This window comes from Daucus carota, chromosome 4, assembly GCF_001625215.2.
Source record: "Daucus carota subsp. sativus chromosome 4, DH1 v3.0, whole genome shotgun sequence".
NCBI classification, from domain to species: Eukaryota; Viridiplantae; Streptophyta; class Magnoliopsida; order Apiales; family Apiaceae; genus Daucus; species Daucus carota.
The window spans coordinates 20,883,535-21,027,713 of NC_030384.2; the positions used below are offsets into that span (position 1 = coordinate 20,883,535).

General features: G+C 38.6%; 9 protein-coding genes and 1 long non-coding RNA gene across 12 annotated transcripts; 4 read left to right on the top strand and 6 right to left on the bottom strand.

Moving 5' to 3' along the window:
• Positions 1–21,671: 21,671 nt before the first annotated feature.
• LOC108217003 (uncharacterized) lies at positions 21,672–22,328 on the bottom strand. The gene has a single exon (XM_017389854.1). The coding sequence runs from the start codon at positions 22,326–22,328 to the stop codon at positions 21,672–21,674; it is 657 nt and encodes a 218-aa protein (XP_017245343.1).
• A 12,607-nt stretch (positions 22,329–34,935) lies between these two features.
• Positions 34,936–39,588, top strand: LOC108217004 (uncharacterized). The gene is made up of 2 exons (XM_064092096.1): positions 34,936–36,777; positions 36,832–39,588. The coding sequence occupies exons 1-2, from the start codon at positions 34,936–34,938 to the stop codon at positions 39,586–39,588; spliced, it is 4,599 nt and encodes a 1,532-aa protein (XP_063948166.1).
• Positions 39,589–48,065: 8,477 nt separating this feature from the next.
• On the bottom strand, positions 48,066–51,319 carry LOC108217005 (uncharacterized). Its single transcript, XM_064092097.1, has 3 exons — positions 51,297–51,319; positions 49,253–51,074; positions 48,066–48,626 (listed from the first exon to the last, which is right to left on the bottom strand). The coding sequence occupies exons 1-3, from the start codon at positions 51,317–51,319 to the stop codon at positions 48,066–48,068; spliced, it is 2,406 nt and encodes an 801-aa protein (XP_063948167.1).
• Positions 51,320–59,368: 8,049 nt separating this feature from the next.
• On the top strand, positions 59,369–60,031 carry LOC135152093 (uncharacterized; the record flags this gene model as incomplete). The annotated part of the gene is made up of 1 exon (XM_064091807.1): positions 59,369–60,031. A coding segment is annotated over exon 1 (663 nt), but the record flags the coding sequence as incomplete, so codon positions are not given.
• A 4,744-nt stretch (positions 60,032–64,775) lies between these two features.
• On the bottom strand, positions 64,776–69,609 carry LOC135152079 (uncharacterized). The gene is made up of 7 exons (XR_010291248.1): positions 69,267–69,609; positions 67,931–69,119; positions 66,402–66,518; positions 65,911–66,012; positions 65,681–65,812; positions 65,511–65,558; positions 64,776–65,408 (listed from the first exon to the last, which is right to left on the bottom strand). It is a non-coding gene; the product is annotated as an uncharacterized LOC135152079 (long non-coding RNA).
• A 5-nt stretch (positions 69,610–69,614) lies between these two features.
• Positions 69,615–78,450, top strand: LOC108219243 (uncharacterized). 3 transcript variants are annotated; one of them, XM_064091726.1, is made up of 7 exons: positions 69,615–69,983; positions 71,205–71,716; positions 75,419–75,533; positions 76,016–76,693; positions 76,980–77,057; positions 77,544–77,654; positions 77,956–78,450. In XM_064091726.1, the coding sequence occupies exons 1-7, from the start codon at positions 69,690–69,692 to the stop codon at positions 78,220–78,222; spliced, it is 2,055 nt and encodes a 684-aa protein (XP_063947796.1). In that variant the 5' UTR covers positions 69,615–69,689; the 3' UTR covers positions 78,223–78,450. The 3 variants fall into 3 exon arrangements, with proteins under 3 accessions (XP_063947796.1, XP_017248062.1, XP_063947797.1); XM_017392573.2 differs by having other exon boundaries at positions 69,616–69,983; positions 71,253–71,716; XM_064091727.1 differs by having other exon boundaries at positions 69,734–69,983; positions 71,201–71,716.
• Positions 78,451–91,194: 12,744 nt separating this feature from the next.
• On the top strand, positions 91,195–105,166 carry LOC108217954 (peptidyl-prolyl cis-trans isomerase CYP18-1). The gene is made up of 5 exons (XM_017390867.2): positions 91,195–91,262; positions 91,357–91,431; positions 103,853–104,014; positions 104,482–104,640; positions 104,778–105,166. The coding sequence occupies exons 1-5, from the start codon at positions 91,260–91,262 to the stop codon at positions 104,859–104,861; spliced, it is 483 nt and encodes a 160-aa protein (XP_017246356.1). The 5' UTR covers positions 91,195–91,259; the 3' UTR covers positions 104,862–105,166.
• Positions 105,167–106,177: 1,011 nt separating this feature from the next.
• Positions 106,178–107,847, bottom strand: LOC108217006 (uncharacterized). Its single transcript, XM_064091022.1, has 2 exons — positions 107,423–107,847; positions 106,178–107,318 (listed from the first exon to the last, which is right to left on the bottom strand). Exons 1-2 carry the CDS (start codon positions 107,725–107,727, stop codon positions 106,571–106,573), a joined length of 1,053 nt encoding a protein of 350 aa, XP_063947092.1. The 5' UTR covers positions 107,728–107,847; the 3' UTR covers positions 106,178–106,570.
• A 23,003-nt stretch (positions 107,848–130,850) lies between these two features.
• Positions 130,851–134,529, bottom strand: LOC135152010 (probable nucleoredoxin 1-2). The gene is made up of 5 exons (XM_064091336.1): positions 134,324–134,529; positions 134,047–134,222; positions 132,759–133,319; positions 131,661–132,173; positions 130,851–131,483 (listed from the first exon to the last, which is right to left on the bottom strand). Exons 2-5 carry the CDS (start codon positions 134,191–134,193, stop codon positions 131,184–131,186), a joined length of 1,521 nt encoding a protein of 506 aa, XP_063947406.1. The 5' UTR covers positions 134,194–134,222; positions 134,324–134,529; the 3' UTR covers positions 130,851–131,183.
• Positions 134,530–135,953: 1,424 nt separating this feature from the next.
• LOC108217007 (uncharacterized) lies at positions 135,954–137,906 on the bottom strand. Its single transcript, XM_017389859.2, has 4 exons — positions 137,749–137,906; positions 137,437–137,662; positions 136,739–137,358; positions 135,954–136,664 (listed from the first exon to the last, which is right to left on the bottom strand). Exons 2-3 carry the CDS (start codon positions 137,567–137,569, stop codon positions 137,036–137,038), a joined length of 456 nt encoding a protein of 151 aa, XP_017245348.2. The 5' UTR covers positions 137,570–137,662; positions 137,749–137,906; the 3' UTR covers positions 135,954–136,664; positions 136,739–137,035.
• Positions 137,907–144,179: the final 6,273 nt, after the last annotated feature.

The following is a 144,179-nucleotide window of genomic DNA, read 5'->3' on the forward strand; positions in this document are numbered from 1 at the left end:
TACAATCACTCTATTACAAACTCTCGATAAATACGATCTTCTAATTTAACTCTCGAGAATGTGTATAGTGTGTGCACTTACAAAGTGTGTAGTTGTTTTCAAATGAAAACATCAACCTCTATTTATAGGCTTTCCAACAACTAACCATGGTTAACGAGTTCGTCCTGGACGACTTGAGTTCGTCCTGGACGGATTCGTTTTATAAAAATAAAACTAACTCCAAGTGCATACCAAAGTTGCGCCACTGACCAGTGGTAGTCAAACCTTGCGCTTTGACTTCATCACAGTATATGATTTGTAATACTTAGAATAAAATTCTAAGTTGTGCTAACTTGAGAGGTCAAACATGGCGCCTTACATAGTCAATGGTTGCGCCAGGAAGTAGTAGAGTGCAGGAGTCAAAGTTTGCGCCCTTCTTGGTCAAACATTGCGCCTTACCATTGTGAAATCAGTACATGTGACTTAGAAGAAATTCTAAGTGAATTTTCTGTGTCATTGTGACTTGGAGTCGCAAACTTTGACCAGTCAAAGTTTGCGCCCCAAGTTGCTCTTATACACAAGATGCAGTGTATGGTACTTAGAGTTAAAACCAAAGAGTTTTGCTGAGGTTGACCTGAGTCAAAGTTTGCGCTTTGACTCTTGGTCAAACCTTGCGCTGGGTGCTCCGGTGATATGCCTTGTGACTTAGACAGATTTTCAAGTCCTCCCATTTGTACCATTATATATATATATATATTTATATTATTAATTGTGTTTATTCAATTACTTGAATTATTTAAATCCATGTAATTCACAATTAATATATAGATATATGTATAATGAATTCTTTGGCAATATATCCTGGAGCAGCTCGATTGTCTTGATCAATTAATTCGTTGATCGAATCCACTGAATACTTTCGTATGTCCTGACGTCCTGTGCACTGGTCTGGTTCACGAACGACTCGAACTGAAATAATTCTTTGAATCCTTTGCTTGATAATAAACTTGATCAGTCATTCCGGGTTAGATGTTGCTTCGATAAATTTGATTATAAATAATCAAATTAAATATACTGGAATCTTCTGGTCTTTGATACTTGATCTTCAGGCAATCTTGATAGCAGAAACACATAGAACTTTGTTCTTCACTGAGGCTTGAACATATTAATGAACTTCTTTCAGTGGACTGATGCTCGTCTCAGATATCTTGATTGTCTTTGTCTGTTCGTATCGAATCTCCAACCTGTAGATTCCTGTATTATACTTATGTATTGTTTCCTGTCTTTTGATGTGTTGAGTTATCGTAATTACATTTATGTTACATTATGCTTTACAATCTCCCCCTATTTGATTGTTAGAGTTCGACAAGCAAATCCTTTAAGAGGATAACTCAACTGACACAATGAAAAAGCATACTAATTTAAACAGGAAATAATACTAAGTACAGTCTGTATTATATTTTACATTTTCCAGAATTCAAAAGTAAATACAAGCAGCCATTTGTTCCTGTAGCCTGAACTAATCTTTCCTTGGTTTCTTGGCTCTTGCATTAATCAGCTTCTGCTCTGCTTTTCTCTTTGCAGCTTCCTCCTCTTTCTTCTGAGTGAGCTTGCTCTCAATTTCTTCAATCCTAGCAGTGATGGTACTCAGTGCCACTTGCTCCAGTGTGTTCTCAGGTGGAGGTTGCTCTAGATTCTTCTTCATCTTCTCTAATGTCTGGACATGAACCATTTTCTTCAACTTCTTAAAGGTGACATTCATCTCCATTCCTTCAATTTTCATGATGATTCTTGATGGATGCGCACGAACCCTTGAAGTGTTATGGACAGTCTCTACAGCCTTTCTTATCTCCAGAAGATCAATTAAATCTTTGAGCACACTCTTATCTTCTTTCACAACTGATAACTTGACAGCAGCAACAGCACGAATGATTCTTTTGGAAGAGAACTTTCCAATTTCTGTCAGAGGTATAGCAGTGGCCTCAGAGTCTTTCTTCTTCTTGAATATTACTGAGGTAGGATTGCAGGTTACAACAGGTGCTTTTGGGGTTTCAGGAGTTTCAGGATTGAGTGGAGGCAGTGGATATGGTGGTTGACGATTGATGGCTGATAAGTCTAAGTCTCTCAGAGCAGCAAAGTTCAGACGATAGACATATAGCAGTTCAGCAGTTAGTCTTCCCTTGCTAGTCCTTGAGCACTTCTCCCTGACTTGAGCTTCTAGATATTTCAGTATACGAGGATTGTATGTTGATAGTGCTTCATCAGTGAGTCCAATACTCTGAATCATACCATCCTTGAAATACTTAATAACTGAGGGCTTGTCATGAATTTCAACTCCAATATCAGATATCCATTCTTCCACCATGTCTCGGAATACTTCATTATGCTTTCTGCCGGTTGAGATGATCTTGTTTCTTACCACAAACAGCTCAGTTAAAGATAGATCTCTGAGAAATTGACTTGATACATGTTTGAGTCCATGGCCTTCTCTTTGTAGCTCAAATGATATGTTAACCATCCATCCACTTCTGGAAAGAACAGCAATAGACACAGTGGAAATGATATCATTTAACACCTCGTGATAATCATGTAAGTCTTTGTAATTGTTCCTGAAGCTAGGAGTCAAAGATATCTTTCACTTCGTCATCATTGTTTTCCTGAATGACCTCTGGAAAGTCAAACACAGATCTAGCAACATCCCATTCAGCTCCATCCTTATGTAAGTTGGCAAGTCTCCTTTCCCTTCGAATCCGTCTCTGATTTTCTAACTTCTCCCTTACTCTCCTTTGCTCAGCATAATCCTTAGAAGCTTCAGCAATGTCCTGTGGATTAGCAATTTCAAATTCTTGAGGAGGGAAGATGTCATTATGATATGCAAGTTCATCAGCAAAGACTTCATTGTCTGGGATTTCTCCTTCCTCCAAATCATCATTCTCAGCACCAACCATCCTTATCACCCTGTCATCCACAAACTCAGGGATGTATTCATCATGATGACTGTAACTGAATTGATGCCTAAGAGCAGAATCAATCAGTTCTTCAGACACCCCTGTTATGACCCTCTTTCCTTTAGCTTTTTCTGCTGCTCTCTCCCCCTCAGTTGAGTAATCCTCTCTGGAAGGTTGAGATGCCAGCAACTTAGCCTCCAGGGCAGCCAACCTTTGCTCCATTGTTGATTTGATTTCGACCAACTCCTCCCGTAGAACAAGATTCTCAGCTTCTAAGTGTTGAACTTTAAATTTCAGAGCTTCAAATTCTGTCACAGATACAGTTGGAATGGCAGATTCAATTGTAGGTTGGTTTGTGGGGTTCTCACTAGCATGTTCTGTAGGTGTTTCTCTCATTTCACTCAAGACTAGAACACTCAGTGGGTCAGAGGGTTTCTGTTTAGTATGTTCTGTAAGTGTTTCCCTCTCACTCAGTGGATTTCCAGCCTCAGTGGATGTACCTGCAATAGAAATCTTCTTAGCCCCTTCTAGAGAGGTCACAGAAGGTGCAATGAAGGTTCGTAAGCCTTCGTCCTCGGTTTCCTCGTCAGATGAATCTGAGTCATAAGAAACAAGTTGCCGACCACTTGAAAGTGGTGAGTCCTTTGATGGATCCTGAGTTGGAATCTCAGGGTGGGTAGACACAGGGCTCGAAGGATGTGATCCTTGAATAGGCGAAGCACCCTGGTTTCCCACAACTGCCTTTGACGGCGAATGACTTTGTGACAAGTCCTCTACAACTGGCTCACTTCCTGATATGAAGGGCTCAGAAATAGATTGCCGTTCACCTTCGAGAGGTGAAGAGTCCCTTAAGGGATCTGGGAATGTTCCTCCCAGGGGGGTAGACAAGGATGTAGAATGTGGCATATCATCCAAGTTTCCCCCAGAAGCCTGTGAAGGCAGTTGACCCTGAATAGGATCAGTAACAACAGTGTCTATCCCTGACATGGACGACAAAGTGTTAGCAACCGTCAATTCTTCTATCGTGTGTGCAACCTCACTGTGCATTGGAGTAATGTTTGGCTGAGGTGGTGAAGAAAAAGACAGATTTGCAGTTGTCTCAGGTTCTAATCTCCTTTCCTGACTAGGAGACAGAGCTGCAGATTCAGAAACAAACTCCTTATGTGGTGCACTAAAGGCACTTTCTCCCTCTCTCTCAGAAATAGTAGATGGTTGGCTGAGGGGTAGAGTAGTTTCTGCTTCAGATGTTTGTTGTGTTTGTGAAGTGGTGCCTTGGTTATGAACTTGGGGGATTTCAAATTCATTGGCACTAGTGATAGGTGGTGAAAGCTGATTGGAATCCAAAAGATTCTGAACCCAATCAGGTGCACTAAAGGACAAGTTGTCAGAATCAGAAGGGATACCTGACTGCAGCAAAGGATTATAGGTGTTGGTGAAGAGTTCATCAATGTCCACCATCACATCATCTGAAGGTGCAGCTGCAGTGGTTGGAGCAGGACTAGCCACTTCATCTTCAGAATCAGTGGAGTTGTCTTGCAGTGAATCCTCTCCTTCAGATTGAGCATTGTCATCTGAGGATGTCTGTGCATCTTCCACTACCACTTCCTCTTCCATTTGAGAAGTTTGAGTCTCAGGGATATCAGCTTGATGAGATGACTCAGGGACTTCTGCACTTTGTGTTTCAGGGGCCTCCTCTTCCTGAACCACTGGATTAGCAACATGTTGAATGTGTGGTGGAGGCAAGTTTTGATTGTTCAGGAATTCTTGCATTGCCTCCGGAAGAACCACATCTTCATTGTTGGTGTAGTTCTGATGGTTTTCCAGCATAGAAATGACCCTGGTAGTCATGAAAGAGCATATGACATTGTCTATATTGGGATAGACAGCTCTTTCAGCAGGAGTCAGCAGCTGGTTTAGCACAATCTGGAAGAACCTAGGATAGAGGAGTATATATCTGTTTTTCCTTAGGGAGTCCTGAAAAGCTCCCATGATCAAGTGTCCCAGATTGATTCTTGTATTCTGAGCTATTGCAATTCCAATTTCTTGATTGAAGGTAGTGATCCCATGGAACCCTCCAGTCTTTGGTGCAAATACATGAGAAATGGAATTAAAGAAGAAATTCCATTCTCGAGGTAAATGCTTGACGTACATTTTGCTTGGAAGATCACCATTCTCCCTCTGGCAATGGATAGCAAAGAAGAAATTTGTTCGTTCAGCCTTGTCTGGAACAGCCTCAAAATTGTCAGTTGGCAAGTGGAGTGCAGTGTTCAGGGTTTGTTCAGTAATCATCAGTGTTCGTCCCTGAATGACGCACTTGAGTCCAAATACCTGTTCTTCATTTACCACAGAAATAGAGGACAGAAAATCTCGAAGTAGAGATTTGTTAAGGTACACAGACTCTGTCATAGCAAACCTAGCAAATGAGAATTCTGACATATATCGAACCCAGCGTCGATAATTCGCTTGCGTAATTAAATTATTATTTTCAACAATAGTGAAATTTGTTTTCGGAATCTCAAAATTTGCAGCCATTTTTAATTAGAATTAAAAATGATTATAAATTTCGTTTCACGAATAAACACGAACAAATATTCACTTTATGTCACGAAAATAATTAATTAATAACGCTCCGAAAAATCCTAAATCCAAGAATTTTAGATTTCGATGAAATTAACGTATGTTGTTCCTCTCGAAATTCTAAGATTAATGGGATCGGTTATGCAAATATTCGACACCCAAAATACCAACAAATCAGTCCAAGAAGTCCAAGAGTTCTTGAAAAAGCCCTAACGAAAAACAACGATGGATCGTGAAAAATGTTATATGTAGTGAAAGCTCTCGACTAGGGGATTTCAAAACAGGTCTCAGAAACAAAAATGGACAAGAAATCAGTGGTGATATGTGGATTTAAAAACCGATGAGTTCGAGTTTTGAAAATGGCAGGGGAGAGTTTCTCGTCGTGTATGTATATGTGTGTATTGACTGAAGATGAAAAAGAAAATCACTAAGTGTTCGTATATATGTATACAGAGGAAGGAGAGGCGCAACTTGGCTATTTACCAAGTTGCCCTCTATGCTGTCCACTGTAAACACATACGGCGCAGGTTTGGTATTGACAGAATTGCCCTCCATAGTGAGTACTGTGGAGGCGCAACTTTGTCAAGACTTAGAGAAAATCTAAGTCAAAAGCACAGACGCCTATACAACGAACAGGAGCGCAAACTTTGACTTTCAGTCAAACCTTGCGCTTCTGTTGATAACACAGCCAAGTGAGAACTTAGATAAAAAACAATCCAAGTCGAAAGAAGAAAAACATATATATGCACCTGTTATAACCTGGGCGCAACATTTGACTTTAGTCAAATGTTGCGCTTAGTTATAGGCGTATACATAGACTGTAACTTGTTAAAAAAAAATTTGATTTGAATCAAATTTTATTTGACAACAAGATATCATAATTAAATCAAATAAATTTAACTAAATTAGGATTTAGTCAACAAATATTTAATAAATTATGCTGCAGATATTTTAATTAAAATTTAATTAATGGAAAACTTAAAATAATTTGAATTGCTTCAAATCCATTAATCAAATATAATTAAAATATAAATTAAATAAACACTAATATTCATTAATTGAATATAAGCACTTAAATAATTCAAGAAAATTGATTCTAAATATCTACCACTTAGCAATTAATCACATAATCACATAAATCATGCAAATCATATAAATCATGGCAAATAATTAAAACTAATTATCAGATCAATATGTAAAATACTGGATGCACTTTGTAAATTCACAAGTCCTGAAAATATGGACATTTTAAAACTTGTGAACTTACGAACAAATTGCAGTTATTTCTTGTCTAATTAATTAGACAAATTTAACATCCCAAGTTCACCAACCAGTCTAGAGAAAGTGGATTCGTCTAGTGGTTTAGTGAAGATGTCTGCAATTTGTTGATCAGTAGGTACGAAGTGTAACTCTACTGTTCCATTCATGACATGCTCGCGAAGGAAATGATACCTGATATCAATATGCTTTGTCCTGGAGTGTTGAACAGGATTGTTGGCAATGGCAATGGCACTCGTGTTATCACACAGAATCGGAATTTTATTCAACATGAGTCCATAATCTTGTAGTTGATTCCTCATCCACAAGATTTGAGCACAGCAACTTCCAGCAGCTATGTATTCAGCTTCCGCTGTAGACGTAGACACGGAGTGTTGCTTCTTGCTATACCATGACACCAACCTTCGTCCAAGAAACTGACAGCTTCCGGAAGTACTTTTCCTATCAATCTTACATCCTGCAAAGTCAGAATCTGTATAGCCAATCAGATTAAAACCTGTATCTTTAGGGTACCAAATCCCTAGATTGGGGGTTCCCTTAAGATACCTAAAAATACGCTTAACAGCTATAAGATGTGACTCTTTAGGATCAGCCTGGAATCTAGCACATAAACAAGTTGCGAACATGATATCTGGTCTACTAGCAGTTAAGTATAAGAGAGAGCCAATCATACCTCGATACTTCGTGATGTCAACTGACTTACCAGATTTGTCCTGATCAAGTTTGACAGCAGTTGGCATAGGGGTTTTGGCAGGAGATGCTTCTTCCATTCCATATTTCTTCAGAAGATCCTTGATGTATTTAGATTGGCAGATAAAAATACCGTCAGGCTTCTGAATAACTTGAAGTCCTAGGAAGAAGGACAATTCTCCCATCATGCTCATCTCATACTTGCTCTGCATTAACTTAGCAAATCTCTCGCACAAAAGATCATTAGTAGAACCAAATATAATGTCATCGACATATACTTGTACAAGAATTATATCATCCTTATGCTTTTTATGGAAAAGAGTTTTATCGATGATACCTCTGGTGAAACCATTTTCAAGTAAGAACTTGGAAAGAGTGTCATACCAGGTTCGAGGGGCTTGCTTCAGGCCATAGAGTGCTTTGAAGAGAAAGTATACGAAGTCTTCAAATTCTTTGTCTTCAAACCCAGGGGGTTGTTCAACATAGACTTCCTCTTCCAGATCACCATTCAGGAATGCACTTTTCACATCCATCTGATATACTTTGAAGTTGGAGTGTGCAGCAAATGCTAAGAACATCCTGATTGCTTCAAGCCTAGCAACTGGAGCATAGGTTTCATCATAATCAATTCCTTCTTCTTGTGAATAACCCTTTGCAACCAGTCTTGCCTTATTCCTCGTAACAATACCATCTTCATCCAGTTTGTTTCTAAAAACCCATCTAGTGCCAACTATAGATTTTCCTTTAGGTCTTGGCACCAGCTTCCAAACTTTCTGCCTTTCGAATTGATTGAGTTCTTCCTGCATTGCAGATACCCAATCTGGATCACTTAGAGCCTCTTCAACTTTCTTTGGTTCTATCTGAGACAAGAATCCAGCAAAGTTGCATTCATTCTGAGTTGCTCTTCTAGTCTGCACTCCTGTGTCTGGATCACCAATGATTTGTTCAACAGGATGGTCTCTACTCCATACCCTTTGTCTTGGCAGATTCAATCTTGATGATTCACCAAAATCATAATTGTGTTGAGTGTGATGACTAGTGGATCCACTTTGACTTACTCCCCCTGAGCTGATGTAGATTCTATTTGATGATCCTCCACTTTGACCACTGTGACCATGATGATCATTTGTATTGTTACCAATACTTCCTCCAGATGGTTCAGGATTAGCATTTCCTTCATTTGTATTAGGTTCCCTTATATCAGCTTCAGGTTGATCTTCTCCTAAATAGATGTCTTCTAAATTCTCAAACTCCAGAGAATCAGATTCATTTTCTTTTTGGAGACTTGGGAGTTTGGTATCATCAAATCTTACATTGATGCTTTCAATCAGTTTGTCGTCATTGATCAGATAAACCCTGTAGGCCTTAGACTCCAAAGAATAACCCAGAAATATGCCTTCTTCAGCTTTGGCATCAAACTTTCCCAAATGCTCTTCTTTTAACACAAAGCATTTTGCACCAAACACATGAAAGTAACTCAGTGATGGTTTTCTGTTGGCCATTACTTCATAAGGAGTCTTATCCAAATCCTTGTTAATCAGGGTACGATTTTGAGTGTAGCAAGCAGTACTTACAGCTTCAGCCCAGAAATAGATTGGAAGTCTTGATTGACTAATCATTGTCCTTGCTGCTTCAATCAAGGTTCTGTTCTTCCTTTCTACGACACCATTTTGTTGTGGAGTCCTTGGAGCTGAATACTGACGAGAGATGCCCTTATCAGTACAGAAGTCATTAAGAACAGCATTACGAAATTCTGTTCCATTATCTGATCTGATTGCCCTTACTGGCAGATCTGCTTCCTTTTCAATCTTCTTGATATGATCAATGATGACGAGTGTTGCTTCATCCTTTGAATGTAAGAATAATACCCATGTGTATTTTGAGTAGTCATCGACGATCACAAGAGCATATCTTTTCCTTGATATAGAAAGAATGTTGACTGGTCCAAACAGATCCATATGAATCAGTTGAAGGGGTGAACCAATATCAGTCATGCCTTTGCTCCTGTGTGATGCTTTCTTTGACTTCCCTTTTTCACATGCATCACAGAGTCCTTCTTGACAGAATTCTTTCTGTGGCAATCCTCTCACAAGTTCCCTTTTGACTAAAGAGTTCATAGTCTTAAAGTTCAAGTGTGAGAGCTTCCGATGCCATAACCAACTATCATCAGCAGAGGCCTTGGTGTAGAAACACTTGACCTCCCCCTTACTTGCTGAGTCTATGTCGGCTATAAACAAACTTGATTTTCTTACACCACGAAGTGTAAGATCCTTGTTCTTCCGGTTCTGGATTAAGCAAACTTCCTTCTGAAAGATTACGTCGTATCCTTTGTCACAGAACTGACTGATACTCAGTAAGTTGTGCTTAAGTCCTTCCACCAGAGAGATATCTTCAATGATGACATTTCCAACTTTCAGCTTACCATATCCCGTTGTAAAACCTTTGCTGTCATCTCCAAAGATTACAATTGGGCCGGTTCTCATCACCACATCTGTGAGCAGGGACTTTTCTCCAGTCATGTGTCTTGAACAACCACTATCAAGAACCCACACAACTTTACTTTTCCTTCTTGTGCCCTGCATTCACAAATGGATTAAACTTTCTTTGGTACCCAGACGTTCTTGGGTCCAGGTGATTTAGTAGAAACAGGATTATCAACAGAAACTGGTTTAACATGTGCTTGTTCAGGGGTGACTGGACTCTTCTCCTTTTTAGTCTTAGCAGTAGTGCTTTTAAACTTGGAGTTGGGAGTTTCCTTCTTCTTAGAAGGACTAGCAGTCTTTGCCACAGGGGCAACAGAAGGTGCAGGCATATTCATATTCATGGTAGATGGTGCAGAAAAAGATGCATTCAACATGGTAAAGCATGCAGACATCATATTCATAGCACATAGCATGCAACCTACTCTACCACATGGCAAATGAACAGCATTCATGTTAACAGTATTAGGCATGCTAGAAACAGAATTATCTACTTTAATCACTTTACATGCATGAGTAAGATGATTAGTAGAGTTGCAATTATTACAAACCTTTCTAGCATTAGAATTCCTAGAATTGGTGTTCTTAGGATCTAACTTGCCATTCCTGTTGTTCTTCTTTTTGTTGGAACTAGTACTTCCTAATCCAGTTTTATCTGAGTCATCTCTGACTTGGGAATTAGAAGGTACATCTTGTGATTCCTGTTTTACTTGAGGCTTAACAACTTCCTCATTTTTCAACTCTTCCTTGATGACAAGGTCTTCTTCTATCAGAGGTTCTGTTTGTGCCATTCTAAAGATAGGGGTCTTGGTGTTCTTCAGAATTTTAGGTATATTTGTTCCTTCAGGAGCATTCTCAGTTCCTGCTGAAACAAATATGCCTTCATTCTCTTTTCTCTTCTTTCTTTTAGCACTTTCCAAAGAACTATAGTCAAGGCCAATAGCAACCTTCTTATCAACCCTTTGACTATCCAAGATTTCTTTCTGTAGAAAAGCAGAATTCTGATAGGCCCTAAGCTTAGTTTCTAGGTCAGCAATCTGAGACCTAAGGGACTCCTCAATTTCTGCACTACACTTCTCCTTATTCTCTAGATATTCAATTCTATCTTTAAGGTTAGTGTTCATGAGTTTCTCTAAAGCTAATTCATCTACTCTTTCTTCAAGTTTAGCTATCTTTAGAGAAAGACTACAGTTATCTGATTCTGAAGCTAATAAACTAGTGTGCAAGTTATACATCTCTTGACCTAGTTCATTTATAGTCTTTTTATAATCAGCAGTAGTCATGTCATCAACAGAAATTTCAGGAGATACCTGAGATGGAGATTCCTCGACAGTGTCAGCCATTAATGCAAATGCATAATTGCTCTGGACAGGTTCATCATCAGAATCTGTGTCATCCCAGCTTTTTCCCTCAGCAATGTAAGCCCTTCCTTTGTGCTTGGCCACCATTGCTTCCAACTTAGCTTTTAGCTTCTCATTCTCTTTCTTCAGATCCTCATAAGAATTTTTCTTATCATATGAGTTGCTTCTGACAGGAGCAGCTTTGGGTTTCCTGCACTCTGTTGCAAAGTGCCCTAAGTCATTGCAGTTGTAGCATTTGACCTTGCTCTTGTCATACATGTTTGGTTTGAAACTGCCAGTACTCTTTGACCCTGACCCTGAGTATCCTCCTTTACCCTGAAACTTGTTCCCTGAAGCTTTCTTGTACCGGGAGTTCTTTCTGAACTTGATATGCTTGAACCTTGCAGCCATATAAGCCATTGACTTATCTTCCAGCTGCTCCAGCTCTTCTTGAGTGTAGAACTCATCCTCCGGTTCATCAGAAACTTCATCAACTTCAGCTTCTACAATCTCAGTAATGGTAGAAGGATAGTCAGGTTTGATGGATGAACAATCACTCTGAGCAACAGTGTGATCATTGATACCATATTCAACTAATTGTTGATAACCAAAGTATGGTTGATCAGCAATAAGTGCAGTGGTCTTCTGTAAGGCCATACTCTTGGATTCTGTTGATCCACCACCATATATGATCTTTCTCTGTTCAAGTTCCATCTCAAACGTCTTCAGTTTTCCAAACAGCTTTTCCAAAGTCATAGTTCTGAAGTCGCTTCTTTCCCGGATGGTCTCTGTCTTTACAACTAGATGGGGTGGCATCACAAATGAGAACTTTCTGTTAATCTCTTTCTGTGGATAAGTCTTTCCATGCAGGGTGAGTTCATTCAACAACAGCATTAACCTCTCATAGATTTGAGAAATGTTCTCTCCAGGTATTGCCTGAAATGCTTCATATCTGGCAATTAGCATATCGTATCTGTTTTCCCTGACTTCTTCAGATCCCTCCATCAATGCCTCTATAGTGTCCCACATCTGCTTTGAAGTTTTCAAACTTAGTATCAGATGTGTCATAGTCTTGGTCATTGATTCAACAATTATAAGTTGCAGATTATGGTCATGTGCAATATACTCCTTATCAGTGTCAGTGTATTCACTTTTCTCTTTGGGAACAGACTTCTGTGGAATACGAACACCATTTTCAACAGATTCAGGAATAATCTTCATAGGCACAAACGGACCATTTTCCAGAATCCCAATAAACATGGGATTAGCAACTCTGATGTACAGCAACATCTTCATCTTCCAGTTGTTGTAGTCATCCTTGTCAAATGGAGGTACTTTGATTCCTAACTTGTGTGTCGACATTGTTATCAGATAAAATTACGATTGTACGGACAGCTAGCTTTTCAGATTGGTTACGGATCTCAGATCTGTATATCGATCAACCTCGCTCTGATACCAATTGTTAGGTCCAATCAGACGTAGAAGGGGGGGGGGTTGAATACGTCGTACCAATTTCTTCGATTTAATTTAATTGCGGATAATCTTGTTTCAGTCCATGTTAAATCAATCGTAAATAAATAACTCCAACAAGTCGGGGAATTTTATTTGTATTAGAAATAATCCTCGGGTGCTACAAATTCCAACACAAGTGTCGGCTGCAGAGACTACAATCACTCTATTACAAACTCTCGATAAATACGATCTTCTAATTTAACTCTCGAGAATGTGTATAGTGTGTGCACTTACAAAGTGTGTAGTTGTTTTCAAATGAAAACATCAACCTCTATTTATAGGCTTTCCAACAACTAACCATGGTTAACGAGTTCGTCCTGGACGACTTGAGTTCGTCCTGGACGGATTCGTTTTATAAAAATAAAACTAACTCCAAGTGCATACCAAAGTTGCGCCACTGACCAGTGGTAGTCAAACCTTGCGCTTTGACTTCATCACAGTATATGATTTGTAATACTTAGAATAAAATTCTAAGTTGTGCTAACTTGAGAGGTCAAACATGGCGCCTTACATAGTCAATGGTTGCGCCAGGAAGTAGTAGAGTGCAGGAGTCAAAGTTTGCGCCCTTCTTGGTCAAACATTGCGCCTTACCATTGTGAAATCAGTACATGTGACTTAGAAGAAATTCTAAGTGAATTTTCTGTGTCATTGTGACTTGGAGTCGCAAACTTTGACCAGTCAAAGTTTGCGCCCCAAGTTGCTCTTATACACAAGATACAGTGTATGGTACTTAGAGTTAAAACCAAAGAGTTTTGCTGAGGTTGACCTGAGTCAAAGTTTGCGCTTTGACTCTTGGTCAAACCTTGCGCTGGGTGCTCCGGTGATATGCCTTGTGACTTAGACAGATTTTCAAGTCCTCCCATTTGTACCATTATATATATATATATATTTATATTATTAATTGTGTTTATTCAATTACTTGAATTATTTAAATCCATGTAATTCACAATTAATATATAGATATATGTATAATGAATTCTTTGGCAATATATCCTGGAGCAGCTCGATTGTCTTGATCAATTAATTCGTTGATCGAATCCACTGAATACTTTCGTATGTCCTGACGTCCTGTGCACTGGTCTGGTTCACGAACGACTCGAACTGAAATAATTCTTTGAATCCTTTGCTTGATAATAAACTTGATCAGTCATTCCGGGTTAGATGTTGCTTCGATAAATTTGATTATAAATAATCAAATTAAATATACTGGAATCTTCTGGTCTTTGATACTTGATCTTCAGGCAATCTTGATAGCAGAAACACATAGAACTTTGTTCTTCACTGAGGCTTGAACATATTAATGAACTTCTTTCAGTGGACTGATGCTCGTCTCAGATATCTTGATTGTCTTTGTCTGTTCGTATCGAATCTCCAACCTGTAGATTCCTGTATTATACTTACGTATTGTTTCCTGTCTTTTGATGTGTTGAGTTATCGTAATTACATTTATGTTACATTATGCAGTTCTTGGCGGTTTAGAAAGCGTAGGTGACCCTTGGCGCCGAAATTTGGCCACGAGCGGGCAACGGCGTATGTTGGATTGCAGGAAGCCTTAGTAAATAATCAGTTGTAAGGCAGAGACGCGCGTGTATTCATGGGCTTTAAAAGATCTCAGATAAGTGTAATGGGGCTTGTTGTATCCTGAATCACATTCGTTTCATGTTGTCCGCACTGTTTACGCGTATGAAAGGGGCATTTTCTCCTGAGAAGGGAACATATATAATCAATCATTTTATTTACGTCTTATTAAATAATTTTAAAGGTCTGCATGAGTTGGAATCCTTGATGCCTATATAATCAATCATCTCATTTGCGTTAGTGTTTGAACTATAGCCTATTAAATATTGCCAAAGGTCCTCGTGATATAGAATCCCTGATGCCTGTTTCCTTTTTATGCAGGAGATGATGGAGACATTTCATGTAATCTTGGAAAGGAAACATGTACATCAGTAAAAGCCAGGATGTCCCACTAGTGAATTTTTTTTTTTGCGAATAAACTGCAGAAGAATGAAAGCAACAATATCTGAAATGTGGCTTAGTAGCAATAAAATACTGTCTTATTTGGCACATATATAAGATAATCCAAAAAGTTGTGAGGCATGCATAGAAGTAATTGAACAGAGAATTAGCTTGAGATTCGGCCCCGGGACTACCTTGAGATTGGAGATAGTGTAAACCATGTTCTCCTCGATCATTTGAAGGAATTGTGTTTTTTGGTTGTTTCGGATAATGGCCACAATGTTGTTGCCCTGAGAAAAATTTTGAATTGAAAGATGTGAATTAGTTTTGGTATTCCATTTTATTTTTTATCGAAGCGTGAAGTATTGTGTGAGCAGTTATTCTGATGAGGCGAGTAATATGTTTAAGCAATTTTTTTCTGCTTCTAGAAGACGATACCTGCTGATCCAGAAGAAGGACATTCGTGTGCATCGTTGCGCCGTTATGTTTGTTGATTGAGTCCCATATCCTTGCAACCCGGACCTGGATGGTGTTTCGATCTGATTGCGGAGACAATTCTGTAAGCATAGTAATGGAAGCGTCCATGGGTTTTTGGATATTCTTGGCTGTTTTGTAAGATGGAGTGTGAATGATAGTCCCTGAGTTGTTGTTCTGGGTATTATATAGTGTGTGAATATACGCTCTATGAGGGTAATGTGTTCAGTGGCTTAAGCCCTCTAGAGCCCTTTCATGTCCCCCATTCTTCTTCCCACAGCCTTGCTACTTTCACCGGAGTTCTTGAATCTTCCAAGAACGAAAGTCCCCCCAAAACCAGCACTCGCGTAACTCGTTCCCAGCAGAGGCCTTTGACCCTTCCTACTTGTCTTCCGAACGATTTGCAAAGGGTTTTCGGGTCTACGTCTTCATTTAATTACCGGAGCATCCTTACCCCGGAGTCCGCTGATTTGGCTGAGTTAGAAGACTATGGGCTTGTGGGTGAGGGTTACACTTTTCATATACCCGGCCCTACGGATCGTATGTGGCGCTCACCTCGGAGCGATTGGCAGTCAATCCCCTTGTTGTTTTTTAAGTATGGGTTGCGATTACCCATGCATCCCCTCTTTTCCGCCGTTCTTGAAGTTTTGGGTTGTGGTATTGGGCAGTTGTCACCGAATGCCCTCATCCAAATTGCAGGGGTGGCTGCTCGGAGTCATGAGCTTAAGGAAATACCCATTGTTGACTTGGTACTATCTATTTTCCAGGTAAAAATCACCGGAGGGCAGTTGTATCTCGATAAAAAGCCCCGGCGTACCCGCCTAGTTTTTGTGAGGCCCTCTAATTCTGGCTATCAAGTTAAATGGATGTATTTTGCGGGTCGTGAGTTAGGATCCGTGAGGCCTTGGGGCGATGTCTCTAAAGTTTGGTTACATGCTTTGAATTACTTGCCTTCCTTACCCGAAGCGGATCTAAAACGCTTTCACGGCACTAAAGAGAAATATGATTCTGAACTTTTTTCTAATGATGATTTTTTGATTAAACGATGTTGTAAGATATCTTGTCTGTATCTTGTGTTTTCTTCTGTTTTTAGCTTCTAATCCCGACCATTTGTCTTGTTATTCGCAGTGGCAGGGGCGCCCTTGCGCGCTTTGATTAAGAAGTCTCCCAAGATGATTAGCGAGTCCATCATGGCACTGTTGGCTCAAAGGGGCGCTACGTCCCTTGTGGCTCGAGCTCCGGAATCCGCCGGTGAAAAGGAGGACGAAGGAACCTCCCGGCCTACTGATATAACCCCGAAAACTTTGGATGTGGAGCCTGATTCTTCTGTTGACCCCCCCAAGAATGAGGTTGTTGCTCTTTCTACGAAGAAGGAGCGTAAGCGCCAATGCAAGAACACTGATGGCTCTTCCCACTCGCATCACAAAAAATCCAAGGGCCATTCCAGCTCTAAAGCTGTTGACACAACCCGGCCTCCTAAAGCTCCTGTGACCGGGTCTTTTCCCCAGGCTATGGCTACTGCTAAGGGTCATCTTGACCAAGTATGTAAAAAACGTTTGCTACTATGTTCGCTACCTTTCGTGTTTTAATATGCGCTTTATGTTTTATCCCTTGACCTTGTTTTGGTGTATTTCTCTTCAGCTTGTTGCTGACTTTGGAGTTCTGCTGTCTTTGACTCCTCCCTGTGCTGATGAGAGTGCGAAGGACCGTTTACAGAGCGAAATTGGTGTGCTTAAAGAACAAAAGTCTCTTGTTGATAATCAGGTTGTTGAAATGAAGCGTAGAGAGCGTGAGCTTCTGGATGAAGTTGAGGCTATTAAGAAGCAGGTGAAAGACTTGTCGACTGATAAAAAATCTTTGAATGCACTAATTGTTTCTTATCAATCCATAGAGTCTGGTTTGAATGCTACCATTGCTAAGATGAAGACCGATCATGCCACCGCCCTTGTGGATTTGTTGGAGGAAAAGAAGAACTTGGAGGGAGAGCTTTCGGATGCTCGTGAGGCGCTTGACAAGAGTAATTCTGAAGTCGTGAAGGCTCTAGAGGATGGATTTTCTCTTTGCCGCGATCGGGCTACCAAGGCCGGTTATGATATGACCGAACACACCTTCCAGAGGCACTGTGAAGATCTTGCCCGTCTTCGTGACAAAGCTGGTTCTTCGACTCGACCCCCTCCCTCCCGTGCTTGATTTCTTTACCTTGCTTATTTTACTGGGGAATGCCCCTTTTATAATGTATTAAGGATTTGAAGACTTTTTATTCTGCCTTTCTGTTTCGGACCTTGTGGGATGTTGTTGCTGCTTAACTCTTTTGGTGTTTGTTCTGGTCAGTCTTGTGGACCGAATTATGTGAATGTATTTTCTGAGTCTTTCACTTGTTTTTATTTTGTATGCCAGTATCTATGATCGTATCTTTTGTCTATAAATGAATCTGCTATATCGGAATAAGAGTATTTGAAAACTGTCAAACGTAATAACTTTTGTCGTAATTTGAAAGAACAGAAGTAGCTATCATAAAAGAATTTTGTGTCATGTAATAAATTTTGTGCGTAATTAAAAGACTGGTGTTGAACCAGTGAAGCGTGTCTCTGATTATCTCTGTTAATGAAATTGTTGCTATGCTCCCTTTTCTTTATAAATGAAATTGGCGGAATTTTTTTTTTTTTTTTAAAGATGTATTGACAGTGTAAACTTCTGTGAGATCTTCTTTGTTCCTTGATGGTAGAGAGTAATTAAACTAGATTCCTTAGCTCCCGCTTTCCATTTTCAGGTTTATAAATGGTTCATCTTGTAGCTTCCTTTTGATCGTCTTAACAAATTGCAATAGATAACAAAGATTTTAACGTATGTGTCGTAGTAGAGTAAATATGAAACGCTGGTAGATACTTAATAAGATGAGATTCGTTGTCCCAAACTCTTTTGGTAGTAAATTGGCTAAACCGCCATGGTTGAGTCAAAATATTTTAAGCTTGAATTACAATATATTCTGGATGAGTCAAAAGACTTGTAGGCTATTCTCCAACATAATATCTTACTGCTTTTCTTAAAAACTAATTTCTCACTTCTGCATTTTGGGCTTACTGAAAGTACTTCTTGAGGTGCACCGCGTTCCAAGTGTTGGGAACCGGTGACCCATTGAGGTTAGCTAGGTGATATGTACCCGGCCTTACAATTTGAACAACTTTGTAAGGCCCCTCCCAAGGGGCAGACATCTTGCTAGTATTGGCAGGCATTGAAGCGCTTGCTTCTCTCAGTACCAATTCATTCACCTGAAACTGCCTCATCTTCACTTTGGAATTGTAATAAGTAGCTACTTTTTGTTGATACTTATCCACCTTGTATCGCGTGGAATCCCTTAATTCTTCTACTAAATCTATGTTGAGGCGTAAGCCCTCTTCTGATGACTCGGGTGTAAACATCTCCACCCTTGGTGATCCCATACTTATCTCATCCGGCAATACCGCCTCTACGCCATCCTAAATGATGTTTCCCCCGTTGCTGTTTTTGGTGTAGTTCGATAACCCCAAAGAACATTGGGCAGCTCATCCACCCAATTGCTACCCATTCCAGGAACCTCTTCTTTAACCCTTGAAGGATTGTTTTGTTGGTTATTTCAACTTGCCCATTGGCGTGCGGATATGCTACCGAGGCTTTGAGGTGTTTGATCTTTAATTGGCTCAACGCGTCCTCAAACTCTTTACCTACGAACTGAGACCCATTATCTGTAACAACCACCCGAGGCACCCCAAACCTGAATACAACAAACTCCATAAAGAACTGAATGAACTCTTTCTCCCGGATCCTAGCTAAGGCTTTGGCTTCCGCCCATTTAGTATAATAATCGACTGCAACAATAATGAATGGCTTCTGGCCCGAACTTTTGGGTAATGGACCCACCAAGTCCATCCTCCACATATAGAATGGGCACGGGGTCAAAGATGGACTAAACGCCACCGAGGGTCGATGGTTCACTGCCCCAAACAGTTGACATGGTTCACACTTCTTAGCATATTCTTCACAATCCTTTCTCATGGTTGGCCAAAATATTCCATGTCGCATCATTTTTAAGGCCATGTTTTTTCCTGCCAGATGTTCTCCGCAAATCCCAGAATGAATTTCAGTCATTGCTATTTTTGCTTCCTCTTCACCAACACATTTTAGTAACGGCTCCAATAGACTCCTCCGATATAGTTGATCCCCGATGAGACAATAGTTGCTAGCTTTGAAAGCAATTTTTCGCGCCTTATTCTTGTCCGTTTCTTCTAGGGTGCCTTGTATGTACTGCTGTATCGGGGTTCTCCAGTCCTCAAATGCCTCTATAATGCATATTTTTTTCCTCCTTAATAGATGGCTGGTCTAGCTCCTTAATGTAAACTGGATCTGTGACCTTTGAGTAACTTGACGTGGCGAGCTTAGATAAAGCGTCAGCCCAATGGTTCACAGATCGACCTATATTGTCCAAAGTCCAAGAATCGAATGCTTCTAAAATTTTTAAAGCTGCATCCTTGTATGCCGACATTCTGTCATTTATTGTTTTGAACTCCCCCATAATTTGCTTTACCACTAGCTGAGAGTCACTAAATATGTTGATGTGGTGAACCTCTAGGTGTTGGGCTAAGTTGATGCCTTCCAACAAAGCCTCGTATTCTGCCTCATTATTGGTGGCGCAGAATTTGAACTTGATAGCTTGCTGGACCTTAAACCCCTCCGGGCTGGTCAGTATTATCCCTGCACCTCCTGATGTAACTGTTGAAGACCCGTCTGTAAACAAGGTCCACACATGCTTTTCCCCTGGTGAGGTTGTGACATCTTCAACTACTTGGCCGAAATTGCATTCAGCTGTGAAATCCGCCAAGGCCTGTGACCTGGTGGAGCTTCGAGGCAGGTAATCGATGTTGAATTGGCTTAATTCGATTGTCCACGCTACTAATCGGCTAGTCATGTCTGGTCGATGTAGAATCCTTCGTAACGGCTGATTTGTCATTACTAGGATCTGCCTCCCTTGGAAGTATTGCCTCAACTTCCTCCTAGCAATCACCAAAGCGAATATTACCTTCTCAATCCTTGTGTACCTCAATTCAGCGTCTTTTAGCAAATGACTAATATAGTAAACCGCCTTTTGCTCAGTTCCCACCTCCTTCACAAGTACCGCTGCTATGGTACTATCTGATGCTGACAAATAAACTTTCAGAGGTTCACAGGGCTCTGCTTTGACTAGTATTGGTGGACTGGTGAGGAAGTTCTTTATCTCTGTGAAGCTAGCTTCAGGCCTCATTCCATTCAAAAGAACTAGACTTCGCTGCTTGTTTTAAGGCCTCATACAATGGAAGACTCTTCTTGGCAGATTGGGGTATGAAACGTCTGAGAGCCGCTATGCACCCCATTAGTACCTGCAAAGCCCTCAAAGATCGAGGAGTAGGCATTGACTGAATGGCCGAAATCTGCCCCGGATCTGCTTCAATGCCTCTTTGGCTCAACAGGAATCCCAAGAACTTGCCTCCTTTTAACCCAAAAGAGCACTTAGCAGGATTCAAACGGACAAAGTTCTCCCTTAAACGACCAAATGTTTCCCGAAGATCAGATGTGTGGCTGCTTGCAAGTTTTGACTTAACAATCATATCATCTACGTAAATTTGCATGTTTCGCCCTATCTGTGGGGCGAATATATTATCCATTGTGTGCTAAAAAGTGGCACCTGCATTCAATAGCCCAAACGACACAACGGTATATGCAAAGACCCCCCTGTGAGTAATGAATGCCGTGTCATCCTGATCTTCCGGAGCCATCTTAATCTGATTATAACCCGCGAAGGCATCCATGAAAGTAAGCAACTCGTTACCCGCTGTAGAATCGATAAATTGATCGATATTTGGTAACGGGTAGAAATCTTTAGGGCATGCTCTGTTGAGGTCCGTATAATCGGTGCACATTCTCCATTTACCGTTGCTCTTTTTAACCAAAAGTATATTGGAAATCCACTTGGGATACTGGACCTCTCGAATAAAACCTGCTGCCAACAGCTTGTCCAATTCTGCATCAATGGTTTGTTGTTTTTCTGATGAAAACACGCGTTTCTTTTGCTTCACAGGCTTCACACCCTCTTTAATGTTGAGTCTGTGAAGTGCCACTGACTTTGGAATCCCCGGCATGTCTTGTGCACTCCATGCAAATAAATCCGCAAACTCCTGCAGGATTAACACTAGATCCTTCTTGATTTCTTCTAGCAGGTTCCTCCCAATCTTTACCTTGTGCTCTGAGTTCTTTGGATTGATCACCACTTCCTCTGTTTCTCCGATCGGCTCACAAACTGTTTTTCTATCTTGGGCCGGTGCCTCTGGCATCGGCTCAACACCCACCTGGTTTACTACTGTTTCCTATGATCCTCGTGATTTTCTTTTAGGAACCACATTGTAGTAGTAACACTGCTTAGATGACTACTGATCTCCCTTAACCTCCCCTACTCCATATTCGGTTGGAAATTTCATCTTTAGATGAGGGATTGACGTGACGGCCCGTAAAGCTGAAAGGGTCGTCCGTCCTAAGATAGCATTGTAACTGCATGATGCGTTGATCACATGGAATTTCGTCATCTGCCAGACTTGGTGGGGTGGTGACCCAAATAACACTGGAAGGTCAATTACACCAATGACCCGTACCTCATTCCCTGTGAAACCGTAGAGTGGAGATCCTTTAGCTATAGTCATTTTACGGTCTCCGAGGTCCATCCTTGCGTAAGCATTCTGATACAAAATATCCACAGAGCTACCATTATCAATAAGGATCTTTTTTACCACATTGGTTCCTATCTTAGTGGTGATTACTAATGCATCCACATGCCCTGGCACCACTCCATCCGCATAATCTGCGTCCGAGAAAGAAATCACCGGTGACGGATTGCGTCTGGGCCTCTTACTATCCAAGCGATACACTGAATTCCCCTTATTGAACTCATCCTCTAAGTGAATCCCACCAGAAATAACGTCAATCACCCTTTCCTTGTCAGCACATGTTGAACCGCCATTGTTTGCCAGAAATTGTGTTAATTGACCCTTTTGAATCTTGTCCTCAATTAATGTCGCAACTGGAAACATCTATCAGTTAAATGCCCCGTGTCCTCATGTTATTCACAATATCTTGAGCTTGGAGGTCGGTTCGGGTTCAACGGCCTTGGGGCTCTAAAGTCTGGTTCATTTCTTAGAAGTGGTAGTATTGCAGAGGGCTCCACGTTTAATTTAGAAAATTTTCTTTCCTCTCTTGGTGGCCGAGGAGGCCATGACCTCGATTGTGGTTATGAGGCATTGGCCTGTGCTAGTGAGCCGTGGGAGCTATTAGCCTCCACGCTCTCATTTCCCTGACCCTGTTTTGCTTCAGTACTCTTAAGTTCCCATTTGTTTGACAGAAGTGGCGCCCTTTACCATCTTCTTGTAGGTGGTGAAGTAGCTTGTATACTCCCCACTGCCTCCTTTAAATTCAACCTATGCTCGACTATTTCTATAGCCGCCTGCAAGGTTTTTGGATTTTTTTCAAAGAACTCTTCTAATATGGGACCATGACGGGCATTATCTACTCCTACCGCCAAATAGTTGATTGCAAGTTCATCTATGAGATTAGGGATAACTGCTACTTCCGCTCGGAATCTTCCCAAGAAATCCGTCAAACTCTCTGTGGACCTTTGACGTATTGTCATTAATGACGCCGTGATCTTTCCTCCTTTCCTATTGCTGGAGAACCGTGTTCTAAATTTTGTCTTCAGTGCTTGCCATGAATCTATGGAGCGTGGGGGCAAGTTGTTGAACCATTCCAGCGCTGTGCCTTTGAGGCATGTGCAAAAGAAGCGGCATCTTGCAATTTCTTCATGTCTAAAGAAACTCATCCGTCCATCAAACATGTTAAGGAAGTCTAATGGATCAGTGGTTCCATCAAATAGCTCTATCGAGGGTATCTTTAAGTTCATATCTACTTTTGCATTCTCGATATCCTCTGACAAGGGACTAATGGCCGCAGCCTCTACTCCACCAGTCTGAGACTTCACCAGCTCTCTGAGGGCCGCCATCTCGGCTCTCAGCTTCACCATTTCAGCAGACTCTTTTTTACTTGAACCATCCTCTTTTAGTTCTTCCGCCTCCTTTCTTTTACGTCTTCGTGAATTATGTGAGCCTCCCGAATCCTCCCTCTTAGAGCGTTCACTGTATGCTGTGCTCTTTGTGGAGGGTTCGTAGTCATAGTCATAATCTTCCGTTTGATACTCGGATGAGGCGACATTCTCATCTTTCTTTTTCATAAGCTCCTCCTCCCAATTTTCAGTTTCAAATCGCTGCCTCGCCTGGAACTCAATCTACTTCCGTTCGCGGTCAAGAGCATCCAGTTCATTCTTGATCGCCTCACGGTTCAATTGTTCTCTGTTTTCAATCGCCTGCCTCTTAGCTTTAAGCTTTTCCAAATGCAACCTCGCGTCACTGGACAACACCCTTTTGCCCTGCGGTGTCTCCACCAAAGTACGTGCACGACGGTACCGTTTGCCACGTCCTCCGGTTGGATCCGAATGCACCGGACCACCACGAGATTCGCATCCACCCTCATTTTCAAACAATTTTCTGGGTCCAAACTTATGTGCTCTAGTTTTCCTCTCTTCGTTCACGAACACCTCGCGCGTTTTTGGAACTCGACTTGACTCATTTACCTCCTCCGCCATGGCAGATTCTCCCCTCCTTCTAGCGCCAAATGCTGGACTAACCGCTCATTTACTGTATCTATGTGTATGTGTTTATATTCCTGATTTGGGACCTTTTGTTCTGTGTTTCTATCCTTGCTTTTATACTGCTTTCCCTCACGTGCCTTCCGTGTGCTACTGTCTTGGACTTCCTTTCGTGGGCTGTACATCTTGGTGGACTGTCCTTCTATGGGCCAAGGCCTAACAGTGTCGTGCCTTCGTAACTGAAGCTTTCAAATTTCCTTGCATTACTTATATCAGAAAACATGCACCCATAAAAAACCATCACCTACAGCCTTTTTGTTTATGCAAAAATTTGCTTTTCCTGCTCTTATGTAATTAGCATGCTCTTATACTCGTCTGACAATTTCACTTCAATTAAGCAAGAATAGCTCAGGCTACTATTATCTAATCATTGTGCTTCGAACTTCGTATAACGGCTTCTCTTTTGTCTTTTTCAACGATGGCTCCCTCTTACCTGGCCGATATGACAAATGAAACTACCCAGTGGGAAATCAAGGCCCGTATCTGTAGCCTGTGGAAAATAGTAGAAACGGAGAATGCAGTCACAAGTTTGGAAATGCTTTTAATGGACGAACAGGTGAGTTTTTAGCTTCCTAATTCCATTGACTACTGCTATGTAGGGATTTCATCCGATAAAAATTTGTTGTCACAATGTTTCTTGCAATCATGTAGAGGACGACGCGACATGCCTTTATCCCGAAGCAAATTTGATTGCAGCTTAATTGAGGGAAATCTGTGTGCAATCACAAATCTCTTGGTCACTAACAATACTGGTCTCTTCAAGCCAGTGCCATCCACAGTTATGCTTTTGTTTCTTGAAAATACTACCATCGACATTCTAGGGGATAATGTAATCCAGATACCGAGGTATGCCTTTCAGTTTGTCAATGAAACCACTCTGCGCGGTCGGGCTGACGACAATACCTTGCTATCAGGTTACAGTTACAATCCTGCCTTCAACACACACAATATACACATACTAAGATTTGATAGCACAATTGCCCTAACAATAAACAACTTGCAGATGTTGTTGGTTGTTATCTTGGAGGTGTCGAGGGGGAAGAAAGCTCCGAGTCTAATGACAAAAGGGTTTTAACCATCTTGACCAATTTGTAAGCCATCCTAACCAAATGCCTGTCACTAATCCTTAACAGTTTTCATTAACGATTACACAGTAATACAATCCTTGCCTAAGGTCTTTGAAAACTTTGATACAGCTCCGTCAAAACCAGAGTCATTGTTCCAACCACCGTCCCTGGCGTCTCTAATCTGAAACTCCACTCTAACTGCGGACCCACCCATGTCATCGTCGTGTCCTCTGTGATTGTGAACAAAGATGAAGGTCTGTGCACTAACACATACATTGAATCAACGAAATGCTTAAAAAATTGCGCATGCACAACACATTGCTTCTCATATCCTAAATATTTATGGTCCACAAGTGGGATTACTTTCACTACTACTAATGCTTCCAAGGTCTATGTAGACCCGGCAATACAACATGTGTCCTCCGTACGCGACCGCTTCATGTCTCTCATAGGCTCGATGACAAACGCGCAAAAATTAGCCCACCAGCTAGCTCCGGATAATCGTCTCTTACAGAAACAGGTTTCCATTGAGCAATTCCAGAAGGTGGCCACAGGTGGAAGCCTGCAGGTATTTCAACTTAAACCTACAACTTGTCTAAATACATAACACAATCCTATTATGGTATAGGCACATAACTGTGGGTTTGCAGACCGCAGTCACATAGTAACTTGTCGTCCTCTAATCAAAATTGAAAGGCAAATGTAAACTACCAAAATAATATTGGCAGGGAGAGCTTATCGCCGTGACGGGGACAATAGTATGGCTGGACAATGAGGGAGGCTGGTATTATAACTCCTGTAAGGCATGCCTTGGAGATGTTACCTTGGCAGCGTCTGAAAAATATCACTGCAACTGTTGTGCTCAGACATTTGATCACCCACTTACACTGTACGCATTAGCTCAATATTGTATTACAATTAACAACATGCACTCCTTCATTTTAATACATGCTAAATCCTGAAATTTACTGTGCTTCAAAGGTTTAGGATAGTTGTTGATGTTCAAGACACAAGTGGGTCACTTAAACTCCGTTTACTCAATCCGGTCGTGGAACCATTCCTTGATACCTCTGCTAAAAAGATACTCAACAGAAAGGAGCCCGGTGATGATTCCATACCAGAAGAGCTTATGGCACTGTTAGGAAAAACATTTCAGTTCAAGATAAGGGTGAATACTGACAAACTTCTATCAAGCCTACAAAACTACATTGTGGTGCAGATTAAGGATGTCGCAGAGACATTGAGGGCAGACTGGAAAAATTGTTTGGCATCGGAGGTAGGTTAAATTCCTTATAGTTAATTGCCCCCAAGTCAATCAAAAGGGCATTTTCACACGAGGCACACACTCATATATATGTGCGCTTTACAAACAACCGTTGTGAACACTTCCTAGGTACCCAATCAGGCCCATGGCTTAGCTCAAAATGCAGGGCTCCTGCCACGAATAAATCCCGGGTACGGGGCCGCACCGGCACAGGCACAAGGTCTGACACAGGCACCTAACACGTTCATGTAGCAAAGGAACAAGTTATGCGGACTGAAACGGCGGCACCCAATTATCAAGTCATTACTAGGTTTACTAGAATAGAATTTAACAGTCTACAATGTCATTGCATCCACTGTATATAGATCTTAAAATATGTTCTAGAGACAGTTTCGCGTTCTTATTATGCGGTTGCTTTTTCGCCCCTGCATAACATCATGGTCAAAAAATTCGGTTTCCTCCCTCCAAATTACAACACTTCTAATAGTATTTCTGTGTATACCCCGCGAGTGTGGTTTGAATGCTAAAACTTGGACTAAGGTTGCTATTTCTAATATCTTTACATGCGGCAAAAAATGGCAGGATAAAGTGATTTTCATAATTCTATCATCCCAACATTTCGTCGCATATATATGGCCTCAGAAAACATTTGAGGCGGATAATCAAAAAACCTCTATTAAAACAAACAGAAGAAGTAATTAATACCGTAACAAAAAATTACAAAATATGACTTCTTTATTGAATAATGTTCTTCTGCCACGACAACAAAACAACTCCAGCCCGAATAGTCCGATTGAAAGAAACAATTAAAAAATAGAATGCTCTAACAAAAACTTTAAACTTCCCCCACGACTATAACAAAAAGAATTCTTGTATGAGGACTGAGAACGGAACCAGGGACGATTGACCAACCGTCAGCAAAATTATGAGCCAGATATGTCTGTAAAAAAAATGTTCAATGGAAAGAACCACTACAACAACGTATCACACCGATAAATTCACGACAAATATATGCCGTAAAAAATTAAAGAACGACAAATAATAATAATACTAATAATGGTAGTACTGAATAATTTAATAATCCATGTTCAAATTGGGGCCTAAAATGAACCAATAGATATACCTCAAAATGTTTCAAAAGGGACCATACAATTGTAAAGTCTACTCTACCATACCTTTTGATAGAAAAAACAGAGACCTGCTTAAAATATATGGTGCAAAAAAGAAAGGTCAGTTTATCTGGGAACGTCAGAGCCGACTGTTACCTGTGCAAAGGCCCGTTTTCATGGCAAAATGGAAAGGCTACTCCCCTATAATTTCATTACAAGCACAAATACATAATTGGCAGTTTTGGTTTGATTTATCTTCCTTGCAGCTGCATGGCATATTTTGACTTAAATCTTTTGATTCATTTTCTTCCAGTCAATTTTACAATTGTATTGTTCCATCATGACGGCAAAGTGAATGAGTGGTTGAAGTTTGGATGGACTAAGCTGGCCATTCATATTGTTGCTCGGAATCAATCAAAGTGGTAACACATGACACTATTAATTATTTTTTAAGTTCATGATATGTTTCAGCTTTGAGTTTTAGGCTTGATAGTAAAAATACTTCACATAGGTTTAAATTATTTCTTCTGAAAATTTTACAATTCCACTACAGGCTTAGGATAGCTCTGTAGGTTTACTGTGTGCCTTACATAGAGGTCCCTGATTGCACATAAAGTGTTGAGCTGATGTCTTGGTTTAAGTTTTGGGAGTTCTTTTATATAACACCATTGTAAGATATGAGGAACATGATGCATCAGCTCTTCTGTGATCATGTTTCATGTGGTTTCCTTTTCATGTCAAACAATATTCCTTTTATACAGTGCTCTGGGATATGTTGTTGTTAAACAATCGAGTCAATCAGCCGTCCACAAATGCTACTTGGTTGGTCACTCTCCGAAAGCTACTATTGCCACTAAATTGCCTCAGGTACTAATGAATCATATCAACTTTTAATTAATTGTTTCATTTGCTTCCTTATTTGGTAAGCATATACGGTGTATTTTGCACTTTTTGACATCCCAGAATCACTGAACACATTGATTTTATTCATGTGATAAGATCAACGTGCTTGTGCTCTAATGCTTAATTGAAATAGAAACACTTGATCATAATAGAACCAACGGGCTTTAAACTTCATTAAATGTTTCGCTAAACCCTCAATTACAAGATCCATTTCTTCATTTTTGGTTGGCTGCTGATGTGTTACAAGATCCATTTCTTTATTTCTGGCTGGCTGCTGATGTGACAAGGATTTATCTGCTTTTGAGGGGGGAAGTAACCAAAAGTTGATTTCAGTCATAATAATATTATTCACTTGGATTCACATTTCAACTTCAACACAGTGTTATTAGAGACTAAAATTCAATTATTTACATCATACAGAGTACGGTACAGTCCCTTGGTATAATCCTATACCGGACCGGCAATCACTGGAAGCGGTGAGGGTTTATGCCACTAATTACATCTTAACTGCAGTTAAATTTCTAGAACATTTCTCTCATCCTTTTTGCTACAGATATATTAACTCTCATGATTCTTTCATCGGCAATTTCTTTTTTTGGTATTTCAGGAGGGGAAAAAAGTCAATAATAATGACATTCCTTACATCTACTTACAATATGTACACGAAAACAAGGGGCTCTGCTTGATTACAGACGTATTAAAATGAGATAATAGGGTAATGAAAATACGGTTGAAGCAGGCAAATTTATACATGAGTGCTATTTCAGTTAAAATTAATTTTTGGCAGCTACGCAGGTTAAACCTAAATTATCACCGCTGTTTTACCTAGCAATTTTCATGGGCCAAGATTCTGAAATAAAACAGACACTGGATTTAAAACAGGAACAAACTTAAAATGGTAAGAAAGCCAGCTATAGCACCGACGGCCTATCCAACCATAATTTACTGTCATCTTATCTTACATAATCTAGGACGCGGTCAGGAAATACTTGCAGACTAATAAACTATATCAACGCAAGTACCACAAACTTGAGGTAACTACTCTAAGCCTTCCTGAAAGCGTTAAATATTGATGCAACATCACAAAGAACACACTCACGGTTAACTGCAGAGTTAACGGGACTATCCAGGTCTACGTCATGGATAGGGCACGAAGCGAGCGGCTTACTTCCCAGCGCACAGCCTCTAGCGACAGCCACATCTCTAATGTTGTGGAGATGGTTGACGGACGACACAAACTTGCTGCGGAAGTTATCCTGCATGTAGAGTTTGACAAAGCAAGGAATCATCGACGCCATAGACAACTCTTTCTGAATCAGAATACGGAATGCAGGAGCAGCGACCATGGATAAGAAATGACCGCGTGCTGCAAGCACATCCAACTCCATGAGATGCACGTATACATTGCCAACACCCATCAATAAATCATGTGCCCGTCGGTAAAGAACAGCATCAGCGACCTGCAGACCCTCGGCAATACTAAAGAAGCGGTCATAACATTCCATGTCAACATCATTGCCTACCAGGCGCAAAGGGTACATGTCACACACTGGAATGTGCTCTAGTAGATGAATAATCTCAGAGGCTTTCTTCGCCTGTCCCCAGGCCTTAAACAGATTGAAAAAACTAACGAAACCATCGTCCATAACTGATTTCATTATAACAACAACCATATCAAGAGGCATACTGCCCAGCCTGTTGTTTTCATCACTCATTGTTAGCAAGCAAAAAACACACCTCTCAGAAAAAACCTACTTTGGTACAAAACACTGTGCACACCACACTATTTCCTTTCTATAGATACACTTATATATGATTGCTTAGAACATCCACACACGTGACAAGCACCCTCCGTTACAAATGGACATGTCTCCAATGATTCTTACCGTATCTTATACGTACGAGCTCCGAGTACTCTACATAATACGGAGTCTTGGCATATTGATAAATACGCTGGGCACTCGTAACAATATGTTGAAAAATAAAATCCCTGCTAAGCGGTGCCAAAGGGACCCGACTTTAGGTGGAAATTCGCAAAATATTAGCCAGCCAAATTATAATATTTCACTGTTGTCAAAAACCAAATCACTTCTGGGCCGGTATCCTTCGCAATTATTTCATGATATGTATTCAGCATATTAAAAAGGGAAAAACAAAATATTTATTTTACTCAGACTCACCGGATTCTATATAAATCCACATCATCAACAAAGGCCGAAAAATTTTGCGTCACCCCCACATTAGCAATACAAACTTTTCGGATTCCACTAACTGCGACGGAATTTGGTCAGTACCCAAATTTATTTTCAGACCAAACGGCAGTGTAATCACACTCTTGAAATCACTTTAATTGCGCCCCCTCCTAAATAAAGCTTCTAAACTGGTAACGTACACCGGTGGTTAACGTTACTCCAAACGTAAGCCCATTCAACTACCCTCAAAGAGAGTTCCACCAAAGCGTCGTCAAGTTCTATATTTTAACAACTAAAGGGAGATACACTTAACATCAGCCTTTTTAGTTGCAATAGAGAACATTTGTCTTCTGATATACGGCGCGAAAATATTAGCGAAAATTCAGCTCGCAAATTAAAGACCCACCTATAACTATCATAGAACCACATTCACACTTATATTTAAAAAAAATGGAAAACATATATTATGAGCTGGCATCCTTAAAATGGATATTAACAGAACAAGGTGGTATTCTGAAATCAGCTCAAACCATGCTAAACTTGCATTGGATTATAATGATGAGTATAATTATATATTCATGACATACGTCGAAATAGGCACGCTCATGCATGCCTAAAATTCTTATTAAACAATTATAGAAAAGGCTTTAAATGTTAGCTACACATCGCATTTTGCCACAACAATAAGGTTGTGTTCACTTGGAGTGAATGGAATGGAGGGAGAATGGAATGAATTTTGTACTCTAAAATGGTGTTGATCAAAGAAAATGTATATAATTTTCATTCCTTCAATCATTCCAACCTTACTATTTTAACTATAACTCTAACCCACATGTTTTGGAAGGAATGCTCATTCCATTTCAACATCATGTTTCTTCACAATCTTTCTCACAAAAAAATTAACTACATTCATATTTTGCCATCATTATCTCATACTTTCTTTCTTCTTAAAACTTCTATATAATTTTTCATTCCATTCTCCCCCCATTCCATTTCTTGAAGTGAACACAGCCTAAGGTTGTGTTCACTTGGAGTGAATGGAATGGAGGGAGAATGGAATGAATTTTGTACTCTAAAATGGTGTTGATCAAAGAAAATGTATATAATTTTCATTCCTTCAATCATTCCAACCTTACTATTTTAACTATAACTCTAACCCACATGTTTTGGAAGGAATGCTCATTCCATTTCAACATCATGTTTCTTCACAATCTTTCTCACAAAAAAATTAACTACATTCATATTTTGCCATCATTATCTCATACTTTCTTCTTTCCTCTTAAAACTTCTATATAATTTTTCATTCCATTCTCCCCCCATTCCATTTCATGAAGTGAACACAGCCTAAAGGTTTTCAATCTACTCATAGAGCGTATATTCACACACTATATAATACCCAGAGCAACAACTTAGGGACTATCATTCACACTCCATCTTACAAAACAGCCAAGAATATCCAAAAACCCATGGACGCTTCCATTACTATGTGTTGGGCCTTGGCCCATAGAAGGACAGCCCACCAAGATGTACAGCCCACGAAAGGAAGTCCAAGACAGTAGCACACGGAAGGCACGTGAGGGAAAGCAGTATAAAAGCAAGGATAGAAACACAGAACAAAAGGTCGCAAATCAGGAATATAAACACATACATATAGATACAGTAAATGAGCGGTTAGTCTAGCAGACACCGTTCAGTATTCTTTACTGTAGTGTTATTATGAATTAATTGTGTGATGAAAGAATATGATGGTGATGAAGCTAATTATTTTCCCACTCACCTCACTCTATTTCGGTTAAGATCCTGGCTGGGTGCCTCATAATGCAAGAGCACCCTTTTCCTATTTTTTTCTCGATTTCGTGGTTTGACGTGCTAGATATAATCAGTCCTGACGTAAAGCCTAAAATAATCCCGTAGACCATTCCTAAAAGTAGGAAATAAAGCACATTATACCTGTGCAACCGCAATTTATTTTTGAATTAAACCCTTTGTAATACAATGTATTTAAAAGTATGCTTGCGCGCTTCGCGCGGGTTTGTTTGATTTTTAAATATTTAAATTTTAATTCAATTTTTATAAATTTTATTGTGTAATTTAATCTATAAACATGTTCCTAAAAATATGATTAAAAAAATAGGTTATATATGAATGATTCCTCTTAAATTGCTATTCATATTTGTTTTTTTCTCTTTCCTGTATATTAATTAAGTAAATTATAATGTTATTTTGGGTGTTTCTTTGAATCGTAATGTTATATGCAAAATTATGAAGATTAACCAAATGGGCCGGGCCCACAGAAGAAGGTCTATTTGGGCCAGGAAAGTCAAGATCGATTGAGTCTCAAGGTGACCCTGTCAAAAGACAGGGCGCGCCCTATCTTTGGACGCGCCCACTTGCCGAGGAAAGTTCATTTCATCCTAATTCCGAAGGGCGGTGAGAGATACTCTATGTTTAAGGGGACGCCCTTGAGCAAGAGTAGATCTCATTGTTATATTGTGAAGGCCCTACCTTGTAGTCTAGGGAGTTGTCCTCCTTGAGAGGTAGAGGATAGAAAGGAAAACACCCTGGAGGGTCCTATCTCTGTAGTCTGGCGGGTTGTCCCTGTCGGGGAGTAGGATAGCGCCCATGCATTTGGGGTAAGCCCCTGGGGCTAGGCCTCATCGTATTGGGCCCCTTTCAGAAGGAAGATTCTAGAAGGGGAGGCCCAACCCACAGGGGTCTCTTAGGAGAAAGAACTACGTGCCGGCTTGATCCCCTATAAATAGGGGTACGTAGGCAAATTGTAGGCATCGATCATTCTTGAGAGCTATTCCAGTTAGCAATCTTGAACCCTTGCTTACAATTGCAGCCGCCTCCATAACAAACAACCAACCACTTCCTACATACTCGCCAACAAGAATCTTGATCCACGCCGCGAACCTCATCTTTGTTAACCTACCAGTTTTCTCCGTTAACAAATTGGCGCTAGAAGGAGGGGAGAGATCAAGATTTTCCATCAAGGAGAAAGATGTCGAATCACGGCGAGACAACGCCCGGCGGGAACCAACCCCCGATCCTAGATCGGGGATAGGCAATAACACACCCGTCGACAACACACCGGTCGGGAACACTCCCCAGGATAGGGCGATCATCATAACCGACGGGGAGCCTGTCGTTATGAGACGCCCCATCTCCAACTCGCCGCCAGTCTTTATGAGCAACGAGGAGTTACTTAAGGAGTTGCACTACTTGAGAAACGAAGCGAGAGAACAACAAGCGCTTAGAGAGCGAGTCGCTCAACTTGAGTCTCTTGTTCCCGGAACCCATCGTTCCGGGAAGCAGCCCTTCGAAGAAGAGAGTCAGTCAGGCCATCGTGATGATAGAAGGCCTGTGATTGTTCCGCGGAACTTATTCGCGTCAGGCGGTCAGACTACCGTCGGAAGAGAGGGTGCCAGAGACGGAGGGAAACCCCCACAAGATAGGCGAGCGACCGCACACCTGGAGGAGGCTAGTCGAGATGTCGACGGTCTGGCGGAAAGATACAGAGGAAGAGTCGCTAGGGCAGATCTGTTAGCCCTAATCAAGGATCTTGAAAGCAGACCCGAATATGCGAGTGCCGGGTCAAGAACAGCAGGCACGGGTCGTGATGGACATAGGAGGGAGATTCCGCATGGGTCAGACTCAAGAAGCTATGACAGATCGAAAGAACAAGAACCACATGGTTTGGGTGGAAGATCGGAGCGAGACCCAATTATGCTCGAAGGACGGCAGAGTCAGGGAGGAACGCGCGAGCATGCGACGTCTCCGGGCAACGGAACGACTCATCATCAGGTTCTTTTCTTGTCTCCTCTTGTAAATTATTGTAAAAGGTATATTATATGGCATTCTAGTAGTAGTAGGGCATGTAATAACGAATGGTTAGGCAAATCTTGATCAGACCATTGCCGATCCTCACATTCAAGCCTCATCTCAGGCCAATGCGCCCCCATCCGCTCAGATTCACGTTAATCAATCCAATCCACTTGCCACAACAAGTGATCTCATGGCTACCGGAACGCTACCATCAATGACTCCGTCACAGCCAAACGTTCAGACCATTCCAGGCATCGGAGCTATTGATGTCAATAGCCTAAGGAAACTTCTGGCACATTTCGATGGAGGCCAAACGTCTCTCTCAAGCCAAGCCCTATCACCATTCTCCGCTGAGGTGATAGAAGCTCCGCTGCCAGCCAATTACAGAAACACCACCTCCGATCTGAAGTTTCATGGCAACTCAGATGCTGTAGAGTTTCTTGGAAGGTTCAATGTTGAGATGGGTGTCTACCAGATACCGGATCTTGTCATGTGTAGACTTCTTGCGGCCACATTCAGAGACAGCGCCTACCAATGGTTCCGAAAGTTGTAACCAGCGTCCATCACTTCTTGGACAAGCATGCAGACTATGTTCTTGACTCAGTTCCAAGCAACCGTCAAGTACGCTCCACCAGTCACCACTTTGGCGAATATCAAACAGAAGGAAGGAGAGACTCTCCATGCTTACTTCAAACGTTTCAATGTAGAGTCATCCAATGTTCGGGGAGCAACTGATGAGACACTGAAAAGCTTCTTGGTGGCTGGGCTTCGGGTAGGAACCGACTTTTGGAAGCACTTGCAAGGCAATGATCCCAAGTCTCTGGCAGATCTGTATGCAAGGGCTGAGGCATTCAAGAATGTTGAACAGTCACTGGCTGAGAGTCGAAAGAATGAGAGAAGCCCTGGTAAGGCTCGACAAAAGAGAAGGGACCGGTCCCCAAGTCCAGAACAAAGGGGGAGGCGACGAAGTCCCAACCGGGTCAACACCATGTATAGAAGGAACTATACACCTCCTCGAGATCACGAAGAAAGGGGAAATCGCTGGACACCGCTTGCCGCGCCCATTGATCACATCTTCGAAGTTAATCGTGACAAGGGACTCTTCCGCAGGCCAGCTCCACTAAATTCTTGGCAAGCCAAGAATAAGGACAAGTACTGTGAGTACCACGAATCAACCGGGCATGATACTCATGAATGCAGACAACTAAAAGAAGAGATCGAATCGTTAATCAAGGAAGGTCAACTTAATGAGTGGATAGTTCGTGAAGCCCGGTCCCGACGGGACATTCGAGCCAAGGACAAAAGGGGACTTGGCTATACTGGCGATCAAGAAAGGGGGAAGCAAGAGGACATCCAGTTCGTTAAGGAGGGGAGCATTCATGTCATCTTTGGAGGACCACATTTGGCCGGTGAGGGGACCAGGGCTATGGAGAGATATGCGAAGAAAGCGAAAGGTAGGCCCCTTACCAATATACATAATTTGTCATCTAGACCGCCTAAGATCTTTAGAGGTGAAGCTATTGACATTACCTTTTCAGAAGAAGATGCCAGATGGGTTCACCACCCGCACAATGATGCCCTAGTGATCGCCCTTCGCATTGGTCCAATGAATGTTCACCGTGTGCTGGTTGATAACGGTAGCTCTGTTAACATTATCTACTACAGTACCTACCAGAAGCTAGGACTCCCAGACAAGGATATGAAGGTGGAAGAGGTGTATATATATGGGTTCGGGGGAGAAGCGGTAAAAGTGAAAGGAACAATACGGCTCCCAGTGACCCTAGGAGAGGGAACATGTTCAGTCACTCAGGTCATGGATTTTATGATTGTAGATCATGACTCATCACATAATGCCATCATTGGGCGACCGCTACTAAAGGAGATGAGGGTGGTCACATCAATTTACCACTTGTCTATGAAATTCCCAACGCCTGGCGGAGTTGGAATTGTGAGGGGATGCCAATACGACTCTAAAGAATGCTACCTGCAGTCTTTTAAAGGTTTCAAGAAGAGTAGGTCCCTGAAAGAGCCCATTGGTGCCAGCACAGGTGAGGAGGTCAATATGACTTACTACGTCCAGTTTCCTGATGAAGAAGATAATCTCAAGCGATCAAAAGGGAAAGAAGCAATGGAAGTAGATTCGGATGCGGAGCTTAAGCCTTGCTCTATATGGGAAAAAGGGGAGACATCCGGAACCAAAGAGGAGTCCGATCTAGACCCAAGGCTGCCCCTGGAGTCAACCAAGACCGGTCCAGCTGAAGATACCGTTGAAATCCAGGTTGGGGAAGCCAAAGAGGCCAAAATATTAAAGATAGGATCTAAGCTGAAAGGAGAGTTGAAGGCAAGCCTTATCCATTTCTTAAGAAGCAACTTGGATGTTTTTGCTTGGTGTCATGCCGATATGGTAGGGATCGACCCAGAAGTAATGAGTCACCATCTAAACATTGACCCTACCAAGAAAGGGATAAGGCAATAGAGAAGGCCTGTTAGTGGAGAAAGGGCCCAAGCACTAAAGGAAGAGGTTGACCGGTTGTTGGGTGCTAAGCTGATCAAGGAATCATTCTACCCTACATGGCTGGCTAACCCGGTCCTTGTCAACAAACCTAATGGGAAGTGGAGAACCTGTGTTGATTTCACTGATCTAAACAAGGCATGCCCAAAGGATAGTTTCCCTCTTCCAAGGATAGAGCAGTTGGTAGATGCCACTGCTGGACATGCCTTGCTGAGTTTCATGGATGCCTATTCAGGATACAATCAGATCCCCATGCATGAGCCAGATCAGGAACATACTTCATTTATAACAGACAGAGAGTTGTATTGTTATATAGGAATGCCATTCGGGCTAATCAATGCTGGCGCAACTTACCAACGCCTTGTGAATATGATGTTTAAAGACCAGATTGGTAAGACTATGGAGGTTTATGTAGATGACATGCTGGTCAAGTCCAAGGAGGCGCAAGATCACATTCAGCACTTGGCTAAAATGTTTGACATACTTAGGAAGTATCGAATGAAGCTGAATCCCCAGAAGTGTGTATTTGGAGTTGAGTCTGGTAAATTCTTGGGGTTCATGGTAAATCATCGAGGGATCGAAGCTAACCCTGCAAAAATCAAGGCATTACTTGATATGAAGTCTCCTCAGAATGTTAGGCAGGTTCAGAGCTTGACAGGAAGGATAGCGGCATTGAATAGATTTGTGTCCAAGTCCTCAGATAGATGCAAGGAGTTCTTTAAGGCTATCAAAGATGCAGGAAAGACGTTCGTATGGACAGATGAGTGTGAGGGGGCCTTCCAGCAGATAAAGGAGCAATTGCGGAAGCCGCCTCTCTTGGCCAAACCCATAGAGGGAGAAACGTTGATCTTATACCTGGCTGTTTCAAGATACTCGGTCAGTGCTGTCCTTGTAAAGGAGGAAAAGGATGTTCAGCTCCCGGTATATTATGTTAGCAAGAGATTACAGGATGCGGAGACGAGATACACCAGCATGGAAAAGTTGGTATATTCATTGATCTTAGCAGCAAGGAAGCTTCGTCCATATTTTCAGGCACACAAGATAGAGGTAAGAACCTCTTATCCTCTACGTCAGATTATGCATAAGCCTGAAGCCACGGGAAGACTCATGAAGTGGGCTGTTGAGTTGGGACAGTTTGACTTAGATTATAAGCCTAGGGTTACTATCAAGGGTCAAGCCCTGGCTGATTTCTTGTTAGAATTTGAAGATGATGCTCAGGAGTGGGCAATAGTACCATATAGTCCAGTTGTTGAACCCATTGAGGGTCTTTTGATAGAGGATGATGCATGGTGGAATTTGCATGTCGATGGAGCTGTCAACTCAGATGGAGCTGGAGTGGGGATAGTTTTGGTTAGTCCCGGGGGGTGTCGATTGTTAAGTGCCATCCACCTAGGGTTCCCCGCAACCAATAATGATGCAGAATATGAAGCTTTGATCAATGGTCTAGCCCTAGCCGTGGAAATGAAGGCTAGGAACCTTATTGTGTACAGTGATTCAATGTTGGTGGTCCACCAGGTAAATGGGGGGTTCTTAGCTCGAGGTTGGAGGACGAACTTATACATGACCCATACGCAAGAGTTGATGAAGAGGTTCAAAGAGGTACATTTGGAAAAGGTTCCTCGCGAGAAAAATGAAGGTGCTGATGCATTGGCCAAGGCCAGTTCTAGAAGGGACACCAAGTTATTAGGAACTATCCAATTCTGTGTTCAGGAGAAGCCAAGTGTGTCAGAAGCACAGAAGGTCACCCGGTTCAGAGAAGATCTGATGGAGGTAGAAGATGAAGTTGTGGATACTTGGATGACTCATATACTTAGGTTCATCCAGGAAGGTCAGCTCCCGGAAAGTGTAAAGGAAGCCAGAAGTCTCAGATACAAAGCAGCGAGATTTGTAATATATGATGGTGTCTTGTACAAGAGAGGGTTCAACCAGCCGCTGCTAAAGTGTATTGCAGGGGAAGAGTGCAATTATATCTTAAGGGAAGTGCATGAAGGAATATGCGGCAATCACTCGGGGGGTAGTTCACTTGCACTGAAGATCCTTAGGCAAGGATACTACTGGCCAACTATGAGGAGTGAAGCAAGCAAGTTCGTGCAGGCATGTGACAAGTGCCAGCGATTTGCCACATATTCATCTCGTCCTGCAGCAAGTCTGACTCCGTTACTCAGTCCATGGCCATTCGCTTTGTGGGGGATAGATCTCATTGGAGAGCTTCCAAAAGCTAAAGGAGGAGTCAGGTATGCAGTAGTGGCAGTAGATTACTTTACAAAATGGGCCGAGGCCGCGCCTCTAGCAACCATTACTGCTAAGAAGATAACAAGTTTTGTATTCAATTCAATCGTGTGCAGATTTGGTATCCCGTACAAATTGATATCTGACAATGGGAAACAGTTCGACAGCAAAGAGTTGAAGAAATTGTGTGATGACCTGAATATAAGGAGAAACTTCGCAGCCGTGTACCATCCACAAAGCAATGGACAGACTGAAGAAATTAACAAGATCATCAAACACACGCTGAAGGCCAAGTTGGAAGAGAAGAAAGGTGAGTGGCCAGAGGAGCTTCCAATGGTACTATGGTCATACAACACTACGCCAAGGACAACCACTGGGGAGTCGCCGTTCATGTTGACCTATGGCTGTGAAGCAATGGTTCCAGTAGAGGTTCCTTCAGAAGAGACCACTTCCAGGAAAAGGGCAATGTTGTCAACCAGAGGCTACATCTAGATATGTTGGAAGAAGTCAGAAGGGAGTCGCAAGTTAGGTTGGCGGCATATCAACAAAGGACAGCCCGGTTCTATAACAGTCGAGTCAAGCCTAGGCCATTCAAGGTGGGAGACTTAGTGCTGCGCACGATGATGCCAGGGATGAAAGTGCTAGGTCATGGAGTGTTTGGTGCAAATTGGGAAGGACCATACCGCATTCGAGCTGAGATCTTTGGAGGAGCATATTATTTGGAAGATATGCAAGGTGAGCCCATTTCCAAAGCATGGAATGCTGAGCACTTGAAAAAGTATTATCAGTAAGGGCAGCATGAAATCTGCCAATAGGAGCAGCATGTAGACCTTAGATATGGAAAGAACATCCTGTGTAATCACTTTCAATATGTAATGGCAAGACTCTTTGATTCATTTTACTGCCTGCAAACACAGGGCGCGCCCAAACATGGGGCGCGCCTACTCTCCTTCGACTTAAAAGATTATTGAGTTCTCTGAGAAAAATAACTCCTCTTAAGAATTCTGATTAAGAATAAACTCGCAGGAGGAGTAGTTCAGCAAAACGATCAACATATATCAAACCAACTGCTCTTTCTGACTTAAGAGAGATCAAGACTGGGCGCGCCAATATATACGGCGCGCCACGTTTTTACTTATAAGTATGTTGTAACACAGCATAATAAGGAGGTTTTCCATAAACAAAATGAAGTACAAGAGACAGGCAAATCATGGAAAAAGGCATTTGGCAAAAGACAGTTAATAATTAATTAAAACTTCGGTATGGGGAGGGCGCGCCCCAATATCAGACGAACAAGTCACATATGTTATACAAGTTAAAACAATTTGCAGGGTTACAGGGACCCGCTCCCTATGCAAAAGTTCCAATGAGTAAAAAGGCTAAGCCTGGTCCTGGTCTTGAGAAGAGTCTAAGTTCCCAGGCTGGGATGAAGGGATAGTTGGGATCTCTTGAGGAATCTCACCCTGAGTAAGCTGAGGGATGGAGTCTGTCTCATTGGCATTAGATGAGCCATCAGCATCTTGGCGCGCCTCTTCTTGGGTAATCTTCTCGGGTGAGGATCGTTGCAGGAACTCGTTGGCTGAGAGGGCAGCAATCTCTAGCTCAATTTCCATCCTCTTCTCCTCAATAGCCTTGGCCTCTTCGACTCTGAACTCTTCAACCCAGGTTTTGGTGGCTGGAATAAACTTGCCCCAGTCGTATTCTGGATCTACGGCCAGGAATCCAGTAACAAAACTTCTGAAGCCCTCAGCAAAAGAAGATGGATTAGGCGCGCCAAGTTGAGCTTGAAGATCCTCCACTTTCTTCTCCAGTTCGGCAACCCTTTCATTGGACGAAGACAGGTCCTGAGCTGTCTTATTCAGGTCAATCCTAAGGTTGTCAGCCTCCGTCCTTAATTTGGGAATATCCCTCTCAGCTTTGGACTTGAACTCCTCTAACTTCGCCTTATCTTTCTCAGAGGCATCCAGTTGTTGTTTTAATTTCTTTTTGTCTTCACTAACTGCGTCCAGGCTCGCCCTTAGCTTTTCAGTGTCGGAGGGGTTGCAAGTCAAGTGAAAAAAGAGTTCAGCCGCGGCGCGCCTACAAGCGTCAGCTGCCTGTTCACCATTTCTTTGTTGCCAAGTAGAAAACTTGGAGGGTTCTATATAACCATCTGCCACCTTGGCAAACCAATCTCCTGCGGCAGTCACTGGCGCCTCATAAGGATATCCGGAGGGTACTTCCAGTGTTTTGGATCTTTTTGGAATGTGAGCCCCTATCTCTTGACTTTTCCTTTTCTCATGCCCTTTCTTCTTGGGAGGGGAAAGTGTGGAAACCTGTTGGCTAACAGACACCTTGGGCGCCTGTTTGGAACTGGACGCGCCCACATTCACGGCGCGCCCACTCTTTACACCAAACCCGGCTGGGAGCGACATATCTGCAGTATCAGGAAAGATAAATAATTAGGCAATGCAATACAAGATCATGCATACAGAGGTTCAAATGTCGATACAGTTAAGAAAGACGATAAAGACAGTAAAAACTGGCAGTAAAAATACTAAGAAAATACGGTACAAAATGGATAGATATTAAGGGAGAAGGTAACCGTAATCAGGCGCGCCTTGATCCATAGCCCCATCAGACTCTTCTTCCTCCTCAACTTCAATTTCCTCAACCTCCTTAGCTTTCCTCTTTATGGGACGACCACCGTAAAAGTCCTGATAAGCACAGATCGACCCCACTGCATCACTTAGGAATCCATACTCCTTCAGACGATCGGTGGTAACGAGGTGGTTAATAATCTTCGCTTCATAGGGTAAATTTATGATATTCTCCGCACGCCTTTTGGCGCGCCCAGATAAAGATGATTGTTTTCTCTCGACTAGGGAAGAACAAAAAAAGTGCGATTAAGGATACTGAAGACGAAATAAATATTAACATACAGGGCGCGCCAAGAAAGAAATGACTTACTGGGGGATACGTTGAATTGGGTTCTAATTCTTTCTTCTGGCCAAGCGTAGAAGAAAGGTTCTTTCCATTTTTTCTCATTGCTAGTCTTCCCTTCAGACCAGCCAGTAGAGTTGTGAGTCTTCCAGACGACCAAGTAATAATAACCCAGACTGGACGCGCCTAGTCGGAAAAAATAGCTTAGGTCTTCCATGGTAGGTGCTCGATTATTATGGTCCTGATAGAGCATGTACAGAGCGATTGCCAATTTCCATCCGTTAGGAGACAGTTGGATGGGAGCGATCAAACCATTCGATGATCGCTCTAAAGTAAGGGTGAAGGGGGGGACCAATGCCTAATCTCACTAACTTAGGTGTTAGAACCATACGAGGAATGCGTAGCCTGGGATTGTAGTCAAATATGTGTGGCCTCATCCACGGATGAGGGCGCGCCCAGATACAGCCTTTGTCGTAATATTTGAGGCACCACTCGATTTCAGCCTTGGATGCGGTAGAGGACAGTCCGACACAAGCTAACTTCCCAGCTCTCTTACGTCTTTTCGCCTTTACCGCCTCACGAACTTCTTCCTCTTCATCCCAGTCAAAATCCAACTCACTATCTGTTATCTGGGGGTGAGAATAAGGGTTCGGAGATGGGGCTGGAGATGGAGGGCGCGCCTCATCTGATAGTTCTTCTGTATCCATAGCATGATAAAAGTTTCTGGCTTCCTCCTCGGCCGCCTCTTCCTCAGAATCTTCCTCATCAACATCTACGTCGTCTCCTAGTTCTTCTTTATCAGAATTCTCTAATGGATCATCCTCAGTCTCGACTAAAGGTTTCTTCTTATAAGAACTTCGAAGATCCATCTCGTCTTGGTCTAAAAGTTCAGTTATGTCAATCGGATTGATCTTTGGCAATTCAGAAGAGGGGATTCCGCTTTCAGCCATGATTGAAGCAAGTCGAGACGGAAAAGAACGCAGAGGAATAAGTAAAGGGGGAATTGGCGCGCCCCGATTATCCAGCTGCAAAAGAGAAAAGAGCAAATTGAGGGACCGGGCGCGCCAAGATATAAATGACATAGATGAAGAGAAGAAGACGGAAATAAAAGACCTAGAAAAAAGGAAGGACTCGTTTTGGAAAAATCCTAAATTACGACCATGGAGGTATTCACAAAAGGATGCGTATAAGTATGAACTAACTAAGAAGGACAATGAAGAAGAATGGGTGCGCCGTAAGATAAGGCGCGCCGTGAGTACGAAATCTAGAAGGAGTTCGATAAAATGGTCGCAACAAACATCTTTAAGAATACTGATAAAAGAGCATATACCATCATTAAGAAGTCACGCCCAGTCCTAAGGATAAACGATTCACACCCGCAAACACATATTTCAAGTCAAAAGAATTCGTAGAAAAGATCTAACAAATATACATACAGATATACATAAAGAAGAAGCTGAAGAACAACGAAGAAAACCAAGAGTCATATGCTCGATTTGAACAGAATAACCAGCGAAAAGAGAAAAGAAAGGTAAGAAAATGTACCTTATGAAGAGAGGAAGGCGGTGGTGGTCTCGGAATCGCGAACGGAGCACTGTATCCCCGGGAAAAGCTCGACAAAGTAAAACGGCGGAGAAGAGGGTTTTTACTGAAGATAAAAGTAAATGGAGAAAGAGTGAAAGGAGAAAAAACCCGTATTTATACTCGGGTGAAAAAAGGAAAGATTAAAATAAATGTAAAATACAAGGAAAATGGAGCACAGCTGTTCACAATAAGGGTTTCAACGGTCGGAAAGATAAGGCGCGCCTTGGGAGGTCGAAGACAGTTGCTAAAAAGAGGTAACAGTTTCAAGATCTCGTCGACATCTTCAATGCCACCAAGATCTGGGGGGTAGTTGTTATATGCAAAATTATGAAGATTAACCAAATGGGCCGGGCCCACAGAAGAAGGTCTATTTGGGCCAGGAAAGTCAAGATCGATTGAGTCTCAAGGTGACCCTGTCAAAAGACAGGGCGCGCCCTATCTTTGGACGCGCCCACTTGCCGAGGAAAGTTCATTTCATCCTAATTCCGAAGGGCGGTGAGAGATACTCTATGTTTAAGGGGACGCCCTTGAGCAAGAGTAGATCTCATTGTTATATTGTGAAGGCCCTACCTTGTAGTCTAGGGAGTTGTCCTCCTTGAGAGGTAGAGGATAGAAAGGAAAACACCCTGGAGGGTCCTATCTCTGTAGTCTGGCGGGTTGTCCCTGTCGGGGAGTAGGATAGCGCCCATGCATTTGGGGTAAGCCCCTGGGGCTAGGCCTCATCGTATTGGGCCCCTTTCAGGAGGAAGATTCTAGAAGGGGAGGCCCAACCCACAGGGGTCTCTTAGGAGAAAGAACTACGTGCCGGCTTGATCCCCTATAAATAGGGGTACGTAGGCAGATTGTAGGCATCGATCATTCTTGAGAGCTATTCCAGTTAGCAATCTTGAACCCTTTGCCTACAATTGCAGCCGCCTCCATAACAAACAACCAACCACTTCCTACATACTCGCCAACAAGAATCTTGATCCACGCCGCGAACCTCATCTTTGTTAACTTACCAGTTTTCTCCGTTAACACGTAATATAGGCATATATCATTTTATATAAATTCGGAAATTAGAAGAATAAAATCCAAAATTGCCCGGTTGAAGAGAAAGAATACAATTTCTGAACGAAAAAGAATTAGTCCAAGATAATATATAAATTGCAAGGTTTATTATACCTTAATTAGATTGATATGTTTTATTTTTCCTTCCATTGATTGCAATATGGATATAAATCCCTTAATACAAATTCGATAATCGAAAACTAAAATTAAGGAAAAGTTAAGTATATTAGTTAAGGAAAATATAGTATTCAAAAGTTGTTCGATTAAAGTTCAAACCATTCATTCGTTGAACAAAAGTAGAAAGCACAACGCACAGAAATCAGTTTTTTCCAAGTAAATAGCAGAGTATTCATAAAAATTTATTTTACTTATCTTACTTGTTCAAAGTTAATAAATTATGCTTGGGCAAGGCCTAAATATACACTTAATCTAAATGTAAGTGACTATTTCTGTAAATAAAAAATATTAAGGACCTTAAAAATAATTAACACCAAAAATTGTAATAAATAAATAACCCCCCAAAAAAAATAGTAATCTAAAACTTTCTGTATATCAAGAAGCTCAAACTCTGTATATCAAAACAATATATTTAAAAAGAGCATTATACATATTATTTATGTAAATGAAACTATACATTTTAATAAAAATTGGAATTTACCTCAATAGGGAGAACCCTAGCAGAAGATGCCCAAAGATACACTTTCCAAGCTACTGACCATGCTTTCCCATTCCCCAAAATCCACAGACAGTGTTTGCAGGAATCACATAGCCAGTGCAATAATTTTTTAAGTTTCGGAATGATAGCTACGCTTCTGAAAATTTCTGGGCTGTAACATATCTATAAGGTTCATCCTTATGCAGCCAGTATTGCCTCTAATCTTGTTTTGATGTTAGGTATAAAACATATTAGATTATGGTCTGTAAGGCTCATGTATACATATCCTTGAAAATTTTTGTCAGTAGTATGATTAATGAATAAGATGCATTGACCAGTTATCTATAAAAAAAGGAGTAAGGTTATAGACTAACAAACATCAAACAGAAGAGTAGGCCTATTTTCTGAAGACATGAATGTAGATTAATAACACTAACAAATATATACAGAACCAACAAAAGCTATGCAAAATGACGATGGTCTTTCTCCGGTACCTAAGTGGTCAATATACAATTAGGTAACAATATACGTTAGTAAGCAGAACATGCTGAAAAGAATGATCTTAATTATATATTTTCTCTAAAGGGATGATTGTGTTTTGACAAACTGACAGTAGTATATGTTGAAAGTAGCTTCCAGATGCAATTCAAGCTAAATTAAAACTCTTTGTCTTCTATCACCTTTAGTATTTAACTTTCCAACTTGTATCATTATAGTGTAATGTTTATAAATCAGGGTTTGACTCATAAACTAAACTCACCATCAGTGTTGCTCATGTCATCTAACAATACTGCAACTTTCCCGTTAACACCACCAATCAAATTCATCACCTGCGAGGGCCTGTTGTTTGTCAGTAGTATGATTAATGAATAAGATGCATTGATCAGTTTTCTATAAAAAAATGAGGAAGGTTATAAACTAACAAACATCAAACAGGAGAGGAGGCCTATTTTCTGAAGACATGAATGTACATCATGTTTAGTCTGTGCAAGCACATTTAATTTTGGAATTAAATCTTTTCTAATACAATGTATTTAAATATCAATCTGGCCTAATGTTAAAAACTTTTCTTTTTCACAGGCATGTAAAAGGGCAAAAGTTTTCTTGGCCTATGAGCTAAGATTGCCTTGTGCATAAAGGCAGACAATCTAAACCGAGACGAGAAATATAGGTGAATAGTGCATAGACCGACATTGAACTAAGTCGACGCATAAGCGCAAAGCTAATACTTCGGCTTTTGATGGAGCCATATAATGTTTCCATAAACAATGTACTGGATGTCTAATAATCTAGTGTAACAGATAATTCTTGGTGTGTCCCCTTGACAGTATAGATCTGCAGAAATTGAAGAGGATGCCTTTGAGCTGTTTTGTTAAATACAGGATCAGATGCATGATGGCAACAGTGAAGCTTGCCCTACACTATTTAGGTTCTCCACATCCATCGGCCTAGGGTTTTGATGTTTTAATCCTCCATTCATTTCTGAGAGACAGGTGTAATACTTTTGCCGTGAACTGTCTTTATTCCAAAGGTAAATAGGCAACCCACGAATCCACATCTCAGCATTTCTGAAAAAGCAGCCCACAGTAAACATTTTGAAGGTCAGAATCCCTTTTTTTTAAGCTATGTCATCAAAGATTTAGTGGTAAACAATATTCTTGGTATAGCCTGCACATGAAGCATCTTTATCAACAATAACTAGGGGTGTCAAACGGATAAAACGGATACGGATTTGCCCATATCCGTATCCGAATCCGCTTACTGAAAACCGTATCCGTATCCGGATCCGTATCCGCAAATTTTTTAATTAAAATATCTGTATCCGTATCCGCCGGATATTATCCGGATACGGATAATATTCGGATCCGTTTTTTCAAACACACAAAAAAAAGATAGTTCCCTTTCTCCAGTAATAGTCTTCTACTTGTAGAACTGAAAAGATGTAAACAAACAATATTAGTTAAAACAAGTTTGTTGACCAGAAATGAGGAAATAGGTGGTTAGCAGATCTCAGATGAAAACACAGATGTCAAAACTGAAACAACTTCCTTCCCAGGCCAGAGGTTGTATGGAATAAGCACACTTAAAAACTGGTGTAACTTGATTGGGGGCTTGATAGTCGAAGAAATCGTCAAATCTAGCATGGCGTGGGATATTCGATTTTGTTTCCAGGGTTAGAAAAGGGGAGGGGAGCGGAGCTATTAGGTATTTAGGTTTGGGGAACTAGTGGTGTAAGCTGTAAAGTGTAAACTAATTACTAATGTGGTACACTGGTGCTATGGTTATGTGACGATTGTATTTCTTTTTGTTTTTAATTTCATATTTTTATATTTTAAAATATTAATTCATGTTTTAAATTTACATGAAAAAAACAAAAATATATATAATAAATTTATATAAGTACTATTATATATATAATATTAATATATATATATTATTTATATATTTATTTAAATGTTTTCGGATACGGATATTTTCGGATACGGATACGCCTATATCCATATCCGTATCCGCAATCTCCGGATTCGAATACAGATAATATCCGTTTTATTTCGGATACGGATTATATCCGCTTTTTCCCGGATACGGTAACGGATTTTTCGGACGGATATCGGATTTTCCGGATTTTTTTGACAGCCCTAACAGTAACAATCCGCAAACCATTGGGGAAGGTCACTCTTGAAACAACCACATATATCTGTCCGTGACTGAAAACAGGGTCTGGTAGAAAAAGGCCGACATTCTGAACTGTTTGTCCCTAACTTTTGTTGATTGTCATTGCGTAGCAAACAGCGATCGGGAATTGTTTTCTCTTCAATACAAATGGGTGTGTTTTTTCAGCAGGGCTCATGTTTATCCGTGGGATGTAAGCTGTCTCTCCAATTCTGTTACCTGTAATGATCAATGCCTCAATGAGGAAAGGATAACATCGTGTAACAATGAGTCGAGTGCCATTACATAACCCTCTCTTCGCATTGATGTTACGCAACAACATTATTGGGGCACCAACTTTAACGCGAACCTCATGATTCGGGATTCCGCTAAATTTAAATGCGTTGAGATATTCTGCCGGGTATAAAACCTCGTCAGCATCACTACTTGAAGAGCCTTTACAAACACTATCGCAGCTATGATAGACCTTCACTTCTCCTTGTAACCTTTGTAAAACGGCCAAGTTAACCTGCTCAACATGTTCATTACGTGGCGTCAATATAGCCCTGTCACGAAGGTATTCAATGTTTCCAGCCTGAAGAGGGAGATCACGATAAATTTCATTGACTATTGCTTCCACAGGATCCCCAGTGTACCTGACATGGACCTGAGCATAGAGTTCAAATTAGTTGTTATATAAATGTTGTGACGGACAGGCATAGAGGAAATATGTCCTTTCTAATGTGCAATTTGTGGGCATCTGTTAGACCAGCTCGCCGATGATAATAGAGTAAACAGTCGCATTTTAAATTATTGCCACCTAAAGCCTTTGGCTAAGATAAAGTGTATAGCAATAAGTCACAGTAACAAAAGGTATTACTTTGAGCTCTAGACCTCATTGTTGCTAATGTTTACCGGATTAGTAGAAATGAAAGAGTGGGCAGTAATTACAGGGAGTGGACGGTGCGGTGGAAAAATAAATAGTAAGAGCATGTGCGTTATCAGGATAACAAACTGTTGAATAACGAAACAGTGGAGCAGCAAGTATAAAATACGACTGAGGGGCCTTAACTTCCATCATTTATATCATGTTTGTGGTGCGCATGTGTGTAACAAATTACAAATTGGCATGCACCTTGTACATTGTAATTAGGGGTTTTTTTTACGATATTTAATAAACCTATACAAAGCTGCAAATGAGTGGTTCTAAATATACTGGTTATAAGGGTTCAAAACAGGATGACACAAACTAACATAAAGTGTGGTTATCGTGACAGTTTGTGCTCGACATACCTCATCCGGTATCAGGAACCAGCATGGCTCTGCATCATCTCCAATAGAAGCAGTTTCCTCCCAGCCTTCGCCTAAAGCCAACACCCAGTCTTGAAACTGTACCCTGGATCCTTGAATTGTGACTGGCGGTACATTTTTATGAATACGCATGTTTTCAGTGAGTGTGTAAACCTTACAGCTTTCCCATAAGTGTGATTTGCTAATGCTTGCACACACAATTTCATGCCTCCCTTTTTTGGGCAGGACAGGGAGAATTTGTCTGAAATCACCACCTAGCACCGTAGTTAGTCCACCAAAGGGTAGGGATTGGCACTCGTCATTTGTTGTTGAGCGTATATCCCGGAATGTTCGGTCCACAGCTTCATATACAAACCTGTGTGTCATGGGAGCCTCATCCCAAATTACTAAACTCGCATTGCATATAAGTTCGGCAAGGAATGTTCTTTTTTTAATCTCACAACAACTATATTCATTTATGTCAATCGGTATTCTAAACCGAGAATGTGCTGTCCTACCTCCTTCAAGTAGAAGAGAAGGTATTCCGGAAGAAGCCACTGCGAGCACTATCTTGCCATCGCCTCTTAGCTTTGATATAATTGTGGACCATAAAAAGGTTTTGCCCGTGCCTCCGGGGCCATAGACAAAGTAGAATCCTCCCTTATCCAACTCCACTTGCTCCACAATTTCATCAAAGATAGTGCGCTGCATTTCATTTAGACATGGATACTGTTCAGCCGCCTTTAACTGAAGTCTTTCACGGTCATACATCATTTCCTCCAACAGTAAATCATTCTTGTATTTTGAAGTGGAGACAACACTCAGCTCTGGCATACCAGGATAATCTGCTAATGTTTTCCCATATTGCCTTAGAAGGTGTTGCACCGCCTCAAGTGCGAGCATTTGTTTGTCGTTATCAGTGATTTTCAAAGTTGGTAAACTGAGCTGCTTCCTTTTAGTATATTCAAAATCGTCAGCAAGGTTGTTCCAATGTTTCTCCCATAACTCTCTCGGATTGACCACTTCGCAAAACACCAATAAAGTTACAAACAAATCATGTAGCTGATGTGCAGATGCAGAAAGGGAAGCGTCATGGAGTGCTATATGCCATTCATTATCTGACTCTAGCAACCCCCTTTGAAAGCATGCCTCTTTGTAAGTTGAGTAAACGATGCCATCAACAGTTCGTATGTCCTCAAAGCTTTGGGCACCCACCACAATGTTCAACAAAAGGCGCATGTAAAATCTTTCGCCTGATGCGGGGTGTGCGTAAACCATTCTTCCGACAACACTAATGTTTTGCTTCCGGCGGAGCCATCTTTTGGTTGACCCATCCCACCGAAACTTTGTAGGATATTTGAGAAAAGTTAAGCCACGGCCCAGCTCATCATAGCGGTTATTCAACATCCACTGAATAAACATTGTACCGTCTGGATCAACTCTGCTAACGACCTGTGGCAAATTCTCATCGTCACGAAATCTCACCTCTTGTTCATTTTCAAGATGAAAATATAAACGCTGAACAAAAAGTTCTCTATGGTGTATTGGAAATTCAAACAGACGCCAGCATGATTCCGCTGTGGAGACATATCTGCAAGATACATAATTTTTAATCTCATCGATACTTTGGGCATTGCTGGCTGCTGAATCTTGGTCTGTCTGAGGTAGCTGTTTGTTGGCCTCCAGCAAAACAATAGTTGCAGCATCTGGACCCTTCCCAATATACTTGAAAAGATATTTTATGGATAGTGATCGGTTGCACCACTCAACATTTATGTGGCCCTGATACTTGACCAACAAACCACGATGATAAGGGACGACATGCCTATAACAAAAACCACTAAGAGATAAATTCTCAATATCAATATGCAGAAACTGAAAGCAGTACCGTTTTTCATGAATTTGCGGAAGCACAACAAAATCTAATTACTAACATCACTTAAGGCGGAAAACAATTTAGTATCCATGGATATTATCGATAAATAGTTTCCATGACAATTCCAGTTATATTAGCGAAAATTAGTTTCCATGACAAATCCAACTAAACATCGGCTGCTGCAACAGTTCCATTTTCTGTTTATCATCTAATCAAGTGTTAATATCCAGTCTTGTTATGAAGTCTAAATCGTGATTTGCCTGATTCACACCATTTATTTATGTGCTACCCTAATTCAAGACCTTTTCACAACCCACTCTGTAATAAAAATGACGAAGGATATTGTCAAAGTAAAGAAGCTCTTGTAATTCTACCAGAATTAGGCTATTTTTCTTTTAATTCTTATTGAATGAAATGCATGATTCCAGGAAAAATATAATTCTATTTATATATTGAAGAATAAATTAGATAATGGCCTAGACTGTATAATGTATATTAATGTGTTTTTTTTGGTTTGGAAAGGAGAGCGTTTCCAAATATAGGGTCGTATTATAAAATTAATGCCGAATGGGAGATATCATTATCGGACATGTTCTGCCTTGGATAATAGAGCCTATTTTGTGTGTTGCATGTCCATTTCTCTCAATAGAATTTATAATTAAAATTTTAAATTAGGCATGTATGCGAAATAAGTTATAAAACAATAGCTATAAAGCTGACCTGTTATCCAGATGAAAATGGCTGCGTTTAACGGTCCTTTTGGTATTCCTCCTTCGATATAAGGCATACCCATCAGCATCCACAAGAGTATGCTCGGCAAATGATTTAGGGTAGTGTTTTGTGCATTGAATTTAACGCATACATGGACATTTTGGATTGGCTGCACCGCACGGACCATGCATCATTAACTGGGAGACAGCTTCGTAGGCCATTGGGTCAGCCTGTTGATCGGGTATCTCTGCACTTATAAGGCCATCTATGTCATCTGGAGTGATCACACTACACCATATATGGTCTACAACAACAGCTAAAAGCGATGTTGCCACCTAAAATCTAGCCTTAGATGACCAAAATCGGAAAAAAAATGATGTATGGCCACATCGAGGCGTGATGTTGCCTTAGATGTTGGAGAAATCCTCAATGCCAACACATCTCCCGGTGTTGCCTTAAAGACCTGAAAATTACTAAAAAAAAAGCGGGGCAAAAGACCCGCTCCTTGTATTTTTTAATTCCCGCCCACTTATCCAAATTATCCAACTTAGGAAAACAACTCGCTCAACAAATAAAACCAGTAATATATCTTCTCTATTACACAAATTTATTCTCTCACTCATATCTTTTCTCTTTCACTCATATCTCTCTCTTACAGTCATCTCTCTCCTGGCTCATCTCTATCCGCTCTTATCTTTCTATGTTGTTTTCTCTTCGCCCATCTCAACTTAGAGGTAAACACATTCTTTGTTTTATTTTATGGGTTTAATCTGAGGTTTTACGAACCCTAATTTGTAAATTTGTTTTAGTTTGTGTTCATCTCTTTGTGATTACAATTTGTTAAATTTGGGGGCTTGATGAACCCTAATTTTTGTGGGACTTTAGATTTTTAAGTTGGGAATTCACAAACCTAATTTGGGGATTTATTTTATCGATTTAATTTGGAAAATCCGTGATTTTTACATATCAGGAGAGAGTTATGCAGGTTGCATATACATAACCAAAGCACTACGTTTTACATTTTTTCCATCTCACTGTTATTCTCTTCTATTGTATGTGCAGGACACTATGTGCCTCAACTTGCAGAGCTTATACTTTATCTTCGTGTGGTTTGTTTTCTCAATAACCCTAAATTTTTATTTTTTGTTTAGTTCAAAATTTCAAATTGCTCCTACTAATTTCATAAACATGTCCGTAGATTTGAGTCTTGTTATGACTAGATTTGAGTCTTTGGTTTTCTTTGTATGTTTATATGGTGTTTGTTTATATTCCCCTGAGAATGATTTTTAAATTTTTTCATGTTTTCAATTTTGGCTTACTAATTTTCAAACATGTCTGTAGGTTGGAGTTTTGTTTCGATTGGAGCTTGGAGGTTTCGATTTAATTGGAGATCTAAGTTCAACTCCCAAGGTATATACCTATTGCTTTGTTGTTTCTTTGTTTATAGTTTTTGGTTTCCTTTGCACATATGTTGGGTGTTTGTTTTTGTTGCCAGGAGAACATTAGTTATGATATAATTGTTCTTTGTATTTGCTTGGAGCCCTAATTTTTTATTATGCATACCACTGATAATACAAAGTTATAATTATCATTAAACTGTCTTATTTGTGCTTATAACTTGCATACTTTTTGGCATTGGTGTTAAATTTAACACTTATGTATTGTTGTGTGTGGCTAATAAGAGATAATAATCTGTTTGTCTATACTATGTATAATGATACATCACTCCGCATAATATCATATTCTACTGCTTGGTCTGAAATAATGCTGCTGTATTCATCAATGAATTATCGATTATAATTCTTTTTTTTCTCACCGGGCATTTGCTCCACTTATTTTGGTTTGAGGTTGGACCTTATGCCCCCATTTACTATGATCCAGAATCATAGCAGTAGTATGAATTCAAATCATTTTGTGGCCTTTTCAGATCAGTTAAAACTTAAAGAGAAACAGGTGCATCAGAGGAAAGCCTACAAGATAATTAATTTAAATTAGGACAAAAAAGAGATTTAACTTTCTTTAGGGCCCCTGTTACATCCATTTTAAAACATGAGCTACATGTATAAATGATGATAGTCTGCTATGTTACGATTACTACTATTAGATTAACTATGGATATTTATGTATAATTTGATTATTATATGCGTCTATTTTCTAGTAGCATAGAAATGAAATGAGTACTATAATAAGCAATTTCCCCTGCAGAATTTGGCTCTAAAGATAGTTTTGGTCTATCCATTATTTTCCGCACTTCTGAACTAGCAACTGCAATACTGATAGACTTGATATCGCAAGAAGGCTAAAGAGTTCAACGAGAACAAAGCGCGATTTCATCAAGACGTTATTCAGTCGATTCATGAAGAAGCAGGTATAATTATCAACACTGCACATTTTCGTACTAGATACTTTATTTACTAATCATGGATCTCGCCACATTAAATTCTGCTAAATGTTACCAGATACTTTACAAATTATGTATTACTACCAGGTGGAAATGCTGGGAGTAGAAAAACTTGCTCAAGAGATGGAAGAAAAAATAGATCCAAAGGTTCGAGAGAATGTCAAGGCGTTGGTGTCCAAGTTGGTAGGAAAAAAATCAAGACTTCAAGATTGATATTGAAGACCTCAGTGTCGAACCGACATATGATTCCTCTGCAAGTGGAGCCAACACATCCAACACAGAGATTACTTGATCTGATCCGTGATGCACTTAGATACTCTAACCATAATTTGCAAAGTTTAACTTGTAATGTAGTTATGACTTAAAATATTTATGAATTTGAACTGCTATTTCAGTTGGATGGTTGAATTATGATTGTTGCAAAACTTGGATGAATGATTTATGGTTGAATCAGAATATGTGATTGGTTGGCTGATTTGATTTGGGATGTTTTATTTTAGATGTTATCATAGCATGATAAGTGTTTGAAAAGATATTTACTATTAAATCAAAACATGTTGTTGTAGAGTGAGTAAGATGTTGCTATTGGATTAATGGCAACATCACCCTTGTGTTGCTGAAAAATGAACCGTGTTGCCATAGATTTTATGGCAACACCCTGTTTGATGTTGCTTTTAGAAAACAAATGTAGCCATAGGGACCTAACGCCACATTTTATGGGTGTAGCCATAGCTTGTTAAAATATGTTGGCTTACGCTCTAAGGCTACAAGGCAAGATCCAACACCCACTATTTTGACAAAAATGTTGCCTTAAACCTTATAGCAACATTTTTCAGCACTTTTAACACTTTTTTTGGATGTTGCTTTAGGCCATATATGGTGTAGTGTCAACTTATCTTCCGGGGCCAGCCATAGAACGATATGTGCATGCGGCAACCCACGTTTTTGGAATTCCACCGTATACACAACTGAGAGCAAATGTGGCAGAAAGTAAGTTGAGGATATATGTAGTTAATAAACGTTTTAGTGATGGTGTTATAGTATAAAAATCAGAAGATTTTTTAATGAAGATGATGTTTAGCTTGAGGTCATGGTGGCTATTTGATATATTTGAATTTGGTCAAAGAAAAAGGTTTGAATGAAATATATATAAGAATAAGTGATTGATCGACATCACAAATAATTAGAAATAGTTTACTGATAAAGCCGTTGTTTATAGTTATAATTAATGGTGGAGAAGAAAGATATACAGACATAAAAACACACGTATATTCAATATAAAATGCAATAAAATTCTGAAAATAAAATTATTTCATAAATATATCTTATCTCTTTAATCGATTAACCTCAATTAGAATACATGGTCTACAAGCACAATTTAATAATAAGAAAACTAATTCAATTAAAATCAAAATTATCATAAACAGGATAAGTAGAGAAGAAAATGATTTAAGCAACTGTGAATGTACCTGCAATGGCCCGGTCGAGGGCGCTATTCTTAGTCAAATCATTGATCATCGCATCAAGTTTCATTTTGAAGACGCGTGCAATCAAATCAGGTCTCACAGAGGCGTCATGGGAACCTGATGCCTGCACTGCTGCTTGTATCTCATCCCATTTGGGATTGCAGGTAAAAGTGATGAACAAATCCGGGTGCCCATATTCCTTGCACAAAGCCAAAGAATCTTGAAAGTTTTGTTGCATGTACCTGTAGCCTCCTGTGAAACTTGATGGCAATATAATGCGGCGTCCGACATCCTTGGCTTCCACATCACCGCGGCGTAGGCTATCCACAACATTGTTGTATAAATCTGACCTTATTATTGATTGATGTCTGTAAACCCATTGCAATCTCACACGCTCGACAGAGCACCATGCATCGACTAAAAACTGGAGGAATAGACGGTCTCCAAGCAACAGTGTGTGGCCTTCATTAGGACACCACTGTGTCCTGAAAGCGTAGTATTCACACATGCTTACTGTATTGTTTCGATGTGTCTGAGAATTGGAAGCATTTCAGTGTCTGATATTAGTTCTATACCCATCTTCCCCAAACGGAAAGAGTAAGGGGTATTGCAGAGACATGAAGGATGGATGTAACTCACTAATATGCTGCAAACCACCCTTTTTGTTTTCAGCCACAATATCCCTTTTATTCGAGAAGTCATGATCTACCACAAGGGCAGCAAACTCATAGTAACTCTCGGTTGGCATGTTATCATAACGACCATCAGTTGTTCGTCTCTCTAACAATTTCAAGCGAACTGGTGCGGATACCAGATCTGGATAGCGATCACACATCTGTGTAAACATTGAGACCAGAAAATTTTCGTGGATTAACATGTTCTGCAGCATAGACACAATCTGCGGATCAATTTGTGCTGCCTCACCAGGAAAATTCATCCTGTGGTTCAAAGCCTCCTGGCCATCATACATATATAATTGTGCATACTTAGGATGTTAGGGTTATACTGAAATATTCGTTTGAAGTATATAACAATTATTTGAGAATCTTCAATGCATGTTTTCACATTGTCTGTATATTATATATTGTAGACAATCTAGTATCAAATGGGATAGCAGAAGATTAGATTGTCAGACTCCTTATATAATATAATAAAGGTTCACAGTCGAGGTGGTGTTAGACAAACCACTGGAACGGCTGAAGTATTATTTGGAAATAGTTTATCTTGACTATTGAATAATACTTATATACTTTGTGAATATTGAACGGGATCAAAATAGTAGAATAATTGTTTCTTTAATTCTGACAATAAAGAACTAAGATTCTATGACGTTATTAATGCTTAAGTTCTTAATCCGGATATAGTGATTGACACTTGTATTTAATGCCATGCCTTGACTCATAAATTAAGTAATTTATTTTAAATTACGAATTTATGTATTGGGCAATGACATTATATACAGAGTGGGATATTGACTATAAAAGGAAACCGTGTCCGAAAAATATATTCGGGTGATGATGTCCTCTTGAAAGCTCATAAAGATAATTATGCTTTAGTCCTGCAGGCAGATTTGTTCTTGCATAATTATAAGGTTGAGTGGATGATCAAGGATAAAAGATATTAATTAAATTAATTGTCAGAAATTAATTTAATTAATGGACATGCGATATCTTAAACATGGGGAATTTATAAGCAATTAATATGGGAGCCGAATTAAATAATTAATTTACGGAATTAGGAAAGGTAGTGCAAATATTAGTTCTTTAGTGGATAGAATTAATATTTAATGACATTGGGCCTGGCCCGGAATGTCATTGGAAGGCCTGACCTAATGATCCATGATCCCTGCTGTAGCCTATATATATTCTCGTTCTCCTAAAGCTGAAATACACAACCAAACGAATTAATCCTAGAGTCAGAGAGAGGCAGACGTTTTTCTCAAGGAGACAGCTAGGGTTTTGGGTTTTCGGAGCTTTAAGGAGAGGCACACCTTGGGAGATCGAAGGCCACACTTCGTCCAAGGAGAATCAAGGAATACAGTAGAAGACGTGGATTTGAATTGCTTGCGCTGTAGCGATTAAGGTTAATATTCTGTTCGAACTTTTAATTAATATCATAAAACGCAGGGCCAAGGTCCGATTGTTCCTACAATGGCATCAGAGCGAGGTTGCGGTTCTGCGATTTATGATATGCAGTCCATGTCATGATTATATATGCATGTATATAGTGTTTCTGTGATGCAGGTCGTTGTCCACTATTATGGCCGTGTTTTAATTATTCTGTTATGTTTGGATTCCACGTGGTTTATCGTGGCTGTTGTAAATCACGAGGGTTGATCGTGATAGTTTAATCTTGTAATTCAATTTGTAATTGTTTTAGATTATGATCTGATGTAATAGAATAGGTTGGTTCGTCTGTACAATTAGTATGTAATTGTTTGATCAAGGGGGCTGCAAGAAACAAGGATCTTCCGCTGCTGCGATTAGGGTTTCGGGGGTGCTGCACTGTTTTGGGCGTAACTTTTGCATACGGTGTCCGATTTGGGCGAATGAGCACTTTTCGGAGACGGCAGAACGAGACGGAGCTAGCCACAACCTGGGGAACCCCGGTTGAGGTGATTTCGAAGGTGTTTTTCGGGATTTTTCGAGGCATTCTGAGGCCGTTTAGGCCTCCAAACGGGCTCTCGAAGTTTACTGGACAGATCTGGAATCTGACGAAGGATGAATTCGAAGCTGATTTTTCCGGTGCCATAATAGTGGATGTGCTTTATTATGATTATTGATTATTGTTATTATGTGTTTCTTGTTTGTGTTGTTATGCCATGTGATACTAACCCTTCGCATGCTAGAATGACATGGACATAGGGATGTTTTTAATTAATGCTTTAATCATGCTAGTATGCTGCCATGTTATGTGTTCTTTATGTGTTCTTTATGTTGCTATAACCATGATAGTATGCATGTGGACTTCGAATAAATAACATAGGGCGATGCATCTAGATTAAAATCCTCAAAGTAAATTCTAAGTGGGAGAGGGAGTTAATATGGTATTAAATCCCATGGTCTCCATCATTGTTTGTATGTAATTTAACATAAAGGCGAATATAAATTATGTATACGTCACCCATCGTGGCATGTAATTTATGGTGTCTAGAATGTTATAGATATTACTGGAACAAACTTCTTAAATTAATACGAATAGATACGGATTTTCTTTATCTCTGATTTGGGGCGATTTCTAAGGCTTATGGGTATTAAGTGAGACCGATGTGACTCCTCCACTGCCTAGAAATCAAACCAGACACGAATATTGAATTGAAGTATTCTATTCCAGAAATATTGGAAGGTATACATGCCGCCCATCGTGGCGTACCAAGTTCCATAGGTTTCGGGTAATTTAAGATTTGATGATGGTATACACTTAGCTATGAAAAATAATATAGACCACCCCAACGTGGCTTATTGTTTAGTAATAGGACCGAAGTAACGTTTAAACAAATTTAGGTGGTATACATGTCACCCATCGTGACGTACCAGAAACTTATGGTGTTTAAACGTTAGTGCATTTAATTTTAATAATTGTTAGAGGAACCAATAGGACTTAATTTTTTATGCACCCTTCTTTATGTGTAATGTGATTTTTTCATGCATGATTCTCAGGATATAATGGGGTTTAATCCACTGTTCACCATACTTAAGGATAACAAACTTACCGGACCTAACTATATTGAATGGAAACGTAATTTGGACATTGTGTTGACTGCTGAGGAGTACAAGTTTTGCACTTATGAACCCAATCCTGAGCAGCCCGCTGCTGATGCTCCTGATGAGGAGAAAGAGTATTATAAGCGGTGGACAAAGGCTGATGAGATGTCGCGATGTTACATTCTGGCAGCAATGTCGGGTGTTTTGCAGCATCAGCATCAAGCTATGGCCACTGCTTCGGATATGCTCTTTAATCTCAAAGAACTTTTTGGAGATCAGAATAGGGCTGCTAGGCAAGTAGCCATGAAGGCTTTAATGAACACTCAGATGGCTGAAGGTACACCTGTAAGGGATCATGTTCTCAAGATGATGTCACATCTGAATGAGATAGAGATCCTTGGTGCAGAGCTTGACGGGGAAACCCAGATTGACATTATCCTTATGAGCTTGCCCAAGAGTTTTGAGCAGTTCCGCTTGAATTACAACATGAACAAGAGGCAGTATAGTCTTGCGGAACTGCTGACAGAACTTCAGGCAGCTGAAGGATTATTTCGCCAGAGTGTTCAAGTGAATGTGGCTGAGAAAGGTTCTTCCTCTAAGCCGAAAGGCAATAAGAAGAAGAAAAAGGCTCAGACACAGAAAGCTGTGAAGGCAGTGGGAGTTCAAGGTGGTGTGAAAAAACCTAAAGGGAAGTGCTACCGGTGCAAGCAGTCGGGTCACTGGAAAAAGGATTGTCCTCTTCCTACGAAGACAAACGATACTGGTATGTCTCTTTCTCTAGTTACAGAAACATTTGTAGCGGCTATATCTACGAGCACTTGGTGTGTAGATACTGGAGCCACTGATCATGTTTGTAACTCTATGCAGGGGCTCCAGCAATCCAGAATGCTTAGAGATGGTGAGATCTACGTGTTCATGGGAGATGCTACGAAAGTAGCAGTAGTTGCAGTAGGAGTTATTCATTTATCTTTTGGTTCTGATAGGATTTTGGTTTTGAACAATTGTCTTTATGTACCTTCTTTTAGAAGGAATTTGATTTCGGTTTCTAAACTTGCTATGGATGGTTATAATGTTTGTTTGGATCGTAATGTTTCTATTATGATGAATAAACGGATTATATGTTCTGGTACATTGCAAGACAATTTGTATATAATTAATCCTAGTCAACCCGCACTGCAACTACAACATAGGGTATTGAATAACACATCTTCTACCTCTAATAAAAGAAAGGAACCTTCTAGTATGAACCAAACATATCTTTGGCACTTGAGATTAGGTCATATTAACTTGAGGAGGATTCAAAGACTGGTAGTAGACGGGCCTTTAGGCTCATTGGCAGTGGAGCCATTTCCAGTTTGTGAATCCTGCTTGGAAGGTAAAATGACCAATAGGCCTTTTAAGGCAAAGGGGAATAGAGCCAAAGAAGTGTTAGGATTGGTTCACTCTGATTTATGTGGACCTATGAATATCCAAGCAAGAGGTGGTTATGAGTATTTCGTCACTTTTATTGACGATTATTCTAGATATGGATACGTTTATTTGTTGCGCCGTAAGTCTGAGTGCTTTGAGAAATTCAAAGAGTACAAAGCTAAAACGGAGAAGCGACATAATAAAAGTATCAAGTCCCTACGATCTGATCGTGTTGGCGATACTTGCTTGGGGAATTCAGGGAATATTTATCAGAGAATGGGATAGAATCCCAGTTGACTGCACCAGGCACACCCCAGCAGAACGGTGTAGCAGAGAGAAGGAACCGGACTCTTTTAGAGAGTGTTAGATCGATGATGAGTTATTCGGATTTACCCAAGTCCTTTTGGGGACATGCCTTAGAGACAGCAGCTTATCTTCTGAACTTAGTACCTTCTAAGTCGGTTCCTAAAACCCCTTTAGAATTGTGGACCGGGGACAAACTGAGTCTGAGACACATTCGGATATGGGTTTGTCCAGCACATGTGCTGAACAAGAACGCGACTAAGCTAGAATCTCGTACAGAAGTAAAGCTGTTTGTAGGCTACCCCATGGGAACAAAAGGTTATTTATTTTATAGTCCTAAGGATCGGGATGTCACTGTTAGCACCAATGCAAGATTCTTAGAAGAAGACTATATAATGAATCACAAACCCAAGAGTAGTATCGTTTTAGAGGAACTAGTGGGAGGGACGAATAATGAACCTGTAGTACAAGTAGAACAACCACAACAGACTGTGCAACCGGTCACTAATACCGCACCAGTTCCTCGTCGTAGTGGGAGGGTTGTTCGACAGCCCGACAGATTCATGTTTTTGGGAGAGTCTTCGGACTTGGTCTCTGGTGAACATGATGATGATCCCCGGACATACGAAGAGGCAATACAGGACAAAGATGCAAGTCTTTGGCAAAAGGCAATGGATTCTGAGATGGAATCAATGTATTCTAATCAGGTCTGGGAGCTTGTGGAACCACCCAAAGGTGTAAAACCTATTGGATGTAAGTGGGTCTACAAGAAAAAGAGGGGATCAGACAAAAAGGTGAAAGCCTGGAAAGCAAGACTTGTTGCGAAAGGGTATACTCAGAAAGTAGGTATCGATTATGAGGAAACCTTTTCGCCAGTAGTCATGCTTAAGTCAATCCGTATTCTTTTATCTATAGCAGCTCATCTCGATTATGAGATTTGGCAAATGGATGTCAAGACAGCTTTCCTTAATGGAAATCTTGAGGAAACCATCTATATGCAGCAACCAGAGGGATTCATTAAAGAAGGCCAAGAGCATCTTGTTTGTAAGCTGAAGAGGTCTATTTATGGACTTAAACAAGCTTCTAGGTATTGGAACATTCGCTTTGATCAGGCAGTCCAGTCATATGGATTTGATCAATGTCCAAGCGAAGCATGCGTGTATAAGAGATGTGAGGGAAATGCAGTGGTTTTTCTAGTGCTTTATGTTGATGACATTTTACTCATTGGAAACAATGTTAAGATGTTGTCTTCAATAAAGGCATGGTTGTTCAAACAATTTGAAATGAAGGACTTAGGTGAAGCAGCATACATCCTTGGGATCAAACTTATAAGGGATCGCAAGAAAAGGATGTTGGCTTTATCTCAGGAGCCCTACATAGATGACGTATTAGCTCGTTTTAACATGCAGGACTCCAAGAAGGGTAATTTACCCTTCAGACATGGAGTTACTCTATCAAAGAGGCAGTGTCCTTCGACACCTAAGGAGATAGAGAACATGAAGGCAGTTCCTTATGCTTCGGCATGTGGGAGCCTAATGTATGCAATGTTATGTACGAGGCCTGATATCTGTTTTGCCGTGGGCATGGTTAGCAGATACCAGTCAAACCCAGGACAAGAACATTGGAGTGCTGTAAAAGCAATACTCAAGTACCTGCGAAGGACTAAGGAGTATATGCTGGTTTACAAGTCCTCTGATTTAGTGCCTCTGCGATATACCGATTCGGATTTCCAGACAGATAAGGATAAGAGAAAGTCCACCTCGGGATGTGTTTTTACTTTGGGAGGTGGAGCCGTAATATGGAGGAGTGTGAAGCAGAAATGCATCGCGGACTCAACCATGGAAGCCGAATATGTGGCAGCCTCGGAGGCAGCCAAAGAGGCTATATGGTTCCGAAACTTCCTGCTGGATTTGGGTGTGGTTCCTAATCTGCCACAGCAAATCACGATTTATTGTGATAACACTGGTGCTGTGGCGAATACCAAGGAACCACGGGCCCATAAGGCAGCGAAACACATAGAGCGTAAGTATCACCTCATACGACAGTTCGTTAAGCGAGGAGATATCATTGTGGCTGATATAGCATCAAAGGATAACCGGGCAGATCCTTTCACGAAGAGCTTACCAGCTAAGGCTTTTCAGGAGCACGTGGAAGCGATAGGAGTCAGATATTTTGTCACATGGTTATATATAGTTGGTAGTGGATTGCTTGTAATAGACACTGATATACTCAAAGAATATCTTGAGTATAAGTGGGAGATTGTTAGGGTTATACTGAAATATTCGTTTGAAGTATATAACAATTATTTGAGAATCTTCAATGCATGTTTTCACATTGTCTGTATATTATATATTGTAGACAATCTAGTATCAAATGGGATAGCAGAAGATTAGATTGTCAGACTCCTTATATAATATAATAAAAGTTCACAGTCGAGGTGGTGTTAGACAAACCACTGGAACGGCTGAAGTATTATTTGGAAATAGTTTATCTTGACTATTGAATAATACTTATATACTTTGTGTATATTGAACGGGATCAAAATAGTAGAATAATTGTTTCTTTAATTCTGACAATAAAGAACTAAGATTCTATGATGTTATTAATGCTTAAGTTCTTAATCCGGATATAGTGATTGACACTTGTATTTAATGCACATGCCTTGACTCATAAATTAAGTAATTTATTTTAAATTACGAATTTATGTATTGGGCAATGACATTATATACAGAGTGGGATATTGACTATAAAAGGAAACCGTGTCCGAAAAATATATTCGGATGATGATGTCCTCTTGAAAGCTCATAAAGATAATTATGCTTTAGTCCTGCAGGCAGATTTGTTATTGCATAATTATAAGGTTGAGTGGATGATCAAGGATAAAAGATATTAATTAAATTAATTGTCAGAAATTAATTTAATTAATGGACATGCGATATCTTAAACATGGGGAATTTATAAGCAATTAATATTGTAGACAATCTAGTATCAAATGGGATAGCAGAAGATTAGATTGTCAGACTCCTTATATAATATAATAAAAGTTCACAGTCGAGGTGGTGTTAGACAAACCACTGGAACGGCTGAAGTATTATTTGGAAATAGTTTATCTTGACTATTGAATAATACTTATATACTTTGTGTATATTGAACGGGATCAAAATAGTAGAATAATTGTTTCTTTAATTCTGACAATAAAGAACTAAGATTCTATGATGTTATTAATGCTTAAGTTCTTAATCCGGATATAGTGATTGACACTTGTATTTAATGCACATGCCTTGACTCATAAATTAAGTAATTTATTTTAAATTACGAATTTATGTATTGGGCAATGACATTATATACAGAGTGGGATATTGACTATAAAAGGAAACCGTGTCCGAAAAATATATTCGGATGATGATGTCCTCTTGAAAGCTCATAAAGATAATTATGCTTTAGTCCTGCAGGCAGATTTGTTATTGCATAATTATAAGGTTGAGTGGATGATCAAGGATAAAAGATATTAATTAAATTAATTGTCAGAAATTAATTTAATTAATGGACATGCGATATCTTAAACATGGGGAATTTATAAGCAATTAATATGGGAGCCGAATTAAATAATTAATTTACGGAATTAGGAAAGGTAGTGCAAATATTAGTTCTTTAGTGGATTGAATTAATATTTAATGACATTGGGCCTGGCCCGGAATGTCATTGGAAGGCCTGACCTAATGATCCATGATCCCTGCTGTAGCCTATATATATTCTCGTTCTCCTAAAGCTGAAATACACACCAAAACGAATTAATCCTAGAGTCAGAGAGAGGCAAACGTTTTTCTCAAGGAGACAGCTAGGGTTTTGGGTTTTCGGAGCTTTAAGGAGAGGCACACCTTGGGAGATCGAAGGCCACACTTCGTCCAAGGAGAATCCGGAGGCACCAAAGAGCCGATGCTATGATAATTAAGGCCGATCACACGAAAGACAAAAGGTCCCTTCCCGGTATTCACAGAATGATCCACATTACCACCAAAAGAACAGAAAGCAAACATGTTATTATAAATTCGGCTCTTGTCGAAGTATGATTTGGCCTGCTCTCCGTTAGAGGAGATTAACTCTGCAAGTTCCTGCGGGGAATCCTGCAGCAATGGTAGCAGGACTTTACCCTTGCCACAACATATTGAATATGATTTTGGCCCAGCGCCTGTGTGCCTACCGGTGAATTCTGCAGGCCATACCCGAGCTGCACAGGAACCACATGTCTCTTCTTGGCCACCAATACTGAATATGTCATTAGCTAACACTGCGCATACAAGGCATAAACAAAAGCGATGAGTTAGCCACTTGAAACACATGAAACATATGCATGTGAAAGATGGTGCACACAGCATTTCTGGCTACATACAAAACCGCAGCCTTTTTTGGTTGCTCTACCGCTGAATCCCAGATGAACCTGGTAAGAGGAAGAGTCAACGTCGAGAAATCAAGGTTTACATAAATACATGAGTTATATTATTATTGAAGAATGTAACTGATAGGTGGTAGGAAGCCATACATTTTTTTTGGGAAAGTTACCTGATGCGCCTTCCATGACATCAGGATTTGTGCTGAGATGCTGATCCAGCTCCTGTGAAACAGAGGCCTGTAAATTGGTGTTTTCTGCTTCCACTACCACAGTTTGTGTGGTGGCAGTGGGCGGGGCTTGACCTGCAACGAAACCAGTATGAGGAAAGAGAAGTAGGCTTATTGGTAGTTGGCAGACAAGTGGTAGAAAATGTTTGATATTCAAGTTATGCTGGGCACACCTCGCCTGCCATTAGAACGCTGTTTTGATAGTCTTCGCTGTTCACGCAGCTCCTCATTCAGAACCAATCTGGGTCATCCCCTCCTGCCAGAGGGTCCTCTACCTATCATTGCACAATGTTATAAAACTGTAATAATGCATAATTCAAAATTCGAGCTGAACTTGCTATCCTATATATTAGAGTGTTAATTGTGGACTGGGGACTGTTTAATTCACCAGATTAAATATTTTTCCGTGCGGCCTGATCTAGCATTCACTATGGTCAGCTATATTTGACACAAGCTGTACTGACCCTAACTACACACAAAAACTGAAATTCTGCAACAAATATATGACCTACAGGGCTAGCAATGCCAAAATACGTCTTACAAATACATAAGAGTCGGTCATGTATACACATATCGGAACTGGATAACTTTGTAGGGCCAATTTGGCAACCTGGCGTGATGACAACACACAGAAGACTATAAATGCAACACGCAATGTTCTTACTCCTTGGTCGATTTGCGTTCACTCGCTGCCTGGCCAATCTTCTTTGCTCCAGGACCTCGTTTGTCACGACAATTCTAGGCCGCCCTCTCTTCCTAACTGGGGCTCCTTCTTCATTACCTGGTATAGCCGATGTCTGGATTAGATCAGTAATTTATGTATTCATAAAGAAGACGATGCCAACCTTGTTTTGAGTATGCTATGTGCATGAAAGACCACTGAAACGCAGAGAGCACAGTAGTTTAGGCTGCCGATTGTGAACCACACTATGTCGACAGGGCACCAGCTTATTTCTTAAACCTATGGGATAAGTCTAAAATGCCTTTTAAATTTATGGAACATTTATGACTGAAAAAATACTGTCTAACAAGCAGAGAGTTGGAGTTCCATTGCGTAATAATTGTGGGACACAAAACTTTTTTATTTGCCAAAACAAAAAGAATCATAAAATGACTATAAAGGGCACCTCAATTAAATTCAAAGCACCCCGCCGCTGAGATTAGCTCAGTAATTTATTTATCCATAAAGAAGAGTTTTCTGTTCTGAGGTCCTTTGCAATTGCTCAAGAATTAAAACATTTTAGCGGGTGTACACTAATTCTCAAGGGAAAATCTTGTTTTTCGAATTTCTTCATTTGCCCTCAAGTACAATTTGTCATGCAAGTGGAAATGTGGCATTGATGCTTTGTTTCAACGTATTGAGAGCCTTTGATTTCCAAAAGAGGTGCCATATATTAGAATATGCAACTGTCCAGCACTCTAGCTAGCTAGCACTTGCAACAATTTAGATTTCAATAATTGGGAGCTATTTACAAAAGCTTAGAAACACTAATCTAGTTACTGAGCATAATCTTTAAAAGGACGTGAAAGGATTGAGCAGGCTCACAAAATGAATCAGGAAAAGTATCATATTTCTCCGGATCAGTAACTTTAATTAGATAAAAATAGATAAGCATTTTAACTCGATACATTTCAATCATTTATCAAGTACTAAGCGATAGATTAACTTGCTTAACAAAATAATCAATTTTCTCATAAGAACATAGTATAGATCAGCCTATTTGCTATACCACGCCTAAAACGGTCTGACTAAAGCAGGACAATATTAAAAATGTATTATATATCTGTATTATACTAACTTAGATGTATATGCTGGGATAGCCTGGATGTTTCATAATAAAGGCATAACATTTCACCCTTAATAGTCATGTACCTGGGCCAAGCCTCTGTTCCTGGTTAATAAGCTTGTTATCTTTCATAAGCATCATTTAGATGATATAAAATTTGCCCAACTTCTAGTGGCCTATATATTTATGAAGGGATTTTATCCTGTAGTTTGATTTGTTTCGCTTATACTATGTGGATAAGGGATTACTATGACACACAGGGAGCAAAATGCAATAGATAAATCAGAGGGAGCAGAACCGATGATGAAGACGGTGGGGCACTACATGTGTGTTCAAGCATGCCTTTTCGGAACTTTGTGCGATAAAAAACCGGATAAACTATTAACACAACATGTAATGCTCTCACCTGTGGGTCGACCTGCGGTAGTTCATTGCCTAGCCAACCTCCTCTGCTCCAGAACCTCGTATGTCACAACAATTTTTGGCCGGCCTCTCTTCCTAGATGTGCCTTCAATCTCAGTAGCTGCTAAGAATTATATACCCCGAGATTCTATATTTTTTCAAAATCCAAAATATGTACACTTGAATTTCAAACAAAAATAAAAACAAATTATTTAAAATCCAAATCTAACACAAGTCCGATAATCATTCAGCTCATCAGTTGTGACAATCTCAGCTGTGCCACAAAAATTATCGAAAGCTGAAATAACCATCTCACCCAATGATTAAAAATATTCGCAGAAAACGGAGGATACCCAGGGGCAAAACCGTCCTACCCGCCAGACTCCTACTACATTTAATGGATTAAGGTTGTTCCCTGCTACTTTCAAAATTGTATCACTTTAAATTTGAAGTATTTTTCATTCCCGCATCTTTTTCCAAGAAAAACCATTTCTCAAAAAGTTTTTTCACAAAAAAAGCTTTGGCAGAAGTTATTTTACGGCAAACAAACAGAGCCTTCAAATGTAGAAACATACTATTTTATAGAATACTAAGGAAGACAAAGTTTATACATGTCAAACAACGTGCAAGAAAGGCACACAGTCTAACATAATTCAAGTATATTTGGTAAACCGAGTAAGGATTGAACACAAAACTTCTAGTAAATGGCATAGTTATTTTATATATAGCTCTCTTACCAAATTATAACTTACAAGCTTAAAACAAGAACAAATATCATTCTGATAACATAAAAGGCCATATATATGAAGAACTATAGCTCTATTTTTCATTTTTACATTTAGCAACGAAGACCAAAATGTGATATATCTATCTGACCATGGCACATAAGATAATACTTAATAAGCAGGGATATTCAAACTTTCTTCCTGATCATCTACATGTTATTTTGGGTCTGATACAATTTTTGGCCGGCCTCTCTTTCTATATGTCCCTTCAATCTCAGCAGCTGCGATAGTGCATATTTAATTTTGTAAAGCCCCATTGGAATAAAAAACTAAAAAACCGACAAACCTTTAAGAATACATGGAAACACTAAATCCAGTCATGAGTTCGAAGGGAGGAAAAGAAGACCGCGAAGGCAGAACATGACCGAGGGATGGAGAAGGAATCACCTGGGACAACGGAGGCGGCGCCTGATGCACATCATATATATATATAAGCGTTCAGGATTGAAACGAAGACAACCAAAGGCAAGGCAGGTAAGCAAACATGAGTGGACTTGCAAAACTAAAGTCATATAATAATCGTGGTTGCGATAACTCTGTACAAGCTGATTGTACCTGCGGATGAACGATGAGGAAGATGAAGCGTGCAGGCTGAATTTGGCGTTCAGCAAACACGGCGGTGACTCTGACGAAGATGGCGATTGTGCCCAATTGTGGAGTAGAAGGTGTGCGCAAGGGGGTTCCGACAGGGCAGTGAAGAGGTTTGGATCCTGGACCAGGTTCGATGCTTTGCTGAGTTTGTCACCATCTCCTTCACTCTTTTCGAGGGAAATGGTAGGAGGGGCAAAACAGTATTTTCGGTTGATTAAAATGTCTCACTATTTTTCTTGCTCAGCGAGCCCCATGTTGGGCTATTATTAATTATTAATAGAAAGAATAGATATAGATAGATTAATAATTAATAGAACTATTCCTACTTTGCTAGTATTATGAACCTACGAAGAAAAGACAATTTCCCATAAGACCTGACCTATCCAAATGTCGTCGGAGCTCCGAATACCACCCATCGCCGCCGCAACTCCGGCCCTGGAGAAACGGCACCGTTCGATCTTCGAACTTCCCCAAAACTACTTCTCTTCATGTCGTCTCCTTCAATCTCCTACCTCGATTTACGAGCCACCGCTCCAAAACCCTAAATTCGAAAGCCTAACCCTAGATGACTCCGACAAGAAAAATTCGATGCAAAAATGGACTTGTAATACTTGTAAGACTGAATTTGAGTCGTTACAGGATCAGCGGGGGCATTTTAAGTCTGATTTGCATCGATTTAATGTAATTTTCCGGTTTCATTTGAATTTTTTTGTTGATTTATTTGGTGATATTGTGATTGCGGTAGAAAAGTTTTGGTCTTTAGGGTGTTTGCGGTGTTTAGTTATGTGGAGTTGCTGAACTGATATTGACTTCAGAAGTTTTCGTGTTTTTTAGTTTGACAGTTGAGGTTTTATTCGGTGATATTGTGAATGTGATATGAAAGTTATCATCTTTAGGCTTTTCACGGTGTTTAGTGAAGTAAATTTGCTGAGTTGATATTGATTTGAGTTCTCTGTCTTTTTAGTTTATTAGTAGAGTTTTTGTGTTGAATTGTGTATGTATTTAGATATTGATATATGCTTGTGTTCGAATGCAGACCATTTAGTTTGACTATATATGTTAATTTTACTTTTTGTTTATTAATTTGCTGAATGCTGTGTGAAAGATTGTTAATTTTTTAGGGTTGTAGTGATGCCTAGTAATATAAATTTGCCGAATTAATCTCGTGTTTTAACTATTTGCTTCAGTTTTTTGGTGATATTGTGAACTAAGTAAGTGACTGATGGTGATAGTATGAGAATAGATCAGAGAAGTTTTTTGTCTTTTTTGATTTGTTAGTAGAGTCATATTGCTAAATTATGTGTGTTTTCTTCAATTTTTGTAGGAGGGTTATTATTAGAACAAATCTGAAACTTTGCCCATAATATCTTATTATAGATATATATATGTGAATCAATTATATGTATTTAGCAAATTTGAAAGGTCTAACAAGTTGTAGGCTATGATAGTTTGAAGTGGAACACAATATTATGTACATCAGCTCTGGTGTGAGACTGGAATTTTTTTTTTTATTGTCTTGTATATATGAGAACAAATGGTTGATTTTCCTAGTTTCGTGATATTATAGTATTACTTACAATGTGAATCCAGCATTGTTTCATGTTATTGGCTTAAATATAGGATGCATAAGATTTTAATTCCAACACATCTATAGATTGTGCATATGTTACACATAAATCATTACCAGGACTCTTGAACTGTACAATAATGCATAAAACATGGCTTTAAAGACCTGTTAAATTAGGAGGTAAGAGAATAGTTTAATGGGACTAATTCCTTGAGTAATTATTCTCATGTAGTTATTGGTTTAGTTTTTTTTATGCATCCATTGTACTGATACCTAGGGAAAGTACAGTATGTACCTTGAAGGCTTTTAAAATTTATTGTTTTGGTGTAAGTCAGAAGTCAGCAGCATTGTTTTCACTTCTGATCGTTATTATACGACCTCAGATAAAGCTAAGTGTTGCTGGAAAGGATATCGTGAAGGAGGAAGATTTTGATGAGTCTACCTCTGATGCATTGTTCAAAGATTTTGATGTTTCAAGTATATCAGGATCAGATGATGATGACGATGACAGAACAGGGGGAATTCACAAGGCTACATATTGCGGAGTGGTTGAAGGTAGTAAAAGGAAACTATATTTACATTTGCAAACTGGGGGAACTATTTCAGTATGGAGGAATATAATTATGGATGAATCCCAGCGAATCGCCTTTGAAAACGATAAACCTGTATTTCTTGAGAGTGATTTGCCACATTTTACTGAAAAGGAAGTGATTGAGAAGTTAAATAACTTGATCCATGAACCAAGGAATAATACCCATTTTAGGATTGTATTGCTTGCAAGGGGTGGGCACTTTGCTGGCTGTGTATTTGATGGAAACTCAGTTGTGACTCATAAAACTTTTCACAGGTGCGTATATTTGTTCCATTTTTTGTATATTTTACACATGTTGCAATTCTTTGATAGTATATTTGTGTATGTTAGACAAAACTATCTTTCTTGAGTTACATAGCATATGTTCTATAAGATAATACATTTTATAATATTTTCCATGCAGAACATACATGGTCTCCACGGTCTCTGTGATGTGGTCTCCATATTTAATTTTACATAATTAATTTAAAATTTTGGTTTTTATATTTCATACTAATTTGATTAGGTTAAATAAAACTATAGAGTTTACATACAAATTTAAGATTTAAATAAAATGTTATGACTCAAAATTTAAATAATATTAATAAATATGTATCTTTTTTAAAAATATATGATGAATTAATGAGTATTTTTAAAGAATATTTTGATAAAAGATAAGAAAATGAGTAGTGAAGAGAGGGAGTTAGTGGAGTTTATAAGTAACGGAGGAGAGAGAAGAAGTGGAGTTTATAAGAAAAGGAGGATAGATAATTAGTAATGAATTAATGAAATAAGAAGCAATAACTTCGAAGGAAGAGGCCATGTGTACATTAACAATTGAGAATATGTCAATTGTTTAAATTAAATGAGAGAGTGACACATGTGCAGCTTGTCCCTTTTTTAGTTATAGGTAATATTATACAATTTCTGAGCCATACAACTATTGTTATTATTATTTTGTTCGTATGAAGTAATATTTAATAAATTCATGGAATTGAATGAATGTTTGTACACGCTTATTTTGGCATGATATTTACATCTGTGAGGTTGGATTATTGAATATATGACCATTTTCTTATATGCATTTTTTGAGTGCGCTAAAGAAAAGATTCTGAGAGTGAACTTTAGAAAATCCATGTCCTATATGTTAAGGCATAATATTAATATAACCCCGAAGAGAGTATTGCAACTAAACTATATGTGTAGAACTGTGTTGTACATTAGGTTGTGTTTGCTTTTGAAATGTGGGTATTTTCTCTGATATCATTCTACTGATTTCTTATGTAAGAGATGAAGGCTCGTGCGGGTAATGAGTGAATACTTGGGAGAGGAATTTTCATGATAGTTCTAAAACATAAGGAAAGTGTTACTCCCTCCGTCCCCCTCATTTGTTTACATTGGGGGACGGGGGCTCGACACGCATTTTAATACTCTTGTAAAACGTAGTTCGATAAATTATTTTGAATATTTTTTTCTTCTGAATAAAAATTTGATGTTTAAATTTTTATACAGAAAAGAAAAATTTTAAAAATAAGTTATAGAACTATGTTTTATATGCGTCTTAAAATGCGCGTCGAGTAGTGTGAAAAAACTGTAAAGAAATGAGAGGGACAAAGGGAGTACTATTTTGGAAAATGTTTCTTGTATTTTGTACAAATATCAATGTTTAACTAGGGATACAAGCTGTAAAAAATTAATAATTTCAACATTGATTTGATTTCGGACTTAAAATTTATCTTGTATATATTTAAAAATGAGTCAAGTTGTATGGAGTATACAAAAACACTGGAGTATTGGAGTACGAGTTACAATTTTTTAGTTTAATCAACAATAATATCTTTCATTATCCAAATTTTAATGTAATTTATCATTTATAAGTTGTCTTAAACAAATTTATCAATCAATCAATAATATTTTTCACTTTGACAAGTATTAAAATTCATGTCCTAATTATTAGTTATATCGCAGAACATAGTGTTCTCTGATTTATAAAAGTAATTGTTCTACGTTTTGTTTACAATGTTTATATTGCAAAACACAATCTGCAGGTTGTCAAAATGTTTACAAATATTGTAGGACAAAAAAAATTGAATTTTGATGACTATATTATATTTTTTCCAATTTTGTACTCCAATACTCCAATGTTTATGTCTACTCCATAGAACTTAACTCTTTTAAAAATAATGTTAAATCAAAACGTCCATAATTTCATATTACTGCAAAAAGTTAATCTCTATTACCCTACGAGGTGCTAATTTAGTGTTTTTCCCCCTGGAATTGAATCATAATAAGAGTTACGGAGTACTCACTTCATGCCAATTTTTGGACCAGCTTCAATTTTTAAAGATGCTTAATTTAAGAATGATGCCAGTTCGTAACATCAAATATCGTATAAAATTGATATGACATTTCAAGATTTTCCATTAAACTTTTGTTATGTATTATGTATAAGTTATCACCTGAGTCATTATTATAAAGGTCAATAGTCGACATGTTATGGATGTCAAATTTGAAGGCCGGGTATGGACATGCAACTCCCAAATGCTTTTCGGTTGTCATACAAAGTCCAGTTGATAAAAGTATATGTATATATATATATATATATATATATATATATATATCCTGATACCTGTATGGAGTCTTGAGGGAAAATGTATGGAGTGTTGGAGGCAGTGTTGTGAAAAGCGCGCCTAGGCGAGCACCTAGGCGCAAAGCGAAGCAAAGCGCACCCTTAGCACCTCATATATGTCGAGGCGAAGCAACTTTAATGAAGCGCACACTTTTAGCCTTGAAGCACAAAGCGCGCTTAAAAACGAAGCGGTAGAATAGCGTGCTTTAGCGAAGCTAAGCGCTTAATAAGATATTTAATGTTATTGAGCAACTTTTAAGGCCCAAAAGTACTAACCCATAACAAAAAAAAGAATTTTGGGTCACTTTTAAGGCCCAAAAGTACTAACCCATAACAAAAAATAGAATTTTAGGCACAAATAAAAAGGCTATATAAGGCTCTCAGCTTTCAACAACTTTGAAAGGGGAAAACCCTAGCCGTTTAAAATAACCCCAATCCTTCAAGTTCAAAACAGAGCAAAGGTAAGAGGCCTCGACGTTTAATAGATGAGGACGAAGAAGAAGAACAGGAGTTTGAATTTGAAGAGAGCACTTTAATACATGAAGAAGAGTCAGATTAAGATTTTGAAGATGAAGACTTCGATGAAGAAAATTGATAAAATATCTACCCGTTGGGAGCTGGACGCCTGAAATTTTGCCTATGAAACATAAATTTTGAATTTTAATATTTAATTTTAGGATTGTTTTTCCCTCTAAAAATATTATTTAATATATTATAAAGGATAAATTAAGTTATTTTTTTGCTTAAAGTGTGATTTAATATATTATGAAGTATAAATTATGTTATAAACCTATATACATATATCCTAAATAATAAATAAAAAAATTTGTAAAACATGCGCCTAGCTTCAAAGAAGCGCGCCGCCTCGCTTTTGCGCTTTGCGCCTAGGCTCCAGAGAGTTTTGCGCCTCGGTGCGCTTAATGCTTTCGATAACACTTGGAGGGAAAATGTAGTATATTAGTGTTGCAGGATGTGGGTGGGAAAGGGTTAAACATGGGCATAAATACCTATCTCTAGCTACAGCTACGTGACTGAGGGTGTTATAGTGGAGATGGTAGAGCAATAGAAGAAGATAAATTTTTTAAAGAAAATGAAGTAGGAATTGTTTGAATCTTGGAAAAGCTGATTTAATGAAAAACAGCCAAGAAATATACATTATACTAAAATGTCACGAAATGGCTTAATTATATTATGTTTGCCAACGGAACTCATACCTGATTGATTGTCATACCTGTGGTTTATAATGAATTTTTAATGTTTTACTTCTTCTACATCAATATTTGAATTAGACTTCGGAGGATGTTTTACTGTCATCTCAACCTTATTATTTTTTTCTTCAAGTCATGTAGATATGTCATAAGAGCTGGAGCTGGTAAAAAGCAATCGTCAAAAGATGCAAGTGGAAAGATTGCACATTCTGCTGGATCCTCAATCCGCCGGTATAATGAACTGGCCCTGAAAAAGGTACCAAGAGGTGTTCTCTAACAAAAATGAGAAACTAGGCTCTCCACCCTAATTTTTCACTTTATGCGCAAAGCATAATCACTTACCTCATTGTAGTAGGTTCCGTAGACTCTGGCTGTAGCTACATGTGTGGATGTGGGGGATCTTAATTTTGAACGTTGACTATACATAATTTGTCTATTTTACATTGTGATTTTTTTTACCCAATACTTTTCTGTCTACGTCACTGCATGGGCAAGAATACACCTGCAACAATTCTACCACACAGAATCAAGTTACTAAGAACAATTTTTTAAATTCTTTTGGCATAAGTTGGTTTTACACGATTATGCTACTTCTCTACCGGGTGATTATTGCAGGGTGACCTTAATTAGAGGCATGGCACCTTTTGTGTTATATATGTCTACTTATCTTATTTCTACTGATCGGGACTCGGCATACACACTTCTCTGATTGTTTGACTAATTCATCCCTTTAACTAGGAAATTCAAGAATTACTTGTTGCTTGGAAGCCTTATTTTGAAGCTTCCTCTTGTATTTTCGTCCATGCTCCTTCAAGCAATCGGCAACTGATTTTTGATGGAGAAAAACCATATTTAAGCTGGCAGCATCATAGTGTTAGAACTGTTCCATTGACTGTTCGGAGGCCTACCTTCAAGGAAGCAAAAAGATTATATAGCATACTGACACAAGTTAGCGACGAAGCAGATGATTTATTGCCAATTTTGAAAGAGGACTCAAAGGTAATTACAAGCGTTACCACTGATAGTCATTCAGGATGCAGAGAAAAGGATAGTGTACCAAATAATTTAGACAGCCAGGAAGGTACAGAACCTCTTTTTTCTGCCCAAAAATTGGAAAATGTATCTAGATCAAGTGAGAGTGAGAGTGAAAGTCAGACTGTACTTAGCTCAACACCGTTACATGAAGCAGCAAAGTCCAATGATGCCAATAAAATAATGGAACTTCTGGAAGAAGGCCTGGACCCATGTATTAAAGATGAAAGGGGAAGGACCCCATATATGCTTGCAACTGAGAAGGAAGTAAGGAACACATTTAGACGGTTTATGGCTTCAAACATTGATAAATGGGATTGGAATGCTGCTAAAGTGCCCAGTCCATTGACAAAGGAAATGGAAGAAGCTCAAAATGCCAAGCAGGTTTTAATTTATGGCAACACCAGTTGATTAAAGTTATAGATGTCTTGTGCTCTCTATCTAAGTCTTTTTGTGATTGACAGTAGTTATGACTACTGGCACTCGTAAAGCCTGTGTTGGTCTGTACATATTTGGCATATTTGTTGCATGGCAATTGCACTGCAACTTATAAAGCATGTAAATTTAGGTTGTACATAATCGGCCTGTTTGTTGCATGGGAATTGCACTGCAACATTAAAGTATGTTATGGAGTTATCATGCTTGACTTGCACTTGTATTTGTTACACAGGCAGAAAAAGATGCTAAAAGGAAAGCCAGGGCTAAGGAATTAAAAAAATTAAAGAAAGCAAAGGAAAAGAAGGCTCAGGTACTTTTGGTTTATGATTATTAGCACCTACTGGATCTAAATATTTATTCTCCAACCAGAATTATTGTTCATTTTCATACAATACACTCTCCAGGTTAGCACTTGTAAATTATTTAACGAAGTGTATTTATGGAATGTAATTAGTGAAATATCTTTATCTAGTCTGTTACTGTTTTTGATAAAGCCTGATCACTGAAAATTTGCTCTCTCTTGGAAGTATGAACCTTGGTGAGATTTCTTTAACTTCTATTGGCTACCAAAAGAGTTAGATTCCAAATTCAAACTGCATACCTGAAGCTGAAAAGAAATTCCATTTATAATGTACCAGGACAATTTTCAATCATAACATTGAAAAAAGAATAGTATTAATCTACAGAGCTACAATTCGATTAAGGACACTTTGACAGTGACTGCCCTTTGTCTTTCATTGATAGTCTTTTTGCTTGAAACTGACTTTACTCTTCGATTCGGGTACCCAATCTGCAGGCTGAGGCTGCTGCTCAAGCAAAGGATGTTTCATCTGTAACCGGAGCAAAGGGGGCATCATCATCTAGTTCACGGCAATCTCAGGTTCAAGCAACTCCTTTATCAAGAGAGGTATGATTCACACTGTTTGACTAATGTTCTTCAGCATGTCTGGCTGCATTATATACTATAATTAGTCATAGGTACTTTCTTGAAGGATTTGAAAGAATGGTATAAGATCCCAAACCTGAAAGAAAATAATTTGCTACATAACCACCACCGTTTGTACCTGAGTTTTTTCATGTTTCACATACTAAAAGACTTTTTAGGCTTGTGGCTGACCGTTCTCCATCTATTTAATCCCTCATATATTACTTTTTCCTATCTTAATTCAATTCGGAGCAAAAAACTAAATATAATTCTCACTTATCAGGAAGAACTCAGGAAAGCACAAGCAGCTGAAAGAGAAAAGAGAGCTGCTGCTGCTGAGAGAAGACTGGCAGCTGCTGCCGCCTCAAAAGATTCTGTTTCTAATGCTACTCCAAGCAACTCATCAGCAAGCAATACCCTAGCAACGGATGCAACATGTTCATGTTGCAGTGCTTCTTTGGCTGGTAAAGTACCATTTCATAGGTATAGTTATAAATACTGCAGCACATCATGCATGTTTGTACACAAGGAGATCATTGAAGATGGGTAGCAGGCAATATAATTGGCTCACACAATCTCTCCTTATCAATGGGAGAGGGAATAGTGCATGATTTACTTTTGTATTCCCTAGATTGCTCTCGGTAAAGTTGGAGGATTAGCCCAATGAGGCTGAACCTAAACATGTGCTTGAGAGAGAGTCATAAAGTTCTTCGTTTCAAATGCTTGCTAAGATTTTTTTGACAATAACTATACCATATATGGAATGGTCTTTTGGTAAGCAATGTATATTCTTATGTTTGGTGTAAAGAGCTTTAAATTGATGTTCAGTGATAAAAATATCACAAATCTTTATTGACAATCTTTGATTGGTTCCACTTAGAGATGTACAAAAGATCGGGTCAGTCCGGGCTGAAAAGATTTTTCCAAAAATACTAGGCCTGTTTACTTCTAGAAAATCCGTAATTTTCAAAATTCTAGATAAAATCCAGATTTTTGAAAATATTATGCCTGTTTTAGACCCTTGGATTGGGCCGGGCCTGACTGGATTTTTTCGGATTTGGTTTTTTGGATTTTTTTCCGAATCGGATTTCAGATTTCAGATTTTTTGGACATCTATAGTTCCACTTAGTGGGAGTGCGTTATTAATATTAATGGGCGCTCCAACAATGTGGAAATTTAGCTAAGAATCATTGATATATCTATACTATACTATAAAAAGCCAACATAGGTTTAATTTGTAGTCGTACAAAATTTTAGTTAAGTTTTTTTGGTTCAGTCATGTTTTATTGAATTATCCATTTTACCCCTACTAAAAATATAAAGAATACTACTAACAATCAATCTCGTATTAGATTCTAAGCCTTAGTTTTACAATCAGCAGCAAAGAATATCACGGGTCCAAGTATCAGTCTCCCTCTCCATCACCAATACACTCGCATTCGCCTTCTGTCTCTGTCTCCACCTCGGCGGGTGCTTAGTAACTTTATTAAACAGTTGAAGCATCAACAAAATAATAAATTATCACATATTAATAACAAAACAATATTTATATATAGATAATAAATTATAAAAACTAAATTTTCGTGAGAAAATATAATCATTTTTAAATAAAATTCAATTTATAAATATTAATATTAATATAGTAATAAAATGATGTTAAAATTTAAATTAAAAACAATAAATTACGAATTATATAACCGCCCGTGCTTCGCACGGGTTAAAGGCTAGTATTATAAATATATAAAATATAGAGATTATGTAAAGAAAACTCAGCTCTAATGGTACATTTTTCTTATCTATATATATGATTAATATCTTGATTTTGACTATATTTATCAAATCTAAGAATATTCTATTTATAATAACTTTATACATTAATAACATATTATTTTTAAAGTATAGCTAATGAATACGGAAGCATGTTTTTAAAGTTTAACATATTTTACACAATGTCCTAACTACCTGTCACTTTTAACCAATTCTGTTGGAGACCTAACCTCCAATTGGACCTGCAAACTAAAATTATAAATTCACCTTTCATGTTTTTTGTAGTTTAATTGGTTTCAAGACAAGTTAAGCCTTAATTATATCTGAACAAAAATAAGTTAAGTAACTATGTGTTTAAAAATATTCATTAAACTTTAAGCTGAGCGATTGAAGAAATGTATCACAAAAGGAAAATGACAGGTATCACAAAAGGAAAATGACAGGTATCACAAATTCTTTTCCCCAAACTTCATGTGTCTGTCTTTTGATTGGATATCGAAACATTAAATAGACATGAACTGTTCCCAGTTATATCAACTCACTAATATAATTATTTCAAATTCACACATTATTTGTTTGAGAACATTTTTGAAAAAATAGTTTGATATACCTACATTATCCATCACAAATATAATTTCTAAGTTTTGCCACCACGATAGCGTTAATCTGGTTTCGAGTGCAAGTGTATAGCGATTAATAATACGAATACAATTCGATTGTTATTGAGCAATACAAATCTCATACGCTAGACTAAACAAGCCTTCATACAATATGATTTATAATATTTTTTATACGAAAATGACACTAAATATCTAGAAAACAAACGCCACCTTAGAAAAGTACCCGTGAGAAGGATTCATTGTCCTAAAAAAAACTGATTTCTTGAGTAAGTTTGGCTTAATCTTTTCCTTAAATCAGGAAAGGCTCTTGTAAACACAAATTTTAGATAAAAAAAACAGGTTTTTCGAAGAAATGAAAGAATAATACTCCATCCGTCTCTTTTTACATGTTCATTTTACTTTTCGAGTGGTCAAATTGACCAATTTTTGACTAAACATTAAAAATTAGCTATTCATTATTTTGAAAATCCGAAGGTTGCATATTAAAATAGACAAAATATAATTTCTAATGATATAATTTTTATTATTTTTCTCAATTATATAATACATGTAAATTTCAGTTAAAGTATATTCACTTTGACCAGTCAAAAGTCAAAATGAACATGTAAAAGGTAGCGTATCAGTTACGATATACTGACAATGAAAATGGGTATCCAAGTTCCAACACTAAGAAAATAATCATATTACTTAAATTTGTTAATAATGTGTGAAACAACTTGAAGTTGCAGAGAAAGAAAACAATATTACTTGATAAGAAAGAAACGGTTTACAAGGTTTAATGAATGAGCATACTCCTCCTGGCTTTATATAGCACTACTTTACTATACATACAGCTTGTATCTATACACGTAACTAACTTCCACCACTCCTAGAAGATTCTAGAATGCCAGCATGTCATTGTGACTGAGCCTGAGGCATGTTAGTTATGCCATGAGGAGCACTACTAGCCTTAACATCACCCCTCAAGTTAGATGGGGAAAAGAAGTTTGCCACACCTAACTTGGACAGTCAAGTAATTTAAATAATCAGAAGCAAGCGCTTTGTTAAACAAATCAGCAGGCTGCTGAAAGGAAGGTAGATAGGAGGTGATGACAATCGATCTCAATATATTTCGTACGTTCATGAAACACAAGATTAGCAGCCATATGCAGTGCGGACTGATTGTCACAAAACAAAGTAACAGGAGTCAGAGAAGAGACATGCAGATCAGAAAGCAATGACAGAAGCCACATGATTTCACATGTAATATCAACCGTAGAACGATACTCAGCCTCAGCAGACGAGCGCGATACTGTATGTTGCTTTTTAGAACGCCAAGATATGAGGGAGGAGCCAAGCATAATACAAAACCCAGTTATGGAATGTTGTGTGAGCCTACAAGCAGACCAATCTGCATCACTGAAAGCAGTCAATCCAAGTTGTCCAGTATAGGAGATAAGAGCCCTTGACCTGCTGTAGCTTTGAATTACTGTAAGAGCTTGATAACAGCATGGTAATGATAGGGTTTTGGGGAAGCCATGAACTGAGCAAGGGTGTTAACGGTATATGCAATATCAGGACGTGATATGGTCAAGTATATAAGACGTCCAATGAGTCTACGATATAATCCAATATCAGAGAAATCTGGCAATGCAGAATGATCAACAAGTAACATATGATTTTGCTCTAATGGTATAAGAGAAGGTTTGCACTGCAGGAGTCCTATATCTGCAATTAAATCAGTAGTGTACTTCTTTTAATGAAGGTAAATACCTTTAGGAGATCTAGCTAGCTCCAAACCTAGAAAATAGATCCTTTATTTGGAAATGACTAGCCAGAAGTGCCTTAACTTTGGTTAACATCTTAGTATTATTACCAGCAAGAACCATATCATCAACGCAGACAAGCATAACTGTAATATTAGAGCCCTGAATCCTGATGTGTGTGCACAAACATGTTATGATCAGAGGCAGACTGCTTGAAACCAAAGAGAATTAGAACGGAGAAGAGTTTGACAAACCAACAACGAGGCGCCTGCTTAAGCCTATATAGGGACTTAATAAGCTTACACACCAACCTTTGACCAGGACACCTTTGAAGCACGAATGGTGGCGGATTATACCTTTGAGGTAAAGTCATATAGACATCAAGTTGTGTGAGCATCCAACCTTTAATAGCGGAAATAGCCAACAAAGTCCGTAATGTTGTCATTTTCACAACTAGGGCAAAGGTTTCAAAATAGTATAAACCCTTCTGTTTGTGTGTAACCCTTAGCGACAAGACGCGCTTTGTAACGTTCCACCGTACCATCTGCACATTATTTTACTTTAAAGAGCCAATGACACCCAACTAGTTTAGTGTAAGGAGGCAAAGGAGTGAATTCCCATGTATTATTGGCTTCAAGTGCTGCTAACTCAGTTGCCATAACAGTGCACCATTCAGGTGATTTGACAGCTTGTTGATATGAATAAGGCTCAGAGATTTTTGCCACCTTAGCAATAAAAGGCTGATAGTTATGTGAGAAAACACTATGTGCCATATGAGGTGGTAAACCAACAAAGTCTTTGAACTTATTAGAGATAGACTTCTGCCTAATAGGTCTAGCGAAACGGAACTCTGAATGGTGTGAAGACACTGGTGACTGATGAAAAACTGAACTGCTGAGTGAGGATTGAGTTTTGTTTGAACTTAAGCGAGACAATGATGAGTTTTTAGTGTTTGAAGAATTGTCAGCAGCTGAAATTTCTGAAGCAGATAATGAAATTACTAATGGGTCATCTCCAACCATTTCTTGAGCAAGAAACATTGATGTAGGCCGAGCAGATTTGATATCTTTAAAAGGGAATCCGTTTTCAATGAAGTGCACATGTCTAGTGATAAGCACCTTTCAAGTTTCCGAATTCAACACCTTATATCCTTTGTAATCAGGGGGATATCCCAGAAACACCCTTTGAAAGCTCATCCTCTAACGTGATGTCGGCCTCTCCGAATCTCAAATGACATGTGTGTGCGTTACTGCCTTTAGACGCCACCTCTCGATAAAGGCTGTGATTAGGCCTCTATCATGTCTCAGCTAGCCACTCTAGAAGACGGTGTCGAAACCGGCTTCCCTGATGGTCGTCATCACAGTAGCATCTACTGGGTTAGTATGGACAATCGATCAGTAATCACCGAAAGTGGTCTTTAACCGGAAGACCTCATTCACCTACAAACAATAAGCTGACAAGAAGTAATTAGACAAGGAGACTGTCTTTTAAATATCTCACCTTATAATATTCTACACAACAATGATTCTATTGTATCATTATGCATTGTGACTAGTGGATACACATATTAGGCCTGTTTGGAGACATAATTATGGGCTTATTAAGAGCTTATTTTTCTAATATGTGTGTGTATTTATAATTTGTTGGGATATAAATGTTAAGAATATGTATCATATTCGTTATATGACAAAAAAATAAGGACTTATTTAAAAAAATAAATAAAAGTTTATGTAATTTTCTTTAGAAATAAGTCCTTATTTCTAGAAAAATACTTGATGCGTCCAATTACAAAACTGAGTCAAATGAGTCACTCATTTGAAAATTTTTATCAAAAATATTATTCAATCGTTAGTCGAAATTCTTAAAATATTATATATGAATTTTTTTATGAATGGTATTACATCCAAATGAAAGATTCTGAGTTCTAATATTTTAGATTTTTAACAATTTATCTACTATTTATTTTTATTTAAGTCAAATAAAACAATCAAAAATTTAAAATAAATAGTTGATAAAATTTTAAAAAATCTAACAATATTATATAAAATAATAGAACTTGGAAACTTTCGTTTAATGTAATATAATTCATAACAAATGTGCGAAATTCAATATATAATATTTTCAAGAATTCCAACTAGATATATTTAATATAAATTTTTAAATAAATAACTCATTTGAGTCATTTTTGTATCATTGACTCACTTATTAATTAACCCTAAAATAAAATGAGCCATGTAAAACTGACTTAAAATGTTAAAAAAATGAATGTAATTAATGTTAGGTCCTATAAACTCACTATATAATATGATATAGTGATCACAATCTGTAACACAGCAAGACAATATGAGAAATTGGAATCAATAAACTCTTATATTCACAAAGCTTTTATGGTTACAAAAACTCTCTCAGTGATTTATATTGTATCACTAAGAGCTGCTAGGGTTCTTAACAATGTACTCGATAACTCAACTCTTATAGAGTAACCCTAATCTGTGTTTATATATACACAGTTACAAAATCAATCTCTGATTTGATATCCTATAAATCAGCTATGAATTCTATCAATCAAAGATTGCTCCAGTTTTCTGTTTAGTTTCCATAGTCAGCAAATCACTCCTCCGCTTCTATCCTTCCTTGAAGTATATCCGCTTCTGAGCTCTTTCCACGTGTAAACTCTGACGAGTCTTGACTATGTAAACTCTGATCAGACTTTATCAAACTCTGTCAGACTTTACTAAACTCTGATCAGCTTCCCGATTAAACTCTGATGATTCCTGTTCTAAACAAACTTTAAGAACATTAGTAATCATCAATTATATCTAACAATCTCCCCCAACTTGTGCATAAATAAGTTATGTGCAAGTTAACAGATAATTGATGATGTCAAAACAAATAAGTCAAATGCAACAGAGTTTAACTAATTATAACAGAAAACTTTTAACACTTACAGATACTTTACTCCTTAGCTGCATAGACACCATTTGTTGTCTGTAGATACCCTCTGATAAGTTCTCTTTCAGCTTCTTCAAGTACTGTAATCATTTGTCTCTTGATCTCTCTCAGCTCTGGATCTGAAACTCCAGTTTGATAAATTGCAGCTCTGAGATCATAGATCTTGTTTTTCTTGAAGTCTCTATCCAGCCTGATATTGTAAGCTTTATCAGACTCTTCATTAAATGCAAGAGTTCTGATTCCACCTATTGTTTCAATTTTTGCTGAATTTTTCTTCATCTCAACCAGCTGTCCTTTATGATTGAGGTATTTAGGAATGAAAGGTCCAGCATTTTTGTTTCCTGTAATACCCATCTTTCTTCTGATTTGATCTTTAAGCAGGTTGGAGATGTGTTGACATGACTTGTTTTTCACTTGAAATATGTGTGATACATATCTCAATTCCTCCCAGTGTTTAGCATAGAGATTTGCTTCAAGTACTCTAAACACTGTTCCATCAGACATGAAGTAGATAAGAATATTATCTCCTCTGTCATTCTTCACCAACTGGACTGAATCTAATTTGTCCATTTTGTCTTGCAATACTCCAGTCTTGGGAGCACAGAGAGATGAGGGGTCATCTGGTCTTGATCCTATACTCTGATCAAATTTTTCATATTTGGATCCCAGCCCTCCTTTATCTCTTCCTGCCTTACGATGAGAGATTGGTTGAATTGAGCCCTTTTCAAAGCTTATCTCAGTCATCAGAGTAGGCTTTGCAAATCCAGCTAATGGAGTAGTTGTTGGTTTGAACACAACTTGAGCTTTGTCAGAGGTTGTATCTTTCTTTGCATCCTTATTAACTTGAGCTATGTCAGAGGTTAATCTTTCTTTTTGAGGTTCTGCAACATGAGCTTTGTCAGAGATTGCAGCTTCTGTTTTCTTTTCCTTTACAACTTGATCCTTGTCAGAGGTTGCAGACTTCTTCTTATCCCAACCTTTTTCCAGATGTTCATCTACTTTGCTTTTGCCCTTGGAAGTATATTCATCTTCAGAGTATACCTTTTTGACTGGTAAACTCTGATCAGCAACAGTAGCTTCCTTGATCAATATCCCTTTCTCTTTTGGCTTGGTAGATGACTTTGCAGGCTTTTGGATCTTTCCAGAGTTTATAGCTTCAACATGTTCCTTTTTCAGCTCAGCTTCCTCTGCAGCAATCAACTCCAAATCCAATTTGGCTTCTGGATTTTCTTGTTCAAAAACCAATCTAGCAAGCTCTTCATCAGTCATGGGTTTATCTGATCCAGTCACTGGTCTTTGCTTAGATCCAGATGTGAAATTATGTGTTGGAGCAGACTTTGTGCTTTGCTTAGATTGTTTCTGACTATCAGAGTTTGAAACTCTTCCACCAGTCCCTGCTTGAAATCTCTTGTGCTTTGTGAAATCATCAGCATCATCATCATCATCCTTCTTCTTCCTCTTCAGAGTTTGAGTAGTAGACTTGCATTTGACTTGAGCTACTCTCTCCCCTTTTTTGACATTATCCTCATCAGGAATCAGAATTGATGTGATCAGAGAAAGTGAAGATTGAATGGCTTCAAGCTGCTTGGACATCTTTTCTTGATTTGATTCAATCATGGTCATCCGTTTGTCCAGAGATTCATTGGCAGTCACCAGCTTCTGTACATTTTCTTTCAGAGGTAGCATGGTCCTTTTCTTTTCCAGTTCATTTGTCTCCTTGATATTTGCCACCTCTGTTCTTAGACTATCTATTGATTTAGATGTCTGGGCATGAGCAGGATGAAATGTCTTCAAATAGAGAATTGTGCCTTTGAGGCTTGACATAACATCAGAGTTTGAAATTTTGTTCTCTGCCATAGAGAGAAAATCTTCAGCTTTTGCTGGCTCCAGAGAATGTTGGTGGCTCAACCAGAGTTTATCCCAGACTTCATTTGGTGGATCAACCTGAAGATCCCTGGGAAGTGGCTCAGAGTCTGTATTCAGAGTTTGTAGCCTTGCATTGTACTGGCTAGTAGACTCCCACTTTTGTTGTGTCAGAGGGACTCCATCATCTTCATCCTTGTCAGTATCTGAACTGTCATCATTATCAGATGAAGGATCAGCAACTTTCTCAACAGTATCTTGAGCAGATTTTTCTTGAGTTTTAGACTGTGATATGCTAGGCTCTTCACCAGCCTTAGCAAGAGACTGTAGAGCTTCCATAGCTACTCTGTCAGATTCATCAACTACATCAGACCTGTAGTTTTCTGGAGCTGTATCATGAACTATGGCACCCTCTGGAATTTTCATTGGAGAATTAGGAATTGGAGTGGAGGGTCCATGATCAGATAATGGAGTATGAGGATCAGACATGTTTGCTCCAGCTTCAGTTGTAACTGGTTCATCACACTTTATTTCTTCATCTACTTCAGAGGATGAAGTAGATGCTGTAGGAGATGTCAGAGGAACAGCTTTGATAGGAAGCACCATCAGAGCTTGAGAATTTTCAGCAACTGGAGTTGATGGTGTTTGCTCTTCCTCAACTGTGAAGTCTGTTATTTCAGTGATTGGAACTTTTGCCCTCGCAGGCTTTTGAGCCCTTCTTTTGAATCGAGCTGGCTTTTGAGGACTGGTCTGCACAGGATCAGAGTTTGGTGTAGGAATAGGTTCAGAGTTGACAGCATGGGCAGGTTCAAGATCATCATAATCATAGGCTGCAACCAGTCTTCTTCTTTTCTGCTTTTGAGGAGAAGCAGCTTCAGAGTTTACTGGAATCTCAGAGTTTGCTTGGGGGTCAGAGTTTAAATGAGCCTCAGAGTTTACTGGCTCATCAGTGTTTGTCTGCTCATCAGTGTTTGGTTTCAGAACATGTGTAGCAACAGAGGTTCTTGTTCTTTTGGCAGTAGAAGGGGCTGCATCAGACTTTGCAGCCCTTTTGGACTTGGATGCAGAAGTTCTGGGTGCTTGAGAAGAGTCTGGAGATTGTTGATTTGCTGGAGGCATGTTCAGTCTATCTCTAATTTGAGCTGGAACTTGTAACGGCCTGAGAACTGGCCTCTTTTCATCTTTAGAGATGAGATCTTTGAAAGCCCTTTTATGCAACTTAAAAGGTCTGATCTCATCATCAAATGCTACCTCTCCAACAGATGCATTGAACAATAATTGGCAAAAGCGAGAAAAATAGACAACTTGACGATTTTCATGCATTCTTTCACCAATATTTCTAATAACTAATCTACCATAATCAAAATTAGTAGAATAGATCAGAGAATACCCAATTTGTAGCATGTCCATGGGTATTGCATCCCAGTTGGTAGATTTCTTCTGGAAAGCCCTGGTTATGCAATCAAAGAAGAAACTCCACTCCTTCCTTAGTCCAGGACGCTTCAGTTGGCCCAATTTGTCCAGAGAGTCATAGTAGCCCAAGTCAGTCATCATGACTCTTAGATTTGCATCGCCATTTGTGATGTAATTTGAATGTTCAGGTAGGTTAAGAGCTTGACAGACTGTGGCTGGAGTGACAGCATACTCCTCTCCTTCGTAAGAGAATACAATGGATGGAGATCCATTTGTACCACCATTATCATAATGACCCGTCCTCCAAAAATTTATAATCTGACTTCCAGAGAGTCTGGCAGGAGCTGTAAGGGCTGTGGCCAGAGCACTCTGTGCCAAGAAGCGCTGGAAGGGATGATAATCTCTTGGGGCTTCAGTAGTGTCAAGAATGGCTGCGTAGTTGTTGGGGACAAAGTCCACACCTGCATGGGTAAATGTAGTAGTTGCCATTATATCAGAGATTGTGAGTAGAGGGATGTGTTTGAGAAAATGTGTGTGAGAAGATTTGAATTTCAGAGAGAAGAGAGTAAGAGTTTGTGTGTAAAGATTAAGTGTAGAAGTGAAGAAAAAGCAATAAAATCTGATGATAAACTCTTCAGATTTTGTTTAGCTGTACACGCTTGGGCTCTTTGTTCACTTGGACACCTGTCCATGTCTTAATGATCTCCCTTTCCTTAGCAAGTTCTGATTGAAGAGATGCATACCTCTTTAATAATTCATCTTTGACAATGACAGCATCATCTCTTTCTTTCTGAACTTCCAACATCTGAACTAATTCTTTTTCTAGAAAATCATTCCTTTTCTTTACACTCAGAGTTTCAGATTTTAATCTTTCATTTTCTAAAGTCTGATCTCTAAAGCTGATATGTAAAGTTTTAAGAAACAATCTTAACTCAGTTATATCTTCAGTATCAAAGGCAAGAGTAGAATGAGGTACCTTAGCAGGAGATTCAGAGTTGTTGTCAGTGTTTGCCATCAGAGCATAATTGACTTCTTCTTCTGAATCAGATGTATCTGTCCAGTTTCCTTTCTTGGTGATAAAGGCTTTTTCTTTTTCCTTCTTGGCTTTCTTGCATTCAGATGCAAAGTGTCCCTTTTCACCACAGTTGAAACAGGTATACTTGTCAGCTTTTCCAGCTTTCCCTTCTTTGCCCTCATTCTTCTTGAAGTTCTTCTTGTCATAAACTCTGTCAGAGTTTCTGTCTCTCCTTGAAAAACTTTTGCCTTTGTTGAACTTTTTGTAGGCCAACTTCTTGAAGCTTTTCACCATCAATGCTGCTAACTGCATCATCTCATCATCACTTTCTTCAGAGTCTGAGGGAACATCAGAGTTTGAGTCATCAGAGTTTGATGACTCCATGTCAGACTTTGTGACATGAGCTTTTCCCTTGCTCTTAGCAGCTTCCTCTTGAACTTTCAGAGCAACAGACTTTGATTTTCCTCCATGTCGTTTGCTCCTTTGCTCCATCTCAAGTTCATGAGTCTTCAGTCTTCCATAAACATCATCAAGAGACATTTCTCCAAGATCAAGATTGTCTCTTATTGTAGTGACTTTTAAGTCCCATTTTTCAGGAAGAGCTAGAAGAAATTTGAGGTTTGAGTCTTCAAGATCATATTCCTTGTCCACCAGAGATAAGTCATTTAACAATTTGACAAATCTGTCATACAGATCTGTCAGGGACTCACCAGATTTTGAGTCAAAGTGCTCATACTCCTGTGTAAGGATTGTTTTTCTGTTTTTCTTAATGGCCTGAGTTCCTTGACATCTGGTTTCCAGAGCATCCCAGATTTGTTTAGCAGTTTTGCACCCAATCACCCTATTAGACATTGCATTATCAAGGGCACTATGCAACAGATGCTTCACCTTTGCATCTTTACTGATAGATGAGATGTCCTCTGGAGTATAATCTTTCTTTTCTTTTGGAACCATCTTTTGAGGTTCATCTGCAATCCCAACAGAGAGCTTGGTGGGCATATGTGGTCCATCATAAATCCTGTCAAGGTATTCTGGATCAACAGAGTCTAAGAATATGATCATTCTTTCTTTCCAGACTGGATATTCAGATGCCTTAAGGATTGGAACTCTAAAGGATGAAGCTTGTGATTTTTCAGTCATGATTGTGTTTAAGATCTCACTGTAGTAATCTTAACAGATCTGGCTCTGATACCACTTGTTAGGTCCTATAAACTCACTATATAATATGATATAGTGATCACAATCTGTAACACAGCAAGACAATATGAGAAATTGGAATCAATAAACTCTTATATTCACAAAGCTTTTATGGTTACAAAAACTCTCTCAGTGATTTATATTGTATCACTAAGAGCTGCTAGGGTTCTTAACAATGTACTCGATAACTCAACTCTTATAGAGTAACCCTAATCTGTGTTTATATATACACAGTTACAAAATCAATCTCTGATTTGATATCCTATAAATCAGCTATGAATTCTATCAATCAAAGATTGCTCCAGTTTTCTGTTTAGTTTCCATAGTCAGCAAATCACTCCTCCGCTTCTATCCTTCCTTGAAGTATATCCGCTTCTGAGCTCTTTCCACGTGTAAACTCTGACGAGTCTTGACTATGTAAACTCTGATCAGACTTTATCAAACTCTGTCAGACTTTACTAAACTCTGATCAGCTTCCCGATTAAACTCTGATGATTCCTGTTCTAAACAAACTTTAAGAACATTAGTAATCATCAATTATATCTAACAATTAAACATCACATAAATTTTGTACTGATTTTGGTTTAGTTAAAAATCATTAAATGGTAATTTTCTGTAAATAATACCTGACTCGAATTTTATTTTTTTGGCAAGATAAAATCTCCTGTGGACATGTACAAGAACAAACAACTAAAACCTTGGGTGCTGCTGGTCGTTGGTGATTAGTGAAGAGTGATACTCCTCCGTCCCTCTCATTTGTTTACATTGGGGACGGAGGCTCGGCACGTATTCTAATACTCTTCTAAAACGTAGTTCGATAAATTATTTTGAATTTTTTTAAAATAAAAATTTGATGTTTAAATTTTTATAAAAAAAGAAAAAATTTAAAAATAACGTGTAGAACTATGTTTTATATGCGTTTTAAAATGCGTGTCGAGCAGTGTGAAAAAACTGTAAACAAATGAGGGCACAGAACGAGTAATTGATAAGTAAACACAAGCAACGCAATTACGCAATGGTAAGCTTATTCTCTTGCAGACAATTCGTCAAACACCTTGTCTTTACTCATCAACTAGCATCTGAACTTGGTTGTTTTCTTCAAATTTTTACAGTCGGTTACGCTTCACACAAATCTTGGTGATATCAAGTGCGAAATCTCCTGTGATGAAGTCCCTAAAGCCTCTGAGGTCCCTTTTCTTTTCTTTTCATTTTTTTTTTGCTCTTTTCATGATGCCCATTGCTCAATGCTCTAATATGCCTAGTTTGTTACTCCCTCTGTCCCAGTCAATTGTATACGTTTCTTTTTCACTGCTCGACACGCTTTTTAAGGCTCTTATAAAACATAGTTCCACAACTTATTTTTAAGATTTTCTTTTTTTTATAAAAATATAAATGTTATACTTTTATATAAAAAAAGAAAATCTTAAAAATAATTTACAGAACTATACTATATTGAAGCATTAAAGTCCGTGCCGCGCCCCCGTCCCCCAATGAATACTATTGACCGGGACGGAGGGAGTATTGTTTTTCAATATTATAGAATCCAATTTAGCTCGAAAAATCTCAGTTGTCTGTTTTATGTATATATGTTTGTGTAACTGTAACCAACGTAATCAAACACAACGATGAAATGGAAATTAACAGTAAATTGGACTGAAGAAAATGACTATATTAATGGACTGGAAGGAGCTACAGAGAAATATAGAGAAGACATAATAGAGAAAAGAAGCATAAACATTCCACACCCTCTCTTTTCCTGCACGCCAACTCTAATACCCCCTCCTAGACACGTGTCACCATAACAGTGGTCGTAGTCTAAAACCGTTAGGCACGCTCTCCCAAAAGGATACTTATCTAAACGACAACGTTTCATAGTGCATTACAACTGAATAAAAAGAAATATGAAAACTATTTTAATAAGTCGCTAAAATAGTTACAATACTCCTTCCTTACAAAATCCTTGACCTCAAGGATTGAAATCTGGGAATTGTTCCATGATGGATGCTGCATCCTCCCAGGTTGCATCCTCAGCAATGGAATGGGACCACTTAATTAACCACTGTACCACAGCTCTGTTGGCCTTCTTAACTGTCCTTCGTTCCAAGAGCTTATATGGATAAACCAGAAATTGTCCTTCTGGACCCAGCTTTGGCAGAGTGGTAGTGACTGTGTATTTTGACCCAACCCTTTTCTTAAGCAAGCTAATGTGGAACACTGGGTGGACCTGACTGCCTTGGGGTAACTGCAACTTATATGCCACCTGGCCAATTCTTTCAAGAACCATATAAGGTCCATAATACTTGTGAGATAACTTCAGGTGCCTCCTAACAGCCACTGACACTTGCCTGTATGGTCTGAGTTTGAGAAACACCCAATCACCAACGTCAAATGATGCCTCTGTCCTCCTCTTATCAGCATATTTCTTGTACTTATGCTGGGCCAATTGAATTGACTCCTGCAGTACCGTATTCATAGCTTCCCTTTTCACCTGGAAATCCTCCACAGTAGCATTCTTGGTTCTGCAATCAGCTGGAAAGCAGATTTGTCTAGGTTTGAAACCATAAATTGCTTCAAAGGGACTCATCTTAATGGCTGAGTTGTAGGTGGAGTTATACCACCATTCTGCCAGTGGCAACCACTTACTCCACTGTCGAGGTCTGTGACTCGCCATAGCCCTTAAATATTGCTCCAAACAACGATTAAGCCGCTCAGTTTGGCCATCCGACTCAGGGTGATACGCTGTACTCATCTGCAGCTTAGTCCCAGCTAAAGCAAACAGTTCACGCCAAAAAGAGCTGGTGAAAGTACTGTCTCTGTCAGAGACTATCGTCCTGGGCATGCCATGCATTTTATAGACGTTATCCAAGAACGCCTGAGCTACTTGCGTGGCTATGAACGGGTGAGTTAAGGGTATGAAGTGGCCCATCTTTGACAACCTGTCAATTACTACCAGTATGCAGTCTTTATTCCCAGATTTGGGTAAGCCTTCAATGAAGTCCATTGACAGATCTTCCCACACTTGATCAGGAATAGGCAGGGGTTGCAGTAATCCCCCTGGAAAATTGGTACCAGATTTAACTCGCTGGCATATATCACAAGCAGCAACGTAATTTTTGACCTCTTGCTTTAAACCTGGCCAGATGAAAAATTGTGAAATTTTCCTAAGAGTGGCTTCCTGTCCCGAGTGCCCACCATACGCACTATCATGACACTCCCACAATATCTGTTCCCTGGTGACCCCTCGAGTACCCACATAAATTTTCCCATCCATCTTAATCAGTCCTTTCTCATAAGAGTACTGCACATACTTGCTGTTCTGGGTGGCAATTCCATCTATGACCGACTGTGCTTCTGGATCATTAGTGTAACTTTCAACAACTCCCTTAAGCCATGATGGAAGACTGGTGGATATGGAGTGGCAATGCCCCTCCGATTCTTTCTCTGGTAATTCATGCAACCTAGACAGTGCATCAGCAGCAAGGTTCTCCTTCCCTTGTTTGTAACATATTTCGTAATCCAACCCCATAAGCTTAGCCAGCCACTTTTGTTGAAACAGAGTAGACAACCGCTGCTCAAGTAAATACTTGAGACTTTGATGATCCGTTCTAATTTTAAAATGATTCCCTTGCAAGTAACAATGCCACTTCTGGATTGCCATCACAATGGCTAGTAATTCCTTCTCGTATGTAGAAAGGGCCTGATGTTTTAGAGACAAGTGTTTGCTCATGAAGGCTAGTGGTTTCCCGTTTTGCATCAGCACTGCCCCGACTCCCGTACCACTGGCATCCGTTTCTAACTCGAATGGTTGATTGTAATCGGGCAAGGCCAAAACTGGAGCCGAAGTCATAACAGACTTGAGTTTGTCAAATGCAGTTTGCGACTCAGAGTTCCATGTGAATGCCCCATTTTTGAGTAGCAAGTGCAGGGGTTTACAAATCAAACCATAGTTCTGAATGAACCGCCGGTAGTAACCGGTAAGGCCCAAGAAGCCTCTCAATTGCTTAATGGTTGTGGGGGTCGGCCAAGCCAACATCACTTTAATCTTCTCAGGGTCTGTAGACACCCCCTCCCCCGAAATAATGTGACCCAGGTATTCCATCTGAGCCTGTCCAAAAGAGCATTTGCTCCATTTTGCAAACAACTGGTGCTCTCTCATGAGGTCCAGTACCTCCTTCAGGTGTGCTTTATGCTCTTCCAAACCCTTGCTATAGATTAGTATGTCGTCGAAAAAGACGAGCACACTCACACGGAGTTGATTCTTGAACACATCATTCATCAAAGCCTGGAAAGAGGCCGGGGCATTAGTCAAGCCAAACGACATGACTCTGAATTCGTATAGGCCTTGGTGTGTTCTAAAAGCAGTTTTGTGAATATCCTCAGGAGCAACTCTAATTTGATGATACCCGGACCTCAAGTCCAGCTTGGTAAACCAGGAAGCCCCATGCAATTCGTCTAGTAGCTCATCGATAATGGGAATGGGATACTTATTCTTCACCGTGATATCGTTGAGTTTTCGATAATCTATACACATCCGCCATGAGTTGTCCTTCTTCTTGACTAGTATCACAGGAGACGCAAATGGGCTCGTACTCACCTGAATTAGTCCGGCCTCAAGCATGGTTTGTATCTGCTGTTCAATCTCTTTTTTCTGTACATATGGAACTCGATAACCTCTTTGATTAATGGGTTGACTGCCTGGAATTAGAGGTATATAGTGGTCATGGTTCCGATGAGGAGGCAATCCCTTTGGTTCAGAGAAGACATCTGAGTACTGAGCTAATACTTCTTGCAACTGTGAGTGCACAGGTATGGCAGCTTGTTCAGAACTTACTTCTGCCTGGCCATTGATGAGACACAAGTAGCCTTGGCTGATGCCATTGTGCTGCCTTAGCAACTTTCCCAACTTCTTACCACTAATAGTTTGTAACTGGCCTGCAGTGTGGTTCCCTGTTAGTACCACCTTCTTGCCCTCACAATTGATGGTAATATTAATGTTATTGAAATCAAATGTCACCGGGTTGTGTTTCTTTAACCAGTCAACTCCCAGTACCATGTCAGAGCCTCCAAGAGAAAAGATCCTCAGGTCTGATATGAATGAATGACCCTGTATACCATACCCCAACTGTTGGCAAGCTGTATCAACCAGTGTTTGAGAGCCATCTGCCATAGACACAATGAGAGGAGCAATGATTTGAGCAGTTAGGCCCAACCTTTTTACTAACTTATCATCGATAAAGCTGTGAGTTGATCCACTGTCAACCAAAATACTCACAAGACAGTTCTTAATTGTTCCTTGAAGCCTCACCGTACTAAATGACTGATTCCCAGCCATTGCATTCAAAGAAATTTCCCCAGGTGGTTCTTCAGTATTGAACATGCATTCCATGTCCTGTATAACCTCTGTCAACCCCTCACCTTCCGTGACATCTTCTCCTTCCCCCACCATTGCATACAACTTTGCCTTACATTCTTTTCCGGGATGATACACCTCATCACAATGGAAACAGAGTCCTTTGGCTCTTCTTTCCAGAATCTCCCTGCTGGACAACGTGGATTTGGGCTTATAATTTTCCTTGGTTGGACCCTTGTGTACTCCCGTACTGTACCCCAGATTTGTAGGCTTCTTAGTGTCCAAACTGGAATTTGGAACAGACTTAGTAGCAGGTTTAGGAGACTGGTATCCCCATTTCTGAGATTTTGCCTCCTCCTGCTTGGCTAGAAAAACAGTGTCGGCCAATGTTTGAGGCCTAAACATTCGCACTGCTCCTTTAATATGCTCCTGTAACCCACTCACAAAACTTGAAATAAAGTACTCCTCAGTCAAGTGCTTGTTCTTAAGAACCACCATTGCTCTTAATTCCTCAAATGTATCCTCATAATCACACACAGAACCAGTTTGACGGAGCTTATTAAACTGGTCTTGAACATCCCTGTGCTCAGGGTTTTCAAATCGCCCAATAACATCCTCCTGAAATACACGCCATGGTATGTTTGATCTACTGCTCTGATAAAATCGATACCACACATTTGCCTTCCCCTCAAAGTGCAGTCCAGACAACTTCACTTTCTTGTATTCATCCATATTGATGAATTCAAAATACTGTTCCGCACGGAGAATCCATCCCTTAGGGTCATTTCCATCGAATCTGGGAAACTCAATCTTTGGCATAGGATTGAAGTGAGGTTGTGGGCCTTGACTGGCCTGGTGGTTATGGGAAATTGTGTGGGGATGTGTGAACGAGTAGGGAGGGACGTAACCAGGGTGTCCATAAGGAAGAATAGGGAGCATGGAAGAGTTGTAAGGATGGGTACCTATCGTAACAGGTGGTGAGGAAATGGTTGAGGACACAGTTGACGGTGGGGTCGTCATGGTGTAAACAGCAGTGAGCGGGGACGGCTGTGTGACAGGTGGTTGCAGTATGTGTGGAATGCCAAACGGGGAGTGCGGTGACATAGGATACGTGTGCTGAAACACAGGAGATGACAATGAACTGGAAAGAGGTGTATACGAAGACTCACCAGTGCCGATCTGTATCACCTCTTCCTGTAAAATAGATCCCGCCGTGAATGGAGGTCTGTGCGGCTCCGGAGAGCGCCCTTGTTTATGTAGACTCACCATAAGGGCTTTGACCTCATCAAAATTACTCCCGATCTGTGCAACCTGAGAACCCAAACCCTCCAGGGTTTTATTCATCTCTCCCAGTTGTTTAGTACGGACATCCTTGTCTCTCCCCACCGCCGTTGAAAACTCCGAGAACTTGTTTTCCAAGGCGCCAAGGCGATCATCCAGACATTTCATACGAGTACCCTCAGCCATAATCAAAACCCCCAGATCAGAGGAAGGACCGCTCTGATACCACTTGTAACCAACGTAATCAAACACAACGATGAAATGGAAATTAACAGTAAATTGGACTGAAGAAAATGACTATATTAATGGACTGGAAGGAGCTACAGAGAAATACAGAGAAGACATAACAGAGAAAAGAAGCATAAACATTCCACACCCTCTCTTTTCCTGCACGCCAACTCTAATACCCCCTCCTAGACACGTGTTACCATAACAGTGGTCGTAGTCTAAAACCGTTAGGCACGCTCTCCCAAAAGGATACTTATCTAAACGACAACGTTTCATAGTGCATTACAACTGAATAAAAAGAAATATGAAAACTATTTTAATAAGTCGCTAAAATAGTTACAGTAACTTTGCTACCTTTGTTGCACATTCAAGTTTAAGTTTTTGATTTTTCAAGACCTGTTTGAATCGGTGCTAAATTGGTTTTGAAGGGTTTCTTTTAAAATCTTTTTAGGAGGCGATATTGTGAGAAAGAATGTATGCTGTTTAGAGGATCTTTTAAGCCATGTTGTGTGTAACCAACGTAATCAAACACAACGATGAAATGGAAATTAACAGTAAATTGGACTGAAGAAAATGACTATATTAATGGACTGGAAGGAGCTACAGAGAAATACAGAGAAGACATAACAGAGAAAAGAAGCATAAACATTCCACACCCTCTCTTTTCCTGCACGCCAACTCTAATACCCCCTCCTAGACACGTGTCACTATAACAGTGGTCGTAGTCTAAAACCGTTAGGCACGCTCTCCCAAAAGGATACTTATCTAAACGACAACGTTTCATAGTGCATTACAACTGAATAAAAAGAAATATGAAAACTATTTTAATAAGTCGCTAAAATAGTTACAATACTCCTTCCTTACAAAATCCTTGACCTCAAGGATTGAAATCTGGGAATTGTTCCATGATGGATGCTGCATCCTCCCAGGTTGCATCCTCAGCAATGGAATGGGACCACTGAATTAACCACTGTACCACAGCTCTGTTGGCCTTCTTAACTGTCCTTCGTTCCAAGAGCTTATATGGATAAACCAGAAATTGTCCTTCTGGACCCAGCTTTGGCAGAGTGGTAGTGACTGTGTATTTTGACCCAACCCTTTTCTTAAGCAAGCTAATGTGGAACACTGGGTGGACCTGACTGCCTTGGGGTAACTGCAACTTATATGCCACCTGGCCAATTCTTTCAAGAACCATATAAGGTCCATAATACTTGTGAGATAACTTCAGGTGCCTCCTAACAGCCACTGACACTTGCCTGTATGGTCTGAGTTTGAGAAACACCCAATCACCAACGTCAAATGATGCCTCTGTCCTCCTCTTATCAGCATATTTCTTGTACTTATGCTGGGCCAATTGAATTGACTCCTGCAGTACCGTATTCATAGCTTCCCTTTTCACCTGGAAATCCTCCACAGTAGCATTCTTGGTTCTGCAATCAGCTGGAAAGCAGATTTGTCTAGGTTTGAAACCATAAATTGCTTCAAAGGGACTCATCTTAATGGCTGAGTTGTAGGTGGAGTTATACCACCATTCTGCCAGTGGCAACCACTTACTCCACTGTCGAGGTCTGTGACTCGCCATAGCCCTTAAATATTGCTCCAAACAACGATTAAGCCGCTCAGTTTGGCCATCCGACTCAGGGTGATACGTTGTACTCATCTGCAGCTTAGTCCCAGCTAAAGCAAACAGTTCACGCCAAAAAGAGCTAGTGAAAGTACTGTCTCTGTCAGAGACTATCGTCCTGGGCATGCCATGCATTTTATAGACGTTATCCAAGAACGCCTGAGCTACTTGCGTGGCTGTGAACGGGTGAGTTAAGGGTATGAAGTGGCCCATCTTTGACAACCTGTCAATTACTACCAGTATGCAGTCTTTATTCCCAGATTTGGGTAAGCCTTCAATGAAGTCCATTGACAGATCTTCCCACACTTGATCAGGAATAGGCAGGGGTTGCAGTAATCCCCCTGGAAAATTGGTACCAGATTTAACTCGCTGGCATATATCACAAGCAGCAACGTAATTTTTGACCTCTTGCTTTAAACCTGGCCAGATGAAAAATTGTGAAATTTTCCTAAGAGTGGCTTCCTGTCCCGAGTGCCCACCATACGCACTATCATGACACTCCCACAATATCTGTTCCCTGGTGACCCCTCGAGTACCCACATAAATTTTCCCATCCATCTTAATCAGTCCTTTCTCATAAGAGTACTGCACATACTTGCTGTTCTGGGTGGCAATTCCATCTATGACCGACTGTGCTTCTGGATCATTAGTGTAACTTTCAACAACTCCCTTAAGCCATGATGGAAGACTGGTGGATATGGAGTGGCAATGCCCCTCCGATTCTTTCTCTGGTAATTCATGCAACCTAGACAGTGCATCAGCAGCAAGGTTCTCCTTCCCTTGTTTGTAACATATTTCGTAATCCAACCCCATAAGCTTAGCCAGCCACTTTTGTTGAAACAGAGTAGACAACCGCTGCTCAAGTAAATACTTGAGACTTTGATGATCCGTTCTAATTTTAAAATGATTCCCTTGCAAGTAACAATGCCACTTCTGGGTTGCCATCACAATGGCTAGTAATTCCTTCTCGTATGTAGAAAGGGCCTGATGTTTTAGAGACAAGTGTTTGCTCATGAAGGCTAGTGGTTTCCCGTTTTGCATCAGCACTGCCCCGACTCCCGTACCACTGGCATCCGTTTCTAACTCGAATGGTTGATTGTAATCGGGCAAGGCCAAAACTGGAGCCGAAGTCATAACATACTTGAGTTTGTCAAATGCAGTTTGCGACTCAGAGTTCCATGTGAATGCCCCTTTTTTGAGTAGCAAGTGCAGGGGTTTACAAATCAAACCATAGTTCTGAATGAACCGCCGGTAGTAACCGGTAAGGCCCAAGAAGCCTCTCAATTGCTTAATGGTTGTGGGGGTCGGCCAAGCCAACATCACTTTAATCTTCTCAGGGTCTGTAGACACCCCCTCCCCCGAAATAATGTGACCCAGGTATTCCATCTGAGCCTGTCCAAAAGAGCATTTGCTCCATTTTGCAAACAACTGGTGCTCTCTCATGAGGTCCAGTACCTCCTTCAGGTGTGCTTTATGCTCTTCCAAACCCTTGCTATAGATTAGTATGTCGTCGAAAAAGACGAGCACACTCACACGGAGTTGATTCTTGAACACATCATTCATCAAAGCCTGGAAAGAGGCCGGGGCATTAGTCAAGCCAAACGGCATGACTCTGAATTCGTATAGGCCTTGGTGTGTTCTAAAAGCGGTTTTGTGAATATCCTCAGGAGCAACTCTAATTTGATGATACCCGGACCTCAAGTCCAGCTTGGTAAACCAGGAAGCCCCATGCAATTCGTCTAGTAGCTCATCGATAATGGGAATGGGATACTTATTCTTCACCGTGATATCGTTGAGTTTTCGATAATCTATACACATCCGCCATGAGTTGTCCTTCTTCTTGACTAGTATCACAGGAGACGCAAATGGGCTCGTACTCACCTGAATTAGTCCGGCCTCAAGCATGGTTTGTATCTGCTGTTCAATCTCTTTTTTCTGTACATATGGAACTCGATAACCTCTTTGATTAATGGGTTGACTGCCTGGAATTAGAGGTATATAGTGGTCATGGTTCCGATGAGGAGGCAATCCCTTTGGTTCAGAGAAGACATCTGAGTACTGAGCTAATACTTCTTGCAACTGTGAGTGCACAGGTATGGCAGCTTGTTCAGAACTTACTTCTGCCTGGCCATTGATGAGACACAAGTAGCCTTGGCTGATGCCATTGTGCTGCCTTAGCAACTTTCCCAACTTCTTACCACTAATAGTTTGTAACTGGCCTGCAGTGTGGTTCCCTGTTAGTACCACCTTCTTGCCCTCACAATTGATGGTAATATTAATGTTATTGAAATCAAATGTCACCGGGTTGTGTTTCTTTAACCAGTCAACTCCCAGTACCATGTCAGAGCCTCCAAGAGAAAAGATCCTCAGGTCTGATATGAATGAATGACCCTGTATACCATACCCCAACTGTTGGCAAGCTGTATAAGCCAGTGTTTGAGAGCCATCTGCCATAGACACAATGAGAGGAGCAATGATTTGAGCAGTTAGGCCCAACCTTTTTACTAACTTATCATCGATAAAGCTGTGAGTTGATCCACTGTCAACCAAAATACTCACAAGACAGTTCTTAATTGTTCCTTGAAGCCTCACCGTACTAAATGACTGATTCCCAGCCATTGCATTCAAAGAAATTTCCCCAGGTGGTTCTTCAGTATTGAACATGCATTCCATGTCCTGTATAACCTCTGTCAACCCCTCACCTTCCGTGACATCTTCTCCTTCCCCCACCATTGCATACAACTTTGCCTTACATTCTTTTCCGGGATGATACACCTCATCACAATGGAAACAGAGTCCTTTGGCTCTTCTTTCCAGAATCTCCCTGCTGGACAACGTGGATTTGGGCTTATAATTTTCCTTGGTTGGACCCTTGTGTACTCCCGTACTGTACCCCAGATTTGTAGGCTTCTTAGTGTCCAAACTGGAATTTGGAACAGACTTAGTAGCAGGTTTAGGAGACTGGTATCCCCATTTCTGAGATTTTGCCTCCTCCTGCTTGGCTAGAAAAACAGTGTCGGCCAATGTTTGAGGCCTAAACATTCGCACTGCTCCTTTAATATGCTCCTGTAACCCACTCACAAAACTTGAAATAAAGTACTCCTCAGTCAAGTGCTTGTTCTTAAGAACCACCATTGCTCTTAATTCCTCAAATGTATCCTCATAATCACACACAGAACCAGTTTGACGGAGCTTATTAAACTGGTCTTGAACATCCCTGTGCTCAGGGTTTTCAAATCGCCCAATAACATCCGCCTGAAATACACGCCATGGTATGTTTGATCTACTGCTCTGATAAAATCGATACCACACATTTGCCTTCCCCTCAAAGTGCAGTCCAGACAACTTCACTTTCTTGTATTCATCCATATTGATGAATTCAAAATACTGTTCCGCACGGAGAATCCATCCCTTAGGGTCATTTCCATCGAATCTGGGAAACTCAATCTTTGGCATAGGATTGAAGTGAGGTTGTGGGCCTTGACTGGCCTGGTGGTTATGGGAAATTGTGTGGGGATGTGTGAAAGAGTAGGGAGGGACGTAACCAGGGTGTCCATAAGGAAGAATAGGGAGCATGGAAGAGTTGTAAGGATGGGTACCTATCGTAACAGGTGGTGAGGAAATGGTTGAGGACACAGTTGACGGTGGGGTCGTCATGGTGTAAACAGCAGTGAGCGGGGACGGCTGTGTGACAGGTGGTTGCAGTATGTGTGGAATGCCAAACGGGGAGTGCGGTGACATAGGATACGTGTGCTGAAACACAGGAGATGACAATGAACTGGAAAGAGGTGTATACGAAGACTCACCAGTGCCGATCTGTATCACCTCTTCCTGTAAAATAGATCCCGCCGTGAATGGAGGTCTGTGCGGCTCCGGAGAGCGCCCTTGTTTATGTAGACTCACCATAAGGGCTTTGACCTCATCAAAATTACTCCCGATCTGTGCAACCTGAGAACCCAAACCCTCCAGGGTTTTATTCATCTCTCCCAGTTGTTTAGTACGGACATCCTTGTCTTTCCCCACCGCCGTTGAAAACTCCGAGAACTTGTTTTCCAAGGCGCCAAGGCGATCATCCAGACATTTCATACGAGTACCCTCAGCCATAATCAAAACCCCCAGATCAGAGGAAGGACCGCTCTGATACCACTTGTAACCAACGTAATCAAACACAACGATGAAATAGAAATTAACAGTAAATTGGACTGAAGAAAATGACTATATTAATGGACTGGAAGGAGCTACAGAGAAATACAGAGAAGACATAACAGAGAAAAGAAGCATAAACATTCCACACCCTCTCTTTTCCTGCACGCCAACTCTAATACCCCCTCCTAGACACGTGTCACCATAACAGTGGTCGTAGTCTAAAACCGTTAGGCACGCTCTCCCAAAAGGATACTTATCTAAACGACAACGTTTCATAGTGCATTACAACTGAATAAAAAGAAATATGAAAACTATTTTAATAAGTCGCTAAAATAGTTACATTGTGAGTGTATATGGTATGATATTGATGATAGAGGTGAAGAGGACTACCGTTTTTTTTCTTCTCTACATTATTTTTTGAGTTTCAGTACCTGGTATTGGAGTTGTTGACCGGAATCAGATGAATTATGGCCTGTTTTACTTGGGTCTTGTATTAATATAGAATCAAACTAGGTCTTGCAAACATTGAATACGTCTTCCTCTATTTTTATGGAATAGCTCTTCCCCTATTTTTATGGAAGAAGGGAAAGTGTGGAGAACGGGGAAGTAGAATGGTGTTGTAGGATCGTCGATCACGTATACTTGTTTATATATTAGCTTGCTGCTGGTTATTGCTATATAGTAATAAGAAAGAGAGAGGGTAATGGGGAATGGAAGTCGTTAATGAGTCTGGGAATAGACTATTGAATCAATAGGCGTGCTAAAAGTTCAAATTTTAGGGTAGGATAATATTCTAGTATATCAAATGAAATTAAAGTGACAATGCTCCTAAAGAGCAGGTCAATACTGAGGGCACACAATCATTGTATATCAGAGAATCAGATAATTTGTTAAGTCCCAGATGTCTTCCTCAATTGATAGCCATTCTTTTTTCTTGTTATATTGATGACATGCTTATATACCAATCCATATTGTGCAGAACTTTTTGGCACTATGTGCAAGCGGCTACTATGATGGGACAATATTTCACAGAAATATTAAGGGTTTCATGATTCAAGGTGGAGATCCTACAGGTACGGGTAAAGGTGGGACTAGTATATGGGGCAAAAAATTTAATGATGAAATAAGAGAGTCGCTTAAGGTATGTTTAAAAACTTATCTGCAATGCTTTCTTTTAAATTGTGCTTATGATTTTGGCTTTCACTACACTTATTAGAGAGAATTCTGCATCATTTCAATTGTTTGTGAACGGTTGAATCGGTGATATATGTTATTGTATCGCTGGATTGAGATTTTCTACCCTGCAAGTGCCTTGTTGAAACTACTAACTTGTGCCCTGTCTTGTCTCTCATAATGTTGTTGGGAAAACTGAGGGAGGTGGAGATTTTCCTTCTGGGTGATTTTCTAGTATGTAATATATATGCTGTGATACAAGTGATATCAAAATGTCTTAGTAGGATACATAACTGCATGTAATAATATCAATCAACTGTAGCATGGGTACTTCTATTAGAAAAAACCAAAGAAAAATAAATACCAGAATATTAGGAATTGAGGATCAACTGTATTAGTATTTGAATTGTATTTACTTCCTGTGCTGCTGTGCAGCATAATGCTAGAGGTGTACTTTCAATGGCAAACAGTGGGCCAAATACAAATGGCAGTCAGTTCTTCATAACATACGGGAAGCAGCCACATCTCAATGGATTGTACACCATCTTCGGCAAAGTCATTCATGGTTTTGAAGTCCTCGACATTATGGAGAAAGTAAGTTTTGTTAATCAAGTCTAATTAACTAAAGTTTAGAAGATAAACACAAGAGAAGACCATACTCTTGCTTTTGCGGTTCTGAATATTTTGATAGGAATTAGTTATAATAATTAATTTATTTTGGCCTTTCACAGACTCCAACTGGACCAGGGGATAGGCCTCTTGCAGAAATCAGGCTCAATCGCGTGACTATACATGCTAACCCATTGGCTGCCTAGTGCTAAAATGAAGAACTCTAGTTTTCAACTTCAGATCTTTACACTTTATGTTGGCGGTTTTGCGGAAAGTAGGGGAATTTTGTAATACAGTAAGATCTTTACATGTCAGCGATTTTTCTCAGCCCCCTGATGATTCGATAAATTGTCATGGTATTATCATATTGGCATGAATACCAAGAGGTCTTTCTTTGTTCCAGTCCGGCAACTCCCAAAATTTATTTGCTGAACTCTAGTAGATCTCATCTGTTCATATATTGTTAACTTCACCAAGAGGTCTAAATTTATGTGATGATGAACTTTGTGTCTATCCAATGCATTTGCCGTGATCAGCCACAGCCAAGGAAGTGTATCTTGAGCTCATCAGCTAACCTGGTTAAGGATTTCTTTTTTATCGAATAATGGTTGATCAATTTATCTGCTTTGAAACTATGCATTTCATAGAATTATTTCTACAGAACTTGATTACATTAACGGAATAAAATTTTATTGGAATTTAAAAATAAACAGAAAATTGTTTAACCTTTGTAGTTGCCACTTGCAGATTATATACAAGCTTAAAGAAGAAGAAACAGAAACCCACGTTCATTGATATACCGATCCAGCTTACTGCTGCTACTGGTCGGTAAGATTAATGCCCTTTTATGATCCTTCAATACTTGGGGTAAGATTATTAATGTATTAATAATCAACTCCAATATGTTTTGATCAGTACCCATACCAAAAAATGGTATAACGGATGAATAAGTTCAATAATAATTGTCAAGTTTACTCTTTGTTATATATTGTATTTTGTCTTCATCCCAATAATGAGGGTAAATGAGCAAAGTTAAAATATTGAGATCATATCACTACATCCCAATCATTGAGGGCTAAAAGGTTAAAATTAACCGGTAAAACTAATAATACTTGCAGCTGCAGGTAGTTGCTGTTGTACGAAGTAATAACAAATTGAGCAAGCAGCTGGAAAAGAATATCACAAGTCTTACAGTGAAAGAATACTCCGTTTGTGTTGCAGTGTTGCTGGTGCAAGTTCCACATGTCACAAGACTAAAGAAACTTTTGATATAGATGAAAAAGGATTACAATGTCATCTACCGGTAGACTGACTCAGGTTCTCTTGTCAACTGCTTTTTCTGTTCTGATGAATATATGTTACTAATGTTCAGCCAAACTGTTATTATCAAATTACCGTAAGAGTTGGAGATACTATAAGAATGCACAATGGATTTAAAGGAAATAATATGAGAAGTCTTATATAGAATAACACAGACAAGCTTATAGAAGAAGACAAAACTGATATTACAATGCAATAACTTTTCTATTCGGGAATTACAAATTCATTGGGTGAAGTTCCGCCCAGCACCTTATTGACACATCCATAGCAGGCAAGATATCCACACCCGTCACATCTAAAAAATACACCAAATTCATAGGAGTCAGCACAATTGCTACACTTGTATAGGAAGCCTTTTTTCTTAGGCCTCTCTAAAACAAATGTAAATGTGTGCGGCCGATGGTCAATATCAAGTTCAATGGTCCCTCCAAATTTGATGTTCGGAAGAAGATCAAAGCAGTTAAAATGAAAAGAATGATCCGATTCATCGCAGTGATAGAGTGGCCATTGATTGTTAACTTGTTCTTCGCATAATTCACAGTAGAAAACTCCTTCGTAGAAAAATGGAGGAAGTCTCAACGTTATCGGGTGACTATCAAACCTGTGTTTGACAATGCTTGGCAAAAAATACACAAAGTATACTAATATGTACGTCACTGCAAGTTTCACACCCATATACCAGGCCACCTGTAATTGTAATTTTACTTATGCTACACATTGGTTCAGAGAATGGACGCTGAACAAGAGCGTGCTTGTGAGATATATGTTTAATCCTGGTGGGTAAGAATGCACAACGGATATCAATTATAATATCACAAGTCTTACAGTGATAGAAGAATCCATTCGTGTAGCTGTTGCAAGATCCACATGTCACAAGACTAAAGACCGTACCGATCCTCTTCCATAGCATGAGCGAATGCTGAGGGTGAAACGGGGAGGCTCCTGCAGGCAACTCTGGTGGCAACTTGGTCGCACAAAAGGAGTGGAGAAAGTAACCACATTGGATACAAGCATAGTAAGATGGATGAGAAAGTGTTATGGGTTGAATGCACCCATCGCATATCAACACGGCTGCATCATCATCACTGTCGTCGTCGTCATCCTCACAAACACTAAATTGGAGCTTTTCTAATGGATGCTCGGGGTGACTCCAGTGCTTGTTAATAATAAGTGGATTATAGAGTCTTCTTGATAAAGTGATAAACCTTTCACCTTCGCCCTGATGGTCAACTTGGAACTTGTCATACTGGGTGATGATAAGATCAAACAGTGACTCCTTGCTAGGCAAAGGAAATTGTACCAAATCAAGTTCATTATCAATGTCGTCTGCTTCAATCTCATTTCTGAAAATAAATATATTGTATTAGAGTTGATAATCGGAAGACATGAAGCTCGTGACAAATTATGAAATAATTGGTCTATATAGCAAAGAAAAAAGGGTACTCACATTATAACCGAGGATGTTGCACATTTGATGTGGGCAAAGTATGTGCATTTCTGGCAATAATAGCTCCATAAATTTGGATGAACTACTTTGTTGCAGATGTTGCAGGAGCGGGAAAAGTAGCGATGCATATCAGGAATAGAGTAGACAAGAGTGAGAGGGTGGTGGTGGTGATTAGAAGCTTCAATAGTCGAAGGAGAAAGAGCACAAGTCTTGTGGATGCAAAATTCACAGGTTACGCACACATAAGAAGAATCTCTGGCTTCCTCGTAACAAGCATCACAGGTGAACAAGGATTCCCTCTTCATCAATGTTAGTGTGTGCTCCGGATGACCTTGATGACTAAGCACTCTCTGTCCGAAAGCACAGAGCACACACACATGAAACTTACAATCATCACATGTATAAGCAACCTTTACAACATGAAGACAAACATCACAAAAGCAATTAGGGGCTGGAAGCAAAGCAAGGGAGTGCTTGTTGTGCTTATATATGGTGGTTTAGTTGCAAGGGGAACTCTGTACAACTCTTGTGGAGGTAGAAATTTTGACAATCAACATCGTCAGCATGAATGCAAGTATATGTAAGAAAGCCTGCTACAATTTGTTTGTTGCAAATAAAGCATGCAGAATCCCCTCCCTTAATATCGTCCTCCTCCTCTATTACTCTTAGCGGGTGTCCATGGTAATCATCTTGTATGGACAATGCAGCACAGGTCTTGTGCAAGTAGAAACCTCGACAATCAAGATCATCATGACTAACACTACATATATATGTAGGAGAGCCTATTATTGATTTATTGCAACCTCTGCATTTTGCATCCTCTCCCCCAACATCATCCTCTTTCAATTTTAGTGAGTGCCCAAACCCAGACTTGCCGCTAGTACACAACTCATATACAGAAATCATTTTGGGCGAGGGGGAGATCTAGAAATGGTATGATTACCCTGGGATTAGTATATACTGTATTAGACCAGAGCACACACAGATATATATAGACACAGTAAAGTCAATGGCAACTTCATCTGGTATCATCAGTTAACTGTGCGCCTCTTTTATATCATATTTTGGAGTAGATTCAGGATCAGCTGCATGTTATATAATGCTATACCACGTGCCATCTCACCCACTCTTGATCGCGAGATCCGACAATCATGGTTGAGCCTCTTTAACAAGTGCTTGTGGCTGAAATCTGAATACTATAATAAGTGGTCTAGTTTAGGAGCAGAGGCCAGAGGGAAGAACATAATTAAGTGACTTGACCGAATAGATGCGATGTAGTCTTTCTTAATCATTTATTCTGTTCTCTTATTTGTTACTATATTTAGTGATTCTATTTCTATATACATCACTACTTTTTGTTACACTTCACTTAAAGGCTAAATAACAGACTAACTAGGGAACACTTTTGAAGAAGAAAAACTAATTATTCACTGTATTACAGTTATTTTATTGACAAGGCAGGCTTCTTATCTCAGTATCAAGTCATAGAGGGAGTGGAGTGTTTACTTGTAAAAACTGGTAAAGGAGTGACTGAAGTTGAGAATGGTTTTCAAGGTAGCTTTTAAGTGGACCGGCAGCATATGAACACTGACATCCACCTGGTTGATCCATACTCCCTCCGTCCCACTCAAATCTATACGTTTTTCTTTGATTGCTCCGCATGCACTCTAATGATGTATAAAATATATAGTTCTATAACTTATTTTTAAAATTTTCTTTTTCTGAATAAAAATTTAAAGTCATACAACTATATTTTACAGGAGCATTCACACACTTCTCTGCCAGCCAATATATAGAGTTCAGGGCGAATGAGGGAGTACGAGTAACAGATAGTGTTCCGATGTGAAAGCAGCCTGATTGCCTAACAATATGCAATCTGATCATCCAATGATGTATCCAGGAAAGCAATCAATTTACTGCATGTTGTTCATCCGACCTTACCAAATTGCCTAACGTAGGCCAAGTCATCACCTCGTTTTTAGTTGTGTCCTTTTCTCAAGCATTGTAAGGTACCTGTTCTATTTTCTTGTATTCTCAATGCAAATAGCATATTAATTACTGCTCACTCCTTCTCTAATTACTTTTCTTGTTTAATATGTCGGGACTGTTCATAACATGAAGCAAATTACTAATTTACATGAAATCTATAAAATCAAATATAATCATGAGTGATCTTGTTGGATTCATTCTCATGAGTATGGTGAAGTTTTTATATTTAGTAAGAATGCAAAATTAAAAATATTAACGAGTAAAAGCATGTGTTATCAAACGTGATAAAGACAAAAAGAAAAAGTATTAAGAGACTCAGGGAATGCCTTTTTATACGCCCTGCCCAAATATGTGGCTTGCTTATTCTGGGAAGAAGCAGCTGGTACACACAAAACAGGAGCTCTTGGACAGGAGTTATTGGTCTTGAGCCGCTCGTGCTGAGCACAGTTGCAGTGTACATATCTCCAGGTTGGGGTGGAGTGGTGAGGAGAGGTGGAAGAAACTGACCCGGAGAGTGACCGGGTCAGTTGCAGTGAAACAGTTCCAAAGCTGTTTGACAACAAGGAAACACCAAAGAGCACAGCTTTCCCAAGATAGGGAACTCAACCTGTCTCCGGGGCCGGTGATCAGGGTGTGCAAGAAGCCCTTCGGCACAGGGCCTCAAGATTTGGAGGGCCCAAAATTTTTAAGCTATAATATTTCTACACATATACAATCAATTTTAACTTTATTTTTCATTGTATGTTGATTAAAATCCTTGATTTATATATTTTTTTATAATTAGTTGATTATCATTAATATTATTATTATTACATATAAACTGATATTATATATTCTTATGTTAGTATTGATTATTATTTATTAAATTTATTTTTGAGTTTTTTGTATTGATGTGCTAAATATTTTTAGTGAATAATTAATATAAATATAATTTTTATTCTTGTCACATATTATATATTGTAACTATTATTTATTTTCTGTGTTAAATAAATTAATTTATTTAATAAAAATATAAATATGCTACTCAGACGATGTATATTTTATTTGACGTTTTTCTTATTTTAAGTTTCAAATTAATTTAAAATAGAATAACATTTATGTGATGTTTTTTTTATTAAAAGCCCCATTTAAATTTAGCACAGGCCTCAATTTTGATTGAGCCGGGCCTGCCTGTCTCCCCCAATGAAGATAAACGTCAAACTTAATCACATGCAGGGGGTGACAATATCAGACATGACCCGAACCCGACCCGAATCCGTAATCCGATTTACTAAGACAAACCCCGAAAGTGACCCGAAAAGGACCTGAAATGACCTGAAATTAGAATTTCATTTTTAATAACTTCAATTTTTAGTTTTCTTTAATTTTAAGTGCTTTTAGCTTTACCCGAAATTGACCCGATTGCTGATACGAACACGACCCGTTACCCGAAATTCCTTTGGATCTATAGAATACTAGAATCATTAAAATACCTGGGTAACAAACCATTAGTTCGATCTATAAAATACTCAGTTCACTAATATTTCTCAAAGTTTCCAAATTATAAGTGCTGCAGAAAGCTTTAGCAATTTCTCAAAACGCTGAACTGCCGAATAACATGAGAACTTTCTAGTTGGCATCAGAAGCCGTAAAAACTTTTAAAACTTTTAATATGAAAATAAAAATCATAGTATCATTTAGCTTTGCACAACAGTGCAGATTAAGCTCATAAACATTTAATTATTGATGCACTTCAACATTAACTAAATAACTTGAGGCATCAATTCAACAACCAATTCTGTTCATCGGACACAGCGAGAAGTCCAAACTTAGTTCACTAATATTTCTCAAACTTTCCACATTATAAGTGCTGCAAAAAGCATTTGCAAGCTCTTGAAACGCTGAACTAGCAGCTATTGCAAGTGAATTGGGAATCCATAAAAAATGTTCAGATGTTGAAACTTGTGAGGAAGCTAATTTTGCACATACTAAAATCCCTAATTTTAATACTTAGTAGGGTTTTGGAGGTATCCGAATCGGTGTCGTTTTGAGGTAAAAGAGACGCCAAAGTGGATTTAACTGAAACATTGAACCTTCATGTGGTTTGTTTTTACCAAAATTTGCAGGGTTAAAAGCCAAGCCTATTTAATTTCTATAACAATGGAGTAAGTGTTTAATGTCTGAATATTTAATAGATCAAATGGATGAATGTCGAAAAGAAAATAAAAGACAAGAACACAAGCAATTTTGGTGACGCGGAAAACCCCTTGTAATAGGTTAAAAACCGCGGGTGGGAATGTCCCAGCCAAATATCCACTATAATGTTGAAGTATGAGCTTACAAGTGTGATAAAAACAAGATACAAATATAAATAAATGATGTCATCGTCATCAGAAGGTGTTCCCGTCGGCGGCGGTGCGTACTCGTCGGCAGGATGACTTGAGGGAGATGAAGATGTAGATCTCAGAGTATAGAAGATGAAGAAGCCTAGCTATCGTATGTTAATGTATGTATATGTACGTGTATTGATTTGTATGATCTTAAGCTTGGTTGAGGCTATATGAGTGATATAGGGTAGAAGATGAAGTCGCGGGCATGTAGAAGTGTGTAGATGATATGTATCACTTGTGTACCTCTCCTCCTCATGAGTATTTATCCTCCCTCAGCACTTATGCACGTTCTCCACTTACTCCTATAGTTTAGGGATAAAGAACAACCCCCTCTTAACTTTTAGGATCGTTACAAGACTTCTTCTTCATGCTGTTACGTTCATGTCGAGTACCTTCACGTCATGTCGAGTATCTTCACATCATGTCTTAGCCAAGACGTCGAGCATCAGCCTTGTGTGTAGCTTAAATATATCTTTAGAGAATGAATAATTAGATTGTAACTTCATTATATAATTACTCCCTTAACTCCCATCAAGACGTGGCTATATTGTAGGATGTTAGGTCCAATCAGACGTAGAAGGGGGGGTTGAATACGTCGTACCAATTTCTTCGATTTAATTTAATTTAATTGCGGATAATCTTGTTTCAGTCCATGTTAAATCAATCGTAAATAAATAACTCCAGCAAGTCGGGGAATATTCTTGTATTAGAAATAATCCTCGGGTGCTACAAATTCCAACACAAGTGTCGGCTGCAGAGACTACAATCACTCTATTACAAACTCTCGATAAATACGATCTTCTAATTTAACTCTCGAGAATGTGTATAGTGTGTGCACTTACAAAGTGTGTAGTTGTTTTCAAATGAAAACACAAAGCCCTATTTATAGACTTTCCAACAACTAACCATGGTTAACGAGTTCGTCCTGAACGACTTGAGTTCGTCCTGGACGGATTCGTTTTATAAAAATAAAACTAACTCCACAACTGCTTGAACTTGCGCTTGAAAAGGAAAGTCAAACTTGGCGCCAGTCAAACTTGGCGCCCTATAGTACTCCACTGTGATGCCTTAGACAATTTACTGAAGTTGTGCCTTGGACATGGTTGGAGAGTTGTGGCGCAAACTTTGACCGTGAGTCAAAGGTTGCGCCTCACTTGAGCACCACTGTATCACTGTGTGTTGCCTTAGACAATTTAGATGAGATTGACTCAAGTCAAAGTTGGCGCTTTGACTTGAGGTCAAACCTTGCGCTTCCTTCACAGTGTGTACCCCTGAGTCACTTAGAATATTTCTAAGTGTTTTTAAAGGAAGGATGAGGCGCAAACTTTGACTTAGTCAAAGTTTGCGCTTCATCAGTGATGAAGCTTCCCCTGTATTAAAACACTTAGTCAAATTCATAAGCCTTCCAGTTTTGCATAATAATTAAATATACATACATATATTTATAATTAATTGTGTTTAATTAATTACTTGAATTTAATTAAATTCAAATAATTCACAATTAATATATATATATATATATATATATATATATATATATATCTAATTAATAAGTTCTTTTATCAAGGAATTCTGGAGCAGCTTTATTGACTTGATCAATTAATTCGTTGATTAAATCCACTGAATGCTTTCGTATGTCCTGACGTCCTGTGCACTGGTCTGGTTCACGAACGACTCGAACTGAAATAATTCCTTGAATCCTTTGCTTGATAATATACTTGATCAGTCATTCCGGGTTAGATGTTGCTTTGATAAATTTGATTATAAATAATCAAATTAAATATACTGGAATCTTCTGGTCTTTGATACTTGATCTTCAGGCAATCTTGATAGCAGAAACATATTGAACTTTATTCTTCACTGAGGCTTGAACATATTAATGAACTTCTTTCAGTGGACGGATGCTCGTCTCAGATATCTTGATTGTCTTTGTCTGTTCGTATCGAATCTCCAACCTGTAGATTCCTGTATTATACTTACGTATTGTTTCCTGTCTCTTGTTGTGTTGAGTTATCGTAATTACATTTACGTTACATTATGCTTTACAATCTCCCCCTATTTGTTTGTTAGAGTTCGACAAGCAAATCCTTTAAGAGGATAACTCAACTGACACAATGAAAAAGCATACTAACTTAACAGGAAATAATACTAAGTACAGTCTGGATTATATCTTACATTTTCCAGAAATTAAAAGTAAATACAAGCAGCCATTTGTTCCTCTAGCCTGAACTAATCTTTCCTTGGTTTCTTGGCTCTTGCATTAATCAGCTTCTGCTCAGCTTTCCTCTTTGCAGCTTCCTCTACTCTCTTCTGAGTAAGCTTGTTTTCAATCTCTTCAATCCTTGCTGTAATGGTACTCAGTGCCACTTGCTCCATTGTATTCTCAGGTGGAGGTTGCTCTAGATTTTTCTTCATCTTCTCTAAAGTTTGCAGGTGAACCATCTTCTTCAACTTCTTAAAAGTGACATTCATCTCCATTCCTTCAATTTTCATAATGATCCTTGATGGATGAGCACGAACTCTAGAAGTGTTGTGGACAGTCTCTACAGCTTTTCTTATTTCCAGAAGATCAATCAAATCTTTGAGCACACTCTTATCTTCTTTTACCACTGACCACTTAACAGCTGCAACTGCACGAGTGATTCTTTTGGAATTGAGTCTTCCAATCTCTGTGAGTGGTATAGCAGTGACTTCAGAGTCTTTCTTCTTCTTGAATAGTACAGATGTAGGATTGTAAGTGACAACAGGTGCATTTGGATTTTCAGGAATTTCAGGGTTGAGTGGAGGCAGTGGATATGGTGGTTGACGATTGATGGCTGATAAGTCTAAGTCTCTCAGAGCAGCAAAGTTCAGACGATAGGCATATAGCAGTTCAGCAGTTAATCTTCCCTTGCTAGTCCTTGAACACTTCTCCCTGACTTGAGCTTCCAGATATTTCAGTATACGAGGATTGTATGTTGATAATGCTTCATCAGTGAGTCCAATACTCTGAATCATACCATCCTTGAAATACTTGATAACTGAAGGCTTGTCATGAATTTCAACTCCAATATCAGATATCCAACCTTCCACCATATCTCTGAATATTTCATTATGCTTTCTGCCGGTTGAGCTGATCTTGTTTCTTACCACAAACAGCTCAGTTAAAGAAAGATCTCTGAGAAACTGAATTGACACATGCTTGAGTCCATGGCCTTCTCTCTGTAGCTCAAATGATATGTTCACCATCCATCCTCTCCTGGGAAGAACAGCAACAGACACAGTAGAAATGATATCATTTAACACCTCGTGATAATCATGTAAATCCTTGTAGTTGTTCCTGAAGGAGTCAAAGATATCTTTTACTTCGTCATCATCATTATCTTGAGTGACCTCTGGAAAATCAAACACAGATCTAGCAGCATCCCATTCAGCTCCTTCTTTATGTAAGTTGGCAAGTCTCCTTTCCCTTCGAATCCGTCTTTGGTTTTCTAACTTCTCCCTTGCTCTCCTTTGCTCAGCATAATCCCTAGCAACATTAGCAATGTCTTGTGGATTTGCAATTTCAAACTCTTCAGCAGGAAAGATGTCATTGTGATATGCAAGTTCATCAGCAAAGACTTCAGCGTCTGGGATTTCTCCTTCTTCAAGATCTTCATTCTCAGCACCAACCATCCTAATCACCCTGTCATCCACAAACTCAGGGATGTATTCATCATGACTGTAACTGAATTGATGCCTAAGAGCAGAATCAATCAGTTCTTCAGACACCCCTGTTATCACCCTCTTTCCCTTTGCTTTTTCTGCTGCTCTCTCCCCCTCAGTTGAGTAATCCTCTCTGGAAGGTTGAGATGCCAGCAACTTAGCCTCCAGGGCAGCTAACCTTTGTTCCATTGTTGATTTGATTTCTACTAACTCCTCCCGTAGAACAAGATTTTCAGCTTCTAGATGGTGAACTTTGAACTTTAGAGCTTCAAATTCTGTCACAGATACAGTTGGAATAGCAGATTCAATTGCAGGTTGGGCTGTAGGGTTCTCACTAGCACGTTCTGTAGGTGTTTCCCTCGTTTCACTCAAAGCTAGAACACTCAGTGGGTCAGAGGGTTTCTGTATAGCAAGTTCTGTTGGTGTTTCCCTCTCACTCAAAGATATTCCAGCATCCATAGATGTACCTGCAGAAGAAATCTTCTTAGCCTCTTCTAGAGAGGTCACAGAAGGTGCAATGAAGGTTCGTAAGCCTTCGTCCTCGGTTTCCTCGTCAGATGAATCTGAGTCATAAGAAACAAGTTGCCGACCACTTGAAAGTGGTGAGTCCTTTGATGGATCCTGAGTTGGAATCTCAGGGTGGGTAGACACAGGGCTCGAAGGATGTGATCCTTGAATTGGCGAAGCACCCTGGTTTCCCACAACTGCCTTTGACGGCGAAAGACTTTGTGACAAGTCCTCTATAACTGGCTCACTCCCTGATATGAAGGGCTCAGAAATAGATTGCCGTTCACCTTCGAGAGGTGAAGAGTCCTTTGAAGGATCTGGAAATGTTCCTCCCAGGGGGGTAGACAAGGATGTAGAATGTGGCAATTCATCCAAGTTTCCCCCAGAAGCCTGTGAAGGCACTTGACCCTGAATAGGATCAGAAACAACAGTGTCTATCCCTGACATGGACGACAAAGTGTTAGCCACCGTCAATTCTTCGATCGTGTGTGCAACCTCACTGTGCATTGGAGTAATGTTTGGCTGAGGTGGTGAAGAAAAAGACAGTTCTGCAGTTGTCTCAGGTTCTATTCTCCTTTCCTGACTAGGAGACAGAGCTGCAGATTCAGAAACAAACTCCTTATGTGGTGCACTTAAGGCACTTTCTCCCTCGCTCTCAATTATTTGAAGTGGTTGGCTGAGGGGTTGAGATGTTTCTGCTTCAAGTGTTTGTGAAGTGGTGCCTTGGTTATGAATTTGGGGGATTTCAAATTCATTGGCACTAGTGATAGGTGGTGAAAGCTGATTGGAATCCAAAAGATTCTGAACCCAATCAGGTGCATCGAAGGACAAGTTGTCAGAGTCAGAAGGAATACCTGATTGTAGCAGTGGATTGTAAGTGTTGGTGAAGAGTTCATCAATATCCACCATCACATCAGCTGCAGTGGTTTGAACCGGAGTATTCACTTCATCTTCAGAATCAGTGGAGTTGTCTTGCAGTGAATCCTCTCCTTCAGATTGAGCATTGTCATCTGAGGATGTCTGTGCATCTTCCACTATCACCTCTTCTTCCATTTGTGAAGTTTGAGTCTCAGGGATATCAGCTTGATGAGATGACTCAGGGACTTCAGTACTTTGAGTTGCAGGGGCCTCCTCTTCCTGAACCACTGGATCAGCAACATTGTGAATGTGGGGTGGAGGCACATTTGGATTGTTCAGGAATTCTTGCATTGCCTCCGGAAGAACCACATCTTCATTGTTGGTGTAGTTCTGATGGTTTTCCAGCATAGAGATGACCCTGGTAGACATGAAAGAGCATATAACATTGTTTATATTGGGATAGACAGCTCTTTCAGCAGGAGTCAGCAGTTGATTCAGCACAATCTGGAAGAACCTAGGATAGAGGAGTATGTTTCTGTGTTTCCTTAGGGAGTCCTGAAAAGCTCCCATGATCATGTGTCCCAGATTTATCCTTGTATTCTGAGCTATTGCAATTCCAATCTCCTGGTTGAAGGTTGTGATGCCATGGAACCCTCCAGTCTTTGGTGCAAATACATGAGAAATAGAATTAAAGAAGAAATTCCATTCTCGAGGTAAATGCTTCACGTACATTTTGCTGGGAAGATCACCATTTTCCCTCTGGCAATGGATAGCAAAGAAGAAGTTTGTCCTTTCAGCTCTATCTGGAACATCTTCAAAATTCTCTGTTGGAAGTTGCAGAGCAGTGTTCAGGGTGTTCTCAGTGATCGTCAGTGTTCGTCCCTGAATAACGCATTTGAGTCCAAATACCTGTTCTTCATTTACCACAGAGATAGAGGACAAAAAATCTCGAAGTAGAGATTTGTTAAGGTATACAGACTCAGTCATAGCAAACCTAGCAAAAGAAAATTCTGACATGTATCGAACCCAGCGTCGATAATTCGCTTGCGTAATTAAATTATTATTTTCAACAATAGTGAAATTTGTTTTCGGAATCTCAAAATTTGCAGCCATTTTTAATTAAAATTAAAAATGATTATAAATTTCGTTTCACGAATAATAACGAACAAATTTCAACTTATGTCACGAAAATAATTAATTAATAACGCTCCGTAAAACCCTAATTCCAAGAATTTCAGATTTCTATGAAATTACAGTATGTTACACTTCTTGAAATTCTAAGAATAATGGTATCGGTTTCGCAAATTATCGAAGCTAAAAACACGTACAAAACAGTCCTTGAATGTGAAAGGTTTCGAAAAAGCCCTAACGAAAAACAACGACGGATCGTTAAAAGATTTATATGTAATGAAAGCTCTCGTCAAGGGGATTCTAAAACTGGTTTCAGAAAAGCAAATGGACAAGATCTTGGTGGTGTTTTGTTCGATTAAACAATCTCGAGTTCGTGTTTGAAAATGGCAGATGGGAGGTTTTGTGGAGTGTATATATCTGTGTATGTATATGGCTGAAGAGATGAAGGAAAAAGATACAAGTCGTGCACATATACACATACAGTGTACCGAGGCGCAAGTTTTGAAAAGACAAAACTGCCCTCCATAGTGTACACAGCGAACACTCAAAGCGCGAGAAAGGAAATGACAGAGTTGCCCTTAGGTGACTTAGACGAAATTCTAAACCACACACATATGTACAGTGGCTATACATACTTGGCGCAATGTTTGACCAGGTCAAACGTTGCGCTAGGTATGTATTACTAGTGTACCAGTATGTGAAAATGAAAAATATTCTAACTCCAAGTCACAAACAGCTCATTTAAACCATTTAGAGGCGCAAGTTTTGACTACGAAGTCAAACATTGCGCTTCAATAGATAATAGAGCGAAAATTCAGTCATTTTATCAAATTATTTTGATCAAAACAAAATAATCCGATAAACTGTTGAAAGAATTCACAGATAATTTAAATCAAGTTGGACCAAATTAAAATTAGTCAACCAAAATCTAAATTATTTATGCTGCAAATATTTTAATTAAAGTTTAATTAATGGTCAACTTAAAATAATTTGAATTGCTTCAAATCCATTAATCAAATATAATTAAAATATGAGTTAAATAAACACTAATATTCATTAATTGAATATAAGCACTTAAATAATTCAAGAAAATTAAGTCTAAATATCTACCACTTAGTAATTAATCACATAATCACATAAAATCATGCAAATCATATAAATCATGGCAAATAATTAAAACTAATTATCAGATAATTATGTAAAATACTGGATGCACTTTGTAAATTCACAAGTCCTGAAAATATGTACATTTTAAAACTTGTGAACTTACGAACAAATTGCAGTTATTTCTTGTCTAATTAATTAGACATATTTAACATCCCAAGTTCACCAACCAGTCTAGAGAAAGTGGATTCGTCTAGTGGTTTAGTGAAGATGTCTGCAATTTGTTGATCAGTAGGTTCGAAGTGTAACTCTACTGTTCCATTCATGACATGCTCGCGAAGGAAATGATACCTGATATCAATATGCTTTGTCCGGGAGTGTTGAACAGGATTGTTGGCAATGGCAATGGCACTCGTGTTATCACACAGAATCGGAATTTTATCCAACATGAGTCCATAATCTTGTAGTTGATTCCTCATCCACAAGATTTGAGCACAGCAACTTCCAGCAGCTATGTATTCAGCTTCCGCTGTAGACGTAGACACGGAGTGTTGCTTCTTGCTATACCAAGACACCAACCTTCGTCCAAGAAACTGACAGCTTCCTGAAGTACTTTTCCTATCAATCTTACATCCTGCAAAGTCAGAATCTGTATAGCCAACCAGATTAAAACCTGTATCTTTAGGGTACCAAATCCCTAGATTGGGGGTTCCCTTAAGATACCTAAAAATACGCTTAACAGCTATAAGATGTGACTCTTTAGGATCAGCCTGGAATCTAGCACATAAACAAGTTGCGAACATGATATCTGGTCTACTAGCAGTTAAGTATAAGAGAGAGCCAATCATACCTTGATACTTCGTGATGTCAACTGACTTACCAGATTTGTCCTGATCAAGTTTGACAGCAGTTGGCATAGGGGTTTTGGCAGTAGATGCTTCTTCCATTCCATATTTCTTCAGAAGATCCTTGATGTATTTAGATTGGCAGATAAAAATACCGTCAGGCTTCTGAATGACTTGAAGTCCTAGGAAGAAGGACAATTCTCCCATCATGCTCATCTCATACTTGCTCTGCATTAACTTAGCAAATCTCTCACACAAAAAATCATTAGTATAACCAAATATAATGTCATCGACATATACTTGTACAAGAATTATATCATCCTTATGCTTTTTATGGAAAAGAGTTTTATCGATGATACCTCTGGTGAAACCATTTTCAAGTAAGAACTTGGAAAGAGTGTCATACCAGGTTCGAGGGGCTTGCTTCAGGCCATAGAGTGCTTTGAAGAGAAAGTATACGAAGTCTTCAAATTCTTTGTCTTCAAACCCAGGGGGTTGTTCAACATAGACTTCCTCTTCTAGATCACCATTCAGGAATGCACTTTTCACATCCATCTGATATACTTTGAAGTTGGAGTGTGCAGCAAATGCTAAGAACATCCTGATTGCTTCAAGCCTAGCAACTGGAGCATAGGTTTCATCATAATCAATTCCTTCTTCTTGTGAATAACCCTTTGCAACCAGTCTTGCCTTATTCCTCGTAATAATACCATCTTCATCCAGTTTGTTTCTAAAAACCCATCTAGTGCCAACTATAGATTTTCCTTTAGGTCTTGGCACCAGCTTCCAAACTTTCTGCCTTTCGAATTGATTGAGTTCTTCCTGCATTGCAGATACCCAATCTGGATCACTTAGAGCCTCTTCAACTTTCTTTGGTTCTGTCTGAGACAAGAATCCAGCAAAGTTGCATTCATTCTGAGTTGCTCTTCTAGTCTGTACTCCTGTGTCTGGATCACCAATGATTTGTTCAACAGGGTGGTCTCTACTCCATACCCTTTGTCTTGGCAGATGCAATCTTGATGATTCACCAAAATCATAGTTGTGTTGAGTGTGATGACTAGTGGATCCACTTTGACTTACTCCCCCTGAGCTGATGTAGATTCTATTTGATGATCCTCCACTTTGACCACTGTGATCATGATGATCATTTGTATTGTTGCCAATACTTCCTCCAGATGGTTCAGGATCAGCATTCTCTTCATTTGCATTAGGATCTCTTATATCAGCTTCAGGTTCATCTTCTCCTAAGTAGATGTCTTCTAAATTCTCAAACTCCAGAGAATCAGATTCATTTTCCTTTTGAAGACTTGGGAGTCTGGTATCATCAAATCTTACATTGATGCTTTCAATCAGCTTGTCGTCATTGATCAGATAAACCCTGTAGGCCTTAGACTCCAAAGAATAACCCAGAAATATGCCTTCTTCAGCTTTGGCATCAAACTTTCCCAAATGCTCTTCTTTTAACACAAAGCATTTTGCACCAAACACATGAAAGTAACTCAGTGATGGTTTTCTGTTGGCCATTACTTCATAAGGAGTCTTATCCAAATCCTTGTTAATCAGGGTACGATTTTGAGTGTAGCAAGCAGTGCTTACAGCTTCAGCCCAGAAATAGATTGGAAGTCTTGATTGACTAATCATAGTCCTTGCTGCTTCAATCAAGGTTCTGTTCTTCCTTTCTACGACACCATTTTGTTGTGGAGTCCTTGGAGCTGAATACTGACGAGAGATGCCCTTATCAGTACAGAAGTCATTAAGAACAGCATTACGAAATTCTGTTCCATTATCTGATCTGATTGCCCTTACTGGAAGATCTGCTTCCTTTTCAATCTTCTTGATATGATCAATGATGACGAGTGCTGCTTCATCCTTTGAATGTAAGAATAATACCCATGTGTATTTTGAGTAGTCATCGACGATCACAAGAGCATATCTTTTCCTTGATATAGAAGGAATGTTGACTGGTCCAAACAGATCCATATGAATCAGTTGAAGGGGTGAACCAATATCAGTCATGCCTTTGCTCCTGTGTGATGCTTTCTTTGACTTCCCTTTTTCACATGCATCACAGAGTCCTTCTTGACAGAATTCTTTCTGTGGCAGTCCTCTCACAAGTTCTCTTTTGACTAAAGAGTTCATAGTCTTAAAGTTCAAATGTGAGAGCTTCCGATGCCATAACCAACTATCATCAGCAGAGGCCTTGGTGTAGAAACACTTGACCTCCCCCTTACTTGCTGAGTCTATGTCGGCTATAAACAAACTTGATTTTCTTACACCACGAAGTGTAAGATCCTTGTTCTTCCGGTTCTGGATTAAGCAAACTTCCTTCTTAAAGATTACGTCATATCCTTTGTCACAGAACTGACTGATACTCAGTAAGTTGTGCTTAAGTCCTTCCACCAGAGAGATATCTTCAATGATGACATTTCCAACTTTCAGCTTACCATATCCCGTTGTAAAACCTTTGCTGTCATCTCCAAAGATTACAATTGGGCCGGTTCTCATCACCACATCTGTGAGCAGGGACTTTTCTCCAGTCATGTGTCTTGAACAACCACTATCAAGAACCCACACAACTTTACTTTTCCTTCCTGTGCCCTGCATTCACAAATGGATTAAACTTTCTTTGGTACCCAGACGTTCTTGGGTCCAGGTGATTTAGTAGAAACAGGATTATCAACAGAAACTGGTTTAACATGTGCTTGTTCAGGGGTGACTGGACTCTTCTCCTTTTTAGTCTTAGCAAAAGTGCTTTTAGACTTGGAGTTGGGAGTTTCCTTCTTCTTAGAAGGACTAGCAGTCTTTGCCACAGGGGCAACAGAAGGTGCAGGCATATTCATATTCATAGTAGATGGTGCAGAAAAAGATGCATTTAACATGGTAAAACATGCAGACATCATATTCATAGCACAGAGCATGCAACCTACTTTACCACATGGCAAATGAACAGCATTCATGTTAACAGTATTAGGCATGCTAGAAACAGAATTATCTACTTTAATCACTTTACATGCATGAGTAAGATGATTAGTAGAATTGCAATTATTACACACCTTTCTAGCATTAGAATTCCTAGAATTGGAGTTCTTAGGATCTAACTTGCCATTCCTGTTGTTCTTCTTTTTGTTGGAACTAGTACTTCCTAATCCAGTTTTATCTGAGTCATCTCTGACTTGGGAATTAGAAGGTACATCTTGTGATTCCTGTTTTACTTGAGGCTTAACAACTTCCTCATTTTTCAACTCTTCCTTGATGACAAGGTCTTCTTCTATCAGAGGTTCCGTTTGTGCCATTCTAAAGATAGGGGTCTTGGTGTTCTTCAGAATTTTAGGTATATTTGTTCCTTCAGGAGCATTCTCAGTTCCTGCTGAAACAAATATGCCTTCATTCTCTTTTCTTTTCTTTCTTTTGGCTCTTTCCAAAGAACTATAGTCAAGGCCAATAGCAACCTTCTTATCAACCCTTTGACTATCCAAGATCTCTTTCTGTAGAAAGGCAGAATTCTGATAGGCCCTCAGCTTAGTTTCTAGGTCAGCAATCTGAGACCTAAGGGACTCCTCAATTTCTGCACTACACTTCTCCTTATTCTCTAGATATTCAATTCTATCTTTAAGGTTAGTGTTTATGAGTTTCTCTAAAGCTAATTCATCTACTCTTTCTTCAAGTTTAGCTATCTTTAGAGAAAGGCTACTGTTATCTGATTCTGAAGCTAATAAACTAGTGTGCAAGTTATACATCTCTTGACCTAGTTCATTTATAGTCTTTTTATAATCAGCAGTAGTCATGTCATCAACAGAAATTTCAGGAGATACCTGAGATGGAGATTCCTCGACAGTGTCAGCCATTAATGCAAAAGCATAATTGCTCTGGACAGGTTCATCATCAGAATCTGTGTCATCCCAGCTTTTTCCCTCAGCAATGTAAGCCCTTCCTTTGTGCTTGGCCACCATTGCTTCCAACTTAGCTTTTAGCTTCTCATTTTCTTTCTTCAGATCCTCATAAGAATTCTTCTTATCATATGAGTTGCTTCTGACAGGAGCTGCTTTGGGTTTCCTGCACTCTGTAGCAAAGTGCCCTAAGTCATTGCAGTTGTAGCATCTGACCTTGCTCTTGTCATACATGTTTGGTTTGAAACTGCCAGTACTCTTTGACCCTGAGCCTGAGTATCCTCCTTTACCCTGAAACTTGTTCCCAGAAGCTTTCTTGTACCGGGGGTTCTTTCTGAACTTGATATGCTTAAACCTTGCAGCCATATAAGCCATTGACTTATCTTCCAGCTGCTCCAGCTCTTCTTGAGTGTAGAACTCATCCTCCGGTTCTTCAGAAACTTCATCAACTTCAGCTTCTACAATCTCAGTAATGGTAGAAGGATAGTCAGCTTTGATGGATGAACAATCACTCTGAGCAACAGTGTGATCATTGATACCATATTCAACTAATTGTTGATAACCAAAGTATGGTTGATCAGCAATCAGTGCAGTGGTCTTCTGTAAGGCCATACTCTTGGATTCTGTTGATCCACCACCATATATAATCTTTCTCTGTTCAAGTTCCATCTCAAACGTCTTCAGTTTTCCAAACAGCTTTTCCAAAGTCATAGTCCTGAAGTCGCTTCTTTCCCGGATGGTCTCTGTCTTTACAACTAGATGGGGTGGCATCACAAATGAGAACTTTCTGTTTATCTCTTTCTGTGGATAAGTCTTTCCATGCAGGGTGAGTTCATTCAATAACAACATGAACCTCTCGTAGATTTGAGAAATGTTCTCTCCAGGTATTGCCTGAAATGCTTCATATCTGGCAATTAGCATATCGTATCTGTTTTCCCTGACTTCTTCAGATCCCTCCATCAATGCCTCAATAGTGTCCCACATCTGCTTTGAAGTTTTTAGACTTAGTATCAGATGTGTCATTGTCTTGGTCATTGATTCAACAATTATGAGTTGCAGATTATGATCCTGTGCAACATATTCCTTATCAGTGTCAGTGTATTCACTTTTCTCTTTGGGAACAGACTTCTGTGGAATACGAACACCATTTTCAACAGATTCAGGAATAATCTTCATAGGCACAAATGGACCATTTTCCAGAATCCCAATGAACATGGGATTAGCAACTCTGATGTACAGCAACATCTTCATCTTCCAGTTGTTGTAGTCATCCTTGTCAAATGGAGGTACTTTGATTCCTAACTTGTGTGTCGACATTGTTATCAGATAAAATTACGATTGTACGGACAGCTAGCTTTTTAGATTGGTTACGGATCTCAGATCTGTATATCGATCAACCTGGCTCTGATACCAATTGTTAGGTCCAATCAGACGTAGAAGGGGGGGTTGAATACGTCGTACCAATTTCTTCGATTTAATTTAATTTAATTGCGGATAATCTTGTTTCAGTCCATGTTAAATCAATCGTAAATAAATAACTCCAGCAAGTCGGGGAATATTCTTGTATTAGAAATAATCCTCGGGTGCTACAAATTCCAACACAAGTGTCGGCTGCAGAGACTACAATCACTCTATTACAAACTCTCGATAAATACGATCTTCTAATTTAACTCTCGAGAATGTGTATAGTGTGTGCACTTACAAAGTGTGTAGTTGTTTTCAAATGAAAACACAAAGCCCTATTTATAGACTTTCCAACAACTAACCATGGTTAACGAGTTCGTCCTGAACGACTTGAGTTCGTCCTGGACGGATTCGTTTTATAAAAATAAAACTAACTCCACAACTGCTTGAACTTGCGCTTGAAAAGGAAAGTCAAACTTGGCGCCAGTCAAACTTGGCGCCCTATAGTACTCCACTGTGATGCCTTAGACAATTTACTGAAGTTGTGCCTTGGACATGGTTGGAGAGTTGTGGCGCAAACTTTGACCGTGAGTCAAAGGTTGCGCCTCACTTGAGCACCACTGTATCACTGTGTGTTGCCTTAGACAATTTAGATGAGATTGACTCAAGTCAAAGTTGGCGCTTTGACTTGAGGTCAAACCTTGCGCTTCCTTCACAGTGTGTACCCCTGAGTCACTTAGAATATTTCTAAGTGTTTTTAAAGGAAGGATGAGGCGCAAACTTTGACTTAGTCAAAGTTTGCGCTTCATCAGTGATGAAGCTTCCCCTGTATTAAAACACTTAGTCAAATTCATAAGCCTTCCAGTTTTGCATAATAATTAAATATACATACATATATTTATAATTAATTGTGTTTAATTAATTACTTGAATTTAATTAAATTCAAATAATTCACAATTAATATATATATATATATATATATATATATATATCTAATTAATAAGTTCTTTTATCAAGGAATTCTGGAGCAGCTTTATTGACTTGATCAATTAATTCGTTGATTAAATCCACTGAATGCTTTCGTATGTCCTGACGTCTGGTGCACTGGTCTGGTTCACGAACGACTTGATCAGTCATTCCGGGTTAGATGTTGCTTTGATAAATTTGATTATAAATAATCAAATTAAATATACTGGAATCTTCTGGTCTTTGATACTTGATCTTCAGGCAATCTTGATAGCAGAAACATATTGAACTTTATTCTTCACTGAGGCTTGAACATATTAATGAACTTCTTTCAGTGGACGGATGCTCGTCTCAGATATCTTGATTGTCTTTGTCTGTTCGTATCGAATCTCCAACCTGTAGATTCCTGTATTATACTTACGTATTGTTTCCTGTCTCTTGTTGTGTTGAGTTATCGTAATTACATTTACGTTACATTATGCTTTACATAGGATCATGATAAGGTAGTTATTATTCTTATCTCCTATTTTCCCTCCATGTGCATGTTGAGTCTCCTAAGTCAGTGCCACTTATCCATTCTCCAATTTGAATAATCTACTAAAAAGGTGGGTAGTTAAGACTTAGTCTCTTGCCTTATGAGCATGTACACGTCGTGTCGTCGGTACTTCATGTCGTGTCAGTGCAGTTCACGTCGTGTCCTGACGCCTGTAAAATCTGGGTACAAACATGGTTTATACTTTGTTTTTTTTATCGAATCTCAAAGTTGACCCGACAAGCTGTATTTATAAAAGAATGGAATGAGAACACATAATTATATTTGTGTGTAAGTAAGATACACAGTGCAGAAGAATACGCAACTTACAGAAGGAGAGTTCGAAGAAGAGCTTCTTTGGGCATTGTGGCAGAAGGAACTCATACCGTACCATGTATCCATTCTACAACAAGGCAAACCGATCAGGTCCAACTCACTCAATTCACTCGGGTACTTGGCGAGCTCCAGCTCGACAAATACAAAATTATGTTCCATCAGGCAATCGGTCGTACCAGGGGCCTTCTGTCACTTTTGTAATCTGACCAAATTATACCACAAAAGAGTGTCTGACAACTGACTCGCTTTCTTCATGAACATAGCATTCAAACCTGTAGCACATTATGCCTCTTCAACACTGGCGCTTCCTACCATGTCACTTCGGATGTTTCACATCTTTTAACTTTTACAAGATCAATATATCCTGGACCTTAAGCTCCATATAATAACACACCTTTTAGTTTCATAAAAACAGTAGCTTTGTCTTGAATATGTTTTTAAGCCCTTTTATACGGAAATTTTGCCATCAGATTACAAGTTTGTTGTTGCCTAATTCAGCTGAAAAAAGTAATCAAAAGTGCTACCAAAATATGGCATATGAAAAGTGCTACCAAAATATAACATAACTTAATGTAGAAGCTTGACAAGAAAGTTTCTAAAATAAGGCTGCCAAAATAGTGTTGCAGGATTCCAAAGTATCAAATGCTTGCTGCATATCATCCTCTACATATAGTACTGAACTTAAAAACAGATAATCACTATCTAAATATGGCGGAGCATAAACTTCCCATCAGGTATTAGCGGGACCATGGGATGGTTGATCATCCTACCGCAAGTGCGGAGTAGTATTGCAATCTCATCCAAATAAATGTACGAGTCTTGAGGATGTTGTTTGAACGTGATATAAACATCATGCCCGTTGAAATACCACTTGAGAACATCTGCAAAACTCTTCGAATCATAATATTGTCCTGTGATATATCCGTTATCTTTCAGAAAACATCGGATGTCATTAGGTCCCTCGTCAAATAGTTCAAAACATGTAGAATGCAACAAGGGAACATAATCATAAACTCCTACTTGCTCAGAAAACTGGGAATGCTTCACCACTTGACGAGACATGAAACCTGTGTCTTTCTTGAAATGACCATCAGTATACCAATAACTCCACAAAGATCTTTTATTTATGTCGTGAAAGTTCAGCTGACGTAAGCTAATCTGTACAAGAAAATTTCATTGCTAAAAAATCATTCAATAGAGGCAAATCAGAAAATGTGGGAAACTTGTGCAAGTAGTATACACCTAATGATGACATATATAAGAAAATCTCATTATTATATTATTTAACTAGACATATATAGTTTCAAAAGATGAAAATTATGGTTGCAGTCAAATGGATGGCTGATTTGATTATTCACTAAATATTCAAATAAAATCAAATAAGAAAGGTGAAGAAACCACAACAAAGATGGTGGTATTAAGTTTATATTTTCTGGTCCTGCAGTTCAGGCTACGGTTTTCGACACGGAATTAGAAGCTCTTCATTTTATGCTAAACTCCTACAGACAGAGCATGTGAAACAAAACAAGCTAGCGATTTTCTCGGACTCTAGTAAGCTGGTCCATCATTTCAGTGCATGTAAATTTTCAGATTTAGGCCTGCTAAGCAAATGGATCACTAAAGTAAGGTTGGTGTTTGTGGAGAGGTCCATAAATTATATCGCGGATCAATTATCCAAAGAGGGTAAAGATAGAAACTATATTCTCTCATCTTGGATTTGACTTTGCATTCTCATCTATAGTAGTGCTTGTTTTCCCCAGTTGGCTCTAGGAAGTTGTTCTGGTTCTAAGATGCTTGTTCTAGGTAGTAGTAAGTTATTAGTTTGTTTGGCTTTGTCTGCATGTAGCTGGTAATAGTCTCAGGTCTCGCTTTGCCCTATAGTAGGGTTATCTGTAATCATGCAACTCATTTTCAAAATGAGTTCTGTGTAATCCTGTAACTAAGATGTCAATGAAACCCTTTTCTAAAATTGCTACAGAAAAAGTTCTAAAGATCAAAGAATCCGATTTTGCCTATGAAGTTGTGAGTATTAGTACAGGTCTCACTCAGTGTGTTGATACTCCTAGGACTAGTATTGCTATAGGTACTAGTAATTGTATAGAAGTTTAATATATAAAGGAAGGATTAAAAGTATACCTCATTTGCTTCATCTTCTAACCTCATGATGTTGTTAGGAAATGTATGGATAGTGTTATTCAGATGAGTCACATACATTTCATTCTTGAAGTCCCGAATCTTTGATGTCTACAAGCTATGAACCCGGAGGTTGGGGATAGTGGTGTGTATAGGCTCCTTACACATAACACAGCATGTCGCTAGCCTCAGATCAAGAAAAATCCCTCCTGCATAAGAAATGTTAAGATAAATATATGATATGCAGATATGTATACAAAACAAGATATAACAAGAGAGATAAAACCAAAGCTAGCAAGTGGTGTTAAAGTGAGTGAAGGAGCTTCAAGCCTATGGTACTTGGACAACGGAGCAAGCAACCATATGACTGGTGATAAAGAAAAATTTGTTGAACTAGACCAAGGGATCACTGGGTTGGTGAAGTTTGGTGACGACTCACCCGTGAAGATTGAAGGTAAGGGTTCGATTATTTTCAGATGCAAAAATGGAGAAGAAAGAAAGCTTTATGAGGTATTATATATTCTCACACTTTGTAGTAACATAATAAGCCTGGGTCAAATGTCGGAGGATGGGAATAAAGTGGTTCTTAAGGGAGATTTTCTATGGGTGTTTGAAGATAAAGGAAAACTTCTCATGAAAGTAAAACGCTCGCCAAATCGTTTATATATATTAATTGCAAAACTCGTCAAACCAGGGTGTTTATTGTCTAAAACAGAGAAGGTGTCTAGGTTGTGGCATACACGTTTGGGGCATGTAAATTATCAGTCTATGAATTGATGAACAAGAAAAATATGGTACATGGGTTTCCCAATGTAGGCTTGTCAAATGAAGTGTGTATTGGGTGTCTGAAGTCAAAACAAGTCAGAAGAGTTTTCCACAAAAATCAAGTATCAGTGCAACACAAGCTCTGCAGTTAGTACATGGAGATTTATGTGGTCCAATTGATCCAATCACACCTGGTGGAAACAAATCTTTTTTCTGTTAGTTGATGATTTTATGCGAGTTATGTGGGTGTACATGTTAAAGAGTAAAGACGAAGCTTTTGGTGTGTTTAGGAAGTTTCGAGCTCAAGTCGAGGATGACAAGAAAAAAATAAGGGTCTTCAGGACGGATCGAGGACGGGAGTTTACTTCGACAGTGTTTAAAATGTATTGTGAAGAAGCAGGAATAGAGAGACATTACACTGCTCCTTATACGCCCCGACAAAATGGTGTGGTGGAACGTAGGAACAGAACAGTAGTAGAGATGGCTCGCAGCTACTTAAAGCAGATGAGGTTACCAATGATGAGACAACAAAGAGCGTCTGAAACCTGACTCGCTTTCTTCATGAACATAGCATTCAAACCTGTAGCACATTATGCCTCTTCAACACTAGCGCTTCCTACCATGTCACTTCGGATGTTTCACATCTTTTAACTTTTACAAGATCAATATATCCTGGACCTTATGCTCCATATAACAACACACCTTTTAGTTTCATAAAAACAGTAGCTTTGTCTTGAATATGTTTTTAAGCCCTTTTATACGGAAATTTTGCTTCATTAATTCTTATTTGAGATGAAAGAATGCTATGTAGCCATTTTTATAATTGAAAAAAGAATCAATGTGAAAGCAAACAAAATTAAATGGTGCAGGGATTTTTATGGAAAAACACATGACAAATATGACCAATAAGTTTAGCAAAATAATTGATAAATGTCTCAGTCTGGTAGAGCTAACTAAACTGCTAAACTGTTATCAACTTAAATACATAGCATGCAAAAATATAACAACTCAATTATCGATCTAACGACCTAATAAAAACCTTGATAAGTCAACACTTTTCTTGAAGTCACTGTGCGAGTAGATGCTCCCTCCTTTGTAGTCTCAGTAGTTCCACTCAAATTGAGTATTTAATTGAGCCAAGGCCTCTTCTTCTAAATCATACCCAGTAAAGGGAAAACAAGTATCGTCAATTGTAGGATACTTTGTTTTCCTGACAAGTTTTCCATCTTGATCAAAGGCAAACAGTGGAAATTAGACTAGTGTATCAAGAGACTTGTTGTGCCAGATATAGGAGCCTAAGTTGGCATGTATCCACTCGCTTGCTTGTGACACCAACCAAGGCATTCGTCCAACGAATTGATTACTCGTTGCGGACTCCTCACTACCTAGTAAGACACGAACTACTTCAAACTCATGACAAGTTCCTTTCACCTTGCGGTACAATTTTTTTAACATTGTAAGGAAATCAGCATTTGGCGACTCATAACTGTCTCTATCTTCATGCTCCAAAACAAGCATGATACTCTTCCCAGCAAGTTGACATAGGGGAACCTTAGAATTGAAATTGACAAGTTAAAAAATAGAAAAACTTGAGATCATTACTTCATTACTAATACAAAAATAATGTGGGATACTAATATTAGGGGATTTATGAAGAACTTTGTTTGAACTAAAAAAGACAAGGGAAAGTTTAAAGCATGCATCAAGATATTAAAAAACTAGACTAACCTGGGCCCCATCTTTCATTCTCCGGACACTATTTTGTTCACATATCATCTCCAGTTTCAGGTCCTTTACCTTTTCAGTCTCTAGCTGTGCAACTCTTCTACGAGTGAATGGGTACCCATGAATCTTATACAAACAAAAGATGTGAGACCCAAATGGTTCCATAAATTCCGCACGAGGGTCAAACATTACAAGGCCGCCAAAACCAGGTGCATCTTGCTTACTAGATGATATTTCCAAAATCCGATTCAACTTCTTGCACCTTGGGTCTTGATATGGCAATGCCAACCAAGGCATACCCTTAAGCTCCTCCAAAAATAATTCTTCACTTGGCCAATCACTGGAGTACCCAAACTCTCTGCCATAAATTAGCACAACCTCAAACAGGTTTCCTACTTGTGCAAGCTCTTCATAAGCCAACTTCAGTTCTTGAAAAAACTCAATATTCCCCAGAGACTTTGTACCAGTACAAAAATATAAGGCCACAACTTTATCCTCCAAAGTGTGAATGGGTACCTAATAGTAGTTGGCAGAACGATTAAGCTAAGGGAAGATCAAAAATAAATACAAGCAGGATGAGTATTTTTCTACCATTTTCAATATTTTAGAATTTAAAATTGACTACGTCAGAAAATGATATAGAGTAATTAATATTAGTATTATAATGCAAAGTTATACATGTATTCCTTACAATGTCCAACTAATTATATGCTTGATGCAGATTAAAAAAACCCCTACATTAGTGTTGAAAATTTTCACCAACTTCATGAAGTTTCTATAGAAATCTTCTCGGTCAAAGGAGAGGAGTTGAGAAGCTTATTCATGCACCTAGGAATTCATATATCAACACTAGTTAATAATACTATTCATCTATCAATGCACATGCATCTAATTGATTATCCATATAATTCTAATGTCGTAACCTTCACAAATTTCAAGAAACTATGTTCTCTGTAACATTAAAAGTGTTAGTGTGTGCTTTTATTCATCTTCCTGAATGGATTCTATTGGTTGTGGCTGCATCTACAGGGTTATTTATTCCATCAACTAATATTCTCATAATGAAAGTACATGATGTAATCAAATGAAGAAAAACAATACTTGATCTTCTTCGTTTGAAATGACATTATCACGCTGAGGGGAAGTCAACAATTTCTTCAATGATGGTTGCTTGATAACATCATCATCTTCTTCCCTCAGATATTCTATTCTTTCATCACTAAAAGGAAAACCCAAGGCTCCATACTCAAAGAAGATATTCCAAGAATCATATTGCAAAACCTTTCCCATAGGATCAACAATGGCAAGCATTTGGCGAGAGTAAATGTATCGATGGGACAAACCAAAGCTTTTTTGAAGACGTTCCCTAAATGCTACATCAAAAATTGGGATGGCAGTCCAAGGCATGTAAGAAAACAATACATCAAAATGATGCTGATAGTCGGTAGAAACAAATTGAGGAAAATCAGTTGAATCTTTGAATGAGCTTTTTCCAGAAACGGGAACCAACACGACCTCAAAATTGTTGTGTTGTTGTAGCTCTTTGTATTCATCCATTACAAATGATGCATCCCACTTTATCATGTTGTAATCAAAAGTGTGATGTGGCAATGGCAAAAAATACAAAGCTACAACCTTGCCTTCGAAGTGCTCAGCCTTAACCTGTAGAGGAACTTTGTATAAATGATTAGCATATAGTACTAGCAAGGGGTGCCCACTGGTCGGGTCGACGGGTTATATTTAAAAACAAAGCCTGAACAACAATAACAAAGTTGCAATACAATAATTTGCATTTCGTAACCACATTTACTTAGTAGTTGGTACATCCAAATTTTTAACTACCTAGTAGTTAACATCCAAATTTTTATGTTTGGACAAAATATAAAGCACTCAAGTGTTAAGTTACACACCAAAGGTGCAATTTATCCAGTAGAACTAAGTCTTAATAATGTAATCAGAAGTACACTATATTGCAGTGTGACAGTGAGTACTGGGATTGTTATGCTGCCCAATGATCTGTGTTACCGTGTATATATAACGTCAATACTTGTAGGCTGCATACGAGGTTGCCCCTACCATTTGATTACAAAAGTAAATTCAATATGCATGCACTTAGGGATCACAACTTAATCCTAAAGATTCTGCAATATCGATTACTGAATTTCTCAAATCTATATACACCTCAAATTAATAATATTATATTATCCTAAAAATGGTACTCTATCTCTGTATGCATAAAACTTAATTATGACCCAGAGTGTCAAACTTTTCAAAGCTGCAACAACAACAAAACTAGATTACTGCATAATTATCCGACTCATAGGCACCCCTGGTACTAGTATACCATTCAAAAAAGAAAGTATGGGTAACAATTAAAGAGGATACTCACCCGTTCATTGTTATTTTTGATTAGATAATCCCTTTCCTCGGTGAAGAGAAGATCATTAAGATTAATAGTATCCCCCTTCTGTACGAATTGATTAAAAGGACCCTGGATTTCATTGCTAGCATAAGTTCTGGGACCTTCATTTAACATTACTTGTTCTAAATATTTAGAGGCACTTCCTGTTTGAACCCAATTAAGAAATCTTATAAGCATCACGAATAGGGTTTGAGTTGGAAAGTTAATGATGAATAGTATGTGTATGTTAGTTTGAAGTGAGTACCTTCACAGTTGCGTATTGGAAGTTTAGGGTAAGAGCTCAAGTTCCTGATGTCGTTGGTGCTGTTTGTTGCTATCGCAGATGTTCAAGTACTCAAGGATGACTTTCCTCGTGACCTAAACAATTTTCCCAAACTCCTCCTCATACTCCCTTCTGTGCAAACAAATTGTTTTCGGGTTTGAACTTGATAGTCAGTTGTCCCCTCTTACTTCTTCTCCTCTGCTCTATTACCTATCCTTTGTGAGTTAGATTTTTTTTTTTTAACTTTCATCACACAAGTTAAATTTTGATCAATAATATAAATATATTAGAATTTTATTATCGATCAATTTAATTTGAAAAAATAATTTCCGATGAAAATATTATATGGTATATATATTTTTTATTGTCAAAATAATACCCAATACAAATATTATAAAAACACTCATACGAACAATTATATTAATTTTTTAATTATATTGGGTTTCAAATTAAATTTATACATACTTATTAGTTAACTGATAACCGAAGCAATAATCAAAATAATTTTGATTCTGTTAATTAAATTTTATAATTTGGTTCGATTTTTGACATGAAAATTTTTAAAATTTGATTTTTGATTTCGATTTTAACTGTGATTGACTGAAAATCCAAATATATAATTGAATTTTTTTTAATTATAAATATTATTAATATTAGTAATAATAACAAGACCTTGTATAATACACTACACGGTACTCTCAGGCCCCGTTTGGTTCAAATAAAGGTATGATTGGTTTAGAGAGGTATGGGTTTAGGGTATCATTCCTCATCCCATGTGTTTGGTTAAATTCTAGAAGGAAAATGATTCCAATACCTAGTGTTTGGTTTACAATATTAAGGAATCAGGTATCAAGCTGTTAACAAATTAGGTTGCATGATTGGACTTTCCACCCTGACTATAAAACCATGATCACATGGAATCAATCTGTTGAGAACCGCTTACAATGTAATGATAAAAGTATGTTCTGAAACTATACTAATACATGATCCTTTAATGATAAAAATTATTAACCTCTGGTGCATTAGACCGAATACCACTACCATGTCTCTCCCATGTATTCATAAAAAAACTGATTATATTCTAAAAATATGCTTTCACTGGCGCAATCAAGTAATCTTGCCAGTTTTTTTTAGCACCAAGCGCAAATGCACTGCGTATCCTGTAAAAGTTACCTGGTAATACAATCAAAGTTAACAAGTAGTGAGATATAACCTCAAATGACCAAGTACACATACTGCACATATGGATAAATCTCTTGTACAAGCATTAAAAAGGAATAACAGTAGAAAATGTTCTACTCTACATTGCGGCAAACTCATTTAAAAGCACACGGTTATGTCCACCTTAAGCATTAAAAAACCTGCAGTCAGACACTAATACAAGAATACCTCTGTCAATGCCTGAAATGACACCTGTAAACAAAAATACGAGAAGCTATAAACCAGAACAATTTAAGTTTGCACTATTAGAGAGCTTTCAGAAACTAGAAAATGAAACTGGCAGTACATATTGGATTAGGAAAAATATTGAATTGGAGGCAAAAAGTAAGAACACAGTAACAGACCTGCTAGTAACCTGCATAAAGGAAAAATACAAGATAACAGGAAAACATGTGCAAAATAAAAATAAATCCAAATTAAGTCCATCCTAAAACAGGAAAAACCCATAAACCAATGTACGAGCTCTACAAAAACTCAGTCCTAATTAATTCAAATCATAAACCTATGTAGTTTATGAAGTTTAAACAAAAATAATGATCATCATATGATCTCAGGGCACATCATGACGTGCTGCATCATTAGAATACAATATATCAAGCACCACTTCCTTCTTCCATTCATCATCAGGGGCTCGAAAAGAAAACATCCATTTGATTTGGATTTGCGGAAAACAAACAAGCAGCCCTGATTGCTATCTCAGGAAGTAAATTTTTCTTTTTTTTTATCAGCCTCTGATTCACGATTCTCTGTAGAACTCATGGCATTCGCAATGGTTGATAAGTGATTGCTCATTCCTTTCATAAATCCTGAGAATTCGGTAGCCATATGATTAGAAGTTAAATCTATGATTTGAGCAGATTTTTTCTTCTCCGTTCCCTTTGGGGTTTTTTCTTTCTTTTTTTTCTTTATTTACTGGAGGTTGTGGTAGACTATCATCATCACTTTCATCATTCGCAAGGTTAACGATGTCCTCAAGATTGTTGACAGAGTCTTCCGGCAACTCAGAAGCCATTTCATTTGCTCGATCAATACCAAAGATAATATCTAGCTTATCAAGATAAGGAAATGGAGTCCTCCACAGCCCTCCAGCTTTAGGATGATTCTGATTAAAATTGGTACATTAGTTGAAGAATACAAATTATAAATAACTAACAATGTTCTGACAAATTTATTTACCTTGCAAAAATCATCGTAAGCTTGTTTCTCACATTGTATCATTTTTGTCTGATCATCCCACTGAAAGTCGGATGTTTTGTTTACCATTTCAGAAACAACAGCATACTTGTCTTTGAACCATTTAAATTTTGACTCAATATGTGGTATAGCTTTTAACCCACAACCAGGAAACTTAGTGTTTAACATTACCTTCAAATGACTTAAATAGCCATTCTTAAATCCTCCCTCACCTTTCCATTGTCGGTCAGCACTCAAATCTAACAAACAGTTAATTAAAGCTTCTTCTTCCTCTTTTTTTCAAAAGCGCTTATTTTTCCCTCTTCCAATAGTAGAAATCTGACTATTTGCATCCATCCTGAATAAAACACATGCCGACACTATACGAGCTTGGGTGCGGACTGGATAAAATGAAGGACTTCTTAAAATTCCCCACCTTCCCATCAGCAAGCCAAAACTTCTTTCAATTACATTTCTTGCTCGAGAATGTTTTACATTAAAATATTCATCTGCACTCAATGGTTGATGATCTCCCCACTCTTTCAGATGATAACGATGACCTCTATAAGGTGCTAAAAACCCCTCACAGTTAGTGTAACCAGTATCTACCAAGTAGTAACAACCTTGCAATGCAATAATATGAATTATTAGTAAAGATTAATTACAATTAAGTTAACTGACTTAATTAGTCGTAAAATTACCTTGAGGCACCTTCAAACCATTAGGCCTAGAAAGTGCAACTCTTAAAACACGACCATCATGTGCAGAACCCTCCCAACCAGGCAATACAAACACAAATTCCATATTGGGTGTGCATACACCTAATACATTCATTGGAAGGTTCCCTTTTCTTGTTCGATAACGTGCCCTCTCCTCATTTGTCACATGAACACTAACAAATGTTCCATCTAAGGCTCCTAAACAGTTCTGTAATATACAAGCAAAGGTTTATAGCTTTAAATAATAAATTTATTTAAGTTAAAAATTAAAATTCCAAATTTTATAAATGGTACCTCAAAACACTTCCATTTATCAGAATCACAATCTTCTGTTATGGGAATGGGCTTTTTTAGTAAATGATTATGCAACTTTAAAACCGCCAGGAGGCAAAGATTGAATTGTCTGCTGACACTTTCTCCACTTCTGTGAAAATATTTTCCTATTGTCCTGTTTTTTTATGATGAGCCAATGTATACAGGAACATAGCTAAAATCTCTTCCACACTCATATTTCGAGTCCCTCTTAGTCCACCTTTGTCCCTAACCATCTCACAAAGTGTATAAAAGATTTTCCTATTCATACGTAATTCATTCTTACAAGCAATGTCACCATCATTGATTAATGCATTTAAGTTATCTTGTCTACGACGTTTTTTATCCCTCATTCGGTGTATACTATGCATACTTATACCTAGAGTATGTAACACCAAGTACATGATAAATGCAATATTTATAATAACCAGTAAAGTCACAAGTAGTTTGGCTCCTCCTCCTCCTCTTTGTTAAGGACAATCCACATTGGTCCATTCTGTATACACATTCACATACTCAGAAATAAAAATAAATATTACGCTCATATGTTTTGTGCAATTTTACGTCACTGACTATACATGAACTAAAAAATGAATGTACTCCAGTCTTTACAATATCAGCAAGAAAGCACCAAATAAGCTAGAAGCAAATAAAAGATGCTGAGGAGAAGAATAATTATTTTAAATCTCATTGTTGTATGAAAAGTATATAACTAATTAATTTTTAGTATTTATATGTGGTTGTCTTTGTCCCCAGAATTCCTGTACATGCAGTTTTTTTTTACCGGCAAATTATAAATTTTCTTAGCTAAAGCGGGAGATAATATCATTAGAACGGACATGCCGGAGTTATATACAATGACGGAGTTATGCTGTATTCTTAAAATATCAAAAACAGGATACAACGGACATGTTGATTCTTTCATATCAGGTTTCATACACATAACATCCAAGGCATGAGCATACAATTTTACATGGTACTGTGATTGTTAGTAACGATAGTGGCAGAACCAGGGATATGGTTTTGTGGCTCTGTGATGAATAAAGTTGTGTGTTTCAGCATAAACTAATGTCCATAAACAAAGAATCAGGTAGAATGATGATATAATAAAGTGGAGAGGTGAGTACCTGTAATCTGGCGGCAGCGTGAAGAGAGCAGAGAAGAGGAGATGAAAGCGTTATCATACCCGTGTGTGTAATCTTATACCAGGATGATAAGGATTGGCCCATACCCACCTCCCCCCAAGGGTTTGAAAACCTAGATTTTGGGGGTATGAGGAATCGGTTTTAAAATTTAAAAAAGCCCAACCAGACATAAGGTATGGGTTTAGAATGAAGTAACCCCATACCTGATTCCCCATCCCCATGAACCAAACGGGGCCTAAGAGGTTGTTTAGAGCGGCTACAAGTTGACTGGTTCCAGCGAAAGGTTTGAGCAAAGAAGTGGAGAATAGGGTTCAATTAGGATTTAGAACAGAGCAGTTGGGTTAATTAGGGTTTACAAGGGATTTGGGTTGAAGCTCTATGCTGATTTTAAGCTAATTTGGTTCAACTTTAAGGTATAAGCCCTCTTCTATCTTCTAATTAAATGTTTGTAAATTTGTATGTATATTTGGTTTTGGGTTCGATTTAGATGTATCTTTGTAGTGTATTCATGTTTGTATGTTTGATTTGGGCTCAATTCAGATGTATAGATAGTGATGTATGCTTGTATTTAGATATATGTTTGTTTTACTTTGTCTCATGCCCCCCTCTATCTGTCTCACTGTCTCTTTCACACTCTCACTCAATTCTCTGTCTCTCACTTTATCTCTTTCTCTCCCATGTTTCTCTTACACGTGTATGATCTGTAGGTCTAAGGCATTTACTAAAAAAGAAAAATATAAAGTGTAGTTTAAGTGTGATATTTATCATATTTGATACAATTAATAATAGACAGAGCTGATTATGCTATAATATGTCTACCTGAAATAATGAAATAATAGATATAGAAGAGAGAGATGGTTATAATATGGAAATCATGATGTATCTTGGTCTGATATATATATATTTACTAAACAAGTAAAATTATCAAAAATGTTTAGACTGTCATATAGTATATGATTTAGGAAAATAGGGTGCTCGTGAGGTTGTGTATGATAGTATGAGTAAAAATGTAAGTCTGTGTCTACTCTAGTTAATAATTAACATTGATGTGCTTGACAAAATGTGGTGATGGATTACAAAGAAACCGTGTGGATTAATCTTCCAAAGAGTGATGGCTATATTAACGGGATTAAAACTTTTATAAAAAATGCAGTTTCTAGATTCTCTGTAGATAATGAAATATCATGTCCTTGCAAGAAATGCAAAAATGATAAATGGTATCATGAAGAGTGATCTATAACCATCTAATCTGCAATGGACCATCTCTCTAGTACTCCTACATTATTTTGCAAGACTTGTATGCTTTGATGTTATTTTGCAAGACTTGTGTTGTTTAAGTTATTAGCAAGACTAGTAAGCTTTAAGTTATAAGCAAGACTTGTAAGGTTTAAGTTGTGTTCTTTAGTTGGTGTTGATGGATTGTAGCAGTGGATGTGGTTTATTGGTGCAAAGGATGTTGGTTGCAAATTTATCTTGAATATTGTTGGTTTTGTTTATGGGAAATGCAATATTTGAATAGGATATTTCAAATTCTTTTTGTTTGTGGTGTTACAATAAGGTCTTCTTTATGTTGCAATAGGGGTGCTAAATCATTTAAAAATATTTTTATTTTGTAACATCAATTGTGTTGCAATATGTGTGTTGCGATAGATAACACAGTGGTGGATCCCAAGTGGGCCCCACAGGTGGGCCCTGAGCTTTTTTAAATCAGTACATCTATTGCAACACAGGTTTACGTTGGTATAGGATAAAAAAATGTTGCAATTGATGTCTATTGTAACATCATTTGAGGTGTTACCATAGAATGACCCTGATGTTACCATAGATACCTATGGTTACTGCGTTACACCTAACACCCAAAATATGTTGCAATAGCCAATTTCAGGCCTACGGTAACGTTTTTTGGTGTCTATTGCAACACTGATTTGAGGTTGCTAAAAGTCATTTATGGTGTAATGAACTTTTAAAGTTCCTTCAAAACAGTAACTTAAGGTAACATTCAGCCTCCTCTATTTTGGGGTTAATTATTAAATTGGTCACTGAAGTGAGTTTAATGTATCAAGTTGAAAATGATATCAAGATGGTCATTGAAGTCATCGTAAATATCACACAAGTATCTCGAAATATGAGCTCAAGCATTAATAATATGATTTATAGAGTGTTACATATTATTTTACAATGTTACCACAACCAACTAAAAGGTTATGACTTCTAGTATTTTGTGATAATATATTTAGATTTTATCAAATTTATTTTATTATTTATTTTTCTTGTTTTAATTAAAAAATAAATACCTAGTATGGATGGAAAATGAGGTTAGAGGGATATTAGATAAACCTAAAACTACGAAAATGGAAAGGGAATGACTATTTCTACAAAACAAGCGCCAACAAAAAGAATGAGTTTAATTGTTTCCATTTTCCTTTGTTAAATACCCCAACCAAACTCTTCCTTAGAGTAACATACTAATGAAACTTTTTTTATATAATAATATCAAAGAGTTAAGTCTCATGTAGTCCACATATTTACTATAGTATCGTAGACCACGTATGTTCTGCAACTATAAAATGGCATAAAAACATTGCAAAATGTATGAAACTTGTTATTTTGTGAAATACACTCTATGAATATCACTATTTCATGAAAAATATTGAAAATCATTTATGTTCGACAAATAGAACACATATGTTCTGTAATATGTAAATATGTTCTGCAAACTTAACATGTTTTGCAGAATAATGTGTTTTTCACTATTTAACTTGTAGAATGTTTAGGATTGTCAAAATTTTTAACAAAATAATGATGTTTATAGAACATGATTTGCAAAATAACACATTTTGCAATGTTTTTATGACATTCTATAGTTGCAGAACATATGTGGTCTACGGTACTACAGTAAATATGTGGACTACGTGGAACTTTGTTCTAATATCAAAATATTAAAATATTAATTTATGATTATAATTATATGTAATTAAACTATTTATATCACTTTAAATATGATTCGATTGTATCAAAATTATTTATACAGTTTTACTTTTCTTATTTCACCCGTCATTACTTTTGAATTACATAATTAAATATTTATTAATTTATTATGAACTTTTATTTTAATTTGAAATTAATTCTCAACAACTCCACGCGCAAATCATACTTAATAATTAAAAATTTATTTTAGAATTTAGAACGAAAATTAAAACATCGCTGGTTCCCAGAAAGTGGCCTAACCGGATTTCTTTCATTGTACACTGACACACGCAGCATGAGCAACTCTGCAACGATCAGTGGTTTTAAAATTATAATATATATATATATATATATGGGTTTGTTCAGATACAAACCAAACTTATCATAAAAACTTAAAATCTAATTTCAAAACTAAACAAATATCCCCTTAAATTTTTAAAAATTAACAATATCATCCCCTAGCTTTGCCATCAACTTCTCAAAACTAACACTTTCCACCCCGCCACGTCACCCCGCCACATCACCATGCCACGTCAGCACTTAGGTCCACCACTGCTGACGTGGCACTGCCACGACAGCTGCCACGTCAGCACTGGGGTCCCCCACTGCTGACGTGGCACTACCACGCCATCTGCCACGTCAACACCTGCTGACGTGGCAGATGATGTCAGCAGTGGGCCCCCTAGAAAATTAAAAAAAATAAAAAATAAATAAATTGGAGTGCTCATAGCAAAAATGGGAGTGAAATTAGTGGGTTTTAGGTTTTTATGGGTGTGTGGTTTATAATGGAATAAGCCCCTGTATATATACTCCCTCTGTCCCTCTCATTTGTTTACAGTTACTATTTTGGGATGTCCCTCTCATTTCTTTACATTACCATAAATAGTAAGTTTTTCTCATCATTACACCCACTATCTTCCCCCACTATCTCATATTTAACAATAAAAACTACTATTACACCCACTATTTTCCTCCACTATCTCAAATCTATTATTAAATATTAATAGGTCCCACCACTTTACCCACTTTTCATCTAACTTTACTCATTTTTCATACATTGTCTTGGTCTCCGTGTCCCCCTCCAATGTAAACAATTGAGGGGGACGGAGGGAGTATGAGTAATGCTACATGCCCATGAACGGACACAGAATTTTTGTACAGAATGATGTGGCAGCGCCACCTCCGCGTTTTCATTAATGACCCTTGGCTGCCACTATGTTTATACACCTACTTCCTTTTTCATTTTCTTATCTAGATATTGAAATTGGTTGCACTTTTTTCATTTTCCTCTCTTGATGTTATAATTAGTTTGATATTCTAGTTCACTTAAAAAATATTATTATTAATTTTTACTTTTCTTACTCTCTTTTTTTATTCATATCTTTTATTATATTTAATAATTGTATAACTTTTTATATTATTTATTTTTCACTTATGTTATTTACATTTTACATTTAATACTTGTATAGTTTTTATGTCTAGTTTTTCGTATCAATTTTCAAAGAGAAAACGTGAAACTATTTCATATTTAGTTCACTTACAAAAAAAATAAAGTTTTATACTTTTTATTTTTATTTTCTTATCTAAAAATTGAAACTTTTTGATGTTTAGTTCACGTACAAAGAAATTATTTTTATTTTTCAACTCCTTACACTTTTCAATTTTTTTATTATTTATATATTTCTTATATATTTTATTTTTTACATGTAATACTACTTATAATTTTTATATCTAATTTTTTATATCAAATTCTCAAAAAAAAAAATACCTTTATCGGCCACCATATTTGTATACCTAACTTATTTTTTATATCAAATTCTCAAAAAAAATAAACACTTCTTATTTTTTTTTTTGAAAATTAGATATAAAAATGTTATACATAAAAAGTTGTACTCCCTATATTTACGTTCACTGTTTGCACACGTTTTGAGACTTTTATAAAGTATAGTTCAATAACATTTTTTTAATTATTTTTTTGAATAAAAGTTTAAACGTCAAACGCCAGAGGGAGTATTACATGTAAAAAATAAAGAAAATATAAGAAAGATATAAATAATAAAAAAAATGAAAAGTGTCAGAAGTTGAAAAGGTTTAAATAATTTTTTTAAGTGAACTAAACATCAAAAAGTTTCAATTTTTAATAAAAACACATTCTTTTATAAGTGACCCTAAACATCGAATAGTTTCAAGTTTTCTCTTGAGAAATTGATCCGAAAAGTTAGACATAAAAATTATACAAATATTAAATGTAAAAAGTAAATAATATAAGTGAAAAGTAAATAATATAAAAATTTATACAAG

What these genes read in the sequence shown, in the direction of transcription:
- LOC108217003 (XM_017389854.1), bottom strand. Translation starts at nt 22,328, where the DNA reads ATGTTTCCAGTTGCGACATTAATTGAGGACAAGATTCAAAAGGGTCAA.
- LOC108217004 (XM_064092096.1), top strand. Translation starts at nt 34,936, where the DNA reads ATGCAGACTATGTTCTTGACTCAGTTCCAAGCAACCGTCAAGTACGCT. An exon ending in TGGTAGGGATCGACCCAGAA is followed by an intron (nt 36,778 to 36,831) that starts GTAATGAGTCAC and finishes ATAAGGCAATAG; the next exon opens with AGAAGGCCTGTTAGTGGAGA.
- LOC108217005 (XM_064092097.1), bottom strand. Translation starts at nt 51,319, where the DNA reads ATGGAACTGTTGCAGCAGCCGAT. An exon ending in GAACTGTTGCAGCAGCCGAT is followed by an intron (nt 51,075 to 51,296) that starts GTTTAGTTGGAT and finishes TTTTTGTTATAG; the next exon opens with GCATGTCGTCCCTTATCATC. An exon ending in GGTTCCTGATACCGGATGAG is followed by an intron (nt 48,627 to 49,252) that starts GTATGTCGAGCA and finishes CTCTATGCTCAG; the next exon opens with GTCCATGTCAGGTACACTGG.
- LOC108219243 (XM_064091726.1), top strand. Translation starts at nt 69,690, where the DNA reads ATGTCGTCGGAGCTCCGAATACCACCCATCGCCGCCGCAACTCCGGCC. An exon ending in CTGATTTGCATCGATTTAAT is followed by an intron (nt 69,984 to 71,204) that starts GTAATTTTCCGG and finishes GGTGTAAGTCAG; the next exon opens with AAGTCAGCAGCATTGTTTTC. An exon ending in CAACTCCTTTATCAAGAGAG is followed by an intron (nt 77,655 to 77,955) that starts GTATGATTCACA and finishes CTCACTTATCAG; the next exon opens with GAAGAACTCAGGAAAGCACA.
- LOC108217954 (XM_017390867.2), top strand. An exon ending in AAATAAGAGAGTCGCTTAAG is followed by an intron (nt 104,015 to 104,481) that starts GTATGTTTAAAA and finishes GCTGCTGTGCAG; the next exon opens with CATAATGCTAGAGGTGTACT. An exon ending in TCCTCGACATTATGGAGAAA is followed by an intron (nt 104,641 to 104,777) that starts GTAAGTTTTGTT and finishes GGCCTTTCACAG; the next exon opens with ACTCCAACTGGACCAGGGGA.
- LOC108217006 (XM_064091022.1), bottom strand. Translation starts at nt 107,727, where the DNA reads ATGAAGAGGGAATCCTTGTTCACCTGTGATGCTTGTTACGAGGAAGCC. An exon ending in GCAACATCCTCGGTTATAAT is followed by an intron (nt 107,319 to 107,422) that starts GTGAGTACCCTT and finishes ATTTATTTTCAG; the next exon opens with AAATGAGATTGAAGCAGACG.
- LOC135152010 (XM_064091336.1), bottom strand. Translation starts at nt 134,193, where the DNA reads ATGTTAAATGAAGGTCCCAGAACTTATGCTAGCAATGAAATCCAGGGT. An exon ending in TTTCAAACGAAGAAGATCAA is followed by an intron (nt 132,174 to 132,758) that starts GTATTGTTTTTC and finishes AACTACTATTAG; the next exon opens with GTACCCATTCACACTTTGGA. An exon ending in GAATGAAAGATGGGGCCCAG is followed by an intron (nt 131,484 to 131,660) that starts GTTAGTCTAGTT and finishes TTCAATTCTAAG; the next exon opens with GTTCCCCTATGTCAACTTGC.
- LOC108217007 (XM_017389859.2), bottom strand. Translation starts at nt 137,569, where the DNA reads ATGAATGTATTAGGTGTATGCACACCCAATATGGAATTTGTGTTTGTA. An exon ending in TGGTTTGAAGGTGCCTCAAG is followed by an intron (nt 137,359 to 137,436) that starts GTAATTTTACGA and finishes TTGCATTGCAAG; the next exon opens with GTTGTTACTACTTGGTAGAT.